The sequence below is a fragment of the Martes martes genome (assembly GCF_963455335.1).
Source record: "Martes martes genome assembly, chromosome: 7".
NCBI classification, from domain to species: Eukaryota; Metazoa; Chordata; class Mammalia; order Carnivora; family Mustelidae; genus Martes; species Martes martes.
In genome coordinates, this window is record NC_137894.1 from 137,020,961 (window position 1) to 137,165,139 (window position 144,179).

The window sequence follows — 144,179 nt, forward strand, 5'->3', positions numbered from 1 at the left end:
CTGGACAGAGGATTTGCAACCTTGCCTCTTTGCTGTGTTCCCACAATATCCCCGAGACAGATAAACAGCTGTCATGCTACAGAGACCCTTATGTTCAGAACCAAACCCTGAATTTAGCTCTCTTGATCACAGAGCAGGGCCAGGGCCTCTCTGGGTTTGGCCTGGTAGGGAGGATGCTCTCTGCAAGGTCCTCTGGGACTATGCTTCCCCCTCCGGCAGAGGGCCCCCCCGCCCCCCCCCCCCCCAGGTCCCAAGGCCTCTCTCAGCTCCTGCATTTCCTGTACAGAAAGCCAGGGTGAAGCTGAGCTTTGCCTTTGGCAATGCTACGCTGACTTTGAGCCTTGGGAGGAGATGAATGGCTTGAAATTCCCCCAAATACCTTCCTTGAAGGGAGGTTTTTGCTGGCTTTGCACTGAGGTCTTGGATTTGACCCAGGAACATAAGAAAGTGCCGCAGAGATGATCTTGCTGCGCCAACTGACATGGTATTCTTGCTGGGCTCCTGGAATTGCACTAAATTCTTATCAACGAGACCCACCTACTAATAACACTCTCCATTTTTACATTGTGTTCCTTGTCCAATTGGCCACCGCCCCTACACCTTCAGAATTGTGGCCACAGAGAGACTCATGCCGGAGTGGAGGTCAGAGCGGGAAGGAACTATGACATAGGAGCTGTGTCTGAGAAGTGTGAGTACATATGTGTGCACGTGTGTGTGCACATGTGTGCACTACTTCCTATTTGTTTCAGGATACATATATATATATATATATATATATATATATATATATATAATTTTTTTTTACTAGATCTGATGCTTTGAGCTTATCCAGTGCTCTATTTAGCTCTTGCTGTGTAACAAACCACCCCAAAACTTAATGGCATAAGACAATAGCCATTTAATTACATGCACAATTTTGTGGGTTAGAAATTGGGGCAGAGAGGTGCGCAGGACAGCTGGTTTCTGCTCCACGGTGGCTTGGCCTCAGCCCAGAGGACTTGAGCAACTGGAGATAGCTGAGCAGCTCGACTGGTGCCGTGGTGCCTGGCCTTGGTCCTGTCTGCTGGCTGGGCTCCTTTGGTTCTTCACACTGTATTTACTTGGGCTGGATTATCCAAGATGGCATCTGTCCTCACATGTCTGATGACTGGGCTGGGGTGACTAGAGCAGCTGGGGAGGCCGGCCATCGTGCTCTCAATACACAGCTCCCCACGTGGCTAGCTTGGGCTTCCTTACAGCATGGCCATCCTCGGGGAGCTGGACAGCTGGTCTCCCTCCAGAGTGAGTATTCCAAGCAGGCTGAGTGGAAACACCAAGGGCTTATACGACCTAGACTTAGAATTCACATGCTGTCCCTTCTTCTCTGTTCTACTGGCCAGCAAGTCACTAAGGACAGTCCTGATTCAGGAATGTAAATGCACCCCACCTCTCGGTGAGAGGATGGACAGTGAATTTGCAGCCGTCTTTAACCATCCAAGCACACCCTGCCTATTAGCCATTGTCCAGTGCTTTAGTTGTCTCCCCAAGCCCTTCTCCATGGGGTTTCAGAACCATCGTTCTTAATCACAGATCTAATGATGTTGTTCCCCTGCCCCCTCTCTCTCACACACACACACACACACACACACACACACACACACACACGAACACACACACTCATAAACATGCAGCTCTTTACTTCCTCTGAAGGATTCCCACGCTCCCTGGCACACATGCTCAGTAAATCCTTCATTCCATTCCGGCCCCTCCTTTTGTACTCCTTTCCCTTCATCCTCTATTCTCCATCCTAATTTTATTACTTATAATTCCAGAAATCCCTTTATCTTCCTCCTGGGCCATTGCACGTGCTGTCTCTGCAGTATTCCTGCCTCCTCTGACTGTTTCTTTGGGCAGCAACTCGTTCAAACAATGCTTTCCTGACATCCGCCCTGCACCCTATCCCACCCCACAAGGTGCCCATTTATCCTATGGGCCTTGACACTTTGCGCATAATTATCTGTTCAGATGTCTGTCTTCTCTTTTAGACAATGAGTTCCTTGCAGCCAGGAGCTGAATTTGGAAGGTGTTCTCTTTGCCTCGGAGACACATGGGAAGCCGAGAATGCTCTGTAAATATGGAGCACGTGCATGAAAGAATGCTTTGGGAATGGGTGGATGGTGTGGCCCAAGGAATGGCTTCGTAGCGAAATACCTGAATGAAAGCATTTGAAGTATTGGCAGGGATAGCACAACTAAGAAATAGCAGGAAAATTCCATTTCTGCTCCTGAAATCTTGGAGTCTTGTTCCCCAAGTGTGCTCTGCCCTCCATGAGTGCTATGGATTGGTGACAGATGTTCCACGGTGGAGTTTGGGAAGCCCCAAATCAAACAGAATGTATTTTTTCCCTTTGACTATAAAAACTAATTGGAGATCTCACAGAAAGTATGGCATGCCGTGCTTCCCAAACTTATTTCACCCTGGAACCCTGGAAGGGCCACTGGTCCATGCTACATTCTCCAGGAAATGTTGTTTGGTTGGTCCGACTTCTCGCTGCTTTCTGACCACAGCTCCTCTCGGGGATACCCCTGCCTTTAGCCCCTGACAACCAGGGAGTGAGCCAAATGTCCCTGGTGCTCAGCTATTAGCAAAGGGTGGGTCAGTGGCCAAGAAGTGCTAGTCATATTCCTCGTTTCCGTGGCAGGTGACTGAGCTGGAGGCTCTCATGGAATCATGGTTGCAAGGGGCCATATTGGCCCATGCACGACATGAGTGACCATCACAATTCTGTGACATATTCAACTGTCCCTTTACAACAAGGAAGTGGGGGCTCAGAGAAGGGAACGGCCTGCCCAGGGTAAAGCTGAGAGGTCGGTGGTCTCTGGGCTCCAAGTGTGGGGTTCTTTCCACTACACCACGGCTCCTGGGGGGACTAGGGTTAGGGTTAGGCTTAGATATTGAAGAATCCCTCAGTTATTGAAGAATCACACCCACTGGGACAGGGGCCCCACATTCACAGAGCACCTATCTGTACCAGGCTTCCTAGCAACTGTACTCAACTGACCCCTCACGGGGACACTGGGAGCTGGTCCTACTCAACTTACTTTGCAGATGAAGTGACCCAGTGAACACACTGGGAGTGAAGGGGACTGAGAACTGGAACTCTGGGCATTCTGCATGGCTGGGTGTTTTTCGCTTGAGCAGTGTGCTTGAAGAAGCTCATTACGGTCCAGCCAGAATGGCTTCAATATCTGCAAACAGGCACACGGGAAGTGTGTCTCCCTCCCTAGCTGGAGGTCCAGGCCCGCCATGGGATTTGCTACCGCATGGGCTGCTTCCAGAGAGGTCTTCTGGGGAAAAGGATCAATGGCAAAATTGGTGGATCCAGCAAGGCATTTGCAATAAAAGCTCTTTATGCCTCTTGTTCAAAGCGTTTAAGTGCCTTTTAGATCACAGATTGAACCATCGACATTATAAAGTGGAGCCTTTTAATACCAAAATACACTTCCAGAGTAAAATTCCATTATGGGAAAAAGCATTTCACGGCACCGGGCTAGATAATAATTCTCTCACGTGTAATAGGATGTATGAAATGTTTGATGATAAACAGAGTTTCTCAGCATTGTAATAAGACGACTCACACAGCAGTGTGTGTGTGTGTGTGTGCGCGTGCGTGCACACGTGTGTGTGTGTGTGTGTGTGTGTGTGTGTGTGTATTGTATACACATAACAAGACACGTCTCATTCCGGATACCATTTTCTTTATCTGTAAAGAGTGGAATTGGACTTGATGGGTCCTGAGGTGCTTCCTGCTGTCAGGTTACAAGGAAAAGCCACTTTCCACTCCGAGCTTCCATTCCTCATCCTTAAAATGAAGGCTTTTGTATCAATCAAGACACTTAGTTGCAATGACAACTTAAAGTGGCTTCAGACACCACGTGGGGACTAAGCAGCTCTTGTAACCACGAACCTCGGAGGTGTGGGTTCAGGCAAAGGTGTGTCAGATGCTCCAACAGGCTTCCCAGGACTTGGTTTCCCTCCCTCTCTTGACATCTCAGCTTCAAAGACACACAGCCTGGTGCTGCCCTCCCTTCGCTCCAGGCTCACATTCTCATGGCGTGGCAACACCAGCAGAAGGAGAACTTCTTTCTCCCAGTGTTTTCAATAAAAGCCCTGGGATTGGATCTCACTGGCTCTGATGGAACCACACTCCTGTCCCTGAACCACTCCCTATTTTCAGGGTGCAAACTGCCCTGAGAGGTCAGACCTAGGTCACAGGCCCACTCGGGGGCAGAAGCAGGAACGGAGTCAGTCCCTCCCCACTGTAAAGTCAAAGTTACAGAGGGCAGTTTCCCCTTCGGAATAGAGAGGGGCCGCTCTCAGTGGAAGGGTGAAAGAATGACAGGCAGACCCAACACCAGACATCCACTGGGAGATTGAACCAGGTCTATTCGGCCCTGAGGCTTGCACACATTCTAGAAGCTGATGAACAACAAGGCAATTTTGAGATGATTAAATTCAACATTTTTGTTTCAACTTGAGGAGACTGAGAGAAGACGTGACCTGCTCAGGGTCACTTGATTTTTTTTGTAGCAGGCCTATCCCTAAGACTCAGGTCTCTAACCCTCAGCTCCCTGCTCTTTACTGCTCCTCTCTGAACAATGCAGGGAGGGAGGCCTCCTGGGAAGGGTCAGCTCAAGGGAGCCTCTTGGCCGAGTCTGGCGAGGACCTCACTGTTCCCACTTCCTTCCGCCAACAGCAACCCTTTGGCACAGCCAACACAGGATATGCCAAACTGGCTGATGCTTCCAGGTTTTCTTGTGCAGAATCAGGACTCCCGGCTATGGTTTCCGGTTAGGCTGCTGATTTGCTGTGTACTCTTGCTCAAGTCACTTAACCTCTCCATGCATCGGTCTCTCAATTTGCAAATTTACCCTCCTTCTTAATACCTCTCTCCCCACGTACACACTCTGGGACCTCTTGTGTTCTTAAAAAGGTGAAATACACATCTCTACAAGCTGGGGTTCTACAAAGGCTTGTGTAACCTCTCTCAGGAAGTGTTTGCATTTTAGCAAAGGTATTTAAAGAATATGTCGACTCTCAGGGCGCCTGGGTGGCTCAGTCGGTTAAGGTCTGCCTTCAGCTCAGGTCATGATCTCAGGGTCCTGCAATTAAATCCCGAGGGCTCCCTGCTCAGCGGGGAGTCTGCTTCTCCTTCTCCCTGTGCCCCTCCCCACTGCTCATGCTGGCTGTCTCTCTCTCTCAAATAAATAAATAAAATCTTAAAAAGAAAAAAGAATCGGGTGACTCTCTAATAATGGGAGTGTTTCAGGCAGTGTGGGATGGGATCTTGCTGGCTTTGGAGAGGACATACCTAAGGTCAACCTTGACTTCGGCATGTGTGTGACCTTGAGCAGCTGATTTAACCTGTTTGGCCTCAGTTTCCTTCTTTGGAGAGTAGGGACCTTGCAGAGTGGAGGTACATGAGCCACTCCAATTTGGGGAGGATGCGTTGCAGCAGAACATGCCCAAAGCACCTGGGGTCAGTGGGCAATTGTCAGAGCAGGCTCCTGTCTTGATTCCATTAAAGGGATTGATGGCAGCAACCTTGGCCATGGCTGTTGTAGTGGGCTCAACAGTGTTCGCCCCAAAGATATGTCCAAGTCCCGACTCCCTCCTGGGATTGTGACCTTGTTTGGACATAGGGTCTTTTTGCAGGTGTAACCAAGGTAAAGATTTCAAGATGAGATCGTCCTGGATTTAGGGTGGCCCTAGGTCTGATGACTGGTGTCCTTAAAAGAGGAAGGAGAGGTAGATTTTGCAGACACAGAGAGAAGGCGGCCATGAAGACAGACGCAGACATGGGGGCTATGCAGCAGCAGGCCAGGAAATGCCTGGGGCACTGGGAGCTGCTAGAGACAAGGAAGGATTCTCCCCTGGAGCCTCCAGACGGAAGCACAAACCTGCCCACACTTTGATTTTGGACTTTCGGCCTTCAGAACCGTGTGAGAATAAATGTCTCTTAGGTCACCAAGTTTGTGGTCATGCACATGGCAGCCACAACCTGTTTATGATAAAACAGGAACTTCAGAAGTTCTGTAGTATTGAATCAAACTGCCTTTCTGACTACAAAAAAAAAAAAAACAAAAAAAACTTATCTCTGTCTTTCTCCCCCCCACTCAGTCTCAGCATGCCCTATCTTTATGTTCAGTCTGATTACCCATGGAAATTTTCCCTACTGAGCTGATTAATCAAAATACTGAGTCATTCCTATTACGCTTAGAAATTCCTGATTGTGCTTAAAAATAGTTGGTAGCAGATATGTACAAATAAGCCCAGCTACAAACCAGAGTGTTTATTGGTGATTTAATTCACTCAGGATCATAAGGGGGTGTGTAAAATTATATGGCAGGAAGGCATTTTTAATCGTATGTCTTCACTAATAACAAATATATTAATGCATTATACACATGCAGGCTTTGGTGAGTCATTGATGTGTTCAACAGGTACATATTGGACAGTGTGTCAGGCGCCCTGCCAGCCTTCTGCTTGTATGGAGCTTCAGTTCAGCGCGAGGGACTCTTAGCTCCACGTACAGTGTCATCGGGTGTTGAATTTGGTGACGAGTGCTTTAGAGGAAGGATGTGGGCTGCTTGGGTTGAGGGCTGAGCGCGTGGTTGAGGTTGAGGGCTTGAGTTCTGGAGCCGGGGCCCCTGCCTGGACAAGCTAATGACACGGTGGGGCCTCTGTTCTCCGGTCCTAGCCTTTCTTCTCAAGTTATGGTCTTTTGTGAATTTCAGTGGGTGAACAGTCTGACATGTTGATCAAATGCCGCCAGCTTGGTAAGACTGGAACCCCTGACTCCGTCTCCCCCATGGTGGGCAGCAGCTGAGATCTCTGCCTGTTCTTCCAACCTGCCGATTGTGCCCCCCCACCTCGGGCTTCCTGGAGTCTTGCTCCTGCAGATGGAATTCATTAATCAGCCAGAGATTTCAGGGGTCTTTGTATGGGAGTCTTCGGGCTGCCCCTGTGGCTCTATTCTGCCATCCTTCCCCATTTCCAATTGCTCCAGTGTTCAGATCCCATCCTCTGACTCCTTGGGCTAGTGAGATTACAACTTTCCTTTTGGGTTCTAGCCACCTTGTGGTGTGTAGACCGGGGAATGCCCTCAGTGGAAAGGTCAGAAAATAAACACGGATCTCCCCCTTCTTTCAGGATCATATCCCCTTCAGTTTCTGCGTAGTTTTGGCTGCCATCCCGTGGGGGGTTAGTATGCAAAAAGCTCCTCCCAATTACCAGCAGAACTGTCTGACTTCTTCCCTCAGTCTATACTCGCTCCTTAGGTTAGTTTCCCCATCCTCATAAATAACCATCCTCATTCCTAACAAGCCAACCATGGTGCTGACGACCTCCAAGTTTTTATCTCTACCCTCTGAAATTGGTGTGGATTTGAACGGACTCTCCTTGAAAACTCAGAAATTGGAGCCAAAGAAATGCTAGCAAAAGGCACAGAAAAGAAGTTTTCAGAAAAGGAAACAGAAACCAGGGCTGAAGTGTATTCTAGACACCAAGAGGAGAAAATGCCTCAAGAAGAGGAGAATGGCGGGGGGGCGGGGAGGGGGGGCTGCTGTGAGGAGGCCCAGTGACCTGAGCAACGGTCACCAAGATTAATAACATGGGATCATTGCGACCATCATAAGGATGGTTTTGGTGGCGTGAAGGAGGCAGAGCGCATACTGGAGGGGTCAGAGAGAGGGTCAAAAAGGAGATGAAAGAGCAAAGACATAGATGTAGAGAGAGGGCCACAGGTAAGGAAGGTGTAGTCCATGGAGCATCATAAGACAAGAGTAGCTTTTTTACAGTTTCTCAAAAGCACCAGGCCTCATACTCCCATGCCTTTGCATATGCCCTTCCCCCTGCCAGGAATTGCCCTTCCCAGCACTGTCTGCTTGATTCATATCCATACCTCCTTCAAGACTTCATTCAAGGATCCAGCTTTGGCTACTGTCCTACTCCCCCTGCTTGGTTAGATATTGCTATTCATTCATTCATTCATTCATTCATTCATTCATTCATTTTTATTCTCCTTCAGCTCCTCCTGCTTACCCCTGGCCACAACTACTGGAGTTCAGGAATCTAGGGAACTAATGCCCCATCTCTTTCCTTCTGAAATAAATTTAAATATAGACTTAGGATCAAACAGATGAAGAGCAGGGTGCCACCTTTACGACTGGTAAAGCTTTCCTGGAGAATGCGGTTTCACCTGGGGACTCAGGAGCTTCCTTGAGACTTTGGTCCCCAATCTAAACCTTAGCGTGAGCTCGCTGAGCTGCAGACAGCCAGATGCCATGGGGGGATGGTCTCTGGCCCACACCTGTTAGCCTCAACAGAGAGGTTCATGCTTCCAGCCCTGAGTCAAGAAGGCAAGGCCAGCTAGGACCTGAACCTTCTCCGTCCTTGGTGGCAGGAGCAGGCAGATCAGAGAGAAAGGCCCCGAGCCCCATGCCCGTGCTCAGTGACTTCTCACAGTCTACCCATCTGATGAGTCCCTTCTTATTTGCGAGGAATCAGTCGGGGGGAGGGCTGAAATTCCTTCCTATTGCTGCTTTTCCTGGGATGTGGGATGGAATTGTCCTCGTGGGAATTTGAGGGAAGGAACAGCAATCCCATTTCCTAATGCAGCCATCACTGTCCTGTAACAGTCACTTTGTGTCCGTCTGCCCCAGCAGAGCGTGGCCTCTTGGGGACAGCAATGTCGTTTTGTTCCTCCCCATCCTGAGAACAAACACTGTGCCTGGGGCATAGTAGGTGCTCAGTAAACCTTTGTTCAGCAATGCGTGTATAATGTTAAGCAGGCAGTTGCATCAAAGGTATGCTGCAAATGGACGCCAAATGCCCTGAGTCCTCTTAAAGCTGCTTGACAAATTTTTAAAACACCTGAGTCCTTATCACTGCGCTCACCTAAGACCAATGACAGTCGGGGGGAAGAATGATCACGTTCACAAATGATCCTTTGGCTTGTATTTTCATTCCCAGAGATAAATGTTACCACAGTTAAGTCATGCCTTATGCTTCTGTTGCAGGTGTTAGCTTATGGAAATATTGGCTGAGCTCAGCTCCCTGGTGTGAAATGCAAATCCGGGGAAATTCAAACATACTGGTGGACTGCAGCCCGAGCTTCTTTTATTAATGGTCACTAATGGCCTGCAATCAAGCCACACCTGCTGGCACAAAACGATTGGCTTGTTTGCTTGAAGTGAGTGTAATCTATCAACCTGCTGATTCTTCATCTCTCTCAAGGCATTAGCCAGAAAAAGAGAAGAAAAAAGTCTCCCTACCTCGTTTCAGTGGGTGGTATGGAGTTACCATAGTTCTGGAGTCAGACCGTCCTGAGTATAAGGCCCCATTCGGTCACTAACTAGTTACAGCCACAGTCAACAGGTCTGTGCCTCATGTGCAAGGTCATGATAATCACACCTGCCTTTCAGGGTGGATAGTAAGGATTCAAGAGATCAACACCCTCTCAAAGTCTCCCTTAACAGACATTCGACACATTTCCATTCCTGTGCCTTTCTGCTATTTTCCCAAAATTCTATTTGTCTAGCTTACATCTGAAAGCACACTTGGGCCATCATCTCTCCCTCTGTTCACACCTTCGGCCTCATAGAAGTTTCCCTCTAAACAGAGTAACAGGAGAAGCAAGGGCGCTTGGGCTGGTGGTCAGCCGGTTGCTGCACCTGCTGGTGCCCAGTAGAGACAGAGCACTGAGCCCAGAGCCGGGTCCTGGAACCTCAGGAACGGGCAGGAGAAGTACCCCGGTGCTGCGGGATTGGCAGCCCAGCTCGGCAGCTCGAGGGCTTGGTTACAGTGTGTATTCATTTGCTTGAGCTGCTGGAGCAAAACACTGCAGACGGGCTTCAACAGAAGAAATGTATTTTCACTGCAAGTCCAAGATTAAAGTGATGGCAAGACTGCTTTCTTCCGACGCCTGTCTCCTTGGCTTGTAGGTGGCTCCCTTCTCCCTGTGGCCTCACGTGGTTGTCCTTCCGTGCTTGTCTGTGTCCTAACCTCCTCTTCTTACAACACCAGTCGCGGCTGCTGGGTGGCTCAGTTGGTGAAGCATCTGCCTTTGGCTCAGGTCATGATCCCAGGGTCCTGGGATTGAACCCTACGTTGGGCTCCATGCTAAGCATGGAGTTTACGTCTCCCTCCCTCTGCTTTTTCCCCAGCTTGTGTATGCTCTTGCTCTCTCTCTCTCTCAAATAAATAAAATCTTTAAGAAAAAAGGGGACACCAGTCATATTGGGTCAGGGCCCACCCATATGACCTTATTTTAACTTAATCACCTCTTAAAGACCCTAACTATAAATAAAGGCATATTCTGAGATGCCAGGGTTTAGGATTTCCAAATATAAACTTTTGGGGGGGGACCCCCAAATCAGCCCAGAGCACCATGGAAGCAGTGTCCAAGACCCAACAAGCAGCCCAGGGTTTGGGAGACTAGGTGGGCCCCCATGCCTTGAGGCACATCAGATTTGTCCCACATGGGGTTCTAGCACACTCACTGTCTGGGGTTGATCTTGGGAAGGGACAGGACACACACAGGGCCCTTCTCAGGGACACCTGGGCACCTCATCCTTTCGCCTCCCTCTTCCTTCTCTGCTTCCTCCACCCTCAGTGTTGGTCTGCTGAAACCTCTCCTATGCTCTGGCCTTACCTCCCAGACCTTGACCTTTGACACTTAAAAACCCAACCTTTTGAAACTCACAAATCTTTTCTGAATTATATTGCTTCGGCCATGAGTTTCAGAAGTTAAAATTTTAAAATTAAAAAGCTGAGAATTGCTGTCTCTGTTCTCTGGCTCTCTTCCTTGTGACTTTCTGCCCCTGAGACACAGGGTACAGAGAGATTAATGGGGAGAAGAAAGTGGAGTAAAGGAATTCATATTAACAAAATCCAGCCCACTGTACTCAGTCTTCTCAAAGAGCCCTGGCTCACTCAGATTTCTCCTGCGGCTGACCTTGACATTTACCTCAATGACCAGAATCCAGATTTCTGAAGGTCAGGGGCCCTGTGCCAGTCTACACTGTGAGATCCCACATTCCCTTTGACATACAGGAAAAGCATAATCATTGACATTGTACAGCTGAGTTCAAATCTGCCTCCATCACTTACTAGCCATATGACTTTGGGCAAGTGGCCCAACTTCTTTCTCCAAGACTCAACTTCCTTGCCTGCAAAGTGAGTTAATAATGGTACTTACCTCACAGAGCTCCTGGGAAGACCGGATGAGATGTGTATATATCGTGTACTTAGGACCATGCCTGGCACAGGGTAACTGCTAAAATCTTTCAGTTATTTTTTTAAGGATTTATTTATTTTATTTTAGAGAGAGCGAGCGAGCACATGTGTGTGTGCGTGTGTGCAAGTGGGGGAGGAGCAGAGGGAGAAGGAGAGAGAGAATCTCAAGCAGGCTCCCCGCTGAGCACAGAGCCCCATGCCGGGCTCGATCCCAGGACCCTGAGATCATGGCCTGAGCCGAAATCAAGAGTCGGTTTCTCAATTGATTGAGCCTCCCAGGGACCCCATTTTTCACTTACTATTATTGAAAAATATTTGCCTATAGATTAATTGACAGGCTATGGGTTTAGTTAAAGCAAGGTGGTGGTGATGGTGATGATGTGTGGAAAATGGGAAAAAATGCATTTTCCGGGCAACGACTACATTGGGAAACAAATCTCTCCAATTCTTTTGTGATAAAATGATTTTGTTTTGCTCAGGGCCCCTTTGAGTCTCATAACAATGCTCACAAATAGTGTCTTTTGTTCCGGAATCTTGGAGCAGCCTTGAAATCAAAACATAATAAGAATTGGCTGGTTGAAAAGAAAAGCAACAATTTGCTTTTGTTTTGGAAGAGCACTCCTTCCTTTCCTAGTTTGCAACCTGGCAGCTGATATGAACATGTACGTGTATTGGACTTGAGTCTGTGGCTAGTCACTGGCAATCAATGATGACAGCCTCTGGCAGGGGTTCCTGGAGGTGGACCTCCTGATGTTTAGAAGGAGAGAAGTAACAGAAGGATGAACAGGAGAGGGAAAGCAACTTTTACTGAGTGGCCAAGGAGGCATGAATTTGGCACGCACTGTCTCATTTAATCCCGACAACTACAAGCAGTTCCAGGAGAAGAAAGAGGCTCAGTGAAGTTAATAATATCTACAAGATCACACAGCAATTAAATGGCGGAAGGAGGTTCCAGACTCAGGTCTGTCTCAATCACAAAACCCATGCTACTATCATATTACCACCCTGCTTCTCTAAGGACATTTGTCTTCACTTTCAGAAAGTGTGGAGTGGGAGAAAGGAGGAAAGCTCATGCCCCTGAGTGTTTGAGAGAGTCAAATCCAGTGTGCGATGTGTGAAGTGGAGTGAACAGGAGAGATGATCTAGAGAGAAATTCTAATGAAGCAAGCACCGGATACCCTGGAATTTATTCAAAATCCACCAATCATAACATGCCCCATTATTTTATATGCTACTGATAAAGAATAGATGAAATTACTGCTGATTACGATAGGCATTGATCACGAGACATATCCTGGTTTCAGAGATGTTAAATAGTGAAAAGCCCTCATATTAGAATTGATACGAGAGGCCCTTTACCAAGGCCAGCTCCTGTCCTGTCTTAAAGTTTAACACAGGACACAACAACCATTCAAGGTATTTTAAGCACAAAGTGGTTTTTAAAAAAGATTTTATTTACTTACTTGAGAGAGAGAGAGAGAGAATGAGAGAGCACAAGAAGGAGGAGGGTCAGAGGGAGAAGAAGATTCTCCACTGAGCAGGGAGCCCAACGTGGGACTCGATCCTGGGACTCCAAGATCATGACTTGAGCCAAAGGCAGTTGCTTAGCCAACTGAGCCACCCAGGTGTCCCAGCTCAAACTGATTTAATACAAGAGGTTAGTGCTTTATAAGATTGTGGAAGGGATGGACTAGCAGAACTAGCTGGAACTCTGCAGAACTGCCTTGCCAGTCAAAGAGGGGAAGGACGAGGAGGATGCCATTGGGACTTGCAAGTTTAGATAAAGTGAGAGTTCTAGCCAATTCATGGTATACTCATGGGTAGGATACAGATTTAAAATTGCCAAGGGAACGAGCAGAGCCCAGGATTCCAAGTGTAGAGCATCAGTTGTCCTCTTCCCGTGGGGTTAGGAAAGCATGACTTCCCAGCATCAATATGGGATGATACTGTTAGTTTTGCCCACCAGACACCCAAGTCTCAATGTCCAGAGTTCTTATTGGGGCTCAGCCCCAAAGTATGATCGATGGCCTGCGTGGCTGATCTCAGTCTCTAAATCCTCTGGAGGTTGACTGATATTGCATGACCCAAGGCACCTGCCATAAATTGTGTTGTTGGTACTTCCAACATGGCCCCACGCTAAATCATACTGTTGGACCATCTGGTGACCCAAGGCTCCCAGGCAAACAGAGACACTCCTATCAAACGTGGCATTTTGAGGTCTTCGAGATCACCTCCCAGAAGCTGGGATGAAGGTCAGAGCTCTTTTGAGCAAGGTTAAATTCTTTACTACACATACTCACAATTGTAGCTGCCATCCAGGGACCAGGAAGCTGCTCCTGCCACCAGAGCAACCGCCTTCTGACACTTATGAACTAAGACTTGTGGGATTGGAACACGGTGGCATAAAATCCCAAGACTCCATGACTGGGTTGATGTCTCACTTTTGCCGTCCAAACTTTCTTGAGGAGTTTCGCCTGGTGGAGCCTAATACACATTTTGAGTCCTAAACACTTAGGGGGCTGGGCAATGCAAGTTTTAGCTTTGCAGCCTCTGCAGTACGAAGGGGCAGCAGATGATGGTAGAAGTGTCTGCTGAATGTCAGTGACCCTATTTGTCACTCCTCCCCGAGTAGGCAGAGAGCAACACATCTACCAGCGTCCTCCACTGAGAGCTGGTGAGCCAGGACACTGAGAAGCAGCACAGTCGTTCTTGGAGGTGCATACAATAAAATTTCCTGTACCATTAATCTCTCAAAACTTGGGGAAGACAAATAACTATGGTGTCTCGAAAACTGGCTGAGGAGATAGAAGCACATGAAATAATGAACGGTTGGTGTGCTGCAGGGGAGGTGGTTAAACATTCAGTCTTCTGAGTTGGTTGAAACCTTGGCTTAAAGTCCACTGCATCACTCACTAGCTCTCTGAGCGTGAGCTCAGGAATTAGCACAATTCCTGGAAAATGTTTAAAACAATGAATGGAAGCGGTCATCATCACCATCACCTCCATCATCATCATCATCATCATCATCATCATCATCATCAAGACAAGGAGGAGGAGGAAACAATTTCCCAGGCCTTTAAAACCCCCTTGTCCACTTCTGACCTTGGAATAATCTATAATAATCAATTATTGTGTCATTAAATCTGAAAGGACCTGTTTCTACTGTGGTACTCACCAGATTAGTTCAGTAGAGTAACTAGGTCATTGTATGTCCCCTTGTTTATGGAGCTTGACAGAACAACTTGTCTTCTTTCTGTGTTCTCACTGCAGAGTCTGTGTGCCACCAGTAGTTAGTCCTTACATCATTACCTTTTCCAATATCAGCAGCTGTAACTGGTATAGGGATGGATATGGAATCAGACAGCTCTATTGGTCAGCAGCAGTGACCTTGAACAAAATCAGTTCATTTCTCTGGGGCTTTGTCTCCTCACCTGGACACTGGGGATCATATTACGCACCTCTCAGGGTTATCAGGGGTAGTTTTCCCACACATCATACATGCTCATAAAGATTCATGGCTCCTAGAATTTGTAGACATGTCTGGCTTTCCCACTGGATTATAAATTTTTTAAGGACACTTGTGCCTAGCACATGGTAGATGCTCAAAAGTCCTTGCTAAAATGGAAATAATGGCTCTGGGCACCTTGGATGAAAGGAGACATTGAAACCAGGGGCAGGGGACTCAGAAGACCCTCATACAAATTCTACCCTTCCCTCTTTTCCCTTTCCCCTCCTCCCAGGAGGTAATATTCCCTGGGGTTGTTGTTAGGTTGCCTACACTGACTAATGACACCCCAGCAGCTTTGTTCCAAGTAGATCAAAGCCCTCTCAAAGTCCTGGGGAAGGCAGAGAACTGGTTGGGCCAGGATGATTATTCCCATCCTATGGATGAAAGCAACAAGGACCAGGACTCATGAACTGACTCATGAGCAGAACCAGCGACTGCTGGGCAGCCCGCCAGGGCAATGTTGCCTCTTGGTGACTATATTTGTTTGAACTTTGCAGACCTTTTCCACCATGGTCTAGCCAATACCAACATTCTCTCTCGTCGTCAAAGTGCCCTGCTCTATTGTTACCTTTCTGTGCCTTTGTACCAGGGTTACAAGAGCTGGCAGGTCTCCTAGAAATGAAAAAAGGGCAATCTGGGGCCTGGCTATCTGGCAAATCAATAAAGATCCCATGCATAGATTTTTGGCTGGTCTCCCTTTGCTAGGAAGCTGGAAAATTTTTATTCATTGAGCTGAACCCATTTACGGGTCACCCTGCTTTATCTATGATGATCTGTGAGCCAGGAATCCTATTAACACTATGACAGCTTTTTGTACAAATCTCTATTCCTGCATTGAAAATATTTCTTTCTTTCTTTTTTTTTTTTTAAGATTTTATTTATTTATTTGACAGAGAGAGATCACAAGTAGGCAGAGAGGCAGGCAGAGAGGGAGGAGGAAGCAGGGTCCCCGCTGAGCAGAGAGCCCGATGCAGGGCTCGATCCCAGGACCCTGGGATCACGACCTGAGCCGAAGGCAGAGGCTTTAACCCACTGAGCCACCCAGGTGCCCCGAAAATATTTCTTTCTTAGAAGTTTCCTAATATATACTGGGGCTGTGCATAAGGAGGCAGTGAAAACAATACTTAGTAGATTCAGGGGACCTGGAATAATTTAAAGTCTTTGAGATATTTTCCCCCTTTAAGAACTGAAATAATGGATGTGAAAAAGCACAGTGTCTAACAAGTGGTAGAGGCTCCTTAAACATTAGTTAAAACAGAATCCCTAGAGTCCCCAGAGGTTATCTCATACCCTGGCTCAGAGTAAGAGCTCAGTAAGCATCTGTTTGGACTGTAGATGATTTTTGCATAGATGGCAGGGTTGTATTTATGAATCGGTCCTCTCTAGTTCAATTCTGAAGTTCTAAAACCCAGCCATAGCAAGTTCTCATGGGTCAACTTTCTGCTCATCCCTGATCTTGTTAGCAAGCTTCCAACTCCTCAAAATTCAGTGATGTCGCAGGGGTGTATCCCCATCTATAGAGGTATATCCCAGGAGTGTGTCCCTGGGATACCTATGTCCCAGGGGTGTATCCCCATCTACAGCATTTCAGACACACTGTCTCCATGACGGCATCTTGGACTGCTCCCTGCCACGCTCTGCACTGGAAGGACATCTCAGCATGTGTGGGTGGTGTTGGAGGTGTTAGCAACTGCCTTGGAACATAGCTTCACTAGAGTAGCATTTGACAGTAAGCCATCCAACTTCAGGTGACGTAACAACGAGCTCCAGAATAAGTATATTCCATTCTCACCTTGGAACACTCCAGGAACTGCTGCTGGCCTAACTGTGCTTTAAGGCCAGCCAGTTGTGAACCCAGCATGGAAGCAGGGACAGCTCTTCTGCGTGTGTATGTTGAAGTTAGGGGAACATGGTCATGGTGTGACAGATAAATCCTGTTCCAAGTCTTAGCATAGGAGTGCATGTGTGTGTGTGTGCATGTGTGTGTGTAGAGTGTAATTTTCTCAATGGATTCTGAACATACTATCTTGCTGGGGAATTCCACACTCATGAGATTTGTGATCTTGAGACCTCTTTGGTGACAAATATTTGAGTGCTCACCTTGTACATGTGTTTCTTTTGGGGTCTCAACAGAAAGCAGATGACACGTTTGACGATCTGAGGAGGGTTTATTTGCAAGGAGACTATTAACAAAAGTGTGGGTGTGGGAACCACAGGGGTGGGACAGTAACTTGTGGCTCAGAATAGTTGTGGTGCTTGTCTGCAGATCTGAGGCACAGAGGGAGGGAGCTGTCATTGTAAGCTGGAGGGGAGGGCCAGGGATCAGTGACCTTCAGCTGAGGCACCCAACCAACTGGAGGTGCCTTGCCAACAAGGATCCAGGGGAATACCCATCCTCCTCAACAAACCTCCTCGCCAATATCCTTCTGCCTATGGCTTTGGTGATTTTGAGCTAGAACATTGTTCCAGTCCTCAGTGAGCTTACAGCCACATGGCTGATGGAGGTTTAGACAATTTATTGTAAATATAAAGGAAACCATGGCATAAGATAATTATAGATGAGATGATAGAGAAGGTTAGGTAGACATTGAAGGAGGCTTTGAAAGACAGGATTTAGATGTCTGACAGTCGTTGGGCTGAATAATATTAATACTATCTATCATTTATTGAGCACCTACTATGTGCAAAATACTGTCTATAGATCATCTAATTTAATCCTGACAAACAGGAAAGCAAGATTTACAGGGGTTAAGTAACTTGCCTTAGGTCAGAAAGCTACAAAGTGAAAGAGCTAGGGTTTGCATTGCGGGCTGTTCTCTTCCAGATCCAGGCCCTGGTACACTGAACCAAGCTGGGGAGATGGTGGGGTGGACGAACCTTCCAGGGTGCTGGAGCAGAAGGTGGGAAAACGCGAGCGCAAGTAGGCAGAGGAGACCCTTAGTCCACGGGACTCTAGGGCTTCTTTTACACCCACCCCTTTGCAAACACACTTACTTAACAAATCAAGCAACTGCGAACACTGGCAATACTTATACTGGTTCCAACAGCATTGGAGGGTACAGTATCTGATCAGGACTGACTCACAAGCAGTAAACCACACTTCCCGGAAGCCCAGGCGGGCGGAGGGACCCGGATCGCCTTGGGCCTGGGAAAGACTCCACTTCCCAGCATACAGTGGGAGCGCCGGCCCACAACTCCCAGCATGCATGCGGAGGCGGCACGGGCTGGCGCGGGCTCCGCCCCGCTCCGCGGCTGCCCCGCCTCTCCCGCTCGCCCTCAGCCAATGGGAAGGCTCTATACTGCAGGGTGTGACGGGGCCGACGCCGCAGTGGAGTTGCAAGTCGGCGAAAGCGGCGGGAAGTTCGTACAGTGCAGAAGGCGACGCATCTCCGGCTCGGGGTAGGGAGGCCGCGGGCGGCGGGGTCCGAGAGCGCGGGCGCCGAGCGGGGGCCGCGGAGGGGCGGCCGGGGGCTGGGCCGGCGCGGGGCGTCCGGGCGTCCGTGACCCCGGGCGGCGCCGCGCGGGCGTCCCTTCCTGCCGCTTCCCCTCAGGCCCAGCGGCGGCCCCGGCTTCCTGCACCTGCCAGGCCGCCCCCTCCCACTCCACCCCTCCCGCCTGTTTGCTCGCTCTCGCGCGCTCAGACCTGGCTCGCGTCCTGGGCACTCGGGGCCCGGTCTCAGGGCCGGGGACCAGGGGCCAGCAAGGACCGAGGAGGTCCCTCTGGCATCATGAAGTTCACATTCGGGAGGGGAAACACCGAATAGAAGCAAACGCTACAGTTTGCAGACCCTGAAATCTCCTTTGAAACCAGGACATGCGATTGGAGGCCAGAGTGATGGGGGTGAGGAAGGGCATCCCAGAGGAGGTGAGGTTTGACTGGAGAACTGAGAGGGGAGAAGGAGCCTGTTCCCCTGAGGGTAGCGTTCCAGGCCCGGGACCCTTAGGGTGGGAGACTGCCTCCTTAGCACCCTGTCAACGTCCGGGGAGGCCCGGTAAGAGCTTGCCTGGAGGGCATAGTGCCGGGCGTGGAGCTCCGTGGGTCGTTTCCATTCTAAGGGATTTCGTATGCCTTCTCCTGCCCTGGCTGACACGGGGCAGCCTCTGCTGATGCAGTTGTATCCGAGAGCATCACATAGTTTTTCCTACCGCCGAAATAGTTTTTGGTTCTAGTCTCAGAGCTCTTAGGTGATGCAGTTAAATTCCACGGACAGTACCAGAGTCGTTGGGCTGAGAGGTAGAGAGAGAGGCAGACACTAGGTTCCTCTTGAGGCCATCCATTTTTTTTTAACTTCTTTTTTGTCAAGTCACTCATTTTTGTTTTTCTTTGTATCGACGCTTCCTTTCCTCCCCCCAACTGCCTTTCTTGCAACAACTTGGAAATAGTAGTTTTGCTGTTGGAGAGGCGGTTTTAGGGAGCTGTTGAAGAGCCTCATTAATCCACCCATCCATCCTCTCTCCGGACTCCCCTCTCCTTCCTTCCCTCCCTCCTCCCTCCGTCCCTCCCTCCCTTCCTCCCTCCACGAATTGCTTGTCTGTTGAGTCTGAACTCACAAGAGGGAAAAAAATGTCATGATTTATTTTTCAGGGTTCAGAATCAAGACACCTTTTTACCATATGCTGAGCATCTCTTTGGGGAGAATATAATCTGCAATTTTAAAGCAATTTCAGAGGAAAGCTAGGGTTCTTTATGTAATCATTTTATTTAGATTATGCTGTTCAAAATGGCGTGTAGTAATTGGAATTAAATTTCTGGATAGATAAGGTTATGTTCATCTACCCATAGAAGGAATGTGACTTAAGTAGTCACCTAATAATAGCTTTCTCTGCTGAAGCGATCCCAGATGGTTATTCTCTGTGCATCTCAAACATTGCCGATCCAATTCTGTTTTAATACAGTAGAACAACTTGAATTTAATAACAAAAAACTTGTGTGAAGTATCACTGTAAATTTAGTGCTAGTATCTGGTACAGATATCAGGTTTATAGTGTAGTGGCTTCTTGTTTAGTACTGCAAAAATTATGAGAGGGTATTTGTTAAACAAATGGGATAATGGAGTAACGTGTCAAGCATAGAACCTGGCATAGAATAAGTTACTAAGTGCCCAGGAAATGGTTCTGTGGAAAGCTTAGGCTAAGTTCTATTCCAGGAAGCAAGTGTATAAATAAAACCAGCAGTACATTCCAAATGTTGACAGACCCTAAAATTTCTTAAATAGGCCACTTTTTTTTTTTTTTTTTTGGTATTTGAGAACTAATGTGAAATAATGAATATATAACTGAATGCCTAAATGTCTAGAAAAGAAAAAGTACGATTTTTATTTTGATAACTGTGTATTTTGCCTTAAAGTCATCGTAATAAGATAACAGTGTACTATGAATAGAATTCTGAATTGAAAAATACAATTTTGAAAGGATTTTTGATTTGAAAAATAAAACTTACTGGAAGCTTTAAAATTTACCTTATATCAAATGAAAGGTGACTCCTGAATTTATGCAAATGTGCAAATGCTGATAAACACCATATATCAGGCAGTGAACCTAATGGGAGTTAAGTGCTGCTTCTGGTGTGTGTGGGTGAGGCTTTCATGCAAATTGGTCTTCTTGGGTTATGAGAGTAGATTGATAACTGAGTAGGACTGGAGGGTAGTTTTTGGAGTTGTAGGATATTTTCCAGGCTTGCCGAGGTTATTTTTCAGAGTGAGTGGAAATGGACTCATTGATTCACTAGACATCCCGTACCTGCTCACTGTATGTCGGGAACTGGGCTAGGAACAGTCTGTCCTTGCCATTGGAGAGTTGTGTTTAAACACTTTTTTGTTTGTTTGTTTTAAGTTAATAGAGGTCGTTTTTTCATTTCAGTTATCTAGCATCCAGCACACAAGAAGTTATATGTTTAGGACACATTTTAAAAACTACATTCTTATTGATAAATTTAGAAAATACGGAATTTTTAATAAGGATATAATATTAGTTTAGAAGGTGGCAATCTTGACAAAGCACTTAGCTAGGATGTGTTTGTAATCTAGAATACGTTTAGCCCCTTGACTGAAACGCCTGTGAATATGTTCTTACTTGGCACTGTAAATATGAGAAGAAGGCCAGACCCTTTAATTTTTTCCCAGCTTGGTTCCTGAATGCTGCTTACCTAGCATTGAGGTTGCTGTTTTGAAGTAATGTCATTCACTTTCCCAGTTCCTTCTGCCCCACCTCTCCCAGTGTTGTCTTTCATCTCTGCACTCAAACCAAGCACAGTCTACCACAATTTTTTTTTTTTTAAGATTATTTATTTATTTACTTGACAGGGAGAGAGAGAGAGCGTGCCAGTGAGAGAGGAAACACAAGCAGGGGGAGTGGGAGAGGGAGAAGCAGGCTTCCCACCAAGCAGGGAGTCCAGTGCGGTCCTTGATATGGGACTCGATGTGGACTTGATCCCAGGACTCTGGGATCAGGACCTGAGCCAAAGGCGGATGCTTAATGACTGAGCCACCCAGGTGCTCTAGGACCTTCTACCCTTCCTTCAAAAAGGAACGCTCTCTAGAGAGCCTAGAGAGGGATGAGATGTGTCCTTCCCTCCCAGTAGGAGTTAGATTTTTAATTTTCATCAGTAAATATTAATGACAGAAAAACTACTTCATAGTAGCATTCTCCAGTAAATTTATTAAGACATTTGTTAGCCACAGCATCTTTGTCAACTTGGGAAAATATAGTGTGAATCATATTGTTTCTTTAGTCTTCATGTAGATACATGGATTTTGATGATTCTTTGCAATAATTCCTGTCTCTCCATGGCTTTCTGGCCTATTGGATGGGAACCAGTACTCTAGGATTAAATTAAGATCGACACTGCTCACACTGGCTAATATTTAGGAGGAATATTAAACATACGCACATACCAAGATATTTACCAATAAAGCCATATACATTAAGTGGGATGATGTAGTAGGTGGAGTCATATAATTAAATTGCAGGGTTCTTAGTTGGGAGATTTAGGAGTGTTCCAACCTCTACCTTTTAAAGAGATAATATACTTTATTGGAAAGGCACATTTGTCTTAGGACCTCACTATCTAGTTGGTCCCACAAGGGACTGAAGAACCAGAACGTCATTAGGAACAAGGACAGCAGCACCCCCCCCCCCCCCGGCAATCTCCCACTCTTTCAGGGGAAGTTAGAGTTCTTTCTGTGCATTTTTTTCATCTCTTTGCAGGCTGGCTTTCTTGCTGCTGTTTGCACGTGGATGTCTGCTCCACAGCTAGCTCCTCGTTTTAAGAACCCAAAAGAGACTCCATTATCCATCTTTGTCAATTATATTTAAAATTTTAAAAAATCATGAATTTGGAAATTTTACAGCTAAGATAACTATAGCTTTATTTCAGATTAATTGCTTTTTCTCCAATTGTTTTACCAAGTAACAGCTGAACAAGTGCCATTGTTTGATGATACTATGTATAAATGCATTGTGAACACATTTCACAATACTAAGAGTTGGAAAGTGCTTTTAAACCTTCAGTCTTCAAAAGCTATGTCTGGAAGACATAGAAGCAAACTTGTACTGTTTCTGTTGGCAATATTGCCTTTTTTTCACTTCTTATTGCAGTTTACTATATAATATGGCAACAGAGCTAGCTAGCAACAAAGGGATTATATCTAAGTATAAATTTTTTTGTGAGAGGTAGTAAGGAGAAGTCTTTTATTTGGGAATCAAGATAAAAGTTTTAAAAATTCATTTTTTACAAACTAAGCTCAGGTTATGACACTTTAGAGGCTTAATCTTCCTGGTTTGTCAGGCCTTTAGAAAGTATTTTAGAAACTGTGACTTTGCAAATTTACATTACCTTTCATGCTGCTGGTAGGAATGTAAAATGGTATAGCTGCTGTGGAAATGAGTTTGGCAGTTTCTTAAGAAGCTAAACATACACTTAACAATTGCATTCTTGAGTATTTATCCTAGAAAAATGAAAACTTTTTCACACAAAGACCTGTACATGAATGTTCATAGCAGCTTTTCAAATAATAGCCAGGACTCAAAAACAACTCCACCTGTCCTTCAGTGGGTAAGTGGTTAAATAAAATGTGGTCTAGCCATATAATGGAACACCCACTCATAATAAAAAAAGGAACAATATTGCTGACATGTGACAGTTTGGGTGGAGCTTAACGGACATTGTACTATCGAGTGACAAAAGCCAATCTCAGAAGGGTGTGTGACTGTATCATTTTGTTTATATAGTATTCTTTTTAAAAAAAATTTTAAAAAAGATTTATTTATTTATTTGACAGAGAGAGAGATCACAAGCAGGCAGAGAGGCAGGCAGAGAGAGAGGGGGAAGCAGACTCCCCGCTGAGCAGAGAGCCCGATGCGGGGCTCGATCCCAGGGCCCTGAGACCATGACCTGAGCCGAAGGCAGAGGCTTAACCCACTGAGCCACCCAGGCGCCCCTGCTTATATAGTATTCTTGAAGTGATAAAATTGTAGAAATGGAGAACAAATCATTGTCTGTGGGGTTGAGGCTGGTGGGGTGGTGTGTTAACTCTGAAGAGGTAGCACAGAGGAATTTCTACGTAGTAACAGTTCTGTATCCTGATTGTTGGGATGGTTACAAAAGTCTTTACACATGATGAACTGTCCTAGGACTATAAATACGCTCAGAAAAAGAATGTAAAAACTGAAATTCGAATAAGTAGTTTAATTACTAATACTGTATCAATGTCAGTTTTCTGGTTTTGCTAATAGTACTGTGTGTGTCCAGTGTATGGCTCAATCACATTTCATTTAACTGTTAACCCACTGAAGGAGCTGTGGATTGTTTCTGGTTTTTGGCAATTACAGATAAAGCTGCTGTGAACACTCAAGTTCAGGGTTTGTTCCCCCCCCTTGATTTATTTGAGTATAATTGACTCAACGTTACATAGTTTCAGGTGTACAAAAGTTATTGGACACATTATGGATTCCGCTGCCTGCACCACACGTATAGCTACCATCTGTCAGGATGCATCGCTGTTACATTATTAACTATATTCCTTACCTTGTGCCTTCCTGTGACTCATTCATTCCATAATTGGAAGTGTGTATTCATGTACAGGTTTTAGTGTGAATTTAAGTTTTTATTCTTCTAGGATAAATGCCTGGGAGTACGAATGTTGGGTTGTGGGGTAAGTGAGTGTTTAACTTAAGAAACTGCCAAACGTCTCCACTATAGCTGTACCATTTTACAGTCCTATCATCACTCTATGAGAGATGCAGTTTTGTCACATTCTCGCCAGCATTTGGGGTTGGCAGTATTTTTTATGTTAGCCATGATGATAGGTGTGCAGTACTATCGCATCGTGGCTTTAATTTGCATTTCCTAGTGGCTAATGATGTTGAACATCTATCTTTTTTGGTGACTCGTCTGTTTGTATATTTTGCCCATTTTGTGTTCGGATTGTTTGTTTTCTTACTGTTGATTTAATTTTATTTATTTCTTTATTTTTTTAAAAAAGATTTTATTTATTTATTTGACAGACAGAGATCACAAGTAGGCAGAGAGGCAGTCAGAGAGAGGAGGAAGCAGGCTCCCTGCTGAGCAGAGAGCCCAATGGGGGACTCGATCCCAGGACCCTGAGATCATGACCTGAGCCAAAGGCAGAGGCTTAACCCACTGAGCTACCCAAGCGCCCCTTATTGTTGATTTTAGAGTGTCCTTTGTATATTGTATATTCTGAATACAAGTGCTTTGCCAGAGAAGTGATTTGTAAATATATTCTCTCAGTCTGTGGCTTGTCTTTTCCTCTATTAAAATTGTCTTTTTTTTTTTTTTTTAAAGACTTTATTTATTTATTTGACAGAGAGAGAGATCACAAGTAGGCAGAGAAGCAGGCAGAGAGAGAGGGGGAAGCAGACTCCCCGCTGAGCAGAGAGCCCGATGTGGGGCTCAATCCCAGGACCCTGGCATCATGACCTGAGCCGAAGGCAGACGCCTAACGCACTGAGCCACCCAGGCACCCCTAAAATTGTCTTTTGTAGTCCAAAAGATTTTAATTGATGAGGTCCAACTTATTGATACATGAATTGTGTTTTTGGCATCATGCATGTGTCAGAACTCTTTTATCTAATCCTAGGTCAGAAAGATACTTGGAATTTGATGTCTTACATTTAGATCTGTGATCCATTTTGGGTTAATTTTTGCACAGGATATGAGGTTTATGTCTTTAGTCTTTGTTTTTCTTTTCCTTTTGCCTGTGGATGTCCAACTGTTCCAAAACCATTAGTTGAAAAGACTACACTTGCCCCCTTGAATCATATTTTACCTTTGTGAAAAAAAATCAGTTGGCCATACACGGTAAACTTCATACCAAAATGAAGATAGGGAGTGAGTGTGCAGTGAAGTATGAACATTAATATAAATTTATGTAAGTACGGCATGGCTTGAGTCTTAAGTATGTACAGATTTGAGAGGAGTGGGAAAACACTCTAGAGAATAGCATGAGCAAAGACAAGTCCTAGAAAAAATAAGAACTGGCTGTTTTCAGGAGCAGGCACGTGAAGGGGAGGAGGGAAGTGGATAGTTGTTCAGGAATGTAACTGTTGGCTAGATTATAGTGTTGCTAACTGGTTTCATTTGATCTTGTGGGTTCTTGAGCAGGAAAATGATCCAGCAGAAATGGCATGCATAGAGGTTGTTGTAGACCCTATGTGGCGATAACAGGTTCACAAAGAAGAACAGGGTATAACCATGGCCCTTGGCTTAGCGCTTTGTGTCACAGCTGTCTACTGGAAAGCTGGAAAACTGGTGTAATGTCCAGAGTATGAAGTCCCTAGTATTTTCTGGAAGAATCCTGGTAGATTTCAGACTTTTGCCACTGTCTTTGGCAAACAGAACTCTGCTGCACTTCCAAACTCTTCCAAATTAATGCTACTTTCAGTACATTTCAGTACACGTGGGAGGAAGAGTAGTTTCTATTGACTCATTGTTGACATGGTTGACTTTTCTTATCAACCTGAGGGTCCTCGAGGTGAGCAACTGAAATGGTGAAAACAAAGAGTTAGTAAGTTGGTCCAATGAGGAGAGCTAATGGCACTGCCTTTATTTCATCATGGCAGAGAGGAGACTTGGGTTATTTGGTCAGTGTGTCCTGCCATTTGTATATGAAGAGCTCTACAGAGAATGAGGGCCAGCAATCTTTCTAAATTACTGAAGGCTAAACAAGGACACGTGTTTCAAATTGCAGCATCAGGATGAGTTATAGGTCAGAATCTGGAAGAATTTCCAGATGATAAAAACATTAGATACTTCATAAAAGTGACCCGACAGATCCTTAAGGTCAGAATAGGAACCTCCCTGTACTTCGGAAGTGTTTTCCTTTCGTCAGGAGGATGTGACAGGGACAGGCCATGAGTCCTCATTTGCTAATTGGTGACCCAGATTATTCAGTTTTTGTTTCTTAGCACCGGTTTCCTTTCTTGATTTCCTTATCTAAACTAATTATACTCCCCCCCCCCCCAATTCATCTGTGGGAATCTCTTCTGGTTTCTGCTTTGTTTCTTGCATTTAAAACATTATCTTGGATATTGATTGGACTTCTGTCGTTTAAAAAATAATCACCCAACAAATAGAACTTAATCTCAGGCAAATTGCCAAATATCAGTGCATTTCTGCTTTTTTTACTTAGAACATGGAAAAGCATGTCATCCCATTTTCTAAAACAATGATGACTTCTTGAGCAAGAATTTACTGCCGAAGAGATCACTGTGACGTGTGTTAATGAAAGATTGGCAGTGTGAAAAGCTTTGGTGCAACTGCTTGTCTTCAGAGTACCTTTCCTGTTTGATTTAATTTCTTTAGTCTGATTCTTTTCTACCAGTCTAGATCTTTTTCCCATTGAAATGTTGAAATTGACCAAGAATATTTCATTTGTGATTGCAGCCCTTCAGTATTGTTACGTAGATTTTTTTTTTTTTTTCTTTTTCTGCAGAAGAGCAAGCTCTTACAGTGCTATGCAAGCTGCCCATTTAAAACTATCATTGCTTGGCACCTATGCCCTAGTGACAGTTTGACCAACATGTGAGCAGGCACACTGCCATCCTGACAGATGGGCGGGCGTATAGGCAGCCAAGAAACCATGTATCTGCATCTAGTGTATTTGTTAAGGGCAGGATTCCCAGTCGGGGATGTTCAAACGTCTGTCCATCCTGAGCTTTCACGCCTATGGATAAAGGGATGTCATCATTAATTTCAGCTTCTGACTGAGATTCCATGGGTATATAAGAGCTTCTTGGCTCTACAGAAGTAGGCAATTGGGGACAATCAGGATAATTGTTCTCTCCTTCATCACAGGACTACTTCAAATAATCCTTTCCTCTTTCTTCTGGCCAGCTAGGTTTGCAGTGAGTACAAACCTGTTCAGTCCCTATACTTCTAGAATATGCGCTGTTCATTTATTTTCTAGAGAACAAAAGCTTTGAAAGTCATTTAATATTTGTGCTTTGGACAGCAAGGTATATGATTGAAGTCAGGTAGATCTGGGCTCAAATGTTAACCCCTGTATGACATTAGGGCCACCTGATTTTACCATCAAATCAAGGTAAAATAATACCTATTTCAGCCTGGTTGTGATCATGAACTGTGAGATGTGTATGTGAATTACTTGGTAGAACGTCTGGCCCACAGTGTGTGTTCAGTCAGTGTTCATCATCACTACTATCATCGTTGCTTTAACATACCAGAGGGAATTTTTCTCTGGAGAATTTTTGGAAACAGAAAATCTTTTTTTCAGCTTATCTCCCACCATTTTTGAAAGTCATGTATTGGATATTAGTAGATTGGTCTATAATGGAACGCTTCCAGTGACGGAACTCACTACCTCTAGCGCGGGCTTTTCACCCATGGCACTAGTGACATTTTAGGTGAGTCATTCCTAGTTGGGGCAAGGGGTTCTCTGAATAGTAGGCTGTTAGCATCCCTTGCCATGGGGACAAAATCATCCCAGGTTGAGAATCCCTGCTCTAGAGATAGCCTATCCTGTTTTTTGTTTTGTTTTTTGAAGGTTTTATTTATTTGAGAGAGAGCAAGAGAGAGGGAGAAAGTACAAGAGGGGGAAAGGATCAGAGGGAGAAGAAGACTCCCCCCGAGTGGGAGAAGCCACCGCAGGACTGCATCCCGCGACACCTGGATCATGACCTGAGCCGAAGGCAGACACCCAGCTGACTGAACCACCCAGGTGCCCCATACTATCCTGTTTTTAATCAAGTTAGCAAGCTTTTTCTTACATTGAGTGGAAGTCTTCTTTCTGATTTCTGCTACCCAATTCTGTCTTTTGGAGACACTTAGAACAAGTGGCATCTCTGTTCTGTGTAATGTCTTTTTTCAAATACTTGAAGATGGTCATCAGCTTTTCTCAGTCTTCTTGAGCTGAGACATCTCTAGTTCATTAGTTGTTCCTTACAAAGCATGTTTTTGTGTCATTTCAACCCATTGGTGGCTTTCCTTTGATTTAATTCCTTTTTTAGACTGTAGTGCTTAGGATTGAATGCAGTACTCTGGGGCTGGTTTGATCAGTAAAAATAGAGTCACATCTCTTGTTTCGGATATAGCATTTCTATAAACTTGTATTAGTGTGGGGAAGAATAATACCTTTCTTCTACGTACTGTGTTCTTATTATCAGCTGTATAATAGCTTTGATGACCACATCATACATCGAACTTGGATCATGTTGAGTAGATATATCTAAGCCGTATCTTCAGCCTATTCTCAGGCATTAGTTTTGGGGTCCAACACGGGAGCTTATGTGTATCCTGTTAAATTTTTTTTTTAATTGGATTTAGCTAACCACAGTATTAATTCTTGGTTGACTTGGAAGTTTTTTTTTAAAGGAAGTAGGTGATGATGCCATCAACTAAGATTGAAAATACAGGAGCAGGGCCTTTGTGTTTGCATGTGTGTGCATTTGCGCATGGAGATTGAAAAGGGGATTAAGATGGAAGCCTGGGGACCCCTAATATTAAGAGGCATCTGGGAGAAAGGAAGGAAGATAGACTACCAAGGGGAGAGGTGCGTAGAAGGTAGGATGAAAATGAGAGGAGTGTCTTGAAGGCTGGAGTGACTATGTGAAGTACAGTGATAGATACTTGAATACAAAATGAATAGGATGTGGTCTGCTTTCTCTGCCCATTGGTATTTGCCCTATCATTTAACTGTTCAGTTAATGGCATTACCTAGTCAGTTATAGCTGGAAAATTAGAGTCATTCTTCATTTCTTCTTCACACTCTTGCATCTATTTGAGTTACCAAGTTCTACTGATTAAAAAGAAATTTTTTTCCCCCTGAAGTATAATATACATACTGGAAAAAGCACAAATATTAAGGACCTAGCTCAGTGACTTTTTTTTTTTTAAACAAAGTGAACATACTAAAATCACGACCACCCAGAGCAAGACGTTCACTCTTCTAGCACTCCACATGCCCCTGTTGTGCCTCTTTCAAGTAATTGCTCCCGCCCAAGGTAACCAATAGTCTGACTTCTATAACTGTAGCTTAGTTTTGCCCGCTAAGTGAAATCTTACTGTATATAGTCCTTTTTACCAAGCTTCTTTCATGCAGCGCGTGTCTGAGGTTCATCTTTGCTGTGTGTAGTTTGTTGTTTTATAGCTCTGTTGTTCTGGTTATCTTTTACTGTACAGTCATTAGTTTTGGTTTTTGATTACTGCATAACGCACCACTCCAAACTTAGTGGAGTGAAACAGTAGCCGTTGTGTTGGCTCACGGATTCTGTGGGCTAGGAATTTGGTGGGCATAGCTTGTCCATGCTCTGTAGTAGTTGCGGTCTAGAATTGGTTAGAGGCTCCTTCACTCACATGCATGGTACCTTGGCTGGGGTGTCTCAAAGACGAGGTTCATGTGGGATTGTTGACCACAACAGCTGCACATAGAATTCTCCACTAGGCCTTGGGTTTTCACAGCATGTCGGCTGGGTTCCCAGAGGAAGCTTCCTGAAAGTGACTTATCCTTGAAAGTCATACAGTGTCACTCTGCTGTACTGTTGGTTGAAATAGATACAAACCTGCCTGGATTCAAGAGGAGGGAACATAGACCTCATGTCTTTCTGGGAGAGGTGTCCGAAATTGTGGCCATTTCTAAAAGTCATCACAAATTATATACTACAGTTTATCTACTGTTTAGCAGATGAATTTGAGTAATGACTACTTTGGAGCAGTTATGGATAATGCTGTCTTAATAATTCTTACTCATATCTTTTGGTTCACATATATATTCATTTTAGTTGGGTATGTGAGAGTAGAGTTATTGACCATAGTGTGTATGTATCTTCAGCTTTGATGAATATATACTGCTGACAGTTTTCCAAAGCGGTTGTACCAATTCATACTCCTACTGATAATGTATGTGAGATCTAGTTGCTGTGCAGTCTTGCCTCTACTTGGTACTGTCATTTAAACATTTAGAACTTTTTTAAACCATTCCTTGGTTGTGTAGATCTCAGTGTGATTTTAATTGGCATTTCCTTGATAGGCATTTTGAGCACCTTTTCGTATACTTGTTACTCATTTGGTTATTCTGTGTTGCAGAGTGACTGTTCAAGTCTTTTGCCCATTTTAGATAAGTTGGGTTGTCATTTTCTTATTGAACTATTGGAGTTTGCATATATTCTGGATATAAATTCTTTGTCAAATACATGAATTGTAAAAAATCTCTTCCCATCCTGTGGCTTGCCATGTCACTCTTGTAATGTGTCTTTTGATGAACTAAAATTCTAAATTTTAATCAGTTCCATCTTACCAGTCTTCTTTGTGGTTAGTGCTTTTTGTGACCTGTTTACTTTTGCTACCCAACAGTCATGAAGATTGTTTTTTTAGATTTTATTTATTTATTTGATAGAGAGAGACACAGTGAGAGAGGGTACACAAGCAGTGGGAATGGGAGAAGGAGAAGCAGGCTTCCTGCCGAGCAGGAAGCCCATTGTGGGTCTGGATCCCAGGACCCCAGGATCATCACCTTAGCCAAAGGCAGAGGCTTAACGACCGAGCCACCCAGGTGCTCCGAAGATTTTTTTTTTTTTTATGTTATCTTCTACTGGCTTTATTATTTTACCTTTCACATTTAGATCTGAGTCTCCAGGAATTGATTTTTGTGTGTTATGAGTTAGGGAGGTCAGGATCCTCCCTACCCTCCTCCCCCTGTATATTTAACCATACAAGTAGTAGCCAGTAGCATTGGGTCAGGTGGACACAGCTGGGAATTAGGGTTCCTATATTCCTAGCCTTAACCTACCTTTCATGCACCTTCTGAACTCTGGCTTGTTATTAAACCCCTCTGGCCTTAGCTTCATCTGTAAAAGAAAGGATTTGAAAGAAACGTGTTCTGATTTTTGTTCTGACTCTGGTTTATTAGATCATTCTGTGTAGTTCTACAGTTTTATTTAGGCTTGTTAGACTCTTCTTAGATCTGAGTTCTATCTGATGTGTTCCTGGTAACTCCCAGCTTTCTGCTATTGCCAGTAGTGATGAGTAGGCCATTTAGATCTTCATCTAAGCTACTGATGAAACACAGCTTTTTGATCATGTTGGCAAGTCCCTGCCCAGACATGGTCTTCTGATCTTCTTGGTATTTTTTGTCCCCTGCCAGGAACTCATTATTCCGTTTTAGTAAGCCATGGTTCAGGACACGAGTTCAATTTTCGAAAGCCTTTTGCATATACTATTCCTTATGCTTGTCCCTTACTTCGGTTTCTACTTGGACTTCTAAGAGTCACAGATATGGTGTAGAGTTTCATGAATCATCAGAAGTCATTTGTGACTGGTGAGTTCTAATCTCAACAGTCTCCTTTCCGGAGCATCTTGCATATGCGCTTCTGGAAAGTGGTGTGCCTTCGAATGTCAGGTTTTCACACTGTAATTGTGTCCTAAGTAGAGTAGTCAGGAACCACCTGGATGACAGAACAGGAAATCTGTCATTTGCTGGTTCCTTTGTGTTCTTAGGGGCCTGCCTTGGGGTAACTTCTACCCTTCTTTCAGGAGGTAAAGTTTTGTTTCTACAAAACAGTGTAACTCCAGTATAGATATATTGTTCCTTCCTTTATTATCCTTGATACTGCATTTTTCTTCTCATTAACTTCTTTAAACACCTTTATTGAGATGTAGTTCACATATCCTACGATTCACTCATTTAAGGAGTATTGTTCAGTGGTTTTTAACATCTCCCCAGGACTGCAACTATTGTCATAATCTAATTGTACAATATTTTCATCAACCTTAAAAGAAACCTCCTACCCATTAGCAATCACTCCATTCTCTCCTCACCCCCCACAGCCCTAGGAAACTATTAGTCTGCTTTTGTCTCTGTAATGCCTATTTTGGAAATCTTGCATAATTGGAGTTGTAAAATATAGGGTCTTTTGTAACTGGCTTCTTTCACTTAGTATAATGTTTTCGGGCGCGTCCATGTTGTAGCAGGTGTCAGTGCTTCATTTTTTTTTTTTGCTGGGCAGTAGTGCATTGTATGGGTAGAGCTCGTTGGTTTATTCATTCATCCGCCCAAGGGCATCGGAGTTGTTTCCAAGTTTTGACTATTATGAATAATACTGTTATGAACATTTATGTACAGTTTTTTTGTGGATGTATGTTTATTTCCTTTAAGTTATGTGCCTACCAGTAGACATGCCGTGTCATGAGATAACTCTGTGTTTAACATCTTTAAAAGAACTGCCGGATTGTTTTCCAAAGTCAGCTGCACCATTATACACTTTCAGTAGCACTGTAGGTGGGTTCAGATATCTCCGTATCCTCACCAGTGCTTGTTATATTGTCTCTTTTTGTTAGAATCTTTGTGAGTATGAAGTGGTATCTCACTGTAGTTTTGGTTTTCATTTCCCTAATGACTACCATTGTCCAACTCCTTTTTGTATACTGTTGGCCATTTGTACATCTGTTTTGGAGAAATGTCTGTTTAAATCCTTTGCCCATTTTTAAATTGGATTGTCTTTTTATTATTGAGTTTGTTAGCCTTTTAACGTTCAGTTTGATTTATTTGCAACTAGAAATATTCTTTTGCCTTGGTTTTCTTTCCTTTGTTTTTCTTTCATTTTGTTAAGGGACCATTCATTCTTTCTGTAGTAAGGGAGAGGGTTAAGAAGGTTTTCAGGCCTTTTGCATTCTCTTGGCAACAGCTTCCCTTGGCAACCTATAGAATTGTGGAATACCTTAGACTGGAAAATGTACATCTCCTGATTATTGGAATAGTAGTTTTGTAGTTCATACTGGTTCTAAAATGAACCATGCTTCTTTCTTTACAAATCAGTAGGTAAAACTCCTGGCTTAGACTTTAATCCAAGTAATTTTACAGGTGAGGGAAAAAGACCTGGAGAAGTTGGATCATGTTTAGGTTCACAGCAGATAGACCTGGAGCATAATTCAGTCCATTCTTAAGAAAAATGTGTTGGTTTCTCACAAGGTGACAACTTCATGTCAGACTTGGGATACCAGGGTTAGACAGGGTCCTTAATTTCCAGATTCTCACAAAAAATGTCAAAAGAGCGTGACATATATGCAATTAATGGTAATATAGTGTCATAGTGCTGTGAAATGTGGGCAAGGTTGTAGAGTCTAGTGCTCTTAACACCACTCAGTGCTGAAATTTGCATTTTACTTTCCTTTGCATGTAGGCAAAATTAGATTTTTGAGTTGTTGATTTTGTCTGGACCACCTAGTGAAGAATTTGTAGCAACATGGACGGGACTGGAAGAGATTATGCTGAGTGAAATAAGTCAAGCAGAGAGAGTCAAGTATCATATGGTTTCACTTATTTGTGGAGCATAACAAATAATATGGAGGACAAGGGTAGATGGAGAGGAGAAGGGAGTTGAGGGAAATTGGAAGGGGAGGTGAATCATGAGAGACTATGGACTCTGAAAAACAACCTGAGGGTTTTGAAGGGGCGGGGGATGGGAGGTTGGGGGAACCAGGTAGTGGGTATTAGGGAGGGCACAGATTGCATGGAGCACTGGGTGTGGTGAAAAAACAATGAATACTGTTACGCTGAAAATAAATAAAAAAAATTAAAAAAAAAAAAAGAATGGTAACAAGAGTGCCATCATTCAGATGCTGAGTTTGCGGGAGAAACGGACTTTAGAATGTTTTGGGTTTTACACTGGAACCTGAAGATAGTCTCATCAAGTACAGTGTTTCTGTACATATACTATTAACTGTTTTTTTCAAATACTCTGCAGTGGTTTATTACATTGTTTTTTCCCTGAGTTTATGTTAATATTTTATGTTAAAAACAACAACGAAAAACTTCCTTTTGAAGATCTTTACATCAGTGATTTATTTCATTACTACTTTTGTTCTTTTGATCTTTGGAAGTCATTCTTTTTATTCAGAGTTGGGTTGGATATTTATAGTAACATGTGAATGTATTTCTCTTTTATTTTTTATATTGTTTTGATGGTGTTTGTAATAGTATTCAGTTGTAATATTAAAGCAAATATTTTACCACCTTAAGACTTCTTGTTTTGCAAATGATTTATTCCGTGGTATGTGCTCTCTTTTAATGCTTGTGTTAAGTAACCAAAAGGCATTTTTGCAAAAATTTTATTTTTTATACATGTGTTTTGAATCTCGGTTGGCCCTCCTAACTTATTGGTTGTAAAAGCCATGGACAAATTTTTTAACTTCTCTTATTCCCAGTTTTGTTATATGCAGTCAAGATAATGCCACCTGTGTTTTGTGGTTATTTTAAGAGTCAGAGATCGTGCATTTAAATTAGCCAACATAGAGCCTGCCATATAGATGCTTAATAGTGAGGGTAGCTGTTGTTATATGTTAGTTCATTCATTTGTAAGAACTGTAATTAATGGTTAATTCTTTCTCATATAGATTCAGTCATCTATATTTTTACTCATTTAGGATTACTTGGGCAAAAGTAAATGATCATATTAATGTAAGAACTTCATGTCAGTATTCACTTTCAGTCAGTAGTCTTTCAGATTGTATTGCTCTTTAAAGACTGACTTAGGCTTTACCTCAAAACCATAAAGGTGTGGTCTTGTCTGCTAATATAGGCACTGAGAGTTGTTTCTCTACATAGTCGATTGCTCTGTTTTTAATTTGAAGCGGTGGCTGGGCTGACTTAGGCAGATCCTGCGTACAGGCCGTTTCCAAAGTAACAACACTAGAGAGAGCTACTTGGTATTTTATGTAATACAAGTTCTTTCATTATTCATGAAGAACGCTTTGAAAATATTTTAATTGAAAAATAAATGCACAGAATGAGAAATTTAGACAATATAGGAGGATAAAGAATAGAAACTAAACCTACCATGAAGGCATCTTTTCCCAATTGGTTATATAGGGTACCAGTAATATGCTGTCTCTACACATGGTGCGTTGTTGCACAAGTCCTGGGAGTGCTGGTCATATATATTCAAGCATATGCAGCATACATTTTTCACTTAACTGTATCTTGGAGGCTTTTCAATACTGATGTATATAGGTTTACCTCATTTTTTAAGTTGCATGTTCATTCTGTGGATATGACATCATTCACTTAATAAGTTCCCTTCTGATGTAAATTAAAGATGTTTCTAGTCTTTTGTTATATTATGCTGCAGTGAATATCCATGTACATGTTAACCTTAAAGTAACATTTATTTTACTAGCAGAAATGGATTCATTCAGAAATAACTATAATTCAGGACAAGCAAACTATAGCAAAACCAGAGGCTAGTTCCACAAAGGAGAGGAACATTATTTTATGGGGAAGAAAGAGGAAGCTGGGAGAGGTTGTTCCGAGTGAAAGTCCGCTGGAGAGAAGCAAGGATTCTGGGTGCTGAGGTTTCTCATTGGCTGAGCTGGGCTGCTGACTATTTCTTGTGGGAGATGTAATGTACGTCTATTCCTGTGGGGCCTGTAATTGATGGTTTTTCTGTTGACCATTCTTTTGCTGGATCTGTCATGGACGATTCTTCTAGTAATTGATGTTGAGTGGTATGGCTCCCCCTCTAGCCCCCTGACTCCACTTTAGTGAGATTTCCCTTCACTAATTTTCACATACATTTGACAGGATGTGAGTGTACCTATAGGACAAATTGCTAGAAGTGGGCTGAGCCATAGGGCTGTGTATGTAACATTTTGGTAGCTAATGCTAAAGTCATAGGGCCTCATACTCTTGTCAACCCAGGGTATTTTCTAACTCTTTGAATTTGGCTAATCTGATAGCTTAACAATGTGATTTTAGTGCTAAATTAAGTCTTACTGTAATTTTATTTTGCATTTTATTAATGAATGAAGCTGAGCCTATTTGCTATTGATCTTTAGGATATAATGTTAGTAAAAGAAATCATGGTGACAGACAAGGTATATAATATTTTGCCTGTTAACCTAAGACACAGTTTATACAGATACATGTATTTTACTTGCTGCTTAAAACTAAAAACTAATCAAAACAGTTACATGGAGGGAAAGGACAGGAAAGCTGGGGAATGGAAGCTAGAATTCTGAACACATCTTGTGTTGTTTTAGTTTTGGAAATGTAAATGTTTGACAAAATAACAAAAATTTGAAGGGAAGAAATATGTCTCAGTTAAGTATTTAGGTTAATGTTTGGAATGAAGAATTTTAACACATGAGACTAGAGACAGATATAAAGGCAAAGAAGTTAAGCAAAAACGCTTTAATCTTAAATTTGAATAGAATATATCAATATAAACTTGTGATGTGTTTTCTCACTGAAAAGAATTCTAGCTTTGTCCACTAAAAAGATCTAGAAATAATGACAACCTGGGACCAGTGAATATTGTAGGGCCCAGATTTTGGTCTCTAATCCATTTTCCACTAAAAGGAGACAGGCTTTTTGTAGAAGTGATTGATTTTAGGTTTGGGACAGGAAAATGTGCATGAGGAACCTGGAACATCTTATTCTAGAAAGCAAGGAAAATATCCAGGACTGTTGGGGTTGAATCAGAAGGATACAGTGGCCAGCCCAAAGGGCTTTCATTGTTCAGTGCAAAAAGGAAAGAGCAGCCCTGGCCGCAGAAGCTGCCAGACATTCACAGACAGGCCATGTTGTCCTTGGGTTAAATGTAAGCAGCCTCACAGAATACCTCAGACAGGGTTTCACTCACGTTATGATAAAATGAAACCAGGCACAAAGCCAAGGTCTCTGCGTTATCCACAAAATTCTTGACCAAAATGAGTGATGGCTACTTCTTTACCACTTACAGCTTTATCTTCATTCTAGTATCCCCTCCCTGCCATAGGATTTATGGAGATACTCATTCATAGAATTACCCCACTTTCTGACATCTAATTTAGGAAAATTCCTGCTTCCTCATATCCTCCCCCAAATTACCCAACCAAAGCCTGAATCCTGTAATAGATTCTTTTTTAAAAATTATTAACATATATATTATTTGTTTTAGGGATACAGGTCTATAATTCATCAGTCTCACGCAACGCACAGTGCCCAGCACAACACATACCCTCCCCTGTGTCCATCACCCAATCACTTCATCCCTCCCACCCCCCTCTAATACAGCACCCCTCAGTTTGTTTCCTGAGATTGAGTCTCTTATGGTTTGTCTCCCTTTCTGGTTTTATCTTGTTTCATTTTTTCCTCTCTTCCCTTATGATCTTAGGTTTCTTTATAACATAATCTTACTGAGCCACCCTGGTGTTCCCTGTGGAATGTGTTCTCCCAACTTGTTTCACTCAAGGTGTGTTCCTGGTGTTCTTTTACCGAGGGGCTCTGACAACACATAGATGGCAGAACACTTTGTGCAAAGAAAGTAACAAAGGATAGGAGGGACACATTCAGTGACAGTAGAGGGACCTAGTTAGCAAAATTCACAAAGGGGGACATTTTACAAAACAAACGACAAGGGAAGGAAAAAAAAAATAAAAGAGGGAGGTGGCATTTGTCCATTAAAGAGATTGAAAGACTCGTTCGCCAGATGCGGCAAGTAAAAATCAGCTATAAGAAGACACTTCTTGGGGCACCTGGATGGCTCAGTGGGTTAAGCCTCTGCCTTCGGCTCAGGTCATGATCTCAGGGTCCTGGGATGGAGCCCCGCATCGGGCTCTCTGTCTGCTTCTCTGCCTACTTGTGATCTCTGTCTGTCAAATAAATAAATAAAATCTTTAAAAAAAAAAAAAAAAGAAGACACTTCTTGAGACAATTAGAGAGTCTTTGAACTTAGTAGTAGATGATATTACAGAATGATTGTTAATTTTGTTAATTTTGTTAGATGTGTTAATATTTATTGACTATATTTTTAAAAAAGTAACTTAGAAGAATTTGCGTATGAAACGATGTAATGTGTGGGGTTTACTTTGAAACTGTCTGGAGGGGTGAGTGGATTGGGTAAAGGGAAGAAACAGATTGGCTATGTGGTTTTAATTGTTGAAACTGGGTGATGTGTATGCGGTAGTTTATCATACCCCTTCTCTGCTTTGTATGAATTTGAAAATTCTCATAGTAAGGAGTTTCTAGAAGCCTTTTGTATTTCTTTTTCTGTGAATTTCCATCTGCACCTCACTTCTCCATTTTTCTCTTGGATTTTTGTCTTTTTTTTTTTTTCTCCTTAGAAAGGAATCTTTAAATACTAAGAAAGTTAGCCTTTTTTGATGTTTTTCATATGTCTTTCAGGTTTGTTTATGCTATTTTTAACCTGTGGAGTATTTTTATTTTGTCAAATATATAAATTTTCTTTATGGCTTGACTGTTTTATTTTGTTGTCTCAGAAAACCTTGTCTCTGGGAGTCTTTAAAGTTTTTCTTTTATGTTTTCATGAAGACTTTTTTAATGACTGGACTACACTTCTGATATGCTTGTACTATTTGGTCATCCTAATTTCCTTCTGAGTATTTAGAGCTATTCTCCCCTTAAGCCCTGCTGCAAGAATATGTAAGGAAAAATGTGCAGTTGCTATCCTGTGTAGATTTAAATGTGAACATCCAGTGAATTAACTCTAAACAAAGCTTGGTTGTTAAATTTGCCCCCATATCAGAGAACTAATGGGAAATCTGTCATTTACAAAATTCCCAAACATGCTAAGTGCTGTATAAACATAAACAGTATAGTTCAACCTTTCCAATTTTAGAACAGTTTCAGTGTTTGCTTAACATACAGAAGCATTCCTTTTAGTTCCTTTCGTAGGGCCTGTGGGTCACCTACCTTTGAAGTCAGCATCTTCACACTTGCTCCCCTCTTAGATGCCCTGCTTTATTACGGGCAGAGCAGGACGTTCCCAGCATCTATCTGCTCTCTGTAGGATGAACGAATGTTACTGCAAAGTCTTCTTCATGGTTGGTTCCTGGAGACCTGTTAGGACTCCAGGGATGGATCTTCTAACCCGCACATCTAAAGTCAGAAAGAGAGGTACACAGCGAGACCTCACCGGATCCTTTGCTTTTCCGGGCAGGTGTCGACAGTGGGGCTTCCTGGGCTTGTGCTCGAAATTGGACCATCCTGTGTACTCTCGCTTGAAAATAAATTCTGCAGTTAGTGCTCCTCTTTTAGAACTTTTAGAAATCGTTTAAAGGACATAAAAGTTGAGGAAGTACACTTGATATACTGTATTTTAAACATTTGCTATCCCAAAAAATGTTATAGTGTAATGTAAATCAGCTTCTCAATACAAGTAGAAAACATTCTGACTAGGAAGAAATTTTTCTTCTCTGAAAATACCCACTTTCTTTCTCAGAATTAGAAGCGTGAGTCTTCACCTAGTTCTTTCCAGCGTAGGTGTGAAAACCTGACTAGTGTGACAATTGCTTCCAAAGATGGTGTCACAGTTTGAGTTTAGCTTAATGTTTTTCAGGAATAAGTCTGTGAATTTATAGGATCATTATCTCTGGAGGTTCACTTCTGTATTCTTATGGATTGTTGTGCTGTAGTTGACTCTTGTTTTGTTAATGTCCTTACAGATAACATACAGCCATGAATCCTTTTGCAACTTAAGTTGATATGCCTAGTTCTCAGAGTGAGACCAGAGTGGGACTGATTGATTGGGTGTCCCTACTAGGAACAATGAGCTTTTCTTTGCTTTTCTTTGTCACAGGTTTTTATGTTAAATGGCATTGGTAATAAGTATAATTTTATTCCATGGATATCCTTACAGTTCAGTCTCAGCCATAGGATTTGTGGGAATAAAAAAAAGTAAGTATATGAAGACCGTTGGTATGTTTGGGAAGGGGCTATATAAACTCAAGATGCTGTATTTTAGTTTTTAGATGATTTCTTCATGGTAACCAAATGCATTAATCAACTTCTAATTAGCTGGCTCATTTGTAAGAGAATTGTCTTTAAATATATTGCTTTGAAATTGTTCCTGAAGTAATTTAGCAGAAGAGGTGATGAAGTTCTTTGTTGACCGATTATCTCTTGTTTGCTTTTATTCTTTGACTTACTGTAGTTTGGCGGGAAGCCATTTATACCAAAACATGTAATTACTTTTTAATCCCAACTAAGTTTGAAGTGTAAATGAGTGATCTTTGATTTGGGATGCAATGGGATGGGGAAAGGATGGTCTTTTGGGGAGCTCCTCTTGAGTCCTTCATTCACTAATTTGTATTTTTTTTCCAACTTCTGAAATGAACTAGAGGGAGCCTTTCTTGACATCCTCTAATACGGTAGAGTTGTGTGTAACAGAGCTAGTATGTTGAACATGAGTGACTGAATGAAGAAAGGAGCATGTGCCGGCGTATCTAGATCGGTGGTCCAGTCTGTTCATCACCTCCTCTGTGTGGCATTTCAACTCACGGACGCACCAGGGCTCTTGAGGAAGAGGGCCTTTCTGGTTTCAGAGTTCTGCTGGTAATTATCATGCGTAGCCAGGACTGAGAGCTACTCCCTCAGACCGTGATACTTATGTAATTTGAGTTTATAATTTTGCTCTGAACTTGCTGGCGCTAGTTGAAAAAATGAGAAAACAGGTTTCAGAGCTCTTACTTGCTGTCTTAAAAACTTGGACCCTACTGGAAGAGGTACTTTCTCCCTGCCCTGAAACCAACAGAGTTTGGTTCTGTAGATGTCCACAACTGCTCACTGTCTCTAATAAATAGTTTTATCAGAGGATTCAGAAACATTCTTTACCTGGAGGGCTTTTTATTGATCCTTGTTTGAAGCTGATGATATAAAAATCCTAACTGTATGAAGGTGTTTCTACATGAAACTAAGTGCAGCTTCTAGAGGCCAAAGGCTGCATTTTATCCATGCGCATTTCCAGCTCCACACATCAGTTTTGGAGGTGTTTTATAAATGCCTTTGGAATAAAGGAGTTCAGATATTTGATATTCTGGTGAACTACTTTGTTGTAAAGATCGAGCTTAGAAAATCTAGAGTAAGAGATGATTAGCATGTTTCCTAGACCATCTGTCACTAATATCAATTGTTTCTACTTGGCACTGAAGACTTGTTTGGGGGTTGGGGGGTGGTAGCTGGTGTAAAGTTTAAAAAAATCTAAAAAACGTCCTAGGTTATTCTGCACCCCTCTGTTTGGTGGTTGAAAGTCAGTGCCGTGTTTAAAAAATTGACATACTTATTATCCAGGAAGGATTAATGCGGTCATTGGTTTTTCCAGTAGCAACACCATTCTAGTAAGTGGTAGCTGTTTCTGCTTTGCCCCCTCCCGATCTGTTTGATGGATTCACCAGAGCGAGCTGTTGGAAAACGTAAGCCAGAGCATGCCACTTCTCTGCGCAAAACCTTCCCTGGATTTCCCATCTCCCCGAGAGCTAAAGTGGGTGTCGTTACAGTGAGTGGCCTGTGTGTTGGGTGTGATCACCAACCCTGTGCCGTTGTATATCTGTGACATCAGCTAGTGCTCTCCCCTGGCGGATTCTTCTGCAGCTGCCCCCACCTCCCTGCTACTTTGGCTTCCAGAACAAGCTGGTCATACTCTTGCCTTAGGGCCTTTGCACTTGCTGCTCCCTCTGTGTGGGGTGCTCTTCCTCTAGATGACCGCATGGCCAGCTTCCCTCACTGTGTTGCAGGTCTTTGCCTGCAAACATTTTGTCATTTTCTCCTAAGGGTTTACCAGATCATCTTTTAAATTTCACCCCCCTCCCTCATCCCCTCTCCTTACTTTATTTTTTCCCTTAGCACTTATTACCATTGGACACTGAGCATGTTTTAATTTTTAACAGGTTATCTTAAATTTAAAAAAGCTTAATGAGGGCTGGATTTTTTAAAAAAGATTTTATTTATTAATTTGATGGAGAGAGATCACAAGTAGGCAGAGAGGCAGGCAGAGAGAGAGGGGGAAGCAGCCTCCTGTTTTTATATTTCCTGTCAAAAAGTTACAAACCATTTACTCTAATAGCACTAGTAAGTTACTTAATGTTAAAGTTAAGGGGAAACTAGGGCTTTGTCCTAGGCTCTACTTTTTAGGAATGGAAGCTGATCCATTATAAACCCATTCCTACCTTGAGGTGACATTAGTGACAAAGGCACTAAGATTTTCAATTTATATCAGGCTTACATAGTTTAGCCTTTGGATAGAGTGGACTCTGAGTATAGAATAATATACATTAGCAAAAACTATCAAACATGAAAACTTTGGTGAGAAATAGGTCAATGAGAAAATTCTTTTTTTTTTTTTTTTAAAGATTTTATTTATTTATTTCACAGAGAGAGAGAACACAAGTAGGCAGAGAGGCAGGCAGAGAGAGGGGGAAGCAGGCTCCCTGCGGAGCAGAGAGCCTGATGCGGGGCTCGATCCCAGGACCCTGAGATCATGACCTGAGCTGAAGGCAGAGGCTTAACTCACTGAGCCACCCAGGTGCCCCAATGAGAGAATTCTTGACTCGTGTTCAGAATATGATTTTTATTTTGATTGAAGTATTGTGAATTAAAATGCAAGCATAATACATGTCCCCAAATCTTGAAGAAGTACGTTTCCCCTTTTGCTAAAGTCAAGAGCCCTGAAGTGGACTGCAGGGCTCTGTTGGAAGCGTTGCGCCCATGTTACCTGGCTGTCCCCTCCTCCCACCACCTCCCCGTTCCCGAGTAAGCCACAACGGAATCCTTCTTTGTTCGTGTGGCGTGCTCTTACCTTAAGATCTTTGCACTGCTTGTCCCTCTGCCCACAATATCCTCCCAGTTATACCACCTGTGAGTCTGCTCAGATCTCACCTACCTTCTCAGTGAGGCTCACGTGCCCCCTGCCACCCTGCTCTCCCTGTCCTCTCCCCTCCTGATCTCTGTTACTTTCCTTTCCTTTTTTTTTCCTTTAAAGCACAGCACCTACATTTTATAAAATATTATATACTTTACTCATTATGTCTGTCTGTCTTCCTTTCTTTCCTTTCCCTTTCTTTCTGTCTGTCTTTCCTTCTGCTAGAATATGTGTCAAAAGGACAGGACCTCTGGGGCGCCTGGGTGGCTCAGTGGGTTAAAGCCTCTGCCTTCGGCTCAGGTCACGATCCCAGCGCCCTGTGTCAAGGGGTCTCTGCTCAGCGGGGAGCCTGCTTCCCCCTCTCTCTCTGCCTGCCTCTCTGCCTACTTGTGATCTCTCTCTGTGTCAAAAAAAAAAAAAAAAGCAGGACCTTTGTTTTGTTCCTTGAGGTCAAGTAAGCATCGAGAACAGTGCTTGGCACATGGGATATATTCAATAAATATTCGTTAAGTAAGTGGATGAATTAATGCAATTCGCATAACAAATTCATAAAATTCACAGTTAGCCTTTATTTACTATTGTGGTGACTAGTAGATTTCGCTACAGGCATACCTTGGAAATACTGTAGGTTTGGTTCTAGACCACCACAATCCAGTGAGTATTGTGGTAAAGCAACTCAAATGAATATCTTGGTTTCTTAGTGCAAATATGAATGTTACATTTACACTGTTCTGTAGTGTTTTAAGTGTGCAATAGCATTATGGATTAAAAAAAACAATTATATACTTTAATTAAAAAATCTTATTGCTAAAAAATGCTATCATCATCTGAACTTTCAGTGAGTTGTAATCACTGATCACAGATAATAAGTAAAATAATAATGAAAAAGTTTGAAATACTGCGAAAATTCCAAGATTACACGAGAGACATGAAGTGAGGAAATGCTGTTGGAAAAATAGTGCAAATAGACTTGCTCTGCTGAAGGTTGCCACAAACCTTCAATTTGTAAAAAAACACAGTATCCCTGAAGTAATAAAGCAAAGTGCAATAAAGGGCGATAGGCCTGTAATTAGCATCTGTAAGGACAGCCTTTGAAATAACACCACTTGTAATGCTTTTCCAATTCTGAGTGTGCACATGCAGGGGAAGGGTGATTTCATAGTCTCCAAGAATATATGGGGGTTGTACTATGTCTGTTTTACCTTTTGTGTCTATAAACTCTTCATTCTTTTTTTTAATTGTGGGAGGAAAATAACAACATAGAATCACAAAATTTACTATCCTGCTTTTTAGTGTACAGTTCAGTAGTGTTAGGTATGTTCACACTCTTGTGTAGCCAGTCTCCTGAACTCTCTTTATCTTGCAAATTTGAAACTGTACCCATTAAACAATAGCTCCCCCTTCTTCCCCCTCCCCTCAGCCCTGGCAACCCTTCTATTTTCTGTTTCTATACTTCTGTAAGATACCTCGTATTAGTGGAATCCTACAATATTTGTCTTTTGGGGACAGGCTTATTTCACTCAGCATAATGTCTTCAAGATTTCACCCGTACTGTAGCAGGTGTCAGAATGTCCTTCCTTTTTAAGGCTGAATAATACCACATTGTATGTATACACCACATCTTGTTTATTCACCTGCCCACGGACACTTGGGTTGCTTCCACCTTTTAGCTCTTGTCAGTAGTGCTGCTGTGAACATGGGTATGCGACTTTCTCATTGAGACTGTAAAGTGTTTTCTTGAGATCTGTTAGCTGATAGGAAAGGCATATCAACCAGTTCTGTTTTTGTATATGCCTCCCTCTTAACTTCAAAGCCTTAATTTTATTTCTAAGATCTTCAGTTTATGGAATAGCATGTTTTTTCTTTTCTGTAATTTACTTTCACATTATAAAATGTGTACTTTGGTGTAAGCTAGGGAAGTGTAGGTGGTCTGCTTTTTTAACATGATTCCTCCTGGAAAACTGTATGTCAAAAGCAGGACAAACTCCCTGAAAAAACAGGCTGTTACTCATTGTTGTGTTTCCCAAATTACCTAGACTGTGAGTGGCCTGAACCATAGAATGAGCCCCAGGATAGTATTGTGTTGTGAAGCAAAGGAAGAGAATGTTTCTAGAAGGAAAGAATGAACAACAGTGTCACACCTCCTGAGCAGGCAGATGGGAGGGTGTTGTGTCATTTGCACTCAGTGCCCTTAGCAAGAGCAGTAGGAGCAGATCCTGAAGACAAAGTCGACAAGGATCGATGTTTGGCCCCAGGGAGGAGAACAGAGATGGTATTAGCGCCACGTGATCACTGAGACATTTGCATGAGAGGAAGAGGAAAGTTAGGGTGATAATGGGGAGAGACTAATTAATAGTGTAAGTCCTAAGAAGGTTGGAGGGGATGGGATACAAGACAGAGGTGAAGGGCCTGATGTTTGGTAGGGGAGCAGAGCTTCCCTGAATTGTGATGGGGGGACGGAAGATAAGAGGAATGCCCAGGTGGGCTTGATGTGGGTGCAGGTGGTATGCAGGTTTTGGTCTTAGAAAGATAAAACAAGGGGTGCCTGGGTGGCTCAGTGGGTTCTGGGTGGCTCAGTGGGTTAAAGCCTCTGCTTTCGGCTCAGGTCATGATCCCAGGGTCCTGGGATCGAGCCCCGCATCGGGCTCTCTGCTCAGCGGGGAGCCTGCTTCCCTTCCTCTCTCTCTCTGCCTTCCTCTCTGCCTACTTGTGATCTCTGTCTGTCAAATAAATAAAATCTTAAAAAAAAAAAAAAGAAAGAAAAAGAAAAGAATTCCCACTTAAAGCTTCAGTTTTCCCTCTGAACTGGGAGATGAGGTTGTCTGTTGAAATTTATGAGTTAAGAAAGGGAAAGGTGGTTATGAGGAACATAAGCAGTGTTGGCATAGTCATTGTAGGGAGTGGGAAGAGATATCTGCTGCCAGGCTTGTAGAAGGAGGGCAGTGTCCATTGCAGTTGAGGGAGGTACAGTAAGCATAAAGTTAGACATCAGATACTTGAGAAGAAAAACCTTTTTGCTGTTTAATTTGACACATTTATTGAATTCCTATCTACTGCATGTGTTGGAAGATAGTTCTTGTACCCAGGAAGCTTAGAAACTTGCAGAACATTTATTACAAAAAAGAAGAGGTAACAACAGTCCTGAAACTTCAGAGATCAGATCTGATTGAAGAAGAGAGAGTTCTTTGGGTTTGGAAAAGACTTGAGTCAGTGTAGATGGGGGAGGGTGAGAAAAAGCTTTACACCTCTGAGTGGAGAGAAGAGCCCTTAGGTACCATGTTAATGGATGGAATAGTGAATAGTCCAGTTTGTTCAGAATTATCCCGGAGTCAGTGTGTCTCCATGCAGTTTAAAAACATATCAGAGAAACCTATGATTTAAAGAAGATTCTGTAAAAGTGTGTGATCCCTCGCCCCCGCCCCGCCCCAGGGGAGCTTCTGTGCATATCTGTTGTAAGGGAACATATGACTAGTCGTCCATGTGTGGCAGGCTCTGTTGCTGCACTGTAAATTCCCAGTTTGGATTGGATGAATTTGTAGAGCTCATCAAGTGTAAGTGGTACTTTTCGATCCATTCAAGCTTTTTTTCTGTCTTGAAAATTCCAGATTGGAATCCAGGACTTGAAAAATGTCAGTTGTCTAAATACAGTACCATATTGTGATAAATATAGCTATTGAAATTAAAAAAAAAATCTCTTCACAAAACTTTATTTTAATATTCACAGCAGAACTTTTTTGGGAATGTTATCTGAGAAACAGGACCATTTTATTATCAGAGCTGACTATTAATTAGGGTATTGTTTCAGATATAAAAGTTGATCTGCCACTGAAATTCTATTTGAATATGTATAGTTCCAAGCTTGCTTTGTGTATTTAATAACTTTAGTACCATAATTACTCTGTTTACAATTAAATTTTGGTGAATATGCTAATACAGAATATGGCAGTGAGTGATTTCAGCAAAGGGCAGTGCTGATTTGCATCTTGATGTGCTTTTCACTTGCATCTGCATTTCATTTAATATCACTGGGAAGAGAAACGGTCAGATTATGTAATGGATTTTGTGACAGTGAAGTTTTCCTTTTCTTTGAAACCTCCCGTAAGCTACCATGATAGTGGATTTGCTTTGTTCTGAGTGGGCAGAAGTGATGCCGAAGGGTTGAATCTGGTTGAGGTTTGTGCCCTCCAGCATATTGTTTAATAGAAACCTAATGTAGGTATGGGCTTCATCATTAGAAGGAACCTGTAATGTATTGACGTGATTGTAGAATTCAAATTAGTGTTGTAAGTTCTTTAGGAAAGTCACTGAGGAACTGAGGCAAATGCTTATGGTTGTAAAACTTAATAGTTTTTGAGCAGGGGCTTCTGGTTTTAATACTTAAAACTTTTTTCTTTTCAGAAATCACCTGAAAAGGAACAAGGAGATTGAGAAACACAGCTCTCATGTTCTCTGAAACTAGGAGACTTCTGTGACCCTGAACCAGGAAATCAGAGGGGTGGCCAAGCACTGTGCCAGTCAAACGGGGGTGTGGCAGGATGTGGAAAGGGGGCGCACTTGGGGCTGAGATCCAGATCTCGGACCAAGCTGGCGGCAGAGGGGTGTTCTTCAGAGTGAGTGGAACACACCCGGTTGAGGCACAACCAGTAAGCCTTTGTTTAGAAGAACAGGAAATGGGTGTTGGCAGGACAACTTTATATGAAAAAAAGAAAGAAAGAATAAAATAATGACTGTCTAGTATGAGCTTTTTTTTGTCCTTAGTTTACTTAGGCCATATGGTATTTTTAAGTTCCTCGAACCCTATGGATCTCCCTAATGTACATGCATGACTGAGGAAAAGACAAGAAACTGGATAACCATTTGGAAAATCCAGGATTCCTACCTCTGATTATTTTATACCGGTATAAGTGTAAACAAATCAAAATTTTACCAGCAAAATATGAAATAAACTGTAAAATAACTAAACCGTAATAAACCGTACCATAACTAAAAGAAGACATGATATTTGCAAAGAATAATTTGGGTGGGGACTTTCCAAGGATGACATAAAGTCCAAAAGCTAAAAATAAACAATATCAAAAGACAAACAGGGAAGACTATTTGCAATATCAAGAGCCAATTTCTTCACTAGGGAATATATAAGAAGTGCCTATAAATAAAAAAGCAAAAGGCAACCGATAGTTCTTAGAAATTAAGGTACAGATTTTACTTAGGACTGCGTGGGTGTGTGTGTCTGTCTGATTGGACAAGCTCATAAAATAGGAAAAGATTCTCAGTTTTGGTCCCTTGATGATTGTTAATTATAGGAACAGCAGTTTTTTAATGCTTAAAACCATAAAATATTTCACAATACAGAAGACCTTATTAAGCAGATATAGACTTAATGAATTATAAGGTACTATTAGAACCACCACCCATGTCATGAAATAGAACCACTGGCCTGTCCTCATCACAACTTCTTACACTTCCTGAAAGTAACTTCTGTCTTTTATGGCAATCACGTCCTTTTCTTTATCGGTTTAACACGCAAATGTGCATCCCGAAACACTGTGGTACAGATTTGCCTGATTTTGTTTTGTTTTGGCTGTGTTCTTTCAAGGCTTTCTGCATCTGACTCTCTTCTCCCCCATCTCTTCTTTTTTTCTCTTTATTGGTTGAAGAAATGGGATTATATGTACTCTAGGGTTTCTCACCCTTGGGACTTTGCTGACTGTATTCCTGTGCTGTAGTTTATCATGTACTGTTCTTTTCATATCCTGTGAATCAGGACCAGGCTTGATCAGATTCGGAGTCTGTTAATTTTTTATTTTTCTTTTTTGGCAAGATTACTTCATAGGTAATGGCATGGTCTTTTATCAGGAGACGTATAATGTCTGGACATCTCTCATATTTTGATGTTAGTAGCTATCAGTGCTCAGTGTCTGGATCCATTAATTCATTAGGAGGTGGAAATGTGTTAACTTAAAACCATCCTTATTCATTTATTAGCTGAAATTTTTCCACAAGGAGCTTTTTCTCTTCATCTAATATTTGGTTACCCAGTGGTACAGTTCATGTGAGAAGGAGGGTAAGTGCTTGATTCTTTTCCCTCCTTCCTTTTTTCTTTTTTTCTTTGTTTTTAAAGCAGCTTTCCTATTATTCTCTAGTGGTGACCGCTTAGGTTTTCTGGCTCTTAGAAACTCTTGGATTTACTTCCATCTTACGTGTTTTAATCCATAGTGGTTATTACCTTTATTGACTCAAATTGGCCCATCTTTGGTCAGTGGAAACACCTAAGTGGGCTTCTTAGACATATCTGACATCACTCTAGTAGTTTTTGATAGCTTCCTTGACACCTAGAAATGACAAGATGTTCCAAGTCTGTCCTGTACGTTTCTGGCTTCACATCTGGAATCAGTCCTCTCTTCAAGGAATCTGGTTTCTTTTACAAGAAACTGTAGTTTTAAGAATACAATTTATATACTAGAGGTACTCATTACTACTGTGTTGGTTATTTGTTTCTAAGCTTTTTCTCTGGCGAGGGCTAGGAAATGGAAGGTGGTGTGTGTGTGTGCACGTGCACGTGCGCGTGGTGTGCATGTGCATGTGTGCTTTTTTAAAAGATAAAATAACTTCTGAATTAAAAATATTTCCAAATAAAGCATTTTTAGCTTTCACTCTTCTGTCTTTGATTTCTTTCCTCTTTCTTTTGTATTTGAATCTCGATTTCTAAGGATACAAGGGGGTGACTGAATTAAAATATCACAGAATTATTCACTTGCATTATTGCACAAATATGTGTACAGTAACCTTAGTTTACAAAACCAAGAATCACTTATAGTGTGATTATTGGAGAGTTGGGTTTTTTTGGCTTATGTTCTCCCCTTTTTTATAGTTGTACCGTATCTACTTCATCAGAGCATATACCCATTATGGACAAGAGGACAGAATTGTCCTCTTCTTACCGTCCTTGTTGAGTCTCACTTCTACAAATCAGTGTCTGCTTACTGCTCACTATCAGTTCTTACGGTGACGTTTCTTTAGGCATTTCGGATATCTGAGGCTTGTTCTCTGATGGATTCTTAATTCCTTTTTTCTATGTTGTGAACGCTCTGGTCTTTATACTTGAAATTTGACTGCATATAAAATCTTTGGTTCTTGTTTTCTTTGTCTTAACTATGTTACTTCCCCTTTCTTTTCTGGCATAAGTGTCGCTGTCAGAGTGATGACAGTCTGATTTATTTTCCTTATAAAAGATCTGTTTTTGGCCTGGATGCTCAAAGAATACTTCCTTTCCATGGAATTCTGTAATTTTACTAGGTGGTATCAGAGCGTGGGTTGTCCTGGGCTGATTTCTCTGTGTACGGTGTGAGATGTGAGCTTTCATTTTGTAGTTTTACTTTTTTATTTTGTTTTTTAAGTTTAGGAAAGTCGTCTTAGATTACAGCATTTTTAGTATTTTGTTCTCTTGCTTTGATTTTCTTTGTTATATGTTCACTGGCTTTTCTTTTTCTGCTTTCTGAATCTATGATTTTCTCTTGAAATGTTTATCTTTTTCACCCTTTTTGATTTTTAGATTTTTTTCCTTTTCACTTTCTATTTCTATTAAGTTACTGTGTTTCAATTGCCTTCAGTCTGATGTTCCTTCTAGTTTAGTTTTCATCCCTTAAATGATTGTGACTTTAGTTATTTCCTTCCATCGCTTAGTCGCTGAGTTTTTCTAACTCTAATCTGCTAATCTTTCTATATAAAAAAATTTAAGCTTGTTGAATTGAAATATTGGTTCAGAGCTCTCAACTTTTTGGCAAGCCTATTTTATGTATTTTTCTGCAGGAACTTCTAAAAAAATTCAGTTTGCACGGGACTAGGTTTTGTTCCTTTTCTGTTGCTGAGTTCTTCAAGCAGTTATTTTTCTTTTATGTGAGATTAGTTCTAGATGGTATAGTTCAAGTTGACTTTATGTCGTTTTCTAGAGCCTCCTCTTCTGTTTTGTTCTGTTTTGGTGTAGTGTTCCAAAACACGGAGGCTAACTTGACAGATCTACCTTCGTATTTGAACCTTCTTTTTCCTTTCTTTGTATTATCTTTGTGATGCTTATTTTGGATTCCATTCCCGGCCCTTTCTCATCCACCCGGGGAGGCTTTGACCTGAGAGCTTTTCCACGGGTTGGTCCTGCCAGCTGTGGAGGCCAGCCTGCTCCAGCCCCTCCAGCAGAGCCCCACACAAGCTCACCGCTGGAGAACTCGCCGCTGGAGTGCGCACCGCCCTTCCCGGCTTCCGCTCCTGTTCCTACGTTCTCTCTGTGCTTCTGAGAAGTGACTTGGGGTCACTTGGGGATTCTCAAATTCACCAGAGACACCACCCTCGCTTCTGCTGCTTCCCTCACAGCCGCCAGTAGCACGTAGGTCATCTTGCTCTCTGCGACCTCTTCACCCACTCCCATTTTGCGGTTTTGTACGGAATACTGTCGCCTAGTTTTGTTGTGGTTGCTGGCCATTGGGTTTGAATCCTGCTCTCCAGTTGTCCTGTTTGGCTTTACGGGGGAAATCTAGGGAGATTAGACATGTGCACAGCCAGCCCCACCGTCTTCAGTGGCAGCGAGACTTTGGACGCAGTGGTGTGTTCAGGGATTCGGCAGACTCACAGTGACGACCGACTCTGTGGGACTGCTTTCAGGAAGGAGGGAAAGTTATTCCAGACTGCATTAATTGTTACAAGTAGGCTGTAGGAATAAAACTCAAGAGTAAAAGCTAACCACTTAATTTGGAAGAAAAACACACTTTTTGTTGACTATATTTTATACTGAGTGGAAGGTGAGCTAGCATATTTCTTGAAATATGGTCACTTTGGGAAAGAAATTCCAGTAAAACAAAAGATAGTATGGTTATTATCTTGAGTTACAAAAAGAGGAAAAGTTTTTTTTTTTTTTTAACTCATTTTAAATTGTCTTGACTGCTATAAGGAAATCATCAAATAGGAGATTACTCTGATGATTTGTTACAGTGGGGTAAATTCAGAAGGCATCCATTTTAGTATTGAGAAGTGCAATGCCTTGTTTTTTTCTTCTTCTTTTTTTGGTCTTGGTCATTTCTTGTACTCAGTCTACAGCTATAGCTATAAAACTCACCTTGTCTGGTGTATTGAGTCTGGTCTCATTAAGGAAGAAACTCCATTAAGGAAGATTTTACAGTGATTAAAAATACACATTAAGAGAACTGTTTGATAGGAAGAAATAATAGCCACACTCATTTATTTTGAAGATTTATGATTTATGATTTATTATTTGTTAGAGAAGATTTAGACAATAAAGGAGGATTGGTATTCTATAGGAAAAATTAAATTTAAAAATCCCCAATAAGTTAATAAAGAGCATTTGCATATATGGAGTTTATGTATGTGGTGTGATAGTGGGTGGATATTTGCTAACAAAAACCCGCATTTTGTATTGTGTGTAAGGTATTCAGGCTCCAAAGCAAACCACCTTATGTATTGTAAGTTGTCTGGTCTTAACAAACCTTTCACCTGAAGAGCCATTTCAGGTGTTGCAGACTATAGCCTCTGAGAAAGTATTTGTTTCAATTTATTTATTTATTTATTTGAGAGAGAAAGAGTGAGAGATAGCATGAGAGGGGAAGGGGCAGGGGCACAGAGAGAAGCAGGCTCCCTCCTGAGCAGAGAGCCAGACAATCGCGGGCCTTGATCCCAGGACCCTGGGATTATGACCTGTGCCGAAGGCAGGTGCTTAATCATCTGAGCCACCCAGGTGTCATCGAGAGAGTATTTGTTTTAAATCTTTTTCAATTAGTAGTTGTAGAGCTGAGAGTTTGAACCCCCCCCCCCCCGCCCTGCCCCCCAGTGCTTTCTCTCAGTGAGGTAAGCTACGTCTCAGGGCAGTTAAAGCCCAGAGAGAAGTGACTTGGTTATGGTCACCAGACTAACTAGTGTCTTAGCTGCACCGGAATCTGGGGCTTTTGATTCTAGCCCGGGGCGGCTTTCACTACAACACACTGCTTTCTCTCAACATTACGTCCCACTTGGCTGTGAGTGAGAAAGGTGAATCCAGATTCATTGCCAAAAGCATAGGGGTGAGAAGGGAAGCATGGAGCGCTGGGCGTCGCCAGCTTTGCCTTTTCTGTGAAGCCAAATGACCAGACAGCCACCATTCCCTTGTCGCCGTTCTGGAACGTCCTCTCCTCCACTGTGGTGACTTGTAACGGTGGGCCATGGCGTTGAGGCTGTGGAGCCAGGTCAGTCCTCAGAGCAGATTTCTGTTGCTTCGCCACCTTCTAGGTGCATAGCCTTGGACAGCTTGCTAAGCTTTGCTGAGTCTTCATTTCCTCATCTGTAAAGTGGGATGATAACGTGATCTTCACGGAGATGTGAGGGTGGGTCGGGGGCTGTGTGTAAAGTAGCTCCTCTCGTGCCCTAAGTCCTCTTCCACACTTGAAAAGCACCTTCGTAGCACAGAGCTTTCCTTAGTGGAAAATGTTTTCAGCACTTCGAGGATTGTAATTCTGAGTGTCGCTTTCTTTCATTTTGTAGTGAAAATGCCTCGTGTAAAAGCCGCTCAAGCTGGAAGACAGGGCCCTGGAAAGAGACGACTTGCGGAAAACTTTGCAGCTGGGGAGGTAATCACTGACATGACGAAGAAGGAGTGGAAGCTAGGCTCTCCCATTGGCCAGGGCGGCTTTGGTTGTATATATCTTGGTAAGTGTAACCAGCCTAAAGATTTACGCGCTTTCTTATCAAAATAGTTTCTCAGTTGGGAGATGTTCCTAATTATCTACATTCAACTTAATACTGTATGATATGGCAAAAATGTATCGGTGACACAGGAGTAGAAAAAAGGATAGTTGATTTAGTCACAGTAGAAAAAGAAGGTGATATATCTGCAGTATTGTGCTTTAGATTTTAAAGATATTGTGTAAATCTGCCCTGGTGCCGCTCATTTTCAGGCTCCTTTGGATCCTCACTGCGGCGGTGACTCTTCTCTGCTGGGTCTTGTCCCTTTGCATCCCATTGTTCACGCTGTGGCTTGAGTGACCTAGCCTAGTTGAATTTCCGGAATGGCTCCCCCCCGGCCCTGGGGATAAAGTGGCAGACACAGGAGAATGGCATATGAGACCCTCCCTCTTGTTGGTCCCTACGTAGCTTTAATCTTTATCCCTCACATTCTCTCAGGGTCTGGGCTTTGGCCTGTCCTGCTGCCCTTTGCCTCTTGATCTCCATACGTGATGCTTCTCTGGGGTTCATTTTTCCCAAGCTCAGGTTAGGGCGGGTACTGTCAGTTTATAGGCCCTTTGAGTCAGCCCTTTCACAGTCCTTTCCACGCTGTGTTGAAATTACTTTTCTGTCTCAGCAATAGGGCATCTCTTCTTACTGGGTTCCTAGTGCTTGGCGTATTTTATAACACGATGTTTGAATGAATTATCAAGCTTCCCTTTCCCTCTTTCCTCATTTGAACTGTGTAGTATTATTGGGATACGATCCTTATTTTGTACACTAAATGCTTATTTAAAAAGTTCTAATCTTGCTTTATTACTAATCAGCGTTTAAACGATGTGTCTTGGAGCTCACACCTTTCCATCTGCCCATGGTAGCTGTTTTTGGGACTCGGTGTTCCTTCTTCTCTCTGAAGAAGAGAGAAGTAGCTGCCATTTCTTCAAAATCCTTCTGTTCCCAGTTGGTTGGTGGTTTCTTGTTTTCCTTTGTCATTTCTCCGTCTCTTCACATCTAACGTGAGAATGCCTTAGGGCTCGGGCCTAGCCTTTCTTCTTTTCCCTGGTACACTCACGCCCTAGGGGCTCTTCCAGAGTCATGCCTTTCAGTGACTAGTATTTCGAGGTCAGTGACTCTCAAACTTATTTCTCCAACTTGGGCCATTCTTCTGAACTCAAGAATTGTATATCAACTGCCTCTTTAGCATGTGAACTTGGATGTTTACTAAGCATCTCAGACATAAGGCTCGCCAAAGCACCAGCTCTTCCTGCAACTTCCTCCATCATAGTAAGTAGCAACTTCCTCTTTCCAGTTGCTTAGGCTGTAAACCTAGAGCCCTCCTTACCTCCTTTTCTACCTTTTGCTCTCCTATCCAGTTTATCAACAAATTCTGTTGGCTCTTCTTTAAACATATGTCCACAGTGTGACCAATTAACCACTACCTTGACTGCTACCATGTCTCATCATAGCCTGGCTGACCTCCCTGCTTCTGCCCTTGCCCTCTGCACTCCATTCTCCACTAAGAAGCCTAAGGAATTCTTAAAAAATCAAAGTCTGATCTTGCCAGTCCTCTTCTTAGAACCTTCCCGTGGCTCTCCAGCTCAGTCATAGTGACAGCCTTATGTCACCTGTCATGCTGATGTTTGGTCCCTGCTGCTTTTCTGATCTGTCCCTTGTTACTTTCCACCTCACTTACTTTTCTCCAGCTGCTTTGGCCTCCTTGCTTTCCTCAGACTTGCAGAGGCTTCCATGTCAAGGCGTTTGTGCTGGTTTGCCTGGAATGTTCTTCCCAGGTATTTATGTGGCTTATTCCCTCACTGTCACCTCACTGTCACAGGGTGTCAGCTCCAGGGACACCCTGTCACGTTTCTCTTAGGAGCTTGCAGCACATCTTCCTGCCTCGTTTTCCTGCTGTAGCACTTACTACGCCATCAAACATTCTTTATATTTTAATTGTGGTCTGTGTCCTACCACTGAAACGTTAGCTTCATAAGAGTAGTGATTATATCTTCCTGCTCGTTACTAAGTCAGTTTCCTAGAAACTGACATATCATAGGTACTTGGTAAAAATATGTGTCTCATGAATGTGGGCAGCCTTATGTTCCTGATTGGAATACTGATTCCAGGGCACCTGTGCTTTATTTGCATGAAATAAAATGACAGCCATGTGATAGCTATGGTTGGCAGTTCAAAGTTCAAGTGAACTATTGATACAGATAAATTTCCTCCCCCAAATTAGTGCTTTTGGAACTTTAGCTCCCTTTTACCTCCCCTACCTTCTTAGGAAGGTTCCCTGGTTTGTGAAATTTAAGAAATGTCATCAGTTATCATCCTCTTTGGACTTCACAACCTACATTAGCATATCAAAAGCCATGAGTACGTTTAAATTAAGGAAATCTTTAACTCAGAGTTTTCCATACTTAATTGATGATCGTATTGAAGATACCAGCAATTATAAAAATGCATTCCAATTTCAGACATGTTAAATCATGAAAAAAAAAGGTCTTCAAATTGATGAAATATACTGTAATAATATGCTGAGACACATACTTGGGAGCTGAAATTTATTCTATCAAGGAGTTATAGATATACAAACCTAAAGATTAACAAAGGGTTAGTAACAGACTAATTAAAATAATGCTACTTCTTGTTCTGATATTACATATGTCACTTTTTCAAACAGCTGATATGAATTCTTCAAAATCGGTGGGCAGCGATGCACCTTGTGTTGTAAAAGTGGTAAGAAAATATTTTAGCTGATTTTCTTTTTTGTTGAATGGGTATAGTGTTTATTTTATAAGCCATCCTTTTTGATAACTAGAATTAAACCATAAGGTACTATATTTTTAACAGTGTTTAATAAGACACAAAAGTATCTTTATAGTTTTAAATATTTGAGTTCAAAAAGTCTATTTCCTCTCTTTTAAATTAGAGAGAGCCTAGTATTTGGGGAAAAAAATGAATGAAAGTATGGAGGTGTACAAATGTAGAATAAAAATATTCAGCTCATTCTTATTATTTCAGCTGTGTTTACAATAGATGAGATACTTTCTTATCCCACGAGACTATACTACTTTAATGAAACTTTATTTATCTAGCATTTGCTTCTGAACTTCCACTTGGTCAATTTTTTTCATTTTATTCCCAGTTTTCTTCCCTTCCACATCCATTTTAGTAAATTATTTAATTGTGATCACTTTGAACCTTCTTTTTTCTCAACTAATGGTTGAAATTGGTTTGTAATGAGTAAAGGTTGACAGCATCCCATCTGACATGAGCATGCTTTGAATAGGTCAGCTTATACACTGGTATGCTAAAAGGCATTACTACTGTAATGCCTTTTAATATATTATGCATCTTTCTGCTTACAAACTTCCATTTCTAACTCTTCTCTCAAAGTTCTTTACTTGTGTGAAGAATATGTTTTTGTTAAATAATAGGAGAGATAACAGGGTCTGTTATTGGGGCAAATTACTATCAGAAGTTCCCCATTCGTCCTTTTTTCCTAAGGGCTACAGAAGTCAGAATTATCCTGAAGTTTTGTGTGTTGGTTTGTTTTATTTCACGTTCTTTTAAATGAGGAATATATTTGATCCCTTGTGAATTAACTCTTTTGGACCTGAATTGTTTTAGTGATTGTTTTTAATACTTTTTTATTCAGGCATAGTTTTTACAAGGAAAACCATAATACATATTAAATAATTTGAATACTTTGGCAAGTGCATATACCTGTACGGCTTCCACCTGTATCAAAATACACAGCATTTCTGTCAACTCAGAAAGATTTCTTCTATTCTTTTTTGGTCAGACCCTACTTCAGGGACCCTTTGAGGTTTTTTTTTTCCTTTGGTGCTGTGGATTAGTTCTTCTTGTCTAGAACATCATATAAATGATATTATACAGGGTATACTCTTTTGTTTCTGACTTCTCATACTCTGCAGAATGTTTAATAGGCTCATTTGTATTGTTGGTATATCAGTCACTCATTCAGTCTTACTCGTCAGAGTATTATATAGACATAGTCTTTTTTTCCATTTCCTGTTGATTGTCAGTTTTGGGCTATTATAAATAAAGCTTTTATGAAAGTTTTTGTACAGGGTTTTTATTTTCCTTGGATAAATGCCTGGAAGAAGAATTGCTGGTTTACAGGGAAGGTGTATGTTTAAATCTATAAGAAAGTACCAGACAGATTTCCCAAGTGGTTGTGCCATTTTGTACATCTGCCAGTGACGGAGGAGAGTTCTGGTTGCTCCAGATTCTCCTGTGTGTGTGGTTGTCGGGTGGGTTGGAATGTTTTGCCGCCATGATGTTGGGTGTGTAATAGGGTCTCAGAGTTATACCTGATGGCTCATTTTGATTAGTTTTTCCAAGTAATTGTGCTTATTGGCCATTCATGTATTTTCCTTTGTGAAGTGCCTCCTCAGTTTTTGTTTGTTTGCTTGAAAGACCTAGGTAGTTTTACTTGTTATAATTGAGTAGTAAGAGAGTTGTTCTGGATGCGAGTCCTATTCCAGATGTGTGCATTGTGAATATGTTCTCCCCGTTTGTCGTTTGCCTTTTTGTTGGTTGAATGCTTTTTCTGCACTTTTGAGGTGGATCGTAGGATTTCTCTCCTTCATTCCGTTAATGTGGCAGTAATACCGACTGGTAATTTAAGTGTAACACTTGTATTCTTAACGTACACGCCACTGAGTCTGATGTATCACACTTTCTATGTAACACTGGCATTCATTTGCCAGTATTTTGTTAAGGAATTTTCCATTTTCGTTCTTGAGGGATATTGGTCTTTGTTTTTTCTAATATTTCTAAATTTTAAAAATGTCCATTCTCGTTGTTTGGTTTGGGCATCACGGTTATTGGTGCCTGGTCTCCTTTTTGCCCTGCAGAACCCTGAATTGCCTCCTTTTTACTCCTTGTGCCTCTCTGAGGAAAGTGGAAGCTGGCTCGGGGCTCACTGTGTTTGTCCCCCCCTCCCCTCCCTTTTTAAGATGTTATTTATTTATTTACTAGAGCGAGAGAGAGTGTGTGTGCAAGAGGGAGGCAGGGGCAGAGGGAGAGAGTCTCAAGCAGACTCCCTGCTGAGTGCAGAGCCTGACTCCGAGCCCAGTCTTGGGACCCTGAGATTGTGACCTGAGCTGAAACCAAAAGTCGGCCGCTCAACTGTCTGGGTCATCCACATGCCCTGATTTGTTTCCCAGTTTTTAGAGGTCACAGTCTCTACTGCCTGTTCTGTCTAATGTCTGAAAGGAGTGATTCCATCTATTTTGTCCAGTTTTTACATTTGTTTACAGCAGGGGGCTAATTGGCTCCCAGTTACTCTGTCAGGCCTGTAAGTAAAGTTGATACCCTGATGGGTGTGTCCTGGCATTTTGCTTTTCTTTAAGCCCTTTCATTTTCAATTTTTCTCTCTCTTTATGGACTAATATTTCTTTTGAAATATTCACTTGCTGCTTGTATCAGAGGAAGGAAAATTCTTATTATTAAATTGGGTTGTTTATATGGAAACGCAGAATGTTATCTGCATTTGCCTTTGATATGACAGATTAAAATTAAAATCTAAGGGCAAGACTACTTTCTTCTTAGGATTTTAAAAAGTTTCCATTGTGAGAAGAGAGCAAGTCCACTTACGTACCTATGACTTCTCATAATCTTGAGGTTCAAAAAAATGTGGTTGGCTGTGACCACCTTGCAGCTGGCTAACCTGCACTGCCTGCCCTCCGCATGTGGAAGGACAGCGCCAGGGCTGCACCTTATGGGTGGGGCTGGTGGGGCACTGTCTTTCTTCTGGAGAGCCCTAGGTTCTCCCAGCCATGGTTTAGTTTAGAATGATGATGCTCTTCTTTATTATGGGTCATTCTAAATATTTTAGTTGTTATTTAATGTAACGTCACTTGTACTACCTGTTTTACTTAGAGAGTTATGAAAAAGATGGGTAGGAACAAGTATTTCCTAACTGCTTAATAAGGTAGTAAATTACTCTCTATTTCTAATTTTAAAGCCTTTTGTTATCAAATCTAGTTTAGCGCTCTGCATCTCTCCTGTCTCCTAATTTAGTTCTGTTTCCATTGGCTGGTATTACTCTTTCTCTTTGTAATGAGGACAATGATAAACATTCAGTCAGTTTCTCTTTTGCATTTAATATCTCAGTAACATTTTCAGTGTGGTAGTTTGTCTGTGATCCTGGAAGAATGCCATAAACAAATCAGTGTTACTGACGTTCCCTTTTCTCTCTCAGGGAGAGCCCAGTAGCTGCTATTGCTGATTCCTTTCTGGATCTCCATCCTCTCTGAACTCCTTGAAACTCTAGTAGCATTCATTCCGTTTACATTTATTTTACCATTTCAGATGCTAATATCCTTCCCAGGCCACAGTTGCTTTTAATCTTGTGTTTTTTTCCTTAGCTGGATTTCAAGTTGTTTTGTTGTAAACTTGTTTTCTTTATGACGTTTATAAATGCCTGCTTTATTCTGAAAACTTTGTAACGTGATTTCCCAGCACCTTTTGATTTCTTGAGGCCACCCACTTTCATCTGTGGTCTGCGTCTTTTCAATCATTTGCCTTCACTTGTGACGTGCTGTGACGTGGCTCTGTCCACAACTACTCTGTAAGTCTTTGCTCTCAGAGCTTTATAATATTAAAGGTGGAAATGGTTCGTCAAACACAAACCTGTAAAATGAGTATCAGTTCTTTCCAGTATGAAAATCAACTGCTTATGAACATTTGCCATTTAAAACATTAGGGTCTATTAAAAATCATGTTTTCAAAGAACAGGTACTACTCTTGACACTTCATAAGTAATTATTAAAAAAAAAGCAAAATACAAAACTATATGTAGTATGGAGGTAATTTTATAAAATAGCCATATATGTGAAGAAAATATGTCAAAATATTTCCAGATTTTCTAACATAAGCACATATATTATCTTTGGAGAAAAATCACCTTAGCAAATGTTATTTAAAAAATAATGGAAGACTGGGGCACCTGAGTGGCTCAGTTGGTTAAGTGTTTGCCTTCAGCTCGGGTCATGATCTCGGGGTCCTGGGATGGAGCCCGCATAGGCCTTCCTGCTCAGCTGGGAGTCTGCTTCTCCCTCTCCTTTGGTGCACGCGTTCTCTCTCTCTCTCTCTCTCTCAAATAAATAAATAAATCTTAAAAAAAATAAGTCGAAGGCAAGTTGATTTTTAACATGAAATTAAACTTAATAATGCAGTGACATATCAAATCAAACAGTGGTTCTCTACTGAGAAGTAGAGTGACTATACCGCAGTGGTAGTGCACTATAATCAGAATCTCCAAATGCAGAGCCTGGTTATTGGTATTTTTAGTAAAGCTCCCCCGGGGATTCTTTTGTGCCTCAAGGTTGAGAACCGCTGGTAGAGTGTGGGGCACAGAGCACCTTAATTATTTTCCGTGGAATCATGCATGCTCATGTGTACCTTTGGGGATCCTTTCATTCAGTGGAGGCGGCAGGTACCCTGTGCTTCTGTTAGGGCTTCCCCTTCGGGTAGAAGATTTGTCAGAAGATGTGGCTGCTGGTAATACGCGTCCCTGCTCCGTGAAAGAGCCTCGGATGGTTAACCCACAGATTCTTACGTTTGGTCTGGAAATGAAGTGAAGACAGACATAGTCAAGATAGATGTTTAGGTACATACTAAGTATTTTCTTTCTCCTACCAAATGACCGCTCTGGTTTTGCTTAGGGCCTTACTCTGTATTGACTTAGGGAGCAGCCTCGGGTCCATGGTGCTGAGGTCACCAGAGATGGTAAACTTGTATTCTTGGCCTTTAGATAACTGAGACACACTGTCTGTATTTTATCTCGGGAAAGATGATGTGCCCCGAGAAATGGGAAATTGGTAATAAGTTGGATAATGCAAGAAGAAAAAAATACTCTTTTGTGTTTCCTTGTTAACAGCCTTGATAACAAATTAGTTTTCAGTTATACTCCCCTTTTGCAGTCACGTCAGTGAGCTCAGAGCAGAACTGAGAGGGAGGGCGGACTTTTGGGTCTTATACCCTAACAGTTCTTTATATCGTGGTCACTTTGAACGGACATAAAGTCTTTATTTCAAAGTTCCGTGGCAAGAAGTTTGCAGACTGATGTTTAATTTCTTTCACTGACTTTATGAGAAGTGACCTGAATTTTCAATTCATATATCATAATTTTTTGGTAGGAAGGGGAAACTTTATACAGCTTCATTTTTAAATGGCAGCCAGTTGCTTTTAGAGGGTGCCATTGAAATATATCACATTTTAATTTTTTTTCTGTTGTCATCTTCATTTTGACACTTAGAAGTCTTAAAGAAACGTTTAGTGATATTCTAGTTAAAATGTCAGTCCCAATTTCTTTTCTAAATCTTGGCTATTATAGAGTTGGCAAAGTATTTTAGATTTGAAATATGTTAATAAAATTTTAGTTATGAGTTAAGGTATTTTCTTCCACAGAAATAGCGAGCTTTGGCCAGAGTGCAATGCCAAGGAAGTAGCTCCTTTATTTTGTTATAATGGAACCTTATTGGATTAGAAAAAAGTATGAAATGAGCTCAAAGAGCCTTCATTGTAGTGGGGCTTTCATTATAATAGTCTGATTTATATAGGTTGATTCTTATTATTATAAGTTTAATAAGTTATTGCCCAAAGGGAAGCTTGGAAATTAAAGTTGATATGACATAGGTTGAAACGGAATGAATCAGAATTTTATACTGATGGTAATAAGCCAGGATTTGTCTTAGGAAAACCCCTTTCAAACCTGAATTATATTAATAAGCTATTCTAAAAGTCAGCCTTTGGAGAGTAACTTCACCAAAACGTCTTCTCTTGAATTTCCACTACTTTCTTCATTTCTTTCACTGAGACTGCTGCTCCTGCTGAAGGCCTGCTGTGGGCCCTGAACAGGAACAGGTGTCTGTCCAGAGAGCATTGATGCCAAGGAATGAGCCACAGGTTATGGTGAAGCTTGAGGTACTGAGTCGAAAGGTTAGGGACTTGCATTCATCCTTATGTGTTGGTTAGTTTCTATTTCTTAAGAGGTGATGAGATGCCAAGCCCCGTGGACCATTCTGTTTCAAGGCTGGGCTGACAAGTATACTCACCTGGAACAAGGCACGTTTATTTTCAGGTTCTGGTCCACGTGTTGGTTATGCGTGTTGCCTGTTGGCTGTTGACTGCTTGTTCTTAGCTAGGTGCTGCCCGATTCCTTGCAGACTGGCTGACCCGTCTTCCTATACGCGCTTTAACTGGGGATTCCTGAAGCTAGTGGGCCTCATGGTCATTTCTTCTAATGCTCTGCTGACCTTGCAACTCCAGCTACACAGATGTTCTGTCCAAGATAACTTTCTTCCTGTATTTCCTAAAGGAAAAGCAACCCTATAGTTAGTTTGGAAATGTTAGCTTCCTCGTTCAAAGTTTTCACTGCTTTTCAGAATTTTTCTCAGGTTCTTGATAAACAAGATAATGCCAACAGAAATGATCAACATGACATACAAACCACTTTTTTTTTTTTTAAGATTTTATTTATTTATTTGACAGACAGAGATCACAGGTAGGCAGAGAGGCAGGCAGAGAGAGGAAGGGAAACAGGCTCCCTGCTGAGCAGAGAGCCCGATGAGGGGCTCGATCCCAGGACCCTGGGATCACAACCTGAGCCGAAGGCAGAGGTTTTAACCCACTGAGCCACCCAGGCGCCCACAAACCACTTTTGATTCAGATAAAATTTACTATTTAAGAAATCCACAAAATTGTAATATCTTTTTTATCTTTCCATGTCTATTTAACAAGGTGCAAAACTCCCAACAGGCTGACATTTCTTGTTTGTCCATGCCTTTTTGTGCATATATAATTCTTTACAAATCATTTTAACTGTTAGTACCCTTTAAAATGTAAAATGAATGTAGTCCAGTAAAGTTGGTGGAAAACAGTTATTACCGAGCCTTGGTTTCCTCTTGACTTTGAATTCTCACACGGGAAGGTAATCGTGTGGCTCCTTAGTTTGAAACAGGCAGGAATCAGTGTCAGTAAGGAAGGGATGCCACTAAGTGGACAGTGCTTGCTCGGGGCCCTGGAGTTCCAGAAGATTCCCTCTGTGACAAGGTTGGTGTCTGCCAGTCCTGATCAACTAGGTACAACTGTACTGAGAAACAGGGAAAAGAGTTGGATTTTGCCACTAATTGTTTAAGTCAGGTATTGGAATTTTATTGGATCTCAGAAACATCTGGTAGCCCCTTGGTGAAACAGTTTACATGGTTGCCAATCATTGCTTAAGAGAAAGCTTAACAAAGACGAAAATGAGTTTAAAGATTTTTCTTAAACTTCTGCGAAGACGGAGCTGTTTATCTGATTTTGAACATTTTATCACTTACAGAAATGGACTTTGAGAAAAATGTAAGATTCATGGACTCTTCTGAGAATGTCTAAAACATTTCGAAAGAGTGTGTGCCATAAATATAGTTACAAACTTAAGTATCACAATTACATTGGAAAGAAACACTGATGTTAGTGTTCTTTGAAGTTTCATTGAAAATGACTCCGTAATGTTAATGACTACTAGCACCAATAACCTCTTATGTTTTAAGGAGCCCAGTGACAACGGACCTCTCTTTACTGAACTGAAGTTCTACCAGCGAGCTGCCAAACCAGAGCAAAGTAAGAAACACAGCATGCATATGTCTACCTCGTTAAAGTGACCGCTGCTTGTTGTGTGAAGTCTAGACGAGAGCACTGGATCTGATATTATGATGCTTTGTTATATTTATTTTTTACGTTTTAAGTAAATTTCATTTTAATGAGATTTGTATGAACGAATTTTGATCTCTTACTGGGTTTGATATGATAAGGTTTCGTCTATATTGATATATAGAATAAAGTTAGTTAGAGGATATAGGATTTAGGAAATATCATTAAAAATTGAGAAGTAATCCTAATACATGCATGGGATTCCCAGTCTTTTTGAGAATTTTTTCTAAACTTTGGAGAACATAACCTGGGTGGAGGGGGGATGCTGTAATTGATGAATTAGAACTGCCTGCAGGGAAGAGAGCAGGACCTCTTCAAGCTCCTGCCACCCCTTGAGCGTCATTTCCTGGTTAATGACCTTTAGAAATGAGGTAAACAACTTCTAGGTGAGGTAAAAAGTCTTTCTGGAGAAGTGAGTAACCATTTACATCATTAGGACTAATAATGACAACTGGCATGCTGTAGTTGGATTTTCTGTTTTTTAATGCCTATTGGAGATTTTTCATTTTAAAGACAATGTTTAGAGCAGGATAAAATTTTATATGTTAATAAAAATGCTTTGATTTAAAGGTACTTGTTACGTGTTATTATAATGTATTGTTCACTTTTGTATGAAAAAAAGATGAAATCTTATTACATGTACAAGTACATTCTGCTCTTAATGATTTAAAAGAAAATGATTTAGAAGAAAAGTGAAATCACAAGCCTGTGTTTTTAACTTGTAGTTCAGAAGTGGATTCGTACCCATAAACTGAAGTACCTGGGTGTTCCTAAGTATTGGGGGTCTGGCCTACATGATAAAAATGGAAAGAGGTAAAAATTTGCATGCTTTGTGTTTCTTCTCCCTCTTTTGAGCACTCACTGTCCACGGTTTACTGAGCACCTGCGTTTCTGCTGGGTCTCCCTCTGGGCTGCGGGGCATGCACTTGGCAGAGATGAACAGGACATGAACCCTAGTCCAGAGGACTTGCGTGGAGCACTAGCACCTGTCTGGAGCCCAGCTGACGAGCAGGAACAGAGCAGATGCACCCTGCATTTTCTCCTCTTACAAATAAGCAAGCAAGCAGACAAGAACTCCATGTCATTTATGGGAAAGGGAACCCTTCAGGCTTCAGTTTGGCCTTTTGTATTAGATACACGATCTGCCCACAGCAGCGTCCTCTTCATGACGTTTCAGTGTGGCTGGTGAGAGAAAACAAACACGTAGGAGACAATTACAGCCACGAAGTGCTACTAAACTCTGTGACTCTAATTTGTTCATGTCTTAGGAGTTCTGAGATTGGAGAGAGAACATTGCTGGCACTGCTGAGTTGGAGAAAACCTCCCGTGCTTTGGTGCATGATTGGCATTTTTAAAAATACTTGCGTGAATGAATGGAACTTCCTGGAGTAAGGCTGGCAGCCGTCCGAGGAGTAGATTTAGTTCAGCCCTGGGGGTGTATTGGTTAGGGTGCTTTCAGCTGTAAGTAAAGGAAAACTTTGACTCTGCTCTCTGATGTGACTGTCAGGGGCCCAGTTTCCTTTATCTTGCCCTTTTGCCTTCCTCCTCTTGGCTTTGTGCTGTATTAATTCTCCACTGTGTGGCCTCAGGTGGCTGCCCCATTTCTAGGCATCACATGCAGGCACACACAGCAGGCCATGGCAGTAGGAGGTATTGCTTGTTGTGTGTTTTCCTGGCAAAGGAACCCCCCTTCCTCTCATGTTTCTTGGTCCGGGTCTTATCGGTGCTCATTGTTAAACCTGCCACTGGCAGGGGCTGAGCGATCAAGTGATTGGCATGGTGAAGCACATGGCCATGTGGCAGAGGATGGACTGCTTGAACGCAGTTGGTGCTCCATTGGAAAGGTTGGAGAGGAGAGGTAGTTGCTGGGTGCGCAGCCCACGCTGTCTTATGTTTGGAGGTTCTTATCCTGTATCTGTATCTCTTAGGAAATATGATGAATTTACTGAAATGACAGCGTTTTTTTACATATGGTTTTGCTGGGACAAGTCTCTATAGTTTTTATGAAAATTTCTGGAGAAATAGGATAGAACCAGGAATAATTACACATATAGCAGGGGTTCTACATCCGAAGTAATTAGAATAGTGCCGTGTTCAGAAGGCTTCAGTCCATGCTCACTGTTGTTATGATGGACATCACTCATCTTAGCCCAGTTGGAAGGGACATTGTGAATGTGGTCTTAGTTTTTACTGATTTATGGAGTGATTTAACCAGACGAGTCAGAATCTGGAAAACTGGATAAAGATAAAAGTGATCCTCAGAGCATACAGTGAACTGTGTTACTGGAGTGAGGTATTGCTTTTTGGGTACACATAGAAATGTCACTTACGGTTGTCGAATGTTGGAATTTGAGTGCCAGAAAAGACAGCACGCATGAGGCCCCTGCTGTCATTCAGTACCTGTGGGAATTGGGGCTTACAGAAGTAATGTGACTCGGCCAAGGTGACCTAGTGGGTTTGTGGCAAAAGCAGAAATCTGCACGTTTCCCCAGGATATTTGTTCTTCGCTAGCTTTTGTCCTTTGAGTATTTAACATACAACCCCTTTATATCATTTATATAATTTTATGGAATTTAGTTATTGTGACAGCATCTCTTTATAGTCTCAATTTTAGTAAAATGTTAATACTGCTAAAATGTACCCTAAAAGTAAAGAAAACCAGTCATAGACAACAAGCTAAATACAGAAACATAAATTAACTTCGTTTTGGGGAAAATCCGTGATACCAGTCTTACACGGATTGTTTTATCTTTCCTGTGAATGAATCTGCCAGCATCTTGTCTGTGGACTGATCACCTTACGCTGACTAGTGTCTCAGGAAGCTCCCTGGCTACCACCAGGAGGAGGCCTTCAAGGCAGCAAAGGGAAACACTCCCAACTTGGGATTTCTAGTTGGAAGAAAGGGTTTCAAACATTTGTCTTTCTTTCCTTCTCTCTCCTTTCTTCCCCTTTCATTCTGCTTTCTCACTAAACATGGCCTTGGAAAAATTACTGTCAAGGGAGACTAGTCACCACAAAGTAGGTTTTTTCGAGTTCTGTTTAGTTCATTGACTTTTCTTGTTTGTCTTTAGTTACAGGTTTATGATAATGGATCGCTTTGGGAGTGACCTTCAGAAAATATATGAAGCAAATGCCAGAAGGTTTTCTCGGAAAACTGTCTTGCAGCTAAGCTTGAGAATTGTATGTGAGCTACATTCCTCTTGTTTTAATCCAGTAAAGGCGAGTTGTGTTGAAGCTCGGTCCTCTGCTGGCTGGTGTTAGGTACTGCATTAATTTATTCTATATGATGCTTTCATAGCTGGATATTCTGGAATATATTCACGAGCACGAGTATGTACATGGAGATATCAAGGCCTCAAATCTTCTTTTGAGCTACAAGAATCCTGACCAGGTAGTTTTATTAACTTTAATTTCTACTATTTAAAAGCTGTTGTTTAAGAACAAATATGGTTGCTTTGAACTTTTGAACTTGTGCAGAAGTTTTACTTTTTGGAGTAGATATGGTAATAATAATATTTCTTCTTGACACTTTTATCTAGTTAACATTCTACACTTTTGATGCGATTTGTTGGCACTTTATCAAGTTGGCTATTTTGCCCTAAATAATATTCAGAAGAAGTGCTTGTGATACAAAATGAATTTCAAATAGCTATTTGGGGGTGGAAGCTTAAAATTATATAGTGCACCGATGAATTATGTTTGCCTGTCTGCTTTGTCATTTTTTTATTTCCTTTGTTCAAGAAATCCATCAAATATAAGTGTTCTGTTACTTGGAAAATTTGGTCTTTAACATGTTGATTATTCAAATCAATTGGTTTACAGAAATATCTTAGCTGTCTAAATTTGTATACCCTTAGTGTTTAGAATTCAAATGTGCATTTTTTTTTAGTTTATTGCATTCACTTTATAATTTTTACTTTTTAAGGAAAAGAGAAAAGCTAATGTTATTATACCTTTATTCAGATCAGTTTAGTTGGAATAGAGGGGTTTATACAATTTTCTTGAAGCTGTTTCCACAGTTTTGGTTAAAGTAAGTTTGGATGGCACTCCTGGTCAGGCCACTGCATGGAATCGGTCCCATGTGTGTTCTTGAGTCTTATTGATGCTGTATAAGAAAGGGTTGTCTACATATTTTAAGTGTGTTTATGTTGACATTCCATTTTATTTTTTTCCCTCAAACCAGTCTTTAGCTTTGTCTTGCCTAGTTTTCCCTTTTTCCTTCGCCTTCCCTTTATTTTCTACCATCTCAGGTATTGCCCCCATCCCCCATCTCTGTCATGCTGGCGGTCAGGGATCTCCCTGTACAACAGAGGAAAGTTGCTTAACTCTAGCATGCTCATGGGGAAATCTTACAGGCACTCACAGGACTCCCAGATATCTTGTGTTAGATGTTTTTAAAAAGGTTAAAAGCAAGCGAGCAAACAAACAGGACGCACTGAGAATCTGAACCATAAGGATTCCATTAATTGAAATGAACTGGACGTATACAATATAATAGATAAAAATACAGTTCAGTTTGCAGTTAGCTAAAATATGCTGCCTCTTGTTTATAGGAAAATATTTTTGCAGCTCTGTTATCCTTCGGGCATATGCTTTGGATGGGATGATTTTTCTGGTGTTAGATGTGTGTGCTAGATCCGTCCCCATATTTTTACTTCAGTTTCCTCTTGTGATCACATGCATACATTTGTGAGACAGTTACCCAGAATTGGAGATGTGGTATGTGACTATGGAATAGAAGAAAGCCAAATTTACTGGCTTTGTATGCTCATCAGACCCACATGTACATGCCTACAGATATGTGCTTTGTAATATTAAAGTTTAGTTTCAATTATGAAACTTGACTTTTTAAAAAAATTATTTATTTATTTATTTATTTGACAGAGAGCAATCACAAGTAGGCAGAGCAGCAGGCAGAAAGAGATGGGGGGAAGCAGGCTCCCCACTGAGCAGAGAGCCCGACTTGGGGCTCGATCCCAGGACCATGACCTGAGCCGAAGGCTGAGGCTTAACCCACTGAGCCACCCAGGCACCCGAAATTTGACTTTAATATGTAATATTTAAATGGAGATAAGAGCCTTAGCTGAAGGTTATGCAGATCATTATTGTTATCTGAGATATTTTTGTGAAATGAATTGATAAATTATTTCATAAGTGGAGGAGCAGAAAAATAGAAAATAATTAATCTATCACGTGTCATCTAAGTCAGTAGCCTTATACTTGGTGTGGGGCTTTGTTTTGCAACAAGTATTGGTTTCCTCTGTGCTCAATTGTGTTTTGGACTCTGAAGAAAAAAGTATAAGATTTATAGTTTTTGCTCAAGTTGAGGAAACAGGATTAATTACAAGTATAATATATTTACCTAAAGAAGTATACAGAGTCAGGTGATATTATGTGGACTATAGTGACATAGGCATTCAGCATTTTTCTTGAAATAAAAGGTCTTTCAGAATTGGGGCACGTGGGTGGCAAAGTCAGTTAATTGTCTGATCTTGGTTTTGGCTCAGGTCGTGATCTCAGTGTCCTGAGATCAAGCTTTGCATTGGGCTCTGCACTCAGCATGAAGTCTGGTTAAGACTCTCTCTCCCTGCACCCCTCCCTGCCTGTACACTCACGCACCCACTCTCTCTCACTCTAAAAATAAATAAATAAATCTTAAAAAAAAAAAAAAAGTCTTTCAGGATTAAGTATTTGCTATTTTTAGCATATTGGATTTCACTTGTTCGGGGTACAGTGTTGTGGCCTTGCAGATGAATCCACCCTCGAATGACAGTATTTTGTCTCTGGGCCATAAAGGAGTGTATGTGCAATCATTTTGGCTTTGATTTTTCTTGGTGCTTGGACATTTATAGGTGTACTTGGTAGATTACGGCCTTGCTTACCGGTATTGCCCAGAAGGAATTCATAAAGAATACAAAGAAGACCCCAAAAGATGTCACGATGGCACTATTGAATTCACCAGCATCGATGCACACAATGGTGTCGGTATGTCAACAGTGCCTGACCAAGAAATATGCTGCTAACATTTCAGTTGAAGTCCTACATGGTTCTTAATTTTATACAAACAAACAAACAGATAAATCAGAATTTCAGAGGCAGGGTAGGGTGGGGAACGGGTAGGGGGAAGAGGCTGGACTCCTATAGTTGCGTAATAGGGCCAACAAGGTCTTTCCCTGGTGGTCGTCTTTCCTCGCTTTTAGCAAGAAAGGTGGTTCGGTCAGCTCACTGAGGATTTCTTTTTGGTTCTGTCTAGCTTAGTCAAATGGAGGGTGTTTTTTTTCCCCCTTAAAAGTCTTGTCAGTTTCTTATGCAGCCACAGTTTTGTAGCAGACAAACTGACTTTGTCACCTCTGAAGTCAGCCTGTTCCTTTAGCAGGTGTTTGCTTTTCTGTGCCCAGCACTGTGGAGGAGCCGAGACCCCCAGCTCTCTGGGCTTCTCCATAGCTTATAGCATTTTAGTGTCTTTGAGCTTTCCAAGGACAGTATTAAATGTGTCTCTGTTTTATAATTTATTTCCTAGACCAATAGTCTTAGTTTGCAACTCTAGAGTTTGCTAGTTGGATTTTAAAGTAAGTCTTTAGTTGGATGTAAATTCATAGTTTCATATTGCCCAATAGTTATTCAGTACTTTTATTAAATACAGTGATAAGTTTTGATGAAAAACAAGACTGTAAGATTGACTGTTTTACCTTATTGGTTTATATATATTTGAGACTATACCTCAAAGTGATTATGGTGCTTAACCTGTTTCTTTTATATTCATAGCCCCGTCAAGACGTGGTGATTTAGAAATCCTTGGTTACTGCATGATCCAGTGGCTTAGTGGCCATCTTCCTTGGGAGGATAATTTGAAAGATCCTAACTATGTTAGAGATTCCAAAATTAGGTAAAGGAAAACTTATAATAAATTATTTTGGGCAAAATCTTGATAAGGTACATGTATTTAAGTCAGAATTTCTTGACAGATACTGTAGTTTTAACTGCTCCTAATGTAGAAATAAGAAAATACTTGCTACATAGGAAGAGTCTTTGGTCTTCTGTTCAGTTTGTTTTAGAAGAAAGTCTGTAAGCGGATTTAGGATGTAACACAGCGCCGCTTATTGTGCTATTTACTGTTATTAAATATTAATAAATTTCCATGGAGTAAACCTTCAAACAGTGACTCATTCTTTAACTTTTAACAGATACAGAGAAAATATTGCAGATTTGATGGACAAATGTTTTCCCGAGAGAAACAAGCCAGGTAGGACTTCTTAAATGCTCATACGGGTTTCATTTTCTATGAAAAAAAGACTTAAAAGTCATGATGTCTACGGCATTTCCTGTAATGTGAAAGCTTAGGTATTTTCAAGTGTGATCATTGTAGTGGGGCCTGTTCTCATCACCACAGCAGTTCCCTTTCCAGAGGTGAGCTAAAGGGGTCCTTGAACTTCCTTGAATTATTATTCAGCTTTCAAGGAGAGAAACCAAATTTCATTCATTCATTCAACGATTTTTTTTGTTGAGGCTTGATTGTGTGCCAGGGAGCATTCTAGGCACTAGAGATAGACCAGTGAGCAAAATAAATAAAATAAAAAAAATTCCTGTCTTTATGAAGCTTGTGCTCTAGTCGGGAGCAAGAGACAGTAAACACGTGAGTGAATTGTACAGCATATTATGTGGTTAGTACTACAGGAAAAAAAAGAAACCAGGGGTTAGAATTAGTGGGTGTGGGGATGAAGTGAGGAATAGAGTGGGAGGGAGTTGGAATTTTAAATACAGTGGACAGGATGGCCTTACTGAGGAGGTGACATTTGAGCAGTTGGACATGGGGAGCGAGCTGTGTGGAAGTCTGGGGAACAGTGTTGGAGGCAGAAGGCATATAAGTTCCTGGAGTGCTTGCGGGGTGCGTTCTTTTAGGGTATCCATCCGAAGAGCTTTGGTTTTTACTTTGAGCAGAAGTGTAAGGTTTGGAATAGAAGAGTGACATCAATGTCTGCCTTTAAGCAAAATCTCAATCTCCTGTCCTGAGCATAGACTGCCAAGGGAGGAAGGCAGGTATGAGCAGGAGAAGGCTCAGAGGCCCCCCCAGTAATCCAGGCAAGGGGAGTAGCAGTGGGGGTCTCGAGAAGTGGTCACTTGGCATATATTCGATGTGTTTTTAAGCCTTTGCTCATTTGTCTCCTTTTCAGGGAAGGCCACCCTGACCTCATGCTGTTTAAGATTACAGTCCTGCCACCCACACGAGAAATGGAACCGTATAGGCTTCTCAGAGTCCCCCCTTGTGCCTTCTACCAATCACAAGCCTTTCCCGCTGGCTTAATAAATAACTAGCCTAACTCCCAACCCCAAAGATTTGTTTTTGAGCTATGTAAAAATGGAATCATAGAGTGAACAACATAGAAAAAAATCCACGTCCTTGTGACATTAACTTCTAGCTCTGTTAGAGTCCTGTTTCTTTTACTCGGTATTGTATTTGTGAAATTCATTCCTATTGTTGCATGGCTTTTTTTTTAATATTTCTATTTATTTTTTAACTTTATTGATGAATATAATTGTATACATTTAAAGTGTACAATGTGATTTGACTTACATTTATATTATAGAATGATTAACAAGATCAAGATAATTAACACTTCTATTATCTTACAGTTAGCTTTGTGTTTGTGTGTGTGTGTGTGTGTGTGTGTGTGTGTGTGTGTGTGTGTGGTGAGAATGCTCAAGATCTGTTCTCAGCCACCCTCCAGTCTGCAGTACCAAATTATGAACTGTAGTCCCCGTGCTGTGCACTGGGTCCTCATGGGACCCTGTTGTTGCACGTTTACCAGTGATGTGTTCATTCTCATTTCTAATAGTATTCTTTTGTATTTATATCCTGTTATCTATTCTGCTGTTGGCTGTTTCCAGTTTTTGGCAATCACAGACCACCAGTTACACATATAGGTGTATAGTCCCCCCATAACTGATTATCACGCCTTACATGAAGAGGGGCCAGATTTCTTCCCCATCCCCATATTTATAAACAGTTGTTTATAAACAGTTCCATTATTTATAAACAGTTGACCCAGTAGCTTTTCTTGAAAGAAACAAAAACAAAAACCCGCTCTTTCCATATGGTGCTACCTTTGTCTTAAATCAGCTGTGGATCTGTGGATTAGTTTCTGGACTCCTTTCTTTCTGTTATTATTTTTGTCCCTTCTTGGGCTGCAGTGTCAGAATGACTCTAGCTTTATCGTGAGTCTTGACCTCTGGTAGTGTAAGTCCTCCAGTACTGTTGTTCTTTAAACTTGACTTTGCTGTTTTGCAATTCTTGACCCTTTGAGTCTCTGTATACATTTTAGAGCCACCTGTCAGTTCCACGCACATCCCCTCCCTTTCCGGGTTGCTGGAATTTTGAGTGGGGTTGCACTGACTCTAGATCGACTCACGTCCTTACGCTGTTGAGTCTTCCGATTCACTAATGGGGCATATTCTCCACTTCATTTCTTTCACTGCGTTTTGTAATTTTGTCCACAAAAAAATCTTGCCCGTCTTCATTGTATTAGTTGCCAGGTATTTGATGGTTTTTCATGCCATTGTAAATGATCTGTTATTTTATTTTTAGATTTGATTTTATTAGAGAGTGCATGCGCACGAGTGAAAGGTGGGGCAGCAGGGGGAGGGGAAGCAGACTCCCTGCTGAGTGTGGAGCCTGCTGTGGGGCTGGATCTCATGACGCAGAGATCATGACCCCAGCTGAACCAAGAGTCGGAGGTTTAACTGATTGAGCCACTCAGGTGCCCCAGAATTTTTTTAAATTTTATTTTCCAATTGCTTGTTGCTAGTACCTAGAAAATAATTTTTTAATATTTACTTTGTATCCTGTGACCCTGGTAAATTTACCTATTAGTCCCACTAGTTTTTTATAGATTCCTTAGGATTTTCTGCATACATTGCTGAGTTTTTGAATACACCATTCCACTCTTTATGCCCTCTGTTTCTTTCCTTGTCTTACTGTACTGACTATTACACTGAATGGAAGTGGCGAACGTGGACATGCTTGACATTTTTCCCTCTCAGAAGGAGACTTTTCCATATGAGACCACATAAGGTGATGTTTGCTTTAGGTTTTCCATAGATCCCCCTTATCAGGTTAAGAAAGTTGAAGGGAGGGATTCTCATTTCTTTTTTCTTCATCTTTCTCAAATACCTAGAATTGTGCCTGCCGCTTAGTAAGTGCTAGTCAGTGAATGAATGGAGGTGTGTGTGTATGTATGTGTGTATGTGTGTGTAGCACTCTTGGTTTATTGGTTTATTGCATGTGGGGTGTGGGAGGAGATTTCTGGTTTGAGGAGCTGGAAGAATGGAATTCTCAGGGGAGGGGAAACCACAGGGGAGCAGGTTTAGGGGTAGGTCAGGAGTTTGGATTTGCATCTGTTGGGGTTCCAGAGGACAGTTAGAGATCCAGGAGTCAGTGTATGAGGCCATGGGCGCACAAGTTCCTGGAGGCTGGTGGAAGGGTGAGGTTGGGGAATGTAGGAGTTGTTAGCCTAAACATGGATTTCTGGTGTTGAGGAGTATCGATCTTGACTAGTAAGATTTCTTTTTAGGGGAGTGGTCCTGCCTCAGTGTACAGTGGGCCATCATTCAGAAGCTGATTTTTCTCTTTTATGGGAAAACTAGGTCTTGCTTCTTTCTTCCTTTTTCACCCTGGTTTTGGTATGTTTTATTTCCCATTTATACAAAGAATGTAGCTGTTTTCTATAGAACTAATGGCTTTCATGGCCAAAAAAAAAAAAAAAATGGACTGTGATATTCCTTGTACTTTAGTACCTTTTACTTTATAATCTATTTGAGGTACTTTCCTGTTTTGTTTTTGTACCCTTAAAAGTACAACAGTTATTTCGTGCATGTTTAAATTCTAGTATGTCTCTTATCTTTTGTCCCTTTTACATAATATCTCTTATATCTTATCTTTTGTCCCTTTTACATTATATCTCAAAATAATTTTCTTATTTCACTTACCTGACAATTCCTGACTTCAAAAGCATACTTGCCATTGAAGAAGTGATTTATGTAAAAAACATGGTCTAACAGGATACACATTTACATTCTAATGTTGCTATAACCATGAGTTATTTTCTTCAAAGAGATAAATTTGTTGTATTTGTAATTAAAAAATTACAGAATAATTGTGTTACTCTTTTAGATGAGATTGCTAAATACATGGAAACAGTGAAATTACTGGACTATGCCGAGAAACCTCTTTATCAGAACTTGCGAGACACTCTTCTGCAAGGACTGAGAGCTATAGGAAGCAAGGATGACGGCAAGCTGGACCTCAGCCTCGTGGAGAATGGAGGCTTGAGAACAAAGTCAATAACGAAGGTGAATTTTGTCCCTCAGTTATCCTTTGGCTTCCTGTGATGGTCATTGCAGCAAACACTAATTTTAGGGAAGTAAATCAGTAAAGAAAAGTGTGGCAGATTGCTTGGCAGTTACATATCTGTCACCATTAGGTAAAGGAACATTCTTTATGAGACATGAAGGATGTAGACAGTTGTAGAAGAATAAATAGATATCTTTTTCTTTTGTCCGGTAGCAAGTTTGTAAATTCCTGGAGGAGTCTAACTTGGCATACTGACATCTGGCAGGGCAATTTGGATGGCGCACTCGATTCATAGCGTGGGTATTTTTTCCTCCCAGGCTACCTAGAAGGGATGGTCTTGTCTCTTAGCTCTTCCTCCTTTGTTGGTGGGCTCAGAGTGTTTATCATTTGAAAATTGGTATTTGAAAATTAGTGTTTGAAAGTTACTGTCTGAAAATTAACATTCAAAGATTTCCTTGTTTGGTGGTGTTTACCATTTGAACGTTTTTTTGCTCTTTATAGAAATATTATATAAAACTATGTCTCTGCATATAAAGAGGTTAATTTATCGGAGGGATGGGTTAACAGTGAACTTTATGGGCAAATTATGGTGCAGGATGTAAATAACTCCTGGTATCCTTTAAAATTTAGATTTTACAGGTATGCATTAACTTGTTGGTTATTATTAATAGTTAAATTATTGATTAACTCAGAGATTTCCTTGATAGTCTGAAATTATTGAATAAAACGTGCTAGCTGCTTTTAAATGGAAAAGAACTACCTTTAGAAGAAAAAATATATATATTTTAAAGATTTATTTATTTGAGAGTGGCAGTATGAGAGAGAAAGCACAAGCGGGGGAACTGCAGAAGGAGAGGGAGAAACAGGCTCCCTGCTGATGCGGGGCTCAATCCCAGGATCCTGAGATCATGGTATGAGCTGAAGGCAGACCAATTGAGCCACGCAAGTGCCCCAGAAAAGTATTTTTTCTACAATATTGACTATTTTTACTGTCATTGGCTCTGTAAATTCCAGTAGATTCCTTTGGAAATCTTGTATTCTGAACTATGAGAAAAAGGGTTTAAAAACAAATTTTCTGTCTTTAAAATAAGAAGCAGCATTATTTAAAGGTTTCTGTAATTCTTTTTAACTTATAAAGGAGATGGGAATTTTGAAATTGTATTTTGAATTTTACTTTTTGGCAAATAATAGGTCTTTTTGTAGTTTCGTTCCAGAATCTGAATTAGACACATACATCTACATATACATTTTTTTTTTCTTTTGTAAGTTTTGTCTTAATTGCATCGTTCCATTTTTGTGGTCAACAAGTGTGCTGAGAGCCACATCCAGCTCTGAAATGAAGAGGATAAAATGGCAGCCCGAGTGGAGCTTTTCAGTAAGGTAGTGGACTTAGAGTTTGCATGTATGTATAAACATACAGCATGGATCTTCGTGCTCAGGACAGATTTCTGTGCATTAATATTTATAGATAGCTTTTGTGGTGTTTTCCTCTAAAATTTTGCTGATTGAGCCGTGAAGATCTCTGTTGCAGTGAGAACTTGTCCAGTGCCATACCCCCTTACTTTGCAGATCACTGTTATTTGGACTTACATGCTGGAGAAAATTTGGTTTCTGCAGCTTGGCTGACTTTATAGCTGAATAGGTCAGTCTGCTGCAGAGCTAACATCTGTGACCTTACAATTCTCCCGTGTCCTTGGGTAGTTCAGAAGGCTGGAAATTTCCTGCTGGATCATCCCCTACATGTATAAAGCTTTATTTAGAGGGGGAAAAATAAATAACGAGTGAACTATTAAATTTCCTTTATTAGTTTACTGCGCCCCCCCCCCATAGCTGACACAGGGCTATTCTTTGTATTAAAAAGAAGTTGATAAAAATTAAGATGAGGTAAGATCATGAAGCTGCTTGATGGTTATGTAACTGGAGGTGAGTTGGTAATTTGGTGGCCTTTTGTCTTGCATTTTAAAGTGAAAGAGTTGGACCAGGCCAGTTTTCTTTTTTAAGAGTTAGTTTGTTTGTTTCTTTTCTTCTTTTTTTTTTTTTTCCCCAAAAGCCACAGAACATTTTCTTCAAATAAATTGTAAATACTCCACATTTAAAGCAGGTAAAAGCAGAGCTCCACCAACTGAGAAGTCAGGGGCTCTCTGCAAGGAAAAGCTTTTCCTTTGATAAGTTAGTATTCCCTCTCTTTTTTTTTTTTTAAACAAGGGGAATATAATCAAGATGTCATTTTTGCTCTGGTTGCTAGGAAGCTCAGAGTTGATTATGATGCTTAATCAGAAATTGTATTAATCCTTATAATTAGCATACATTCTCCTTTCCTTTGGTCATGATTTCTTAAAACTTTCTAAGTATATGTTTTTTGTATTTATGACACACATCTTTCAGAAAGGAGGGATAGTTTTAATCAATTCAGTAATTATTTCTCTTTATGTTTCTGAGTGTTGTCCATTATGGTAAAAACCTATGAGAATTGATTAGCAGTGGAATGAAACAAGGTTTCTATCCATTTTTAAATAGTCATGCTTGATTATGGTACAGTAAATTTGGAAACTGGAGTGAACTATGAATTTACGACTTGAAAATGTTTTCAGCCTCAGTAGCCCAAGAGTTTTATTTAAAGCACAGGATATTGGGATGACATAAGGCTGAAGTAGAAAAAAACTAAGTATCAATCTACCCTTAGGAAGTACACAGCCAAAGATTTTCATTGTTGATTAGAACTGAACACTTGCATTAGAATTGGGCAGTCTAGTTCCAGCAGTTATTGGATTCAGTGTGTACTCTTAAACCAACATTCAACAATATAAAGGTCTAATTTATGTACCTGGTCTAGGCTACGTCCCTGGGGCTATAAAGATCAATAGCATGTAGTTCCATCCTTAAAGAATTCCTCCCTGTCCCATCTGGGTTAAGAACAGCTTAATTTACTGGAAAGAACTCAGCAAGTTAAAAGGACATTAATACCTCCATTAGCTATTTTCTTGTAAGGTTTTGATTAAGTTGCTTGCCCAAGCCAACAAAAAGGGCTGTTCATTACAATTTCTCGAGTCTCATCCCTGGAGATTCATTGAGTAGGTCTGGAGTGTGGCCCTGCGATTTGCATTTTTTATTTTCAGACAGTATATACTGTTGTTTCCTATGAATGACTCGCACATACCCTTCTCTCCACTCCCACATTTTTTAGTTCTTTTAAGTTATATAATGCTAGTTGGCCTTCCTAGAGTTTCTCTGAAAAATGATTAACCATTAAATAAATCCCTGCTGGCACTCAGCCTGGAACATGGTACAAAGAGACAAGTAAGAGTAAAGGCCTTCCCTTGCCAGCCAGTGGCCTGCAGCTGCTCTGGTGGACAGCTTCCTGTCTCTTGAGGAGACGGCACCCCATGCAGCCAGTAGTTTCACTTAGATAGCCCCAGATAAACCCTCTGAATTTGGTGGAAGTCTAACTTGGTTAGCACGCTAGAATAATAGAAACAGTATTTTCCTTAGATTAATTTAGATGGTTGAAGTCGAGATGTTTCTGTTTTCTGATGGGGATTTAGCCTTAGTTTTCTATGCAAGGGGATTCATTGTTTACTAATGATTCTTTCCTTAGGTGCTTGAGCTCTGTATTTTAAAGCTTGTTTTATTTGGCTGGATTTTGTCAGGTAGCTTTTTTCCCCTGTGTGTATATATATATTTAAAGATTTTATTTATTTATTTGTCAGAGAGAGAGAGAAAGCTTAAGCAGGGGGAGCAGCAGGCAGAGGGGGGAAGCAGGCTCCCTGCTGAGCAAGAAGCTTGATGTGGAACTTGACCCAGGCCCCCACAATCATGACCTGAGCCAAAGGCAGATGCTTATCTGACCAAGCCACCCAGGCGTCCTTTTTCTCTATATTTTTAAGTAAGATTATGACATATGTACAGAAAAATGCACAAGTAAGTGTGCAATTTGAACTTTACAAAGTGAGCGTACACATTTAAACATCCCCCAGATCAAGAGCCCCAGAAACCTCTCTCAGGCCCTCTCTTGGTCTTATCCCTTCATTAAGAATAACTAGTGTTTTAACTTACAACACTGTAAATTAATTTTGCCACTTAAAGAAAATTCATAGTAATAGCACCATACAATGTGTACTTTTATTGGGTCTGGTTTTTATTCATTATATGTCTGAATTTCCATGCTGTTGGTGTGCAACTGAAGTTTTCTATGTCTTGTTACTGTTCAGTTGTGGCACTCCATGATGTGAGTACGTCATAATTCCTTTATCTCTTCTGTTGGTGGACGTTTATACTGGTTCCGGTTTCTGGCAGTTGTAGTAATGCTGGTTAAGAACATTCTTGTAATTTCTTTTGGGAACTGCATATATTTATTTCAAGTGGGCTATATCCATGGCAGAAGTACTGGGGTCGAGGGCTTATGTTTAGCTTTCGTAGGTGCTGCAAGCAGTTTCTCCCAGCGGCTGTCCTAGTTGATGCTCTCACCACCAGCTTATGAGAGGTTCAGTTGCTTGTCAACACTAGATGTTGCATTATATTTAATTTTATCCATTTTGGTAGATGTGTACTGGTGTTTCTTTGTGGTTTTAATTTAATCTCCTTTATAATATTGATTTCAAACACCTTTTCATATGCCTCCCCATCTCCATTGTCCTTTTTCTGTGAGGTGCATTTCAAATCTTTTGTTCATTAAAAAGGGGGAGGTCGTCAGTTCTCTTTTGATTTGCCAGACTTGACTACTTTGTATATATACAATCTATATATTATACACATTTTTTTTTTACAGTTGGTAGTTTATCTTTTCATTCTGTTAATGTGGTAATATCTCTTGAAGAACAGAAAGTTCTTCATTTTAGTGAAGCCTAATTTATCAGTCTTATTTATGGTTAGTATTTTATATTCTATCTTGGGAAAATTTTGTCTACCAAGATCGTGAGGATATTCTGTTATTATCAAGAAATATTATCTTTTGTATTCAGGTCTATAATTTCACAGCAGCTGATTTTGTGCATGGTATAAGTCTATGTTTATTTATCTCCTATGGATAACCAGTTGATTTGAACCATTTATTAAAAAGTCTGTAATGTCCCCACAATAGGTAGCAGACTTTCAAGGTAACCATATGTGTTTGGGTCTGCTTCTAGAAACTCTGTTCTGTGCCACTGGCACACTTATCTTTTTTGCCAAGCTGCACTGTTTGAACTACTGGCTTCACAATGATACCATGATGATGGTGTAAGTCCTCCAACTTTGTTCTTCTTCTTTTTGTCTTAGCTATTCTTGGCCCTTCCGCTTTACATATAAATATCAGACTCAGCCTATTAATTTCTATACAAATACTTCTGGGATTTTGATTGAGATTGTATTGACTCTATCAATTTGGGAAAAATTGACATCTTCACAATATTCTTTTCTGTCCATGAATATGGTACACCTGGGTGTTTATTTAGGTGGTCTTTCATGTATCTCAGTCATGTTTGCAGTTGTCCCTGGTTGTGTAGAGAACATGCGCATCTTCCATGGCTATTTTCTTGTAAGTGCTTAATTCTTCATCTGTTTCTTTTGTATTATCTGTAATTACCACAGAATTTCCCTTCATGTCATTTGGTTGTCAGCTCTCTCTGCCGTTTTTTGATGTTTCTAATATATTTATGAGTTCTGTAGTGATTATTATTCTATTTATTGGCTGTGGAGTTTCCTTGTAACCTCTTCATTTTCTTTTTTAAATTATCATTTTTCATTTACTCCATTTTTAAAATCTTTTTCTTTTTTTTTTAAGCCTGCAGTGCATGTTATAAGATTTTCTTCTTTTGGGGAGTACTGTGTTTTCTTTCAGAGTGGAATCTTCAGCTGTCTTTTGCATGCTATGACCATTTATTTCATCTTTTCTTTGTCCCCAAGGATTCTAACTTTGTTGGCCTGCTTCTTCTCTGGATCGTATTAATATTGAGTAGAATAGCTTTATGTGGGCTTAGAAGATTATTGTATTTCTGAATCCTTGGCTTTCCCATTTGATGAAACTGTTTTGCTTTTCCTCAGAGTTTGGGTTTGAGGGTTTGGCATTGCTGAGGGACTTTCCTTGCCTGTAGTTCATACTCTGGGAGGATCTGGAGAGCCATGGCTCAGCTGGTACTGCAGGTCAGATTACGTGTCTTTCCTCAGTACCTGCTCCATTCCCTTCCTGGCCAGAAGATGCCAAAATTTGGTAAAATCTAAACCCAAAGTAAGAGAAACCCCATTGGGGATTCTTCTCTTGGCTATGTTTTACTCATTTTCTCTTTTGTAATCTATTTTGGTAAATCATTGTTTATTAGTGAAAATAATTAGTCTTGAATGATTATGGTTATTTGGCCCTCTTTCTCTAGGGTTCTTCTCCAGGGAAGAAGCAGAATCACATGTTCTGATTGCGCTGAGGGACTGTGTGGGAATCGGGAAGGTCTTTTCCAGGGGCTCTTCCAGTCTTTCTTTTCAAGCTTCCTATTTATATTTTGTAATTTGAAGGTCAGTGTTGAAAATTTCTGAATGGTGTTTGCTCATATTCTTTTCCCCAGTATGGTTCAGGGGTGCGTAGGAGCCCCATGTTGCTTTCTAGCAGTGTCTGACTCTTCTTGGCCACCAGTTCCCAATGGTTATGGTGAGAGGCTCTGTCGCTCTTGCTGCTGAAATATTACTTGTTATTTTGTGTTCATTTCTTCAGAGTTTAGGTGGGGCAGAGGTTGAAATACTACCCCCCAGACGTCCCTTATTTTTACACACAGGTTAGCTTGTTTGTGGGTGTGACAAATCGGGGCCACTGGAATCTATGCCCTTCCCCCACAAAAGACCACGTGTGTTGTATTGTCACCTTCTCAGCTCCTCATAGACCATCTCCCACATTACAGTCGCTCGGCAGTTCACTTTTGTACACGTGATAGCATTAATTCGTTGTCGGATAACAACGGTAAATTCTTCATTCCTCACGGTATCTTAGGAGTGGAGAACTTGAACTAGTGAAGAACACGGTATTCCAAACTTTGTTAGTCACATGTGGAAACATTTTCTTTGGCTAAACCCTTTCCCCCAGACCTGTTAACAATTAGCGGAATTCACGAGTTGTACTTGCTTTCCCTACCTCCGGAGTAGATGAGCTGAACGTGTTGACAGGACATCTGAACGTAAGCAAATAGCAACAGCAACTGCAGATAAAACAAAGTCCCGCATGGGCTCCATTTACGGTGCGTCGATACTGTACCACATGGTGTTAGTGCACATGGGCTTACCTTGGACGCTTCCTTAAGATGATTTGCAGAAGCCTGAAGTGATTTCTTCCAGGACTTAACAGTTGTAGAAACTTGACGTATGTGTTTAATGTTTTGGTAAAAACTAAGATTACTCTTTTGCTTGAATCTGTTTTTTTAGCATGTATTTTTCAGCTTGAGAATGAAGCCTGTGACCTTGCCAGGCACACAGTAGGTGCTTAGTAAACACGTGGTGGGTTCTCTGCCCCGGCAACGTGAAGGCCCGTGTTACTGCGGAAGGAAGTTGTAATAGTCATGATTCTTGTTACAGCCTTTATCACTAGAACTCATTTAAAATAATAAATCACTTTAATGCATTCTAGCAGAATATTTTTAGATTATTCTCCAAATTAATCTGCTCCTCTTTTTAAGTCACTCACTTCCTGACCCGCTTCCCATCTTTTCATTTCTCCTTTTTCTGATTATGTCTGACCTTTTCCTGCTTTTTCTCAAAATATATCTGTAATGACTTAATGTGCACTTAAACGTCACACAGGCTGTAGAAGGCTTGGTGCGAAATAGGAAGTCAGCTCTTCGTTATTACAACACTAGTTGAATGGTTGCTTGGCCGCTGCAGCCCCGTAGGTGTTTCTGTGTAAAATACCATGCTAGGCCCCACGAGAGCTGCACAGGTGAGGAGCTGTCGTCCCTGCCATCTGGGAGCACGTGCAGAAGGGAGAAGCAGGAGTGCGGATGAGGCTCTGCTCTGTGGACTCTCCCTGTTTCGGAAGCGAGGCGCTAACGTGAGAGCACAGCCGCCGGGAACTGTAAGGGAGGCGGCGTCGGTCTGAGATGGCGCCTGGAGCAGGAGTGAAGGGCTCTGAGTTCTAGTCTCTCCCACCCCAGCTGAGAAACACTGAGCCAGCTCTCTTAGCCTCCTGCTGTCTCCAGCCTCCGCGTTTTCTGCCTCCATTGTGAATTCTAACTAATTCCACTGGTTTTGGTAGTACTGTGTAACGCACGTGTCTGCTTTGCTTTCATAGAAGATATGTGTTCTGTGGTTTTTTAGTTACTGTCGAGTAACAAATAATGTTTTTTTGGTTGCTATTAATGAATGTAGGAACTTAAGTAAATAATGCTATTAGTTTATAAAGTACGTACCGTTTGCACATTGACTTCAGGTGGCCTTGAGTAAATAAATAAGACAAACTGATTGGCGCAGTCAGTCTCTGAATAATTGTATTTAGAGTTCTCTGTTCATCGACACACGTACAATACCAAACATTTAGAAATTTTAGACTGTATATTCAAAGTTTCTATAATAAACATTTGTGATTTTTGTAATAAAGAGTTAAAAACCAACAATAGTCCTAAATACTACTCACCTTCGATATAGCCGTGGATCTGATTGGCTTTTCTTAGAGGCTGTTGAAAGCATCTAGAGGTAATCTTTTGATGTGTGACCTGGGAAGCAAAGAATGAACGGGTCTTCGGTTTTTGCCTCACAAGATTTTTATTCTTTGTCCTGTTAAAACAGCTTTAAGTCTCTAAGTGGTCTCTAGTCAGTGTTTAGACTATTAGTAAATTATCAGTCCAAATGCATCTAGCTGATTTGTCTTCCTGTTTCTAAGCTGGAAGTGAGAAGCTGCTAATTAACTAAATTTTAGCCTAGCATATCTGAACACTTCAGAAATACAATGTGTAATACATACGCTAATGCCCTTTGAAATAAACCTAATTTTCTGCAGATATTTTAGCTGTGCTGAATTAAAAGAAAACTATTCTAAGTTTATAAGTCATTCTGGTGTGTCGTATAATATTTTGATTTCACTTATAAATGCAGAGGCACTTTGTGGGACCTGGTGTGGAACATGACAGAATCAGATTCACGTAGTTCCTTTCTGAAGCCGTTTTCTGTTCAGAAAGAACCAAAATATGCACGATCTGAAGCCCAAGATGTTGACAAATAACAAAATGAAGCATTAGGAGATAATCAGGAGAAAGAAGCTGCCAGTGGATTGTTTGGAATTTTACTCATTGCCTTATAGAATCAGTAACACACTTAGATGATTTTAAACGTGAAGGTTTTTTTTTGTTTGTTTTTTGTTTTTTTTTTTTTTTAACTGGTCTTTTCCTGTAGACATGGGCCCCTTTTGTCAAAACTAAATACATTCTTAGAAAAGTTGGGCAGGAGCTACCCAGCTGGAGTGTGGTCTAATGAAATTCAGTACTTTACCTATTGCATGGATGCTTAAAATACGGGTGTGTTTTTTGTTTTTTTTTTTTTGTTTTTTGTTTTTTTTTTTGGTTGGTTGAATACTGGCTGATTTTCATTCCTATGTAATTTACTTGCATGGAGATTAAGATAGCTCTTTTTTATTAAATAAGCTTGAGAACAAGATGAATGCACCAGGTTCTTGGGTAGAATGTATTGGAGAGCTCCCTTTATAATGAGCATTTAAAAATCTGCCTCCTTAAAATCGGAAAATGCATTCTTTCCTGTATGGAAAGCAATATAGTAGTGAAATATTCCTCCTTAATTTTGGTCCGAATGAACAAAAGTGTCTGTGTTTATTCCTGCCTAATGCATCACAAATCTGCTGACATGCTAACCTTGGAGTCTTGGCTGGCGTTAATCAGGCCTGTGCACCGGCAGGAAAGATGTACCTAATGCACTCCATCAGTGCAGTTTGCATATGGAAGTTCTCACAGGGGAGCTGCCCTGTGCCAGCTGAGGGTTACCTGCCCACTGCAGTTATTGTATGTAATTATCGAACCAATCTGTTCAGCCCAGCAGGGTCTAGATGGTAATCATGAAGCAACACTTTGGAAAAGAAAGATGTAAGGCACTCTCCCCTTCTCTCATCAGTTATATGAAGTTACAGCCACTCTGAACAGCTATTCTTGAGAGGCAATACCTCCATATACAAATCTGCTAAATGAATGCCTTTGAAGGTTTCTTAAGGGTTAGTCAAGTTATTTTTGTCTGGGTGAAGCGTTTTCTTAAGGAGCATGGCAGGGATCTCGGAGTTCTGGTCTTTCCACGGCCACCTTAAGCATATTTTGAAACAGTGGGATTTTTTGTAATATGTAGATAATAACAGTTCTGACCATTTGGGGGTTTTAAGGTAATGCGGTTTGAGTAGAGTGTAGCTTTTCCATGCAGCTCTCTGTGGAACAGAATCCGCGGTTGCCATCAGGCAGGAGAGTGGTGTGCTGTCAGCAGGCAGTGTGCAGAATGGCCTGAAGCAAGGGAAATTCTCAGATGAAGTTCAACTTAATATTAATTATTAGAAAATAGAAGCGAGGACTTTCTGGTGCATTGTGAATCTGAAATTTGGGACAGATGAGAGGATTTCCTAAATGAAATCTGGGCATCCCAGGGAAGCTTTGAGTTATCATTTGGATTTTAACACATTTAAATTTGAGACTACATGGGATAAAGCTATAATAGGAGAAATGCAAAGTTGTAAAGTTATTACTGAGTTCTTCTGTAGTCATTCCTACATGTAGATGTGTTGAGTAATTTAAAAACTTCACACAGGACTGAATTAGTTAGAAAGTGTCGTCGTGGTAGAAAATAATGAAAAGAAACTGAACGAACACTTGGGAAGGCTGGCTGGTGACAGACTATAAGCATTAACTCCTAAGTAGCCCTTAACTAGAAAAATAAATAGAAGGTTGGAAAAGCTTGAGGGGATGGTGGAAAACCCAACCTGTTTTTGAGATTTTAGGAGAGCTGTGTACTTTTAAGACTCTTCCTTTACAGGAAGGCGTCCCCCCTTAAACTTTTAATGAGAAGTATACCAAACGAAGACATTTATTGGAAGTTTGTCTTTATTGATTCACGAGTAGGATTTTACCACTGATTGATAGGGTATAACCAGTGATACACTATATGGACAAGGTGTATATTTTCCCATTATCAAGTGGATTACCACGCCTCCCCCCGCATACCCCACACACATTGTAAAATGGGGAGAGTAAGTGTCATTGGCCTGAGTGGTGAAACCAAATTTGTTAAATGGTTTGCTTTTGAAAGAGAGTTTCTGTATCATCAATTCTGCTGGTTAGGCTGTCAGTGATGAACTCTAAGAAGGGTAAAAAGTTCGAGGTGGTTGTAACAAACAAGCTGGTGTTCAGACTAACTGTACAGTTGAAGATTCTCTTTATCCCATTTTCTTCATCCACAGGCCCTTCCCCTTAGGTAACTACCACACTGTAGTTGTGTGTATTCTTACTGTATGTTTTGTTATACCCACACCTGGATAGATTTGCATATATACTAGTATCTGGCAAGTTTGTGTATTTACTTACTTAACCATCAGACCGAATCTCTCTTTCTCTCTCTTTTAAAAAATCTATGTGTAACAAGCGCAAGAAAGGAATTGAGGAGAGCACCAAATCCAGTGTCGAAGATATGGAATGCTCCAATACACAGACAGAAGAGGCCACAAAAACCCGTAAGTTGAACAATCTTGCCTATTAGCTTTTTCCATATATAAACACACATTTCATTTCCTTCCACTAAGTAAGAGGTTAGCTTATAGTCATAACATTTTGATTTTATAATAAAACATCCTACAAGAAGATCTTCTATTTGTATAGTATTATCACAGTGTTCTTTGTACATACATTGTATTGTTTACTGTTCACAGTAATCACAAAGTTGGGATGGGGAGCTACTCTGATTTTGCATCTAGGGAGCCCAAGGCACGGAGCCCTTAAATGGCCGAGCCGGAACTCTTAACCTCTCAGGCTACCGTCTCTCCGTTTCTGCACATTGATCCATGTTACGGAATCCGAGGGAAGGTCCGGATCAGGCGAGTAGTATCTGGGCTTATGTGGCTGCCAGTTCTACTGGCCTGAGCCACCCCAGTGCTCCTCACTGAGTCTGCCACCTCTTCTTTTCTCTCAACAAGTTGGGACTCAAGGAATTAAAGCCTCAATCATCACTTTTCCAAGCCCTTGAAGCAAAAAGCAGAGTATAAAGTCATTTCTGAGATGGTTTGTAAACTGGTGGTGAAGCCTCTTACGGTATGGAGCAGAGGCAGCATTGACATTAGCAGGGCCACATCTGGGAAGGGCACAGTGGGGCTGGGGCTGGGCTTCCTTCCGTGTGCTCCACTTAGGAGATGGCCAGTGCGGGATGTGTAGGCACACCTTTGGGTGGCTCAGAAAAGGGAAACCAGTTTCCAGGTTTCATAGGAGATAATTTCTTTGACGCAATGAAGAGATTCAGCGCTGGCTGCAGTACCGTGTTTTTCTTTTTCCAGATTTCTTTTCTATCTCGCTGCCTTTTTGTTTATTTATTCTTTTGTTGGTTCTGAAACATTTCCCACTTCGTAATAGAGAAGGCTCATTTTTGGTAAAAGTTTCATTAAAGCCCAAGTGCCCTGTTGACTCAGGCTAGGGAGGTATTTTACCTTTCCTTTGATCGTGTCGCCTGAGCATGTTTGTGGAAGACAAACATTTGACTTTCAGAGAGAATCTTCTGCACTCAATTCTATTAGTGTTGTCTTTCTTGTATAGTATGACTAGAACATCCTTAGGGTTACACGAATTCACCGCAGAGAATCCTGGGGGTATCTAGAGAGGGAGGATAGAACTTTACCCTGGAGGCTAAAGGTTTTGAAGAAGTTCCTTTTCCTCTCCTGCAGCCATTTCCCGAGCCCTACTGTTCTCCCGCCTCCCTTCTTGTTCGTTTTGTTATTAGGAAGTGAGGAGTCCCGAGGAGCAGTGCACGGAAGCCTGTCTCAGCCAGAGGCTAGCAGTAGCAGCTATGACAGTGAGTGGGAGCAAAATTAAGGAGCATTTGTAAAGATAGAGCAATATTCTTACTTTAAAAAAATCCCTTATAGTTTAAAAAGGGCAGTTGTAGTTCAGCAAAGGGCCCACATTGTGGTAGTAAGGTTGATACCCATTTAGACCAGAGTGAATTCACAGCTGTGCATGGAGAAGACTCATGCTTCTTTTGACTGCCTGAAGGTCATTTGTTACCTGAACTTTGCTTTAGTGAGCATCAGAGTTGTTTGTTTTGATACATCGGTGATTTTAAAATTGGACTATAATTATGAAAAAATGTTTTTTATGCCTAAAATTTTAATTTAAGGTCCTTACATTGCTGGTTTTTACGGGGAAAAAATATATTAGTATTTTCGTTTTATTTATTAATAACAAAAGAAGAGTGTGGACCCCGTTGCATATTTAAGGAGAACAATCCAGATTTTTTTGTTTCAATTTAAACAAAAAGAAGATAGAGGATAATCGAATTCTCCCTTATTCATATAAACTCCAAATTGCTTTACTTAAATGCTATTTCTCTTCTTATTATAATTTTTCCTTTCTCCTAAAGTTCAGGGCTAGTTAAAGTATTTTACTGTCTAAATATTCATAAATGAGAGAAATATTACCTGAGATGGTAAAATGTTATTGCTTCTGAAAAAAAAAAAAGGCCAGTGTTCATGAAAATATATATTTGTATTCATCATTTTAAAGTAACTTGAAGGAGGAGGCACATTATTATGTTTGAATTTTGTTTTAAGGAAATCTATAATACAATTCAGTGACTTCTGTGTTCTAGAGCTTTAAGATTTTGTGTCATAAACGTGTTTCAAGAATGGTTACCTCTAACAGCAGCAGCTTTAGAAATGTCAGTTTCTTCATTAACAATTTTATTTTCAAACACAATTTATGGTTTACAATATGGTAAGAGATTTTTCTCACTGTGTGATCTTTCAGAATGCTGTGCCTGGCAAAATGGGAGCAACTTTCCTTTAATATCTATTTAGACCATTTTAAAAACGCGTATAATTTTCTTGATACACCTAAACTCATTTTGACTAGTTGGGGGTCTATTGTGTAAGAACACATTCTGAAAGCTTTCAAAATGTGTATTGTGTAGGTTTTCTCAAAGAAAGAGAGGGGGTGACGGGGTGGTTTTCAAGAAGAACAGAGGCCTCTAATCCTTTTATTTTTATGCAAGGCATAATTTTTACCAATTGAGAAAATTTGGTTATTTGCTGCAAGTAATTTTTTCCCCCACAAAATGATAAGCCTTAAAAACCATGCATATTCTGGCATTTCAGAACTGTCCCAGTACTTCAGAATTGTACTAAAAATTAGTTAATGTAGCCATGATATTTATGGCTAGCTGCTTTGTCCCTCCCGTTCATAAAAGGGACAGTAATCCACAACCTTCTCTTGTTAATGTTATATTTGAACAATCTTGAATTTTGGTCCATTCTTGAGAAATCTGAGGGAAGCAGAATTGACAGTTACCTCTCGAATATCTATGATCCGGTCAAAAAAGGGATCTTTTTAAGGGCACACTACAAATTTTGCATTAATAAAATTATACAAGAGTATCCAGATTTATACTTTCCCTTTTTCAGATTTTAAATTTTACACATTAGTCTTTTACCAGTAGTTATATATTATGAAAATGGGTACATTTTTTAAGGAGCCGAGAAGAGGAAAAATATTTTTTCTGCCACAGTTAGAATTATTAGAGAAACTGAATTGATACCTGCAGCAAAGACTCCACATTGTAGAATCCTGATTGTATAATAAATTCTAGGTAGTGTTTTTAGTTGCAGTGAAAAATTTTAAATCTAGATTGCAAGGGATAAGCAGCAGTGGTATTTAAGAGTAAAATGACAAATTAGAATGTTAATGAGACTAATACTCCTTGAACATAGTGATAGCTATTGTTAAGTGTCCTTTGTAATGTGACGATAGATTCCAAATTTTATTGAAAGGAAGATGTACTATAGTACTGATTACTGACCTGGATTTTGTGATACCCTATTACACCCCATCTTAGCCCATCACAACATTCTTAGTTTTCTGTGCAAAATTAATTTCAAAATTCTTGAAATAAAAAATTAGAAATATACCATGGGATATATTTTTATCTATCATAAAAATTGAAGAAAAAGCTCAAAAGTTTAAACCATAGTATAGGCTATGCATATCAATGGCAGGAAAAAAAAATCCATGTAAATTTGAAGTTTGCTTTAATTGAAGTATATGGCAATTAAATAAAAACTGGAACTTGGAAAAATAAAAAAACACTAATTTTTAAACTGATCTTCCACAAAGTAACTAACTAAGCCTGTAAACAGGAAACCTTTAGAATTTATTGTTAGATGTACGGTAAGTATTTTGTCCTAGATTCAAAGAATGTTTTGTACGTTTCGGGAGAGAAGTACTGATCTGTTGTTTAGTGCATTCATTGATTAATTATGGGCGACCACGCTGCCCCTCACCCTGGTACTGTTGCTCTTTTCCTGATCCAGGGAGTCATGAGGCGGTGGGAAGGCACACTTTGTTTTGCAGCGCTAGGCAGCCGTGATCAGGCTTACACATACTCTTCCAACTGCTTTGCTTACCTTGGAGGTAGAGTGGGGGTGCTGGGTGGGAACAGAGTCTCCTTGGTGAGGTGGAATTCCCGTGTGGAATTCCCATACAGAACTCTGCCCCCAGTAAAGAATCACTGATTTATTCCAACTCAGGAGTAGTTGGATAGAAACTGTCATAAGGTACTTAGACCAGGATCAGGTGTGATGTTTCTTTAGAAGGCTACTCAGTTGGGGTCTCTTTAACTCCTAGTGGAAAAGACTTCATGTTTTGGAATGGCCCAGTGCTCTCCCGCCTAAAGAGTATAGGTAACAGGCTTTAAAAAGCAACACATTTTATTCCTTGCTTCTCAGAAATATGCATTACTTCATCGCTTCCCTCCCAGAAATGAATGCCGTTCTTGTTGCTATAGGTTACATTAGGACTTACTGTTTTAAATTGCAAATAAAAATTTTGGGGAGAAATATTTCAGTGCCCTTGTAAATTGGATGTGTTTTTTACCTTTGGGAGAGTTCTGTTGTGACTTAAGACTGAAAGGTAGATGTTAGCATATTTTTTGACATATTAAAAAATTGACACAATTTCCAAAGATTTTCAGGCTATTAACTCTTACCTTTGTGTGTGAATTTTATCTCCACCAATCATCATAGTCAATTAGATTTTTAAATACAAATAAGTATATATGGAAATGCTTATATTTCTCTTCTTTAGTTTTTTTAAGTTAATGATTGGAATTTCTTTGTTTTTTCTCTTCAAGGTTCAAAAACCAGAAAGAGAGTCCAGAAGTAAATCAAGTGCTGCAAATCGACTTTTCTTCCTGTCGTTTGACTTACTCCTCTTTTTCTATTTTAAATGTTATATTTTCATGTGAGTCTTTGAGGATGGGGCTGACCATGAAATAACTATGTCTTTGAAAAATATAAACTTTTTTTTATTAAGTAAATACTTTGTACAGTTTATTAAAGGCTAATTTATAAAATTGAAAATCTTTAGGTCATACTCTTTAAGCTTATCCTGAGCTGTATGTGTTTGAGGCTCTGCAGTAGCTACAAGAAAAACCACCATGGTGTTACTTTCTAATCACTGTCTGTTGTCCCGAGTGTTTAGAAATGCTTGGCAAATTCCTCACCTTTAAGCAGATATACAAACCTTAAAATAAAGGTCTCTTTTTGTGTGATACAAATACACCATTTGTTGTGGCCATAAGATTTGGATTGCATTGGTTCTGTTCAGTTCCACAAGCATTTACTGCGCACCTGCTGTATGAAGCAAGAGGAACAAAGAAGGGAAAGGGTTAAGAAGGCAAAAGCCGGGCAGTAAGTAGGTCTGTGGGAGAGCAGACACAGGTATTTGAAAGTTAGATTGTAGAAGGACCGCGTAAGCATGAGAGTGGCATGAGATGAAAACAGGTGATAAAGTATTGGGTGGCAGTGTGAGTGCAGATTTATAGACTGGCTTCTTTTAAGGAGATCCTGTGAAACAAGTAAAACAAAGCAAGCTTACTGCTCATTAACAGGAGGTTCTTTTTCTTATAAGTGTTGGCTTTTTGTGGCATATGATGTCTGTGCAGTAAACCAAGCACTTGAGAGTTTTAATGATCAGACATTTTTAGATTTGGACTTTTTATAGTTGCCCGACAATAAAAGCTTGGGATTTAAACCTTTATGAACATTTCAAGGTTTACTTTGTTGCAGAAATTGAAATTGGGTTGGATTTCCTAAAGGGCCGTACATCTCACCGCTTAATGGCATGTTCCATGTTTGTAGATGGTGTAGAGACGCACTTTTATTTCAGTATTTAAGCATTAAGCGTGTATTCTAATATGTATTCAGAACCCAAGTAGTACATGAAACCAGTGATTTCTCTGTTGCTTAGGACAAGCCTCAAGTAGGTATTTCTGTTTTTAAAAAAGTGAACTGATTTAAAGAAAATGGTAAGTAATAGTGCTGGTGGGATGTCGACATACCCCAGATTTGTCAAGGCGGTGCCACGTTTGAGCAGCTCTGAGCCAACACTGAAACTCGAAAACTTTGGCCCCTAATGCGGGTGTTTAGGTGTCACATGCATGGAACGCGTGTCACTGCCGTGGTCAGATGCTGAAAAGTGCAGACCAGATCTGCAGACTTCCCTTTGAAAGTTCATCCTTTAAAAGCCTCCTGAAGTTCTCAAGCTGTGTGTCTTTGCAAAAGCGAGAACTAGATTTTGGGCAGAGCCTCCTCCTGTTTTCTGTAGAATGTTGGATTTCTGTGCTCATCAGTGTTATGGTCCCAAGTTTATTTGTAACACCTAAATCAACTCTCAAGTTCTGTTTCAAACACATTGATGCTTAAAATAGGATCAAATGTGTGTGGTGTGTTTTTGTGTATATGCCTTAGCCTTTTTTCTTTTTCAGAACACAAAAACATAGCAAAACCTGTTGGTTAAATATTAAGAAAACAAATATTTCCTCACATATTGTTTTTAACAAGTGCTGGCATCTTCGCGAATGTTACTCTGTTGGCAGGGCTGCAGAAATTAAAAACTAGTAGCCATAGTAGCCAGTTGGATTCATTGGCTGCATCTCCTAATTCCGCTGCTCTTCTCCTTCCTACCTACACTAGGCTTCGTAGGCTCCCTTTGTTTTAAACCAGTGATCAAATGGCCTTGTCATTTGGAGTTATGCTTTTTTTTTTCTTGCCATTTTCAGTTTTGTACTTATTATTTTTATCTTGCATCGTTTCTGTTTCCTTTCCAGTCCGTGTTTCAGAGGACTTTGCCAGTCTTTGTTCCTTCATAACCCAGCGTCCATGTTCTGACAGGTGTTCCTGGCACCACGTGGTCCTGCCTTCTCTGCCGTTTTCCTCGGTCATTAGCGAGCTGAGATGGTCTGGTCTTTTGAGGATCGACACCTGTGCCAGGCTCTTGTCCTTCACACCGTGGGGCAGTATGTGCTCTAGATGTTCTAGAAAGCAACCGATACATCTTTGGTAACCAACTGAGCCCTGAAGTAAAATAGCTTCTAGGTCGTCATCAGTGGTGATCTCATAAGACAAATAAAATGCTAATAGACCAGAGCTATAAAACTCCAGTTATTTTTTTGAATTACTAAGTTAAATGTGCATATAAAGACCCAAGTTACATAGCAGTAAATTAGTGGTGGAAATACAAATTATATGTATTTATGTGTATGTGTTTATATGTGGTTGAGCAATCTGTGCTTGATTATCCCTTAAAATGCTATTTTGTTGGCTATATTCTTGTGATTACCAAAGTTTATTCATAATACCTGGTCACTGTAGGAAATTTACAACACACAGAAAAGTATGAAAAGACAAACTAGCCATATTACTCCCACTCATAGGAAACCACTGTGAATGTTTTGACACATTTTCTCCCAGGCTTTTCTATGCATTTTTAATCTTAAAATAATTATTAAACTTTATATAAAACTTCATAAATTGCTTTTTAAAGCTAGAATTAAATACTTTCCATGCTAGTATAGATACTTTATTTTATGGATATAATTTTTATATTTCTATAATATTTTTTCTTGTGGCTTTATGACACTTTCCTAACTATTTCCCTAATGGTCATTTGGACATTTGAGTTGTCTTTGGTATTGAGATATTACAAGTAATTTTTAAAAAAAAATTTTTTTTTTTTTTAAAGTTCATTCAGGTAATCTCTACACCCAGCATAGGGCTCGAACTCATGACCCCATGATCAAGAGTTGCATGCTCTGCCAACTGAGCCAGCCAGGAGCTCCTATAAGTAATATTCTTGATTAAACTAGGCAAGAATCTTTGTCCACATGTGTGAATATTTCCTTAGATTTTCAGAAGGCAACCACTGGGTCAAAGACTATGAAAATGGAAGATTACTGATGCGTATTAACAAGTTGCTTTGCAAAAATCCACCAGCCAGCTCTTTGCCCAGAAATCAGAGTGCACAGCTTAGATTTGTCATCCTTGAGTATTACTAATTTTTATCATTTGATAAGGTAAATTTTTTTTTTAATTGTTAGTGAACCTAAGCAATTTTTTATTTATAAACTAATCGCTCTGTTTTCTCCCTGGTGTATTTGTTTGTGCTATTTGTGTAATGATGATCTTAATCCTTGGTTATGTTTGTTGCTGACTTTTTCCCATTCGTTTTTTGTTAATGGTAATGTTTTTTATTTTTATGAAGTTTAATATTTATGGCTTTAATCTTTGGTCTTTTTCATTGGAATTTCTACCACTGTTTTAAAATATTCCCCAGTCTGAAATCAGAAACACTTACCATGGCTTTTTCTAGGCTTTTTGTCTTAATGCTCCTAAATTTTTCATCCATATGGAATTAATTTTAGCACATGTATTCCAAGAGGTGAGGATCACAATTTATTTTTTCTCCAGATAGCTAACTGGTAGCTCCAGTACTGTTGTTAAATAAATCTTCTTCCCCGGCCCCTTATACCTTGGTTTATGATGGCTGCCTTATTCTATATTAAGTTTTTTTTCCCAGGGTCTGTTTCTGCACTGTCTGTTCGATTTTATTGATCTGTCTGTCTGTCCTTATGCCAGCACCACCCTGATTTAATTAATGCCATTTTACTTATTAATTCTTACTGTTTCCCAGGTCGCATAACAGAAATCAAAATGAAAGAAAAAATTCACTTACGAGCTTACTGCACTATAGAAATCAGACTCTCGTTCTTTGGCTGTGGTATCTTTTAAGTTCTGCTATCGTGCCTTTGTTATTTCTCACAATTACAACAGTTGGATAGATGAGGTTTCGTGAGTTTGGTTTCTTTTAAAGTTCCACAGGTATTCTATGCCCCTCCTTCATTAAGCTTTGCGTAATGAGGATAAGGCACACTGAAGACTCAGTACTGGAGAAGGGGCTCTTGGGTGCGCATGCCGCGGCCTCACACATTGGATCAGGGATCTTTGCAGTATACCGCTGACCAGGTGGTTGAGGCAACTCTGTATTCCTTGGGTGTGATCATGCAAATAAAATGCTTGCCATTTCCACTGTACTAAGCACGTTATTCATAGAGTGGTGAGTTTTCTCTTATGACAGTAGTGTTCTGCAATTTATGAGTAGCATTCCTGAATTTTTGTAATTTTGGCTCAAGTTAACCTGTGATCTTTCTGCATTGAGCAAATTTTGGTTTTATTTAAGTAAGCCATCATAAATGATTTTTGAAAAATTTTTTCCTCTTTTTGATGTAAAGTGCAGCGCTCGTTAGAAGTCTGAATTGTCAGAAGGGTGACTGGAGATGATCTGTAAGGTAACTTTTGTGCCTGGTACTCGGCGGTGGGAAGAAGTTCTAAAGGCCAGTCCAGAGTTTGCAGGGGGAGGAGAGGGGATGTGGTCTGAATCTGTTTCTGCTTTTCTGTAGGTTGTCTTTCTGCTGCTAGTACCTTTTAGAAGTGAGTGAGGAGTGATCATAGTCATATACATGAAAACTTTGTAACACCCAGGCTAGTTTGTTTAAAAACTGAAAAATTGCTCATTCAGTATTCTTTCTGAACTTGAGACAAGAATCTTAATACAGAAGTTCACGCTGATCCTTCTTGGTACACTTCTGAGATGGGAGCAGTGCCCCTACATGCTCTCGCAAACTTTCTTCATGAGTCCGGTGTGTGACAGCACTGTCTAAATGTCCAAGTGGAGCCGCTGAAGGGTCTGCTAACTGAACACTGGAAAGTTCCAGGGCAATAGATCACAGGGAAGGTTACAGTTGGGTAGTACATACTGATTCTATTGATTCTGTTCGATTGCCCAGTGACAAGAAAAGAGAGGAAGAGTTCTTGCACTTCCCTAGATAGAGAGATGTGCCTAAGATCCCTAAGAAGAGCTCATCGCCCCCCAAAGTGGGGTAAGGAAGCTGTGTTCTTTTGTCTTCTTTTATTTCGTTAACTATAGAGAACATTTTGGTGCTAAGGCATGAGTCCGTTGAGCTGGAGAAGTATTGTGCACATCCCAATGGGCTTAACGCTAGTTGCAAAGCTGTATGATCTGGTCCCCCTGGCTCCCGCCCCTTCAGGTTTCTAGTTCAGAAATCTTGGCAGAGATTGAGAAGCTTATGACAAAGATACGTAATTTGTCCTACCATTTGTAATTTAAAGAAGAATCATTTAGACATTTCTTAAGATACATATGTTTAGTTGTGGTGGGCTTTTTTTTTTTTCTTTTTCCCTTTTTTTAAAGTTCCTAACCAGGTTTTTGAAAGAAGTTGCCTGTATTCCAGGTGCTACAGCCCCCAAATAAGTCTTTTTGCTCTGCCATGCAAAGTGTTCAGAAAGCAAAGGTGGCTGAAATTACATGAAAATGGTTCCAAGGCCCTGTCTGTTCCTGTAGAGGTCAGAGAAAGCACAGCCTGCAGAAACACAATTCGAGGTCAAGAATCCCAGACCCCTGCTGTTCCCAGTGAACTGTGTGATGCACATGGAAAATGTTTGGAAGCAAGGGTCGAGCTAAGTGAACAGTCATGATAATACCTGGTTGGTCTTTTAGCAGCAAAATTGGGGGGACATATGAAACTTTTTAAAATGGTGGCTTATTTTTTTATTTTTTTGGTGTTATTGTTGATATCCCTATTTGAATGTAAAGTCCCTAACAAAAGAAGCAAGCTGCCTTTAGACTGCATTTACTGCTCTTGATGACTCCAGTTGTGTGTAAATATTAGAAAACAGCAGGGTCCTACATTCCAAGAATCACTTGAGCAGTGCCACGAAGACAAGTGTCCTTACTGGTATTGTAGTCATACTCCCAAGCTCTCCCGCTGTTTCTAATCTGTGCGCACAGCCGTGAAAAAACTGGACTGACATTTACAGGCACAGCAGGGAGACACTTGACTAGGGAATGTTAAAGACTCCAGTACCTCCGATTCAAAGTGGCCACCACACATGATAAATCTTCACAGGAGAGCTAGTCTGCACTTCAACTGATGCCATAATGAGGGTATCTGTAATGAAGCAAAGAAGTAGAACGTTTTTTTTTCCCCTAAGCTCAACTTTTTAGCAGTCATATTTATTGTTGTCTTTTTCAGACCTACCCATCTACAGGGAGACTCTCCTGGGTAGACGAAGGATCTTTTCCTTTCAAACTGTGCTTTTTGGAGGGTCTCTTCCTTCCGTCCTCCGTCCTCAGTCCCTGCCGGGGCTATGCAGGAACTTTCCTCAGTGAAACGGCACTTACCCATCAAGTGTGAATAAAAAAAAAAATTTCCCGGAATCTGCTCTAACTGGGATGTAAAAGAGGGTCAGTTGCTCATTTCTGACTCAAGTTTGACAGACTTTACTCCCGGTTTTGTCCCAGGGAGCTGCCAGATTTGTATGCCATAATACCAGTAATGCAATTAGGTTTGCTGCACATTGTCTGGTTGACTTCTCAGTTAAGAGTTTCTTTCCCTATGGGAATAAGACTAGACAGACTGTCATTTGCTATTACTAATTCTGCTTAGCATTATCACTGGAGCTTTTTTTTGTAATTAGCTATCTTAGTTGGCTCTTAAATTTTAATAGCCAATTGAAGCTACGTTTTAGCCAAGTTCCATATCTAAATTGCATTCAGTCCATTAACAAAGTTGGTTAAAAGGCTATTAAAGCAAAAGCCAATATATGGTGGTTCACATTTCCATCTTTGCAGCCGCAGCAATGCCAGCCTCCCGCGCCTTCTCTGAAGGAATTCTCCTCGAGCAAAGTTACACACAAGCTGGACTAAACTTGCAAGTGGCAAGAAATTAATGTCGACAACATTTCTGTTACGTTCACATATTCAAAAATGTCACCGCTCATACCCGGTTCCTTTTTGTGAGGGTTCTTTTGGGATTGGGCTTTATTTGCTTGGTGGCTGGCGACAGAGGGGGGAAAAAGGGGGCATTTAGCATTGCAACTTAAAATTGACAGTTTTTGAAAGTGAATAATTGAAATGGTGTTTTTCTCCATTTCAGCTGATCAAAATTATTAGCAAAACCATCTGAGGCACCTTCTGGTAGAATTGTAGTCTTGCTGGGTTTAGTTTGTAAAACATTCTGCCAGACATTAAAAAAAAAAAATTTTTGTAGCCGAGCCAGCACATAGGCTCCGAGCGCCCATTGCCTAATTGATAGTCCCCATTGTCATTATTTTTAAATTCAGAGGACCATTTCTAACACTAACACCCCCACCCTTTGCAGATTAGTTTATGTTGATTTTAGTTTCTACATGGAGTCTTCCTCCTTCCAGATCGGGATGGTGGGTCTGTGTTCCGTGTTCAAAGATACTTGGTTTCAAAGATGTGTATAATTTGTGAGGCAGGCTGTCAAGAGAAATTAGACTGGTATGGGGCGTGTTTAGTTGACATTTCGTCTCTGAATCCTTGGAACCCCAGGAACGAAGATCTGGGGAGAAACCAACAGGCAAATGAGTCTGTCACCTTGACCGAGCCAAGTGCACCTGAAGTGCTTCTCTATCCCGACCCTTGCCTGTTCGGCCAGTGTCCTGGTTTGAAATGAACAGGTAGTTTTTCTGCTTCAAAAACATGTATTAAGAAAAAAACCCAACAACTCCAAATAGCGGCCGGTCAGAAGATATTGGGAGTTGTAGTTTAGCTTTAAATTTTTTAAAGCAGTGAGTGGGTTTGAGAACTTTCCATTTCACAGCATCCGGCCATTCTTCTCCTTGGCTCTCTGCGGCCCTCAGGACTGCTGTCCGGCTTCAGCTTGGCTGGTGCCGCCGGCCTCACCAGAGGCCGCCTGGCAGGCAGATTCCAGCGAAGACCGACCGCTCCTCATACTAGGGCTTCCGGGTGAGAAGCCCCAGTAGCCCGCCTCACGTGGCCGCTTTTGTCGTGACCTGCTTCTCCAGCCTTTGGCTGAGTGGCCAGCGAGCCCTCAGTGGAAGTGTGGCCTCAGTGACAAAGGTGAAGAGCCTCACTTGTCTGAGCAAAGGACAAGCCAGAAATGCTGGAGGGCCTCTCTGGTGATTTTTGTTCTCTGCCAGAAGCTGATGGAAGAGGGCAAGAGAGGCCATTTTATCCGGCGTTAGATTATGTGTTAAAGTGAAAATTAACACACTGTTCAAAAGGTGTGTGTGACTAATGAGCCTTTGATAAAGATGGAACTGGCTCTGGAGATGAGATCACAAACTCTCTAAAAGGTCAGGGCCCGAGGGCCTCTCCCTTGGAAGACTGAGGGCAGGCCCAGCCCTGCTGCTGGCTTTTCAGGAACCCCTCTTGCTATTTATGGGTGAACTTTGAGGGCTTTAAGTGAATGTCGGGAATGTACGTTAGACCTCACCTGCCCGTACATCATTTGAAACTAATCATGGGGAAATTCCCATTTTTTGAATAGGTAGTACGTGTATGTGGCACATGAGACAGAAATCAGTAGGGAGAGAGCAAATAGTGAGAAGTCTTCAACTGAAGATCATGGAGCTCCACGGGGTCTGGATGGAGAATAATCCTGTTTTATTTGTTGCATTAAAAACTGTGCAAGAATCTACGGCAGAAGAATTGAGAACCTTTCCTTCCCCCTAGGGCCAGCTGTCTTCTGTTACAGGCTTGGATAGCTTTCCCAAGCCACAGTCCATATATCCGTGTGTGTGAGAGACAGACTGACCGAGACGGAGGGAGAGAGGCAGGGTTGGGGTAGATGAAAAGTTCTTATATTTTCTGTATTGTGGTTTATTGGATAAAGCCTTGAGTCAGGGTATGGGGCCAAATGCCAGATTTTAATGTAATTCCTCATGATGTTAGGGGACATAATTGTCTCATCATTTGGTCTCAGTTTTACATCATTATCTTTGAAGATCTCTTAATGACCCGTCAACAGAGGTGACTGGCTTGGCCTGTTCACACTGGAGACAAGTGGCTCTGGCTTGGAGCCGAGCGCAGACCGTGGGCAGAGATTCGCAGAGCCACCACGTCTGTCTGCACAAGTCTTTCTGATCCCCTTCTCCCCTATCTGGGGCTTCTTCTGCACATCCCGTGTGTGGGATCTCCTGTTTCCTGGTCCAGCGCGTTCCTCTTTCTGGATTTACTCCTCTTAGCTGGTGGAGCACTTCCTCCATTAGCTGCTTGAGGAAAAAGATGTGTGGGCGGTAATTGTTTTGAAATCTTCAGGTCTAAAAATGTCTTTGTTCTCCCCTTCCTCTTGACTGATTGTTTGACTCACATAGAATTACAGATTGGAAATCATTTTCCTTTGGTGTGTGGAAGGCACCACTCTGATGATTTCTGGGTTCCAGGATTGCTGTTGAGCACCTGTCTGTCTTGTCCTTCTGGAAGTTCTGTTATGCAGATGTTGGGGATCCCGGGCTGATCTCAGCCCTTGTTTCTTCTCCACCTGCCCTCCCTGCCCCTCACCTGCTTTCTGTCGCTTTTGTCTTTTTTCCTCTACTCCCTGGGAGATTTCTTCAATGTTTTCTTCTGTTCTTCTAGTTCTTAAATTTTTTCCAGGCACTCCTTAGTCATCCTACTTTCTTTAAAATGTCTGGTCTTAGTTTATAGATGCATGATCTTCTGTCTCTGAGGACACTAATTATAAGATCTGGAAGCTTTCTTGTCCTTACCTAGTCTCTCGTTCTCCCAAGTTGCATTCCCACTCCCCTGCCTTGTTTGTTTTGGTCTTTGTCTTTTGTTTGAGATGGTTTTCTCAAATATCTGGTTTTCTTGGTTGTCTGTTTATGTAGAGCCACTAAAAAGGTTATTGGGAGTCCGAGTCTGTGTGATGGGGACGGGTTTGGAGCTGTCATTTATTTTTGGCTTCCCTGTAGCGTGGGTTGTTTTTAGAAGAACGCTGTTTCTTAACGTGGTACCCTCAGAAAGCTACCCCAAGAGAAGGGCTTATGTGCAGGTGGTTTATTGTGAATGTGGTCCCTGGGAGAGGTGAGGGATAGGCAGGAAGGGAGCCCAGGTACAGGGATACATCATCAGGTTGGCTGTGAACACAGAGTGACTGGCACTCAGACCTTGTAGGACCTTCTAAATAATGCGGTGAAATGCTTCTCACGGTCTTTCTTTGGGTGCTAACTTCCCCACAATTCTGAGTTGCACATGTGGAATGCCCACTGTTCCTGGCAGGTGTTCCCTGCAAATTCCAGAGAAGGAAAAAGAGGGGCTGTCGGGTTATCCCGGGAGCCATCGGAAGCCTGTGCAGACTCCCATCTCTGCAGCTTGGGCTGGAATGAGAGGATTTGAAGCAACACGAGAGGAACCCCATGCCCTGCCATCTGATTATCTTAGGCTTTGCTCTTAGACTGGTCAAGGTTCCCTGGAGAAGATTCTTCCTGTCCCTTGCTCAGAAGGTTGAAGTGTTAAGAGAGCCAAACTGTCTGACCTGAGGCTGCTGTGACAAAAATCTAATAGACCTCAGTGGCTTATAAACACCACAAATGTACTTGTCATAGTTCTGGAGGCTGGAAGTCCGAGATCGGCGGGCCAGCACGGTCAGGTTCTGGTGAGGGTTCTGGGTTGTAGGCTGCTGACTTGTATCCTCCTGTAGTCGCGAGCAGAGAGGGGAACTAAGCAAGCTGTCTCACAACTCTTACAAGGGTGCTAATCCCATTCATGAAGGTTCTACCCTTCATCTAGCTCTCATTTCCTCCCAAAGGCCCCACCTCCTAGTACTATCACACTGGGTGTTGTGAGATACATTTCAGTGGGGGTAATTAAGAGGGCCTGTGAGATTTGTGTGCCAGAGTTCAACATGAATCTGGGGGGACACAGACATTCACCCTTAACACCCATCCAGTTTATCCATTTTTGCCTTGAATGCATTGTGCCATTGGTGTCAAGTCTAAGAATTCAGCCCTAGATTGAAAAGCTTTTCTATTTTTCTCAAAAGTTTTATAGTTTTGTGTTTTTTTAATGTACATCTGTCATCCATTTTGTTAATTTTTGTGTAAGGTCTGACTTTTAAGTCAGGTTTCAATTTTTTTGCCAATAGATGTCCATTTGTTCCAGGACGATTTTTTTGAAAAGGCCACCCTTTTCCCATTAAATTGCTTTTGCACTTTTGTCAGAAATCAGTTGGACATATTCATAGGTGCCTCTGTGTCAGGATCTCCTGTTCAGTTGATCTGTATGGCCATCCCTTCGCAGCTGGGGTTCTTGGAGCTATATGTCTGCCTTCGCTTTAGGTAGAGTGATTCCTTCCACTTTCTCTTTTTTTTTCTTTTTGAGATTGTTTTAGTTATTATAGAACTTTTGCCTTTCTGTGTAAAATTTATTTGTTAAAGATTTATTTATCAGAGAGAGCAAGAGCGACTGCATACAGGTTGGGGAGGGGCAGAGGGAGAGAATCCTCAAGCAGACTCTTTACTCAGGGAGCAAGGAGCCTGTTGTGGGTCTCAGTCCCACAACCCCTGGGATCGTGACCTGAGCCGAAACCCAGGAGTTGGATGCTCAACTGCCTGAACCAGCCAGGACCCCTGTAAATTTCAGAATAAACTCATGTATCTTCAAAAATAACTTGCTGAGATTTTGATACAAATTGCATTAAAACCATAGATCAATTTGGGAGAATTGGTCTCCCTGGTTTGTTGAGTCTTCTGATCTGTCAACACCATATGTCTCTCCATTTACTTAAGTCTTGATTTTTTCATCAGATCTAGAATACAGATCCTCTACTTAATTTCTTTAAGTGTATACCTGGGTCTTTGCCCCCACTCCCTTGAAGCATTTGTAAATGGTGTTATGTATGTATTTTTGGTTTCCACATGTTTATGGTGAGTATAAAGAAATGCAATTGAGTTTTGTGCGTTCATCTTGAATCTTGTGACATTGAAGGACTTGCTGTCAAGTTCAACACCCATACTGTGTTCTTGTCACGGTGGAGGAGTTCTTAGTTCCTTTCCCTCTTCCGTCCTCTCAGCACAGTTGTGTTTTTACAGGAATCGGTACTTGGTGTTTATATTACCTTGGCTAGGTAGGTATTATTTATTTCAATGTACTGGGATATTTCCTCTTTCTTTTGTAAAACTTTTTGTTTCTGTTGGCATTAAAAAGGACCTTTCTAAATTTTTGTTATTTTCAAACTTTCCTACATAGTTTCGATCCTTTACAATTATTCTATCGATCCATCATAAGATCTGTCACTGGTTTTTTCTTTTATATGCTCAATCATATCAGAAAATCTGTCAATTTTCTTTATTTTCCTTTTTTAAATTGGAGGCTTCCTTCCTGCTCCGTCGAATGTCCGTGAGTCCTAGGCTCCTGCACTGCTCTCCACCCAGAGCTGCCTTCCCTGCACCACTGGCTCCTCTTTACCACTCGGCTGTATTGTGTCTCCTGTTCCTTATTTCTGTAGCTTCTTTCTTGATTTCCTCTTTTGCTTCCCACTAGTATATCCTACAGCAGCTTCCTTAAAAACGTGTGGGGGGTTCTTAATTTTTTAATCCTTGCCTGTCTGAAAATGTCATCTTTAGTCTACCTTCCCATCTGAGAGAAAGTTGGGCTCGGTATAGAAGTCTGGGTTGAAAATTCTTTTCTTTCAGATTTTTTTAGTGTTGGACCAGTATCCTCTAGCATCTGATGATTGCTGAGAGCAAGTCTAAGGCATTCTGATGCCTTTTGCTCTCTGAAACTCTCAGGATCTTCTCATTATCCTTGCCTTGGTGAGGCTTCTTGTCATTTGTTATACTGGGAACCTAGTTGTTTGTCAAATATTGACCATTACTTTGTCCCTGCTGCTGTTGCTGGGGCTTCTGCAGTGAGTAAGATAGACAAGGTTTCCACCTTTGTGGAGCTTATAATCCAGCAGGGGGTAAAGATACGAAATGGGAAAATAACTCAATAATTTCAGATAGCGACAAGTACAGTGAAGAATACAACACAGAAAAGTGGTGTTGGAGGATGTCTGTTGGATAGTGGGTGCTACGTCGGGGGCCCAGGGAGGCTCTCTGTGAAGAGGTGATGTTGGCGCTAAGGACTGGAGGGCGAGGAGGAAGCCCCCTGGGGAACAGTTCCAGGCAAAGGCACAAGCTAGCGTAGAGGCCCTCTGAGGAGGAGCGGGGAGTGGACTGTGGCTGGGAAGGTGTGCATAGAGGAAGCAGCGTTGCAAAATGAAGTCCCAGAGTTGAGCAGAAGCCGTAGCTCGTGTTCAGGACGGTGGAAGGGAGTAAGGATTCTGTCCGATTTGCAGGGAGAAGCCTTGGGAAGGGCCATAGGCTCCACTTTACCCTTTACAAGACACCCCGGCTATTCTGGGAGGACAGGCCGGAGAGGAACAGGAGTGGACTGTCTCAGATTTCCACGTGGCACGGCCTGGTGGCCCTTTCGGACCAGAGGACTTTGTTTCTCACTTTCGAGAAATGTTCGTGCATCATAGATTTGTTTCCTCCCTCCTGATTTCTGTTCTGTGTTTCTGAACCTCTTAGCCCTTACTTTTATTAGACCTCTGTTTTATTTTATTTTTTTGTCTGTATTTTGAGAAATTTGTTTTAAACTTCAACATGTTGAGAGATGTCTTTAAATTTTTTTGGAGCTGTCAGGCCATGCTGAGTGGGGAAGGCAGGCCAGGGTCCCTGTGAGCACCCTTGTTTCCAGCCCTGCCCCTTTCCTCGCAGCTCCCGGGAGTGGGGGTCCTGGGCTGACCAGGGAAGCCTCTGCTCTGCTGCGTCAGTTACCAGCTTTCATCCTCTCTTCAAAAACTTCACTTACTTAACAAATGCTTATTTCATGCCCACTGTCTTTTCCAATGAAAGGATAAACAGAACTATTTGTGTGTTAATTCGTTTCAGTTTTCCTGGTGGAAACTTTTCTTAAGGGATGCTCCAGGCTGAAGAGAAGTACAGACTTGAGAGGCGTACACTCCACATGAATCCCAGGCACTGTCCCGTGGTCCCCCAGTGGGCAGTGAGGATGTCCTAGTGTGTGGCAGCAGAAACAGTGTTGGTGATTTTTTGAGAAATGGAAACAGTGAAAAATGTCAGAGAATTGGAATGGGCGATTCTCCAAATTTGGATTTAGTTATTCAAATTGTTGATGCTAACCTGTCTTTTTCTTTTTTGAAGCAAGTTTGCTTTCTGTCCTTTGTTCCCTCCTCCTTCCTTGTACACTGATTTTGCTAGCATTTAGGAGGAATAAACAGAGGAAAGCTCTGTTTTAGCAAGAGAGAATGTCCTGGAGAAAGTGCAGAAAGATGGGCCTTACACTGTCAGAAGGAGTCATAGCCGGCTGACGGAGCGCACCCAGAATTCCCCCATCCTGCTGTGATTCTCAGTCCTTCTCTCCACATTTTAATTGTGTTTTATATAAAGACAGAAAAATCTGCGTATTGTATTTACAGATAAAATAGTTTACTAGGACTAGCAGTTTATACTTTGGACGATTCCAAGAGTGTAAAGAGTCGGGGCAGTATTGCCGATTGCTGAGGAGTCCCCCGAAGCTGCCGGTGAGCATCTTGTCGTCTTGGTCATTGTAGCCCCAGTGCCGAGCACAGTGTTTGGCACATGGTCGATGGGGGATGGATATTTGCTGAACAAGTGAATGAGTGGTTGGAAGACAAGGAAAACCGGGAAGCGAAATTAATCCACCAGGCATTTGTATTAAGGGGAGGAAATACCCGTTACCTAAGAACAGGATGAAGGAGACATGGCCCAGTAGCAGATGCCGAGGGAAGGGCAGGGGGTTTGGGTTGATCACCATCCCGTGGGTGAGGTCAGCAGAGCGGGATGGCCACAGGGAGGCTCCTTTGTGACCCACTAGTCTGCACGCAGTAGCACATCTTGGTGCCCCGACCTGTGTGGCCCTGGACAAAATCGAGGGGCTTCCAAGAGAGGGTCCGTGAGGAACCGCTGGAAAAGCCAGGACTGTTCACTCTGGAGAAGACAACAGAAGTGGTCACTGGATGTGGAGGAGAGGGTCTGTGTGTGCGAACATGTGAAAGTCTGTGCTGTGAGAGAAGAACAAGACTGCGCTGAGTCGCCAGAGAAGCAGAACGAGGGCCTGAGGAGGCGGAAGTTAAGTGGAGCTGGCCCCGGGCAGAGAGGTGACCGAGGGACGCGTCCAAACAGCACCAGCAGCCCTTGGCCGCTTCCCGTCGCGCCTGCCAAGTGTAGTGCGTGGGGGACGTTACTGTTAGACCCTCCGTCTTGAAATAATAAATATGAAGACACACTAACATCAGCTCACTTTCACTGAGTGTCTCCCGTGTTCTAGGCACGGTGCTCTACGTATACGCATTATCCCCTGTAATCTTCCTAAAGAGCCCATGGCAGGGGTGCTGTCATTTTCCAGGAGTTTGATGCTGAGGTCAGGCGGCTCCCAGAGTCACAAGTAGGACTAGTACAATGGGGTATGAGGCGAACCTTGTCCAGAGCCACCCTTTCTGCTACGGCCCCCGGTGGCCACCATCTCTGTGAGTCACCTGATACCCCATGCTCGGCCATTGTACCCTGGCCTTGCGCCCCCCAAATATTTTCAACCCTGCTTGTATCAGTGTGGCAGAAGTCATCCTGTAGCAGCTAACAATTCTGGAATCCCAGGGCCTTAAAAATCACAGGGATTTGTCCTTTCCCATGTTTTAGGACCCAGGCTGCCCTGGAAAGGATATCTGGAAATACTTGGTGACCGACAGAGGCTCTCACGTTGGCCAATAGGAAGTTAAAAATAACAAATGATTGGTGTCAGAGCACGACCTAAGGGTCATGAATGTTATGTAATGAGACTTGACGTGTGGCTCCTGGAAGGGGATCTTGTGGTTTTGGTCGTTACAAGTGGACTGTGGGGACTCCCCTTCAGCAGTTGCCTGCGGTGTAAGCATTGGTGGCTCATGTAGTCTGCAGAGGTGTGCAGACTCCCTTCTGCCCCCAGCCTTTCCCCTGCCATTTGGTCTGAGAACCCTGGAGGAATCGAGGCATTTTTCGTCTACAGCGGAGGGCAAGTCCTGTGCTACACTCGGTTTCTGCTCTCCCTCTGCCTCCGTCCCTCTGCCTCCCCTCCCTGCCCCGCCTTCCCAGGTGTGGCATCGTCCTGATTGTGCTTGGAAACGAAGGCACCAAATCCAGAAATAAACTGCCTTGTGAAAGGACAGAAGTTCTCCTCTTGACTCAGGCCCCCTCCTTTCTCAGAAGGGCGTGGAGAAGGTGCACGTAGGGGCAGGGTTCGGGCTAACTACTCCTGGGTCAGGAACTGAGGTCGGTTAGAGGACATTCCAGATGGCTCATGCTGTGTTCGATGGGTGCGGTTTGGGGGAAGTTTTCCTCTGTTTATTCTCCACTGCTCAGTGATTCCTCCAGAATTTATGATTCAGAGCTGGGAAGTTCAATTTCGAATTTAGAATATTGCCATACTCCGTCTCCTCCCAAGGGCGGACCTCCATCAGCCACAGTGTACAGGGGTTCCAGTGGGCCGGGGGACCGCCAACGATGACGCACATCTCCGGTGACATAAAATAAGGAAACGGACGGACACAGCTTTGTGTTGAAGCTCACAGATTTCTCTTACTCTTTTTGATTTCTGAAAGTTCCCTAAAATTTGGGTTGCCAGGTAAAACACAGGATGCCCAACGAAATTTGAATTCCACATAAATAATTTTGTAGTATAAATATGTCTCAAATACTTCCTGGCATATGCTTTTCCTAAAATCATTTTTCATTATTTATCTGAAATTCAAGTGTAACTGGCTGTTCTGTGTTTCTGCTTATTAAACCCCACCCGAAACACAAGTGCTGCTAATTTTTAAATACTCCGAGACCGCTCAGGAAAGCACATTGCCAAAGAGCTACACGGAAGCAGTGTCTCCGACTTCATTCCCAGTACACGTGGTTTGGGAATTGGTAAGGCACACAAAAGAATGCTGAAGACAAGTGGCTTTCATCTGCTTCCAAGAAGGCATGAGTCTACGTCTTGGGTTACTGGAAATCCCCCTGCTGACCCTCCCCAAGGAGGGAACTCCGTAGCAAACGCACTGCGAGGTGATGATCAGCCCTCCCCCGAAGCTGGACGAAGATAGAGGAGGCAGAACGAATCTTTTACGAAGCCAGAGTGTGACACCAAAACCCAAGACCCTTCCTGATGGACCAGCCAGCAGCCTAACGGTGGGACACACAACAGAGTGGTTCTAAAGACGAGGTCTAATTTAACCATTTGTCCGTTACAAGCTGCTCCTAGAATTCTCGATTGTCTTCTGTTTCTGGCGGCATCAGAGGAGACTTTGGTGCGTGGGGTAGCTGGCTGGCCTTTCTGTCCATGCTGTGTGCTCACCGGACACACTGTTGAGCCACCAGGTCCGGGTGAGTAAGGAACCCTGCTCTCGTGGGAGCACGGTCCGGGAGCTCTCGGCTTGTGTGCAGAGAGACCGTCTCAGGCTGGGTGCCAGCTTGGAACCTTCTGTTCACTGGTCTCGTTCATTCCTTGTGACAACCTGAGATGACCTCCATCATGTAGATGAGGCTGGGCTGACATCTCTGGCCGTGCTGGGATGAGATACTTTTTCCCTGACCTCACCGACACCCTGCACACGCACACTCCACGTAACACGGCCCAGACTCACACATGTAGGCCAAGCCTCTCGCTTGAGATGCAGAAACTAAGGCTCGGTGAGATTAGGTGAAATACCCCAGTCCCCGTGGTGGAGGCAGGCCTGGTTTAAAGAGGGGCCCCGCCTGAGTTCACCTGGCGCCTTCAGTTGGGTCCCCAAGAAACGGACCCTGAGATGGGGAGGAGTCTTGAGTTCAGGAAGCTTAGTGAAGCATGTCGTGGGATCGGCCGCATGGGCAGCCGTGTGCTGGTGAATGTTTCCTAACAATTTTCCTGGTGGGGAAGAGTCCTGTCTTGGGGTTTGCCAATTTCCACGGTGTCAGTTCTTCTACGGTGGCCGATTCCTCATTACCAAGCTGCCCTGACCCCCACGTTGGGAAGAGGGGCCTAAAATTGGCTCCTGGCTGCCTGCGGGGGAAGAGAGGGACACCGACGGGGTAGAGGGGACGTTCTGCTACGGTGCAGGCACCGTGGAGGGAAGCTGGACCATCCTGCAGGGCAGTCCCACACTCAGGTGAAGGGCTGTGCCTTTGTCCGCCCTTCTTCCACATCAGCCTGCTACTGGGTTCGGGCTGCCCACGGCGCTCCGAAGAGCAACCCACAGCACCTCGCCTGTGGCCCTCGTGAGTTCCAAGGCTGGGCGGCAGTCACGTCCAACTCTCTTCTTACTGTTCGTTGGCAAGAAACACCTGGCTTCTGATTCCCCTGTTCCTCCCCAACACACACACACACACATTTTGGGACGCATGGCTAGTGCTTGGCAAGCACTGGATGGCGATAGACCGGGGAACGTGTGAGCCAGTGAATGTTCAGTAAAGGTCCGCTGACTAGATCTGTTGAGCACAGGCTCCTGGCTGGATTCTGTCACGTGCTCTTGACTCTTGTGCGAAATCTCGTTCTCGCACCGGAGACTGTGAGCCCCTGGCCCTAACCCGAGCCCTCTGCTTCTCCTGGGAGCCACAGAGCAGCTCGCCTCGCTAGCGCTCACTCTCAGGAGAGACTGGGTGAGTCTGGGGACCAGAGGCTTGGCACGACCAATATACCGGATCAGGAATTGCCCTTGGGCCAGTTGACTTTTTGGAAGCATTCTGGTTTTATATTTCCCTTTGGAAAAAGACTGGGAAATTAAGAAGTTAAGGAAACAGCTGCAAGTTACCTCAGGGTTACGGCATTCCAGGGAATGGAAAAAGCCCTGGGGGATAATTGCGCTGCATGTTGTGTCGGGGGAACCGCAGAGAAGCAGCGTTTCTGGGAGGCCGCAAGAGGTCGAAGTCATCTGCTCCCCCCAGCCACAGACCCTGTCCCTCCTGAGGGGACTCGGCGGGTCTGGAGGATTCTCTTGAGTCTGTCACTGGTGACTCCTGGGACGCAGACGACTCTGGCTCTGCGGTCACTCCTTTCTGACCAAGCGTCCGCCTTTATTTCTGGGTTTTCGCGCCCAGGCCTCTCAGTCACTCCTGCCGGTTCCATCCACCCGAGTAAGTGAGCCGGAGCCGTCCCGGACAGCCTCTGGTTTTGTGTGCGTGTGTGCACGGGAGCATAGGCACGTGCCTGCCGGGTGGCGGGAGGGCAGAACGGAGCCCGTTGTAGAGCTGGACGTCGCGTCTACCATTTCTGCCCGTGACGGTCGGAGGCGCTTCCTGCGGCCTGCGGACCCGCGTTTCACCAGAACGTCCTAGAGCCTCACCGCCCTCACCCCCATCTGTCTCTTCAGAACTCCCTGTTACCCTGGCTTAGGGGTTTCTCTCTCCGACTGGCGCTCTCCTAAAAGAGTATAGACTTACGACACGGATTCACAGTCATGCCGAGGGAAAAGGAAGGAAGACCTGAGGAGGTGTCCTATGTGTTGTAGAGGGAAACCGAGCCGGAACGAAGGGCTTGCTCGTCCCGGCCCGTGTGGGGCTGGCGTCGTAAAGGAGCACTGTGCAGGGCCTCCAGTGAGCTGCCCTGTCCTGCCTCCCTGTCTCTGCCCCCGGAACTGCCTCCGCTCCAAAAGCCCTTTCTCCTCTTTCCCCTTTGACTACTTCCTATTAATCCTTTAAGAGTCGGTTCTGCTTCCTCCTGGAAGCCTTCCCTGATACCACCAACCTGGCTTAAATATCCTGCTGGTTCATTCTCTGTTAAACAGCCATTTCTATATTTATATCTATAGGTTGTCTTTTTCTAAAAAGCTTACAGAAATACTGAAGCAGTAGTTGTCTGCTGACTTGATCCTTAATGCACAATGTCTGGAACATAAGGAACACCCAACAAAATAATTTTTACTGGGGTAAATGAATTACGGTTATTTTAAGGGAATTGTAGTTGTATTGCTTCCAAAGGCATTTGATCCTCGAGTGATTAAAAACCCCTGTTTGCAAAGTTTGGGGCACAGAGAGACTGGATATCAAGGAACGCAGGAGGACATGATGGCGGGTGTGATGTTCACCCATCTCTTATTTCAATATCTGACTGAAAGAGAAGTCAACAAAATATAATTCATTCAAATGACTCACTATGCATGCTTCCAAGCCTAATGGGTGAAAGTTATACCTCCTGAATTTTCATAATGAAATTCAAGGACAAAGAGTAAAAAACAATGATTAGTCACATTGTTTAAGTATGAAAGGAATACAAAAGATTCTAATACAAATGACATTTTCATGCTATTTTTACGGAGGTGGCTTTATAGGTAGTAATGTGGCGGGAGCGGGGGCTAAAGGTTTGCTCTTTCCTATGCAGCTGGAACCAGCCGAGGTCTGGCGGGTCCGCGCAGCTCCGCGGTGTGCTCCCCCTCGCACACAGCCCTGCGGGTTAGCCGCTCGGAGCAATAGCTCTGAGCTATCCCTATCTTCCCAGTAATTAGGCAATTTTTATGTACGAGGTGGTTTATAACATGCACACCTACCTCATTCTGACCTTTCTCCCGTTTACCTGCAGTGCGTGGTATTTTGGGAAGTGAACTTTTCTTGGTGAGTGACGGTGTCACACCGCTCGCCAGCTCCCGCGGAAAGTAGGGCAGCCAGCCGCCCCGGTCGCCTTGGGAGCGGGAACCACAGACCCCGCCAGGGCACCTCCATCTGTAATTCCCAGCCCGGAAATGCCAGTCCTTCTCTCGGACGCCCTGTGCGGGCCCGGGGTTTTGTTTTCAATAGTTCACAGCATGTAATTCCAAGAGCCGAGGTGGATGTTGTAGGACCGCGGCGTCCTCCTTGAGGTGATGGATCCAGGCCGGGGACCCCCACCACAGCCTGCAGGGGGGTGGGGTGCCCTGCGCATGAAGACGGGCCCCGAAGGAGAACACTGTGACTAGCACTCTGGTCTGTGAAATGGGCTCTTCATTCCCATCATCTGTCTGGATTCAGAGTCATGATCCCCTGAAAAAGGTTTTGCCAACATTTCTAATGGAAAATGCTTTGCTACCCTCCTAGCATTGACTGCGTGCGAGGTGTGGCTTTTAATTAATCAACAGAAGTTTTGAAACAAACATTCCACATTGTTTGTATCTTAATGAGTATGTTGTCTCTCAAAATAAGCGGAGCCTTTTTTTTATTTTAAAGATTTTATTAGAGTGAGCAAGAGAGGGAGAGAGAAAGCGAGTGAGCGAGCACATGAGCAGGGGGAGGGGCAGCGGGAGAAGGAGAAGCAGACTCCCCACCAAGCACGGAGCCCCATGTGGGGCTCGATCCCAGGACCCCGGGATCATGACCTGAGCCAAAGGCAGACAGTTAACCGACTAAGCCACCCAGGTGCCCCAGCGGAGCCTTCTGCATTCCAAATCTCAGGGTCCGTGGTGGGTTTGCGGACAGGGTGCTACCCTTGGGTTCTCAGGGTTCTCGGTCTCCGGGCTCCTGGTCCCCTGCCCAGAGTTGCCCAGCCCGTGTCCTGGAGCCAACGGTCAGACAGGGATTCCTCCTCCCAGGCAAGGGTGAAGAGGGTGACACACAGAGGGACATCTTATCTACAAGAGTGGGTCTCTTTGAACACAGTGCAGAGGCCATCCCCAGCCTTTGGGGCCAGATTTGACATTTGGAGATCGTTCAGATGCTCTGGAGGCAGATCGAGCAATGGACTGGGCAGTGGCGCTGAGGAGTGCAGCGCTGGAGAATCAAAAACAATGTATGGCCATAAACACAAAGTCATTATATGCTTTACAAATGGGCTCCAGTGGCAATTCCAAAATAAGAATCCAAATGAGGTTGGAGCGGTGACAGTCCCAATCAAACGAGTATGTAGCTTCTCCAGGGGACATCCTAAAAGGTCCCAGGCAGGCACAGAGGGGGGTGTATTTGCCAAGCGATTAAGTAGCCCACAACCACAGAAATGAGGGATGTTGAATCAAGGCCAGGGTCTTGCGGTCAGTCTACACTCTGCCATGCCCCTGGCACACGGTCCTTGGAGAATCTCTTCTTCCCCTGCAGCAGGCACTGTTTGCTGCTCTAAGTCAGGTGCTTTTAACCCCCTGGCCACCAGGCCAGCTCCTAGACATCCTTCAAGACTCAACTTGACTTTCCCTTCCTCAATGCCCACATAGTCCACTCTCTGCCTCATTTCGCATTTGTGTAGATCTCCATTTTGTAGACTCTCCCAGTGCATTGTTAGAATTTGTTTGCTTTTTGTCTCCCCGAATGCCCGCCCCCGGACCGTGCACATCTGAAGGCAGGTGGGGGCTGCCTTACTCACACCTGTATTTCCAATGCTTGGCCTGTAGCAGATGTGCAATAAAATGCTTTCTGAATGACCGCTCCAACTTTGATGAACCCATTGCCTCGTTTATCACGTGTCCTTCTAAACTTGCAGGATCTTGTAGAATGAGAGAAAAGATGTGGGAATCGTGTGATCATGGACGTGGTTACTGCGTGCACACGCACGGGACCCCGTGATTGCTTTACACTGATACTTGTGTGAGTGTATCCCATGGGCTTGTGTTTCTTGAGCACTGATGTGTGGCAGGCACTGTGGGGGGTGCCCCAGATCTATAGAGCTGGTTCCCCTAATGAAATCCACCTCTAGATCTGACATGCAGCTCAACCCTGCCAGAAATAGTCCCATTTAAGTGCGATATGTAACAAGTAGTATTTGAAAGTCAATTACCAAAAGGATACCACTGCAGAATAAAAAAGAACTAACCGTGGAAAATTAGAAAGCTATGCAGAACAGTCTTTAGTCTCAATTAGCCACATTTCCCCGTCTTCCAGCAGCTGAACTTGGAGTGTCATTTGAGCGGGGGCTTGGGCCTGGCAGCTCGCGGCATTCTTGCTTCTGATGTCCCCAATTATGCAATAATGGTAATCACGGATCGAGGGCTCAGTTGAGAAATGTCTGTTTCCCCATGTCTAGAGCTCCGTAATCATGGGGGAGGAGGACGTCGGAGCAGAATTCGTTGATTTCAAATTATTGTTTGAGAAGGCAGCCAGGGAGACCAGGCTTTCACCGCCGGGATTGTGAAGTCTGAGGGGTGGGAACGCCACACTCAGAAGGATGCCTCAGGCAGGGGAGCTCTGCCCACCTCCTGAAGAAGCCGGCCCTAAGCCGGGGCTCCCTCCCCCTCCCTCCCCATCCTCAAAAGTTCAAGGACCATTTGAGACGGGATTTCTGGCATCGGCTCACTTCCTGCTCGAAATGACTGGTTTTTGTCATAGAGGGCTGGAAGCAGGAATACGGGATGGGGCAGGCTGGTTTTCTGTTACTCACCCCACGAGGGCTTCTAGTCCTTCGGCAAATCCGGCCGTCGGTCGGCAGAGGCTTTCTGAATTCCCGTGCGATGTCTTTAGCATTTCTGAAAAACTCCAGGGCCGCGGTAGGTTGCGCAAAGGGCCACGCATTCTTCCCCTCTCATCGAGATGGGGAGTCGACCTCTCTCCTTGGAGCGGAGTTGGCAGCGCGGCAAGTTGTGGCAAGTAGGATAATAGCAGAATGATGCAGGCCGAAGCTTGGTGCGTCCTGCTTTTAGGGTCACCGCGACTGCCACCAATGCAAACAGATCTGAGCTGGCCTGCTGGGAGGAGGGGGACACACGGTGCCGGTACCGCTGTCACCCCGGCTACATCCAGCTAACTGGCATGTGAGCGAGGTCACTGACCACCAGCACGCACAAGAGTGAGGCCAGCCCAGACCAGAAGAAGACCGTGTAGCGGGGGTCAGCCCAAACTGCCAGAGGACAGAATCGTCAGCTGGACCAGTGACTGCCACTTTAAGTCCCTAATTGTGGTGGCTTTATTACACAGTGGAAACTAACTGGTACGGGGCTAACACGCAGCATGTATTCCGTTCCAGGCACTGTTCTAAACACCGCAGGTGTGAGCTCCTCTCATCCTCAGAAAACCCTGTGAAGGAGGTGCTACCGTCATCCCTGTTTTCTGCGCGAGGGAGCCGAGGTTAATAAGTGGCTCGCGCGGGATTGCACGGCCGGCCGGCCGCTGCTCCTCTGCGGATCCCGAGCCCGTCCCAGCCCCGCTCTGACTCGCCAGCGGCCGCTCCAGCACCTCAGGGAGGAAACCACTGCACTCCTTGGCGTGGGATGGAAGACGTTCTTGATTTGGGGTCTGCGGGATGCAAACACGGTGTTGGGTACCGGGGTGCAGGAGAGAATAAAGCAGGCAAAGCCCCCGCCCCCGTGGAGGTTACAGTCGGCTGGGGCGGAGCAAATAGTAGGTTGGAAGGAGAGAAATGCCAAGGGCCAGCGAAGCTGTCTGCTCATCACGTAGTCTGACGGAGGCAGTGGGAACCTCACCCCCTCACGGGCTGCAAGTGCAGCGGGAGACGCAAGGCGGGGAGAAGGGCTGCAGTCCGCTGGGGTGGGCAGGGGGCCTTGTCAGAGCCTTGAACACAGCCCGGCCCGCCATGGCCTCACTTCCACCCCCTCCCTCCGAGTTCCAGCCAGAGGGAGATCTGCGGTTCTCCCAGCCCGCTTCCCTTTGGGACCCCTCCTTTGCCCCAGTGGTTACTCTGCCCCATCTCTCTCCCTAGACTGGGCACAGATGCGGGTCTAGGAGGCTGGAAGGAAGGACAGATGAGGGTTCAGGGACGGATGCTCGGAACCTCGCCTGGAGGTCCAGGCAGAGGATGAACGTGGCAAAGACTCTCTTGCCGGTCTGGGTACCAAGCCTGCCCATGTGGCCGTTCCTGTCCAGCCCGGGCGAGTGCCGCCATCTGACAGCCCAGAGCTTCGCGGTGTGAGAAGGAATTTGCCTCTTCCCTGGCAGGTGCTCCCCTTCCCCCTCCTCGCCAAGGTGCAGAGCTGGCTTGGCCTTGGGTTCCAAGTCTTCAGAATTTCTTCTGCCTCCCTCTCTTGGCCTGAGACTTTCAGGGGCACGTGGGGAAATAGGCAAATTGTGGAAAGACTAAGTTCTGGAGTCTCAGCCTGGTCCTTCTGAGCCGTGTTTCCCCAAGCTAGAGAGCTCCCTCTCTGAGCCTCGGCGTTTGCATCTGCAAAGCAAGGGCAATCATGCCTGCCTTGGCAGGTCGTCATGCGGTCAAGTGAGTGCCTGGTACACACTATAAATAAATGGGAGCACCCCCTCTCCCGGACCCCCTTCTCCTTCCCACTTTCTCAGAGCCTCCTGGCAGTGGTCAGAGCTGCGAGGACTAAATGAGCTCAACAGGTGACAACTCAGTGTGTTCGAGGCCCGCTGGCGTTCCCACTCTGGCTCGCATTGTATCTAGCGAGCTGCTCCACTTTTGCCCACTCCCTTTGTCCTTCCCTCCACGTGGACAACCATCCCCACAATGGAACAAGAATACTGCCTTGGTTTACATAAGCAGGTGCGTGTGCACACCCTGTCTGATGTTTCTAGGCACGGGGCTCACCCGCGGTGCCTGTGCCTCATTCTCCTCGTTGTTCCCAGATGGGCCCCCAGTCCACAAATACCACCCGAGGGATCCTAACAGGCATGTTCTTAGTTATTCTAACATCGTGAAGTTGACTGGCCCCTTGTGCCTGCTGTTGGCCACGGTGACACGTTGCCCCTGCCCGCCTGCCGTGGACGTCACAGGACGGGTGCTGGGTCCACCTGTGTGGGTGACTGTAGCCTGGGAGAATGCCGGGGGCTGATGGCCAAGTGCTCTTTCAAGAAACGCTCATGATCATTGCTGCGAAGGCAACGCCAAAACTTGGCGTGTGACTGCTGGGCCCTGGCGGGAAGGAGAACTAGGACGACTCCACTCTGTTTGTTTCACAAATCCTCTCCTTCTTCTGTGAGCCTACGAGCAGAAAATGATTTTTAAAAAGAGCTGTGTCTAAACAAATCAGAAAGAGCCCTTTTGATGAGTATACAATTCCCAAGTAATAAGAAAACATTTTGTCATCAATGGCAGCCATTTGCCTGTTCTTAGAGAGACCCAAGACTGGTCCTCCTCAGAGTACCGTGACACTTGGCTTCGGGGAAATACTGTAAGACCGCGGCGGGTGCCCTCACAGGGTGTGTGTGTTTGTGTTTTGGGGCTTATAATCGGCCACGGCCCCATCTTCGCCAACACCTGGCGTGACTCAGCGTTCTAATTTTTACCAGTCCAGTATGTGCTATGTGCTGTTTTAAATAGCACTTCTCAGATGACTACTATGTTCCAACATCTTTTCACATACTTATTGGTCCTTTTCTTTTCTTCCTCTGTACATTGCCTGTTCTTTCTTTTTGCCCGATTTTCTATTAGGTCTGCTCTCTTTTTCTTCTTGATCTGTGGGAATCTCTTGCACGTTCGAGCTGCTAACCCGTTGCAGGCTCAGACCTTAGGAACATAGTGTCCCCCCTGTGCCCTGGAGCTCTTTGGAAATGGCGGTGTGCCTGGTCAATTAGAGGTCTTCACTGTCATGTGGAAATGATGACACTCAGCTTTCCGAATGACCACTTGGCCGTGGCCTGGCCCTTCAGGGCACCTCACCTTCCTCTGAATCAGCTCTTCCAGGTGCTGTGTTTTGAGGGAATACTCATGAGACCCACTTGTAGCTGCAGAGACCGATGCCACTTAACTTCACAATTACCTCTGTCTGCACCCCTGGGCGTCTCAATCAAGTCACTATTTTCTGAGCATCTTCGAGTAGAAATTAGGCTCTGGGCTTTCAGGGACAAAGGAGGGGGAGCTCAGGCATGACCAAGGCTTACAGATCCACAAAGAAAAATGTGAGAGAAGCTGCTCATCACCTGCCCCCAGGGGACAGAGCAGGGCTGGGGAGACCAGGAAGGCTTCCTGGAGGAGACAGCATTGGGATGGTGCCTAGAAGATCAGAGGCATTTCCTGACTTTCTTCCTGCCCAAACTGTAATGTCCTGAGGGCAGGGACCACATTGGGCAGTTCTGCTTCTTCTGAAGATCAACCATGACTCCCATGTAGAGAGAGCCCTACTCTTTAGAGGTGGCCAAGCACAAGGACAGGAGAGACTGAGGCCCACACCCAGCCCTCGGGGATGACTCTGCAGAGATCGAGCTGAGTCTCACTGGGGCTCTGTTGAGATCAGTGACTTTCCTAAGGTCACTCACTCAGAAAATATACTCTCTGCACTCACCCCCAGACTCTCTGGGGTGCTGGAGCGACCCCTGCTCTCTTGGCCAGAGCAGGCCTTCTCTTCATCTGGTGCTGAGGGTTCAGGGTCACCACATCCTGTCTGTCCTGAACCTGAGCACGCACAGGCCCCGAGACCCAACACTTGGGATAACCGTGAAGACTGAGCCTGTGCTCTGGCCCCTGGGGGACCTGTTCCCCTTAGCCATGTGAGCAGAGGAGAACCGGGGGCTTGGCAGTCTGATCACAAGCCCAGGACAAAGAATGAACACCATCCCATGCTAGTTTTCCCTTCTGAGAAGTCAGACACCCTGGAGTTTAGCATGCTTGCCATCTCCTCCTGTAATATCGTGGTAGAGAAAAATTCATTCATGTTAAAAAAAAAAAAAGTTCCAAAAGACACACAGTGATAGAAAACACAATCCTGGGAATAAAAAGAAAGTAATGAATAACATTGCACATAATAGTGACTAAAAGCAAAATAGTCTTCAGCTGAGGTTACAAGTTGAGTTCAAATTGAAGGTGCTTTGTAATACTGATAAAACAGCTGTCCTTTCTGAGGGGAAAACATTGTACTGTGTTTTATCAAGTGGTCCAAAGAGGGGCAAATTAAACAGGAGGAAAACAGCTCCCGGAGAACGGGGATACGGCCTTGTGCCTGGGTCAGTGTGCTGCTGATTTCAGACAGAAGCCACTGCAGAAATGCAGGGTTTGACCCAGAGGGACGGTTCTTATTCACAGCCGTCTACTTCATCTCCGTCTTCGCACTTCTTCTGATGGCGAGGGGAGCAGCTCTAATCTGACCTCCTGGGCTGGCACTGGGACCTTCCACTCCCCATGTGGCTGAGCCGGAGGTGCTATCTTGTGGGGTGGGAAGCTGGCGCACAGGTCCCATTTCTAGTTCTCTATAAGCCTCATGCTGCACATGTCCCTTCTAGCCTTGCCTGGTGCCCCTCTGAGGTGGGCCTAGACATCTCCATCATGCAGCCTCCAGGATGTCCCACTGCAGGGCTGGTTTTGAGTAAGGCTATGTGGAAAGCCTATTCTATACTTCCCTCACCCTTGCTTACCTTCCACGCTAGAGGCTCAAAAATCCCGTTATTGCCTTTGCCAGACTCCCTTGTGTTATATGTACTGGAGTAGTTCTATGTTCCAGTTTGGGATTATGAGATGGACAAGAAAGCTTCTGGGAAAGATTTTCCTGTCTGACAAGAAGAGGGAGGTATATATGAGGAGTTCCTTTTGCTAGAGTCTCCTTTTTGGCTTCTTGCTACGGCTGCTGCAGTGTGAAGATGTAATGGTTGGGGCTATGGCAGCCATTTTGCAACCATGAGGAATAATTCTAAAAACAAAAGCCAATTCACTGAGTGTGTTGAATCCCACACTTGGGGATTCATGCCTCCTAAATTTCTGTCCTTATGGAATGTGCATGTGTCCTTGTAGGGGAGATGAGAAGGAAGAAGCCCCTTCACCTACACCCATCATCTGAGGCATTCCCCTTTCTATAAATGTGACACAGTTGAATATGGAAACATTAGGAGCCTCACATTGAAGGAAGAATAGCCCCAGTGTGGAAGGAGCCTGGGTCCCCAAGTCATACTTTGGAGGAGACGCCTGCCAGCCGAAGCCTGCTGTGGACTTTACAGGAATGAACAATAAACCTCTATTATACTTGGATCCATGAGTCACTTGTGAGTTTCCTTTTGCTTGCTGCTAGGATTTCTTTAACTAATAGAGTCTACCTGGAGTTTACCTTTGAGATCAAGGCCATTCAAAGTGGAGCTTTGGTTTAATGCAACCATTAGCATCCCAAGTGATTGGATTTTTAGGATCTTCCATTAAGACCCTTGGGGAGTGATCTTAGCAAGCCGTCCTGGGACCAGAGGTCTCCCACCACCCTCCCTCCACCCTGACCCTAACACTCTGACTCGAGGTTGGTATTTGAAAAGCAAAACGTAAGTCTTTGTGGTCTCAGTGAAGGGCGTGGCCACGGGAGTGCAGGACCCCAGGCTCGGGCCAGATGGCCTGGAGTACTGGAGGGGCAGCTGTCAGAGTGCTTCCAGAATCAGAAAGACTGTCCCCTCGGGTCACATGGGTGGCTCAGTCGATTTAGCAGCGACTCTTGGTTTCCTGAGCTCCATGCTTCGTGGGGAGTCTGCTTGAGATTCGCTCCCTCTCCCTCTGTCCCACCCACTCCCGATTGTGTACGCACGATGCTTGTTCTTGCTTTCTCTCAAATAAACAAATAAATAAGTAAAATCTTAAAAAAAAAAAAATAAGGCTGTGCCCTCAAGCCCCAGTCAACCCAGGAAACACAACACTTCCCTAAAGCTCCGATGGCTTCCTGCCATTGCCTCGGAAGCATCCCTATTCAGGCTTCAGGGATGATGGGATCTCACTTTGCTTCCTGCTGGTGCAGGGGCCACTCCTCCCCAGCTTCTCGGGCCATCTGAGCCAGCTCCATTCCTGCTGTAGGTCCCGCTCATCTTAAACTCTTCAGGGGCTCTTCAGGCTGAGGTGGTCGATCCCAGAGGGCATGGATTAGCTTGGGAGGGTCTGGAGGCCGGTGACTTCAGGTCGCTCTTCTCTCACCTCAGAGTTTGTGAGAGATTGCCTTTTTCAAAGGTGGTCACTGCAGTTTCTCCTGTCTCTACCTTCTTCTAGAACATTTCCACCTTCTTTCCAGAGATGAGGTCTAATTCCCTTCCCCTTGAATCTGGCTGGGCTTATGTCTTAATTTTCTAGAGCCACCATCAAAATTACCATGAACCGGGGGACTTAAAACAACAGAAGTTTATTCCCTCCCTGCTCGAGGTTGGCAGGACCGTGCTCCCTCTGCGGAGCTCGGGGTGGAGCCTTCCTCGCCTCTCCCTAGCTTCTGGCGGCTGCCAGCAATCCTTGACCTTCTGCGTAGCTGCCTTGCTCCAGGCTCTGCCTCCACGTTCACGTGGCCTTCTCCCACTGTGTCTCCTCTGTCCCTGGGTCTGACGGTCCTTCTCATTCACAGATACCAGTCATACTGGCCCGAGGGCCCAACCTACTCCCATATGACCTCATTTAACTGATTCTGCAACAAACCTATTTCTAAAAAAAGTGAGCTTCTGAGGCTCTGGGTCTACCTGGCTTTTGTGGGGACCCTCTTCAATCCAGTACAGCTTGTGACTTGAAGAAGGTGGTGGGAAAGATGCTCTGCCTGCTTGCCTAGTGGCTGACATGTTGGCTGGATCGCACGTGCTGGAGCTCCGTGCTGTCCTGAGAGCAGCCCCAGTGTCTGCACCAGCCCAGACCCGCCCACGTGGACAGATCTCCCAGAGAAGTCTTGAGACAATGAATAGAGAGAGAAATGCCCTGCTGGCTTCCAGAGGCTCCAGCCCTCCTCCAATCCAAATCCAGCCTCCACCATCTGACTGCACCTGCAAGAGAGACCCTTAGCCTGACTGTCCAGCCGAGCACTCCCAAATTCCTGGCCTGTGGAACCAGTGGCAGACAAGGTCAGGGGTTGAATTGGGCCCCTTCCTCCAACTGTGTATGTGGCAGCCCTGACCCCTAGTACTTTAGAATGTGGTGATCTTTGGGGTTAAGGCTTTTAAAGAGAAAATTAAGGTTAAATGAGATCCTAAGGGTGGGTGGTCCCTAACCCAATCTGGCTGGTTTCTTGGTAAGAAGCAGAGAGACCCCGGGGATGCAGATGCACAGGAGAAAGGCCATCGCAGAGAGAAGGCAGCCGTCTGCAAGCCGAGGAGAGGACTTGGGAAAAAACCAACCCTGCCAACACCTTGATCTTGGACTTCTACCCTCCAGGACTGTGAGAAATCAATTTCTGTTAGTTAAGCTGCTCTCGGGCTATGGTGGGCTACAGCAGCCCGAGCAAGCCAACAGAGACAAGAAGGCGATTGTCATTGTTTTAGGCTGCCACGTTCTGGGGGTGTTTGTTACGCAGCAACACTAACTGACACAGAACATACGGAGTAAGAGGAGCTAAGGGCAAACACTTGGCAATCTGGGGTTCTGTTCCTGGCTCTGCCACCACCTCCTTGGGTGGCCTTGGCCAATTCTTTTCTCCTCTGGGGGACTTGGTGTCCTTATCTGTAAAACGGGCACATCAAATGATGTGTAAGTTCTCTCACGGATCTTTCCAGATGAGCTTTGGGAAGGAGTGAGTTCAACAGGGAACCAGATTTGCAGCTGTGTTCCTGGAGACTTGGTTGGTTCAGGAGACGTTTGCTGAGAGTCTCAGTAATCTAAGAATGACACCTTCTGTCTGAGAAGCTCATTTTGTGTCAGATCTACAGTGATGTACATAGGTTTGCCCATTTAATTAAACTGTCATAGTCACTCCACAGGAAAGGGATTCTTTTGGTGGTAAGACAGCCAAGCAGAAAAGGTCAGTGACCTGCCCAAGGTCACACAGCAAGTCCGTGAGTGACTAGGGTCCTGACCACAGCCTGACTCCCGGGTTCACGCTGTGTCCTCACTTAGGGCCGAGGTGGGTGAGTTTCATCTGTTGCCCCCATTAAGGTGGTTTCTCTGCCTGCAGGCGGTTTTGTCAGCCCCACCGGCCCATCAAAGTGGCCGTCCCCGGTGCCGCCGACCCTCCCAGATGGGGGGCAGACATGGGAGCAGGCGGTTGTCCAGCCATCTGTGCGGGGACGGGGCATAAAGGCTGTTATTGTTTCTTAAATAAGAACAGATCGGATCTGTACATCAAGGCCGAGTGAGGGGAGAGCTGCCCTTTGAGGTCTCCCACGGGCCAGACCCAGGACAGGTGGCAAACTTGTCATTTGATATGGAATTAGGCCAAGTCGAAGTTCAGGTTGAGAGACCGTGGTTCAAGTTTCCATTCAGCTGTCGGGAAAAATGAGTTTGCTTAATAAAGGGCCCCCCAGCCTCCCGGCCACTGGTTTCCTCTTTTCATTTTTAAGAACAATTTTGTCTCTGATGGCTTCTTTTTGATCCCAGCAGCTCTCTTCAGTGGGGTGATTGATGATCAACTGGCTGCCCATAAAAAATGCTCCTTTTATCAGGGGCTGGTGTTAGATGTGGAAGACGGCGTCTGTCCTGGAGGGGTGGGAGTGGGGCCCGAATGAGAAGCTCCTCCCAGCAGCTCTGTCCCTGCCTGATCTCGCCATCTGGGCCTTGGGGGGTAAAGCTCCGAGCCCCGTGAGCTCCTGAAGGCTAAAAGTGCTGTCCTGGGACTGTCCCAGATAGTAAGTGCTCATCGAATTCTAATTCCTTTCCCTCCCACTCCTTCTCCTTGGGACTGACATCTTCACGTTTGCACTTGCTTATTCAAGAGGAATTTGCTGAGTGCCAGCTGTGTGCCTCACTGGTGCGCAAGACCCCAAATTCTCCCCTTCCGTGGGGGAGGCAGGCCACGGACAGGTGAGCGGGGGAGGACAGTTGGAGGTGGTGAGTGTGATGGGGGGAAAGAAGAGGTGAGAAGAGGTTAGAGAGGGCTGGCACCTGGCCTCTTCTCGGGAGTTTGATGCCCTAATGTGTGGGACCTCCCACAGCAGAGCCCTTCCCCAGTCCTTCCCGGAATGGCTTCCTTGTTCTAACAAGAGAGCGTCTGGCACTTTCCCTCACCTCTGTCAGGAAGGCTCTTTTTTTCCCTTCCTACACCTGTTCCAAATTTCAATTACACAAAATATCTTTAACACACAGTTCCGCCAGATTCCTTAGGAGGAGGGGGAAAATGGTGCTGTAAGTATTCATAATGTGTTTGCATTATGGAATAATTATACATAATTGCTCTGCCTTGTAAATAAGTATAAAACATTTACCAGTCTCGACAGTGGGAGAAACCGCGAAGCTGCCTTCTCCCACGGAAGACGCCCAGCTGAGGACACGCAGGGACATGGGCTGTCTTTGCAACTCGCTGGACACTTTGGTTTTCTTCCCAAAGGGGGAATCTTAGGGGTTATTCCTAAGCCTGTCCAAATTATGCTCACGAATTGGTTTGTTTTTATATATTCTGGTTCTCTCACTTACTCCCACACATGAGTTAAACGTCCACGATGTGCCAGACAGTGGGGACCTAGGACAGTCATGCCACGCGCTGCTTGCTGAGGGCACGCGCACACACTTCACAGGCTTCTCTCCTTTAATTGGGGCGGACACCCCGTGGGCCAAGTACTGAGATTTTATTCTCATTTTACAGAAGAAGCCACCAGGGCTCATAGGGGCTAAGACGATTCCCTAAGTTCAGAGTTAGTAGAGGACAAAGCTGGTGCTTCAACCCCTGGCTGAGTGTCTGTGCACTTGACCTCTCACCACGGAAAGCCAACAAATGCCACCCCCGATTCCACTCGATCCCGCACCCACCTCCCCAACAATGAATGGTCGAGTGGCTTCTGGAAGGATCCATGCCCTCCCGTTGTTGTCCAGTGTGTGGGTTGAATTGTGTTCCTCCAAGTCTGAACCTCCAGGACCTCAGCAGGTGATGGGGTCTTTATAGAGGTAACTGAGCTAATGGGGTCCTTAGGGAGGCCCCTCAACCCGTATGATGGGTGTCCCTTATAAAAAGGAGAAGCTTGAATTGAGAGATGTCCACAGAGGGAAAACAGCGTGAAGACACATGGAGAAGACAGCTGTCCACACACCAAGGGCGGGAGGCTTCCAGAAGCTGGGAGGGAGGCCTGGAACACTTTCTCCCTCCACCGCCTCTGGAAGGAACCAGCCCCACCGACACCCGAATCTCCAACCTCCGTCCTCTGGGACTGGAGACGATACATTCCGTTGTTGAAGCCGCAGCGTGGGACTTGGCCAGAGCAGTGCTAACTGGCCAGCACCTGCCGGGACCTGCCCTACCTGCCAAGGAGGGAAACATGGTCACCGTGGTGACTGCACTCAGTGTCTTGTCTAACACACACACACACGCACACACACACGGCCCTTGGTGGATGGCTTTTAAGGGCCCAACGCTAAACTGATTTCTCAACAAGACGCATGGCACGTGGGCCTGTGGACACCCAGAGGGGGAAATGACAGACCCATGCCAGCCCAGCCCAGAATGGGGGGACCCGGGTGGGAACCAGCCTCATTCTCCCCAGCGGCCGCTGTTCATCTCCCGTGTCTCATGGGCTGTGCGTCTGCTCCTTCCTTCCTCCTGCGGGGGACGCTGCACGGGGAGGCCACTGCGCCCAGGCCGGAGTAGCCAGCGGTGCTCGGAGATGGCTGGCCCAGCAGCGAGGTTTGCTTGTTCCTGGCAGTTACGATGTGACAGCTGCTCTGAATGGTGGGCAAGCCCAGTCCCCACTTCTGGGTGGCAGGTGGGTCCCGTGTCGGCCGGCCCTCTGCAATGGCCCAACAGGGCGTATTCATTGTTGGTGGCTTCCGCCACAACTTACCACAGACTTGGTGGCTTAAAACAACGAGAATTTGTTTTCACGGGCCTGGAGGTCAGAAGCCCTAAATCAAGGTGTCAACAGGGGCCATGCTCCCTGGGAAGGCTCTGGGGGACGGCCACCTTGCATTTTCCAGACTCTGGGGACTCCTGGCCTTCCCCAGCCTAGGATGGTGTCTCTGCAGCCTGTTTCTCTCCTCGTACTTCTCTGGCTGTCGGGCTTCTCCCTCAGGTTTCCCTTATAAGGACTCCAGTCCTGGATTTAGGGCCTCCCCCAAATTCAGGATCTCCTCACATTGACAGCCTCAACCTAATTACATCTCTGAAGACCCCCAATTCTAAGTAAGTTCCCATTCATGGGTTCTGGGGCTTAAGACTCAGACATCCCTTTGGGGACACAATTCAGGCCACCACACAGGGGCCTCTTGGACTTGTTCCAGGACAGCCCAGTCTTCTCTCACCCTGAGGTCCCCAGACTGCCTCCGCTCACGGCACCCTCCATGTCTCAGGACTCCCTCACAAACCCTTCTGCCAAAAGGAATACCCGATGGTTCTGTTTATTAAGTATTAGGTCCAGACGACCTGGTGCATATTCATGTCCTAATGGCTTAGTAACCATCTGAAAGAAATAATACATGTCAATTTTAAGAATATATATTCTTATTTTATTCTTAAATAATCACAAACACCACCTTAGGGACTGTGTGCCCATTGTGCCCCACACCATGTGCCAAGCCCCGTGGGCGCCAAATTTGCATCTCCTAATGATTTGCGAAGCAGAACATCTTTTTATAAGCGTGTGGCCTCTTGGTGTTTCTTCTTCTGGGAAAGCCCGCTCACAGTCTTCCTTCCCGGATCCTTTCTGTCTTTTCCTCACTGATTTGTAGATGTTCTTTATATATGTTATGATTCTCTCCTTTGGTCATACGTGGGGCAAATACTGTCTCCCAACCTGTCTTGTCTTTTCGCGTTTGGACGGCCGGCAACGTCAACATCGAGTGCAGTGTGAGCTCGTTCTTCCCTCACTTGCCCCCGCGATCAGGTCGTCCCCATGCTAGAGCCCTCCGCCCTGTCTCTTCCCAGCTCTCCCAGCTCTCTGGTTCCTCCCTCCTTGCGGCTCACTGCGCCCCGGGCACGCTGGGGTGTTCAGTTTCTGGACGCCCCAGCTCATTTTCATCTATGGCCCATGCACAATGCACCCCTCTTCATCCCCACCTTCCTCCAGCTCCCTCCTCCCCTGGATCTGCCCCTCCTGGGAGCTCACCTCTGCCCACTCCCTCTTCCCAATCCACTCTGCCCTTCACCCTCTGCTGCAGCCACCCCCCCTACCCTGTGACTCCCGGCTTCTATGTCATCATAGTTTGTCACCATCCTTGTGATTAATATCACTTGTTACTTGTTTGCCAAGGCGTGTCTCCTCCACCAGCTCCCAGACAAGGGACCATTTTGTCTGCCCACTACTCTTTCCCCAGTGCCCAGAACAGTGCCCCGCATGCAGCCAGTGTCTGCCCCGCATGCAGCCAGTGTCTGCCCTGGGGCCCCGGCACAGCCCGAAACCCAGAACCCCGCCGCCACCACTGGCACCCGTTGCCCAGGGGCAGCCCTGAGCCCCTGTGTCCTGCAGGGTTCTCAGCCTCCAAGTCAGTACATCCCGTCCCACACCCGGGAACACAACTGAAATACATCAACTCACTTGTTGCCGAGGGGGAGGAACGGGCAGCCTGGGGCCCCGTGTTTTCATAGGCCTGGCAGGGGAGACCTCCTCCGGGGGCAGGCTGGTGGCAGGGAGGGGAGATTGCGTGCCCCCCCACCCCAGGAGGAGGTGGGCTGGCTGGGGGTCCATTTGCATGAGAACTAGGCATGAGGGGGAAATGAGCAGGGGAACAGTTGTCCAATGGGAGGTCTGGGATTTGTCTTCAGCAAATTTTCTCTGATTTCCCCAAACACTTGAAATTAATTAGGTGGACCAGCGCCTCTGCGAGCCCCTCTTGGTTGGAGTCTCACCCCTGCCAGGGCTGAGTTTGGCAAGCCTCCTGCAGGAGCCCCAGGATCCCTTGCATTGCCCTGGTCTGTCTCATGCCTCTGCCTGCCCCTCACCACTCTTCCTCCCACGTGAGGCTCCTGTATGCCTGCACCTGCCAAATGCACAGCAGTTGGGCGGTTTTGGGCTCCTGTCTTTCTGGGGCCAGAGGGCAGGCCTGTGTCCCTGGTGGGAGTGGCTGTTCCCACTGTTAGACCTCCGGCAGAGAGGCCCCCCTTGGGGAGGACAGGAGGGCTGGAGAGGTGCTGCCCACTGAGGTCTTTGCTCTCCCTGAGTTTTCTGAGAGGTGGGGCTGGCTCTTGGAGGGGTGGCGTGCTCTCCCCGTGTGGGCCGGGCGGCCCCCGCGGCTTGCACTCAGCAAGGTCGGTGGCACCAAGGTCCCGCCAGCTCATAGCAGATCTTCAGTTATCTCTGTTTCGCCTTGGGCTTTCCTGCCACCTCGAAAGAGCCAAAAACCTGGAATTAGCTGTGTCAGATGGAATCAAGACAGGAGCCCATCCCCGAGACCAGAGGGCACTGTGAGCAGTGACCACCAAGGGAAAAAGTCTGCCTGGAGGAAAGTGACCTCCTCAATGCTATTGGCAGCCACAGCTGTGACATGGTGGCTTTCCGTGGGCCCCAAAGAGGCATGACACAGCAGCTGAGAGCTTGTCAGAAATGCTGGGGTGTGCTTGTGGCGCGTGTGTGTGTGTACAAGTTCCTGAGTGAGTATGTGCCGGCTCAATGTCGATTTTAATGAAGTTTTTTTTTTTTTTTAAGATTTTACTTATTTATTTGACAGAGAGAGAGAGAGATCACAAGTAGGCAGAGAGGCAGGCAGAGAGAGAGGAGGAAGCAGGCTCCCCACTGAGCAGAGAGCCCGATGCGAGGCTCAATCTCAGGACCCTGGGATCATGACCTGAGCCGAAGGCAGAGGCTTTAACCCACTGAGCCGCCCAGGTGCCCCGCTAATGAAGGTTTTTACAAAATAACTTAGAGGTGTTTTTTGGAACAGGTCACGTGTTTCCCACATTCAAGAGGTGAAGGGCGGCAGGGAAGTTTGCCCTCTCCTGCTTGTCAGCCGCACAGCCTCTCTTAAAGACGGGCCGTGACCCCAGCTTCCTGCGTCAGGAACATGTGGCGAATACACAGTCAGCTGTATGTGCGCCCTTCTTCCTGACACCGTGCCCTGTACCTTCTGCTCCAGGCTTTCCTCTCTCTGTCCTCTGTTTTGTGATGACCTCATATGGATGTGCCAGTGCGCTCTCTTTCCTCCAGATCAAAATAGAATCTCTTGGTGAGTCTGTCAATCAACTTCATCTGTTCCTGTTGCAACATTTTGGTTGTTTCTCGTCTGTTGTCATGATACAGCGGGCAGTGAGTGGAAGAGTGACTTTATTTTGTCACTCTTTTGGGGTCACTATTTTGGGGTGAGCTGTGGCAGGGCCAGGGAAGCTCACCTGACCATCTGGGGGGTTCCCCCCACCCCCGCCCCAGCTCCCGTGCAGCCGGGTGTTGTCGTGTGACCGTCCTGTCCCAGGGGATGTGAGTAGAGCCACATGCACGACTGGGAGCAGGAGCCCTGGAAAGCCCACGTGGGATTCCCGAATCTCTTTCCCTCCATCATGGTGGCTGAAAAGGCCGAATGTTCCAGATGGCGAAACGACACGAGGGTGGAGCCTCTGTCAGCCTGGGCCCCTGAGGGACCCTGTGGAGCAGAGTCTCCTGCAGACCTACAGCAAGCATGATGATGTTTTCATGAGCAAAATCAGACACTAGGCATTTAGGTAGTTTGCTTTGGTCTATCTCAGTCACAGCAAGGATCCATATACCGGTATTTGTGACATCGAATTTAATAAGTGACTTTTAAATGAATGGTTTACAAGAAGTTTCCTGGAGGGGCTCCCTGGAACCCATGGAGTTGTGGGTGCAGACAGGAATTCTTAGAGCCACTCTGGGTATCTTCATCTTCCTGTCACCCCAGGTGGAGTATGGTCCCTGAATGACCTCTCGTCCCCAGCCTCACTGAGAGCACTTAGGTGTTGGGCATCCCTGCCCTCTTCCTCTCCCTCTCTTTGATCACAGTGGAGCTTGGGCCCTTGCCAAGAGCAGCTGTAGTAGAGTCAAACATCACAGGAGGGCATATATGATCGTGAAAATCCAGAAATAGCCTAAATGCCCACAATAGAGAATATAGTCAGTAATTTATGACATGAGTTGAAACAGCCACTAAAAATGAGGTCAAAGAAAAAAAAATAAAAGAACAGGTCCATGATATTTTTATTACAAACTAGTACTTAATGTGTAATCCCACTTACCAATAGAGATCTGCGTGTAGAAAATGTGTCCTATAGGAACGTGCGAACCCTGCCCCTTGGGTCCTCTCCAGTTTTGTGGAATGTAGTCTTTGATTACAGTTTCCTTCCTCTCTTGCAGCTTCAATTCCCACCAATGTGCTGAGGGCTCCCCACCCGGGCTCCTTGCTGAGGTTTCAGCATCTGCCAAATGGTCACTTGATCACTGCCTTCTCACACCTGCTTGTTCTCTGTGCTGCTGCCTTGGCTCCACCATTCCACCAGACACCTGGGAATCATCCAGGGTCTCTCTGTTTAATAAGTATAACCAGTTAACCAATTTATTTGCTTATTTTTCCTAACGTCCCTTCTATCTGTTCCTGCTCTGGATCACTTTCAGCACCTTGTCTTGGCCCTTACTTAACTATTTCATGCCTGGAAGACTGCAGCAGCCTCCTCCCTGGTCACCTGCCTCCACTCTCATCTGTCCCCATTGATTGCACACACTGATGCTACTGTGCAGACCTGACCACTCACTCTCAGCTTGAAACCTTCCAATAGTTATTGACCGCCTTGGACATTCCAAGCTCTTACATGGGATTTGAGCTGCCCCAGCCATACCTGTGGACTCATCACTTCTTGTCTTACTTCTGTGCCCACCCATCTATCCCCCGTCATCCCCCTATCCATCCACCCCCATCCATCCATCCCTATCCAGCCACCCCTCACCCATCCATTCCCCCACCCATCCATCTATCTTCTGCCTCTCCATCCTCCATCCATCTACTCTCCATCCACCTCCCATCCATCCACCCACCCATCCATCCATCCTCCATCCATCCATCCCCTACCCATCCATCTCCCATCCATCTATCTCCCTATCCATCCCCTGACCCAACTACCTATCCTCCATCTGTCCATTTCCCCACCCATCCCTCTCTCCATCCATCCACCCATCCCTCTCTCCAACCATCCATCCATCCATCTCTCCATCCATCCATCTCTCCACCCATTCCCATCCATCCATCCCCCCACACATCCCTATCCATCCTCCACCCATCCATCTATCCATCCCCACCCATCCATTCCCCCACCCATCTATCCCACATCCATCCATCTCCCCACCCATCCATCCATTCTCATCCATCCATCCCCCATCCATCCATCTCCCCACCCATCCCCCTGTCCACTCCCTCATCCCCTCATCCATCCATCCCCAATCCCCCCCATGCCCCATCCATCCCCCATTTATCCATCTCCCATCCATCCATCCATCTACCCCCATCCATCCATCCCCTATCCATCCATTCAACCCCCATCCACCCATCCCCCATCCCACCCCCCGTCCATCCCCGCATCCCCTCATCCATCCATCCCCCATAACCCCATCCATCCACATTCCTCCCATCTATCCAACTATCCAATAAAATCCAATAGCATGTCTTTATGTATCCACCTGACTTGGGGTATAAAAACATCACTCTTCATCTGGACAAACAATTCTGGAGATCCCATATGTGAAATTAAAGACAACAAAACAAAGCAATAAGGGATTCTCTCTCCCTTTCTTAATGTTTCCTATTTTTGTGGCCTCTTGAGTTAATTTTTCATAATGATACCTCTTACCCACTCTCTCTCTAACTGTTTGCATTTTGCTTGGGGTAAAAATACAGTCATTTGCACTGGAGACCAATATGAAATCTGCTCTTTTGGTGCTCTTGTGAAATGTCTGTGTGATGGCCTCCTCTTGGTAAATTGGACCGTCTCTCAAAGTGCTCATGGAAATATTTGTACAAACACACAGAGGCAGAATCATTTTATTCTGGAGTGCGGGTTTCCTTGATATCGGTGAAGTTAAAAAAGAAACAAACAAATCGTGAATGGGGAAGAAGAGGTCACAAAGGAAGGCCTTACTTTATTTTAAGCTTATTTATTATTTATTTATTTTAATGATGGAAAACCCCATCCAAGGAGCCCTAATGAGAACTCACAGCATCAGGAGTGCTCGCAGCATTCCGCCCTCAGCCTCGCGCGTCCCGAGGCTTACTGGCATGCATATGCCTCATTACGGACACATGCCCTGTCATGTGTTATTCCTCACTTAGTGACAATTTGTCACTGTCACCCTTGACATGTCACTCCTCGGCAGACGGATTTGACTCCGATGCCAAGTCTGACACTCGGATGAGAGGCAGTAGTAATCTGAATTGAAATAACGGGTCGAGAGTGGCTAATTTCACTCTGACATAATTCTAATACCACGTAAAGAGAGAGAAGTGCTGTATTTAAAGGGGAGGGTTTTTTTTTTTTTTTAAAGCTTTTTGCCCCCTCTTCTCTCTTGCTCTGAGTCTGAGTATTCCATTATTCCTTAGGATAATGCTTTTATTTTTGAAGGATTAAGTCTTGCGTTTTAATAACATGCATTTTCAATTAAGTGCACTAAGATCCATGGATATAACTATTACTTAAACTATAAGTAATGGTTGCATGTAAAAATTAGGAAACATTGTGCTTTAGATAAATTACATTCAAATTAGTTCTTATTATAAATGAGATAGAAAATGGATTTTTTAGCTCTGGCTGGCCAAAGAGCCAACATTTGTATCTACTTCATTTGTTTAAATATATTTCAAGCCAGATTGAAATCCATACGGCCTGACATTAATTGAGTGCTGCCACATCACCGTACTCGAGCCTTATAAACCACAGAGGAGTGAGGTTCTACTGGCTTGAATTAGAAATATTCCAACCCTCTTACACTAAAATACTATTGTTTATGTAGTGCTTCTTTAAGCCATCATTAAGTGGTATCAAACTTAATAAAATGCATTTAAACAGAACATATGCAGGGTATGGTTGGGTTTTTAAGGAACTGTTGTTTTTTTTTTTTCCCCGAAAGAGATGATTGTATTTTCTTTCCTGTGGGAAGAGATTCTTTTGTACAATATTTTAAAACACTGCTTTCCTTTTGCAAAGAGATGGGAATGAGATGGAAGGTTGGTGCAGATGTTCTCCCCTTCCCACCTTGCCCACCTTTCTTGGGAATGGGAGGAGACAAAGGGAGAACAACGTCCATGTTTGTCCTGGGAGAGAGGATCACAGCGGGCAAACAAGGGGACAACGCCCTATAAGGGAGTCCCTCTGTATTTGGTTCTGTTTTTATGAAGCCAGAATCCAATTTGCTAGTTTACAGTAAGTATTATAAACAGTGATGCAGATCAGAATTCTTGGGTTCTCACCAAGGTGTTCTTTCTCATAGGAAGACTTCACAGGAGAGGCACAATCATCATCAGAGGGTTGTTTGGTGATCATGGAACCAAGCAAGGGACCTACAGAAATTCAGTGTCCAGTGGCACCAGAGCACCACAGCCCAAATGCATGCACCTGTCAAAATGCGTTTACTCATGCATCAAATATCTAGTGAGCACCTGTGCAGTGCAGAGTGCAAGGGACACTGCAGGAAAGGGCTAGGAACTGAGTAAGTTATTTGGAGTGTTGCTGATGAAGGAGATTGATGCCAGGGAAGTGCAAGGCATTGTGGGAGCCCGGTCAGAGTGGAAGGGTAGGGTGGTATTACCAGGAAGCCGTATCTAGGTGGAGACTTCAAGCATAGGTAGGAGAGCACAGATGTAGGAAAATGCCTGGTGGTGTTTGGGGTAAGCTAGAACAGTAAAAGTCAAGGCTTGGGTGCTAGGCGTCCACAGGGATCATGGAGGAACTGGATGAGGTAAGAGGGACCAGGCATTCAAAGAAAGCTCCCCCGTATCGACTGACTTCACAGGCTGTGGGAGGCTTTGCCAATGGAACTGACCTCTCCTTGACTATATGTCAATGGGCCTGAGCCACAGGTCTAAAAAATGCAGGCTCTGATATCACCTGTGTATGATGGTCCCCATTTTATGTGGTGTGTTGGGTTCATCATAAAGAAGCAATACCCATGGAAGAAGTTGGAGACACCTGCGAGGAAAAAGACCATTCAAGAGCTAAGAGCCTCTCCCTGGTCTCCTGGCCGTCATTTTCCTAGTTGTTCAGTCCGATGAACTTACCTTTCTTGACTATTTTTTACTTATCATGCCTTCATTCATTCATTCATCACAAAGAAAGTGTCAATGCTGTGCTAGGCAGTGGATAAAGTGGTTGGCACTCAGTGACTAACTGAGCCTCCTTGGAGCCTACAGCCTAGTGGGGGTGTGCGATGGTGTCATAATAAGAAATGCAGACTCTGTGGGCACAAAATCCTAGCGTAATTGACATGAAACTGAAGCCTCAGGACACAGAGGGGCCACAAGACAGGGTGGGATGGGAGCTCGGCAAGTGGAGAGGAGAGCATCTACCAGGTTCTGGAGAGGAAAGGGCCCCTGACAATCTTGGAGACGGAAGGCAGCCTTCCAACCTGAACTCTAATAGGTAACTGATCCTGAGTGGGTCGGCTGACACTAAGCGCTTGGTTTACATATCTGTAGAATGATGAAAATAATCATGGTGGGAGCTGAATGGGAGGGCATGCGTGGCCTAGAACCCGGTATATGGCAGGGCTCAGTGCTAGTCAGGGAGCCTGACTCTAACCCTTAATCTTCTATGTATTTATATGATGTCCAGTCAAATGGTAGAACAATATGTATTGGTTGCCAACATCAACCACCATAGCAAACCGCTATGCGAGCTATGTGCCATCATCCCATTTCACAGGTGAAGAAACTGAGACTCAGGAGGAGAAGCAGCTTGTTTGGGGGGCGCACTCAGCTGGCAAGGAGGGCAGTGAGGATCTCACCCTCATGTCTCTGGCCCCATTGTCTTCTGCCCTTGCTCGAAGCACCCTCAAGATGCTGACAGTCTAGCCCAGCAGTGCTCGCTCAGGAGCCATTCTGTCCCTCGGGGACATGTGGCAACAGAGGGGGACATTTTAGTTGCCATAATGCCCGGGCAGCACACTCAAAACAAATGAACATGCAGCCCAGAATGTCAGTAGAGTCAAGATGGAGAAACTCCGTTCCCTCTAGAGAGACGCCACAACAAACGAGGTCAGGTCTGTGCAGCGGACATGGTGCCGATATGCGCTATTGTGGGGACGGAGCGAAGGGGACTTAGACCCTGGCCTGGCTGCACTGGGGGAGCAGAGGGCTCAATGGGGGAAGCTTCCCTGAAGGGGGTGAGACCTCAGGCCTGGGGAGGGAGAAGCAGAAGGATATGAGAGAGGGTGTGGCCGAGTCTGTGAAAGGGGAAGGGACGAGAGGACCACCACAGCTCGGTATCTCCTGAGATCAAGTCTGAGGAGGCACGTGGGGGTGCTGAGAATGGACGTGCAGCCGGAGATCTCTATTACAGCCAGAGGAGCTTGAGATTTATGCCAAGGGCAGTAGGGCGTCATCGAAGGACTGTGAGCAGGGAGGGCTGGCATCAGTTGTGCGTTAGGCTAGACTGAGAGGTCTTAGGAATTGTTGCACTGCACTCATGATGAAACTAGGATGTTTTGGAGAAGTAACCCTTATCCCAGCCCAGCTGGGAGGGGCTTATTTCTTTGCAACTGCCTGTGGGCATCCCTAGGGATTCCTTTTCGGCTTGGCCCCACTCTTGCCATGGACCCACTTTCCAGCCAGCCATCAGACTGTTTGAAGACACGGTCCTGTAAGCCTCGCCCTCCAGGGTCACCAACAGTGCCCCGAGTGACTTGGAAGGGACAGGTGGCATCTTGAGGATGGAAATTGATTCTTGGCCGCTGAGGGACCTGGTGTCCACTGCTCAGATGGTGGCCACACTGGCCTTTTCCAGGGAGGGAGAGCAATTACATCATACCAATTTAGCCTTCCGAGCTGGCCTGAGAGTTGCTTTGCCACTCTGTTTTTTAAGCCTGGGGTTAATTGGGTACTGCTGTATATTTAATGGAGAGCTTCTGAGACAAAGCTGTGCGGGTTTTCTGTCGTTCAATAGTCCATTAGGCAGGGACTCGAGAGTCAAAATGGCCAGATGAATCTCTGGAGAGAGAACTCATTAATGGGACAGTAAGTTCCAATTAGTGGCATGGCCCAAAAGGACCAAGGTGCAAAAAACACGGTTCTCAGCCCCTCTCCCAAAGGGGCTCCATTATCCAGCTGCCTGCTCCCGGCTGCACAAACACGGTCACAAACAACACGAGTATTTTCTCTGGAAATCCACCTTAGTCATCCACGTTGTCAACCGGAAGGCAGAAACCCCCTTCCAACCGTTTAGAGAAAATCAAAAAAGCCACTGGCTTTCACAAGGCAATTTCTTCCCTCAACAAGGAAGAGAAAAAGTCCGTTGGGTGTGCCCCAGCTCCGGATGCCTTTTGGTGGAGTGTGGGAAGCCGTGGGACCCCAGTTGTGGACTAAGCCACGTCCTCTAAGCGTTTTGCATGTGAGCTCCTGCTCTTGTCCTGCCCCAGCACCCCGAGGAAGCCCCTGCTGGCACCTGGGGAGGCTGACTCCCCACCGTCTATGGCAGAGCTGGCACTGCGGGTTCTTGCCCTGGACGGGGGAGGGGGTATTTCTCCTGGGGAGGTAGAGCTTTGACCTTTGATGATAGCCCAGGCAAGTCTGTTAGCCATTCTGGGTCCCCACGTGCCCATCGTCAGAAGAGGGACACGGATGCTTTTAGTGGCTGGTGTCCTGTTGGCACGCAGTACCCACAGGTGAACCCACATACACACACCCCGGGAGGATATGCTGTGACAAAACTCATGGAAAGCTGCCACTTTGGTACACTTTCCCGTCCATTCCATTGTCCCAAGAGCCCATGATTCCCATCTCAGAGGTGAAGGGAGTGAGGCCCGGTAAGGGCCATGGGTTCACTCAAGACTTGTCCCGCTAGCCTCGGTCTTCACATCAGGAGCCACGTGGTGGTTTTGCCAGGTTCTGAGCACCCCCCCCGCCGCCCCCGCTGATTCTGATGTTCCACGCAGGCTTGGGAGCTACGATTCAGGAAGACTGTGCTCTGGAAGGCTGAGGGCCAGGAGGAAAGCACCCCCCAAAGGGACGTGAACTCATCAGCAAAGCTGACTGAGCGAGGCAGGGCCAGGACAGAGGCTCTGGGACCCGGTGGGCTGGCTGTGGGCCCTGGACCCACCTGGACTGTCCCAGGTCCTCTCCGAGCACAGCGGGGGGAGCAGGACCTGCCCTACTGGGATGTGGGAGTTCTTTTTTTTTTTTTTTCCTGCTTCTTCTTCTTCTTTTTTTGGGGGGGGATGTGTGAGTTCTAAACAAGCTTTTGTTCGGCAAAGGGAACCCAAGAAGCAGCCTGAAAATGGTGGCTGTCCTTCCTTCTCTGTTGATTGGGAAAGAATGGCTCAAGAGACCCAAAACGAGGAGCCGCTCCTTGGAGAGAGGCCCCTCATCCACACCAGGCCGCCCCCCCAGCTCTTCTCTCCCCATCCCCTGATTTATGACCTTCAGGGTAATGCTACTTCCCTTGTTCATTTGTTCACTGCGTACTGTGGCTTCTCCCAGTGAGGACAAGGCCGTGTGCGCTTGCTTCTCTGCGGCGTTCACAAGGCTCACAACAGCGCTCGGCATGGTCGGTGCTCAGTGATGAGCTGTCCGGTGACTGGATGAATGAACCAGCATCTTTCCCTCAAGTTCTTGACCGACCAAGGGTCTTTGCTTTCTTTCCACGAACAGTGGCGACACCCTCGGCACAGCGTCTGCTGCTGCTCTGAGGACCTCCTCCCAATTCCTTTGCCCCTGCGGGGCCCACCATTATGGCTGGACTGCGAGTTGGAAGCCTTGGGAGCTAGTCTTGGCCTGGCTGAGTGGCATCTTCTATAAACCTCTCTCTTCCGTTGTTTTTGAGCAAGGAGCCTGGACTTTCTTCTCCACTATGACCTCTTCCTTGGCCTGACCATCTCTTCCTCTTAGAGAACACTTGGGTTTAGGTTAAACTGGGCAATGTGTTAAAACCCATTTTCTCACGCTCAAAGGGCGGTGGTCTCCTGGCTACAAACGTGACACACTCTGAGAGAAGATACTGGGGAACCGCGTGCCCACCGGAACACAAGCCTGTTTCGGCGGGGACGTGTGCCCCCGGGCATTAGACACTACCAGAGCGCCATTTCTTCCCATATTTTAACTTGCCCGTCGCGCAGTCACGTGGCCATGATAATGGACATGACATTCTGAAATTATGTTTAGTGATGCAACAGAAAAAGAAAATTAATTTCATTCATTGACGAGCTTGTCAATTTACTCATATTGACTTCTTGATGCCCGCACCACAGAGGGCAGAGTTCAGACACTATAAAATACATCATTATTAATATTGTCTCGGGCCATTGTAAGTCCTCAGGAGCTGAGAGATAGGGGGCTGTTTCTTCAAATCAGATAAGTATTAGAGAATATAAGATCTGGTGTGCTTCTTTTTCTATTTTATATTAAAAACACCAAAGGCATCTGGAGTGAGCCACCTTTGACCTCCTCTCTTTCCCCCGCATCCAATCGGTTGCCAAGTCCTGTCAACTCTACTCCATGCTTCTTAATTCCCTTCTTTCCATCACTGCCGCCTGTGCTGTCACTACTTTGTGCCTGGATCATCGCAGCAGCTCCTCAGGACTTCCCGTTTCCCGTTCCTCCCCTTCCCAGCCTTCCTCCGTATTCATCTCAGGGGCCCGTTGCCTTCACTCTAAAGCCTTCCGTGGCTCCCTCATGCCTTTAGACTAGAGTCCAGTATTCAAGGACCGCCGTGGTCTGTCCTTGCCCCCCTGCCCTCCTTCCTCTTCGTGAGCCCGCCAGAGGTCTGCTTCTGCAGCTGAAACCTGAGTGGGAATTGCCCAGACATTCACGAGCCTGCTCCCTGTGGGTCCTGATTCTGGAGGGGTCTGGGAGCCTGCTTGATAAGGAGAACCAGTGTGATCTCATGTTGTGGACCCAAGACCAGCTGGGTGGCTCAAGCCCTGTTCCCCTGGTGTTCCCTTTGCCACCACTCAGCCCATCTCCAAGCTGGAATGCTCCCTCCACTGACTAACCTGGCTAAAAAGAATCTCTTCCTCCCCCCAGTCCCATAGCCCTTCAAAGTCTTTGTTGTCAGGATGCCTCTCACTCCATTAACCGAAACATACAGGAGACCCCCATCTTTCCTTTCTGTTGTTTTTTTCTGGTTTTCACCTCTGGCTGAATGGCTAGGACATTTTGTGTTGTTTCTGTTAATAACAACTTACATTCTTATAGTGCTTTAGAGTACTTTCTTTTTTTTTTAAGATTTTATTTATTTATTTGAAAGAGAGAGAGATCACAAGTAGGCAGAGAGGCAGGCAGAAAGGAGAGGGAGAAGCAGGCTCCCCGCTGAGCAGGGAGCTCGATGCGGGACTCGATTCCAGGACTCTGGGATCATGACCTGAACTGAAGGCAGACACTTAACGACTGAGCCATCCAGGTGGCATAGAACATTTTCTTTCTTTCTTTCTTTCTTTCTTTCCTTTCTTTCTTTCTTTCTTTCTTTCTTTCTTTCTTTCTTTCTCTCTTTTAAAGCTTTTATTTATTTATTTGACAGACAGATCACAAGTAGGCAGAGAGGCAGGCAGAGAGAGGGAGGAGGAAGCAGGCTCCCCGCCAAGCAGAGGGCCTGATGTGGGGCTCGATCCCAGGACACTGGGATCATGACCTGTGCCAAAGGCAGCGGCTTTAAACCACTGAGCCACCCAGGTGCCCCTTTATTTATTTTTTAAAAATTTATTCATTTTAGAGAGAGAAGAAGAGAGAAAGAGGGAGCATACACGTGGGAGGAGGGCTGGAGGGAGAGTCTCAAGCAGACTCCGCTGAGAGTGGAGCCCAACGAAGGGCTCAGTCCCATGACCCATGAGATCATGACCCGAGCTGAAACCAACTGAGCCACCTAGGTGCCCCACTTTAGAGCACTTTCAAAATAGTTTTAATTGTCTTCATTTAGCTAAGATGGAACACCTAAGGTGTGTTAGTCATGCTATGCTGTGGGGTTGGAACACCGAAAAGCCACTGTCTCCTGAGTGAGGTGGATGGGTCATCAGATATTTGTGATAAATTGTAAGCATTTGATGAATGACTGTCTGGGAGTCCTGTATCCACCACTACAGCCTCAGTGTTTAGGGCAGTGCCTGGCACAGAGCAGGTGTTATAATTAAGATACTATTTCCTGGAAGCTATGCCAGTGTCCAAATTGAAGACAAGTGGTTGTGTAAGGAGTGTCTTGAGAGGATGATGGGCTCCTTTTTTTCACCAGGCACAAGGAGATAGGGAAGTGTGGGTGTAGGGTCAGTAAGGTTTCACATTCTGTTTAACCACCCTGTGAGGAAGGCAGGTCTCATGAACCCAATGCATTAAGTTCTCAGAGTGTCTTACGGAGTGACAGTGGGTTACCAGGAAAGTGGCACCAGTAGAATGAGCACCAGGGCCTCTGACTCTTCAGCCAGTGGTGGCTTCATGAGGTCTTAGTCTCTGTGCCTGGGAAGGCTCAGCTGAGCAACTCTGGACCCCAATCCCTTGAGCTTCATCCTGGCAGCAGTAGAATTTTAGGGATTCCCACAGCCTCAGACTGGCTTTTCCTGCTGTCTCTTCTGGCCTGGTGATTCTTGAAGGGGGCCCTGCTCATCAGCAGGAATCCAGGGCTCCCAGCGAAATCTTGGCTTCAGTGCAGAACCCCACCATTTCCTGTTGGCTATACCTAACCAGGTGTCTGGCTCAGACAAGATTGATTGGGTGTTTCAGGGTGTCGGCTCATCTCCCTTCCTCAGGCTGACTTTGAGTTGTCACTAGTGGACTTGGATTCTTCCGTGGAATCACCTTGCTTGTGACCCTCCTTCAGGACTTTGTCTGTAGTCATGTCAGCCTTGGCTTGGGAGTCAGTCTTGGGAGAAGCGGCTCCCCAGGGGCAGGAAGGAGTCAGAGATGACGGAGAAAGGCCCCTTGGGCTTCCGTCCTATAATGGGGAGATTATATGCAGTGTCACCCTGGGACTGAGGCCCAGGGGAGCCCCAAGATCCTTGCCTTCAATTAGACACCTGCCCCTTTCCTCTCCTCCCCTGCTGGCCCCAGGCTCAGAGTGCTGGTGGGCTCCACCTTCGACTCCCACACCCACAGAGGATGCTAGAGCACACTTTCATCTGTGAAGCTTCTGCCAGTTTTGATCTAAAATGGCACCAGGAAAGTCTCCAAAGGCACACCTGTAAATTCAAATGAATTCCAGCAAAATTCAGACCCTGGTTTGTTAACTGTATGCAAAATGTCATAAACGGGGAAAGTGGCTCTGAATATCCTGTGTACGTGGATAAGGAAGACAATTCACAGAAGCCCAAGGGGCCAAGGAAAGGGCTGGGGTGGGGTGGGGCGTGCAGAGGCAGACGGTGTTCCCCCCCCTGTCTCTGTCCATGGTACTGACCCATCACCAGTCCTAGGTTCCATTACATGTCTCTCATTGCTGGTGACTTCTGACCCAACTCTCAGGAATTTCTAGCCTGGTGGAAAGGCAGAGAAGCAGGGTGTCAAGACAGGGAGACAGCTGGGCAGCGGCTGCTGGAGTAGTCTAACCGTAAAGAAATGTGAGGCAAAGAAAGCTGCCTTTCATATCATTGCGGTTGCCAAGACAGTTCTCTCTCCCTCTCTCTCAGAATTAAGGGGCAATGTGCTGCTCACAGTAGGTCACTCACATGCTGTACATAGTGTAGAAGAGTGTTCTCTTGAACCCCCGCCTGACATGAGGCTCTCATGCTCCAGTCATGCTGATTCATCCTTCAAAGCCCAGCCTGAATGTCCCCAGAAAGCTCTCCCTACATTCAGGAAGAGCTGATCATTCTGTCCTATGCTTCCTAAAAATGTTTACTTAAATTCCTTGTCACTTTCTATTGTGACAATGTGCCTAGCAGGGGGCTGGCTTTTTTTTTTTTTTTAATCTCTGTGCTCCAAACATGAGCACTGGGCGCTGAACAGACCAAAGCGTCAGAAGATGTGTGATGGGTGGATAAGCGCCTGCCCAGCACTATCTACGTGCTCAGGCCCTGGAATAATCTTCTCCGTATCTACTCCTCCTCCTGCATTAAAGAGAACAGCCCATGCATGTCCACCAGCAGCCGCCACAGCGTGTGACCACCCTGATCCATTTATCTGCCCTGTAGACTCCTCTTGTGAGGCTTCCTTTGCCTGGCCAAACTGGAAACCCGAGGCACATGACAGGGCCGGAAGTCTTCCCAAGGCCCCAGGACCCTGCCATGGTACAACTGTGACTCGAGTCTTTTCAATTAAGCCAGTGCTTTTTCTTTTCTTTCCTTTTTCTTCGTTCCTTTTTTATTTTGGTGGTAGTTCTTTTTTCTTTTATTTTTTTTTTAAAAAAGATTTTATTTATTTATTTATTTGACAGAGACACAGTGAGAGAGGGAACACAGCAGAGGGAGTGGGAGAGGGGGAAGCAGGGATCCCAGTGGGGGACTTGATCCCAGGACCCTGGAATCATGACCCGAGCCGAAGGCAGATGCTTAATGCCTGAACCATCCAGGTGCCCCTCGGTGGGGAGTTCTAAGCAACCACTGTTGTCTGGACCTTGGATGATGCCACTTCTAGTTTACTGGCTGGAAAGGACTCACAGCCCATTTTGGCCTCCGCCATGTTCCTGGCTCCTTGATGCTCTCACACCAAGCTCCACCTCTCCTGGGACCCCCTCCAAAATCTTTACTGCACGTTTGTTGTGTGCCAGGAACTCATAGCAGCCCAGTGAAGTAGGTATTTTGTCCTCACTTCACAGATGAAGATCTAAGCGCAGCTGGGTTAAATGACTTGCTCCAGGTCAGAACCAATAAATGTTGCAGAATGGATTCAAACTGGGACCACGCTGCCTCCTGGGATGCTGCCTTCTCTTTGGCCTGAAATCCCTCATTACTGATGTCTGGGGAGCATCTGGTCAGGTATCCAGAGCAACAAATCTGTGGGAAGGAGCCCACCCTGTGATTTATTTTCTCTGAGGTTCCCAGGATATTTTTTTTCCTCCTTTCCAAATCCAGAGCTGCCATATTCCCACCTGAGGTCATTAGCCTCCGCATAGGTTAAAAACAAAGTGTTTGTGTCCATCCGTCTAATTACACAGGAACCATCAGCCCTTCATTACCATCAGCCTAATTATTTTGAAATCCAGCATATTATCCTGTTGAACAATTAGGCAGATGATAAGCGTTTGCCCCACCTGCCCAGGGGCGGGAGGTAAACCCGGCGTGAGGGAGGTGGAGGGGAGGTGGCTGTGGGGATGCTTCGGGGGAAGGAGAAACGTCTCCACTTGCCGGCGTGAGACAGGGGAGCGAGCAGGCGCCCACCCACCTGCTTCTGATTACTTTGTGTCCCCAGTTGCAAAGCCACTAACAAGAGATTCACCCTAATGAGCAGGGAGGATGGGACTCCGCTGGTCGGAGGGGACATTTTTATGGAGCTGGTC

The 144,179-nt window shown here is 44.0% G+C and overlaps 1 protein-coding gene across 2 annotated transcripts; it reads left to right on the forward strand.

The window, feature by feature from the left end:
* Positions 1 to 18,089: 18,089 nt before the first annotated feature.
* Positions 18,090 to 92,165, forward strand: VRK1 (VRK serine/threonine kinase 1). Of its 2 annotated transcripts, XM_080808050.1 has the most exons (14): positions 18,108 to 18,184; positions 27,811 to 27,984; positions 53,411 to 53,575; positions 56,271 to 56,326; positions 64,159 to 64,228; positions 65,044 to 65,131; positions 67,390 to 67,498; positions 67,617 to 67,709; positions 70,171 to 70,303; positions 71,084 to 71,204; positions 71,503 to 71,561; positions 75,486 to 75,664; positions 87,237 to 87,324; positions 91,980 to 92,165. In XM_080808050.1, the coding sequence occupies exons 3-14, from the start codon at positions 53,416 to 53,418 to the stop codon at positions 92,009 to 92,011; spliced, it is 1,188 nt and encodes a 395-aa protein (XP_080664176.1). In that variant the 5' UTR covers positions 18,108 to 18,184; positions 27,811 to 27,984; positions 53,411 to 53,415; the 3' UTR covers positions 92,012 to 92,165. The 2 variants fall into 2 exon arrangements, with proteins under 2 accessions (XP_080664175.1, XP_080664176.1); XM_080808049.1 differs by lacking the exon at positions 27,811 to 27,984 and having other exon boundaries at positions 18,090 to 18,184.
* The last annotated feature ends 52,014 nt before the right edge of the window (positions 92,166 to 144,179 follow it).

Coding starts and splice junctions, on each gene's coding strand:
- VRK1 (XM_080808049.1), top strand. CDS start 53,416: ATGCCTCGTGTAAAAGCCGCTCAAGCTGGAAGACAGGGCCCTGGAAAG. Junction 65,132..67,389: donor CATGATAAAAATGGAAAGAG/GTAAAAATTTGC, acceptor GTTTGTCTTTAG/TTACAGGTTTATGATAATGG. Junction 67,499..67,616: donor TGCAGCTAAGCTTGAGAATT/GTATGTGAGCTA, acceptor ATGCTTTCATAG/CTGGATATTCTGGAATATAT.